This window comes from Furipterus horrens, unplaced genomic scaffold, assembly GCF_987537825.1.
Source record: "Furipterus horrens unplaced genomic scaffold, mFurHor1.1.pri manual_scaffold_10, whole genome shotgun sequence".
Taxonomy (NCBI): domain Eukaryota; kingdom Metazoa; phylum Chordata; class Mammalia; order Chiroptera; family Furipteridae; genus Furipterus; species Furipterus horrens.
The window spans coordinates 75,454,663-75,590,828 of NW_028327180.1; the positions used below are offsets into that span (position 1 = coordinate 75,454,663).

General features: G+C 42.1%; 7 protein-coding genes across 19 annotated transcripts; 4 read left to right on the forward strand and 3 right to left on the reverse strand.

Annotated features, from left to right (window-relative positions):
• Window positions 1-266: 266 nt before the first annotated feature.
• Window positions 267-9,187, reverse strand: FAM53C (family with sequence similarity 53 member C). Of its 3 annotated transcripts, none has more exons than XM_090288252.1 (5): window positions 9,126-9,187; window positions 5,590-5,819; window positions 5,140-5,197; window positions 2,812-3,596; window positions 267-1,921 (listed from the first exon to the last, which is right to left on the reverse strand). In XM_090288252.1, the coding sequence occupies exons 2-5, from the start codon at window positions 5,665-5,667 to the stop codon at window positions 1,664-1,666; spliced, it is 1,179 nt and encodes a 392-aa protein (XP_090144378.1). In that variant the 5' UTR covers window positions 5,668-5,819; window positions 9,126-9,187; the 3' UTR covers window positions 267-1,663. The 3 variants fall into 3 exon arrangements, with proteins under 3 accessions (XP_090144378.1, XP_090144377.1, XP_090144379.1); XM_090288251.1 differs by lacking the exon at window positions 9,126-9,187 and adding an exon at window positions 8,671-8,731; XM_090288253.1 differs by lacking the exon at window positions 9,126-9,187 and adding an exon at window positions 8,325-8,349.
• An 827-nt stretch (window positions 9,188-10,014) lies between these two features.
• Window positions 10,015-13,349, reverse strand: LOC150000736 (oocyte-specific histone RNA stem-loop-binding protein 2-like). Of its 4 annotated transcripts, none has more exons than XM_090288257.1 (7): window positions 13,293-13,349; window positions 13,131-13,187; window positions 12,494-12,615; window positions 12,288-12,383; window positions 12,077-12,181; window positions 11,245-11,397; window positions 10,015-10,093 (listed from the first exon to the last, which is right to left on the reverse strand). In XM_090288257.1, exons 3-7 carry the CDS (start codon window positions 12,568-12,570, stop codon window positions 10,078-10,080), a joined length of 447 nt encoding a protein of 148 aa, XP_090144383.1. In that variant the 5' UTR covers window positions 12,571-12,615; window positions 13,131-13,187; window positions 13,293-13,349; the 3' UTR covers window positions 10,015-10,077. The 4 variants fall into 4 exon arrangements, with proteins under 4 accessions (XP_090144383.1, XP_090144385.1, XP_090144384.1 ...); XM_090288259.1 differs by having other exon boundaries at window positions 12,494-12,578; window positions 13,293-13,343; XM_090288258.1 differs by having other exon boundaries at window positions 12,494-12,587; window positions 13,293-13,343.
• A 275-nt stretch (window positions 13,350-13,624) lies between these two features.
• Window positions 13,625-33,084, forward strand: CDC25C (cell division cycle 25C). The gene is made up of 13 exons (XM_090288255.1): window positions 13,625-13,841; window positions 14,287-14,493; window positions 15,148-15,242; window positions 16,126-16,171; window positions 17,365-17,398; window positions 17,512-17,601; window positions 19,370-19,528; window positions 23,624-23,674; window positions 29,033-29,095; window positions 30,451-30,549; window positions 31,101-31,234; window positions 31,623-31,734; window positions 31,933-33,084. The coding sequence occupies exons 2-13, from the start codon at window positions 14,303-14,305 to the stop codon at window positions 32,002-32,004; spliced, it is 1,146 nt and encodes a 381-aa protein (XP_090144381.1). The 5' UTR covers window positions 13,625-13,841; window positions 14,287-14,302; the 3' UTR covers window positions 32,005-33,084.
• A 4,254-nt stretch (window positions 33,085-37,338) lies between these two features.
• GFRA3 (GDNF family receptor alpha 3) lies at window positions 37,339-55,336 on the forward strand. Of its 3 annotated transcripts, none has more exons than XM_090289416.1 (8): window positions 37,339-37,648; window positions 42,987-43,259; window positions 49,820-49,912; window positions 51,166-51,478; window positions 53,614-53,717; window positions 53,879-54,013; window positions 54,397-54,461; window positions 54,681-55,336. In XM_090289416.1, the coding sequence occupies exons 1-8, from the start codon at window positions 37,564-37,566 to the stop codon at window positions 54,768-54,770; spliced, it is 1,158 nt and encodes a 385-aa protein (XP_090145542.1). In that variant the 5' UTR covers window positions 37,339-37,563; the 3' UTR covers window positions 54,771-55,336. The 3 variants fall into 3 exon arrangements, with proteins under 3 accessions (XP_090145542.1, XP_090145543.1, XP_090145541.1); XM_090289415.1 differs by having other exon boundaries at window positions 37,345-37,648; window positions 54,397-54,476; XM_090289417.1 differs by lacking the exon at window positions 49,820-49,912 and having other exon boundaries at window positions 37,344-37,648; window positions 54,397-54,476.
• Window positions 55,337-84,466: 29,130 nt separating this feature from the next.
• Window positions 84,467-105,536, forward strand: CDC23 (cell division cycle 23). Of its 2 annotated transcripts, none has more exons than XM_090288266.1 (16): window positions 84,467-84,648; window positions 84,736-84,808; window positions 86,491-86,628; window positions 87,463-87,505; window positions 88,000-88,105; window positions 88,208-88,340; window positions 92,712-92,889; window positions 92,967-93,067; window positions 93,242-93,323; window positions 101,333-101,486; window positions 101,607-101,726; window positions 102,111-102,186; window positions 102,509-102,570; window positions 103,245-103,323; window positions 103,756-103,875; window positions 104,095-105,536. In XM_090288266.1, the coding sequence occupies exons 1-16, from the start codon at window positions 84,488-84,490 to the stop codon at window positions 104,263-104,265; spliced, it is 1,797 nt and encodes a 598-aa protein (XP_090144392.1). In that variant the 5' UTR covers window positions 84,467-84,487; the 3' UTR covers window positions 104,266-105,536. The 2 variants fall into 2 exon arrangements, with proteins under 2 accessions (XP_090144392.1, XP_090144393.1); XM_090288267.1 differs by having other exon boundaries at window positions 92,970-93,067.
• On the reverse strand, window positions 105,039-114,535 carry KIF20A (kinesin family member 20A). The gene is made up of 19 exons (XM_090288265.1): window positions 114,414-114,535; window positions 113,810-113,995; window positions 111,924-112,013; window positions 111,703-111,822; window positions 110,867-111,005; window positions 110,557-110,744; window positions 110,341-110,470; window positions 109,965-110,159; window positions 109,751-109,862; window positions 109,575-109,643; window positions 109,214-109,357; window positions 108,902-109,067; window positions 108,425-108,589; window positions 108,155-108,294; window positions 107,914-108,016; window positions 107,396-107,594; window positions 107,094-107,185; window positions 106,734-106,871; window positions 105,039-106,084 (listed from the first exon to the last, which is right to left on the reverse strand). Exons 2-19 carry the CDS (start codon window positions 113,972-113,974, stop codon window positions 105,764-105,766), a joined length of 2,676 nt encoding a protein of 891 aa, XP_090144391.1. The 5' UTR covers window positions 113,975-113,995; window positions 114,414-114,535; the 3' UTR covers window positions 105,039-105,763.
• A 389-nt stretch (window positions 114,536-114,924) lies between these two features.
• On the forward strand, window positions 114,925-135,444 carry BRD8 (bromodomain containing 8). 5 transcript variants are annotated; one of them, XM_090288268.1, is made up of 22 exons: window positions 114,925-115,003; window positions 115,951-116,047; window positions 121,871-121,940; window positions 122,575-122,624; window positions 122,833-122,955; window positions 123,288-123,368; window positions 124,029-124,093; window positions 124,984-125,120; window positions 125,661-125,879; window positions 126,281-126,425; window positions 127,267-127,476; window positions 127,871-128,151; window positions 128,503-128,955; window positions 129,244-129,337; window positions 129,538-129,584; window positions 130,361-130,575; window positions 130,953-131,045; window positions 131,243-131,311; window positions 131,929-132,106; window positions 132,839-132,943; window positions 133,379-133,423; window positions 135,061-135,444. In XM_090288268.1, exons 1-22 carry the CDS (start codon window positions 114,985-114,987, stop codon window positions 135,118-135,120), a joined length of 2,856 nt encoding a protein of 951 aa, XP_090144394.1. In that variant the 5' UTR covers window positions 114,925-114,984; the 3' UTR covers window positions 135,121-135,444. The 5 variants fall into 5 exon arrangements, with proteins under 5 accessions (XP_090144394.1, XP_090144395.1, XP_090144396.1 ...); XM_090288269.1 differs by lacking the exon at window positions 133,379-133,423; XM_090288270.1 differs by lacking the exon at window positions 127,267-127,476.
• The last annotated feature ends 722 nt before the right edge of the window (window positions 135,445-136,166 follow it).

Consider the following 136,166-nt stretch of genomic DNA (forward strand, 5'->3'; position numbering starts at 1 on the left):
GAGACTGGTATAAATACTAGGGAAATAGACCAAATCAGACTGTCAGAAATAACCAAGGCCTTAACAGAAGCCTGGGCCACAAGGATAGGACTGCTGTGGTCTCAAATGGCTAGGGACCAGATACTGCCCTGGAAGGGCAAAGTCCTAGCTATGCCATAGAGAAAGGGGCTGGAAGAGTTAGGTGGCCCTCTCCCAGCTTTCTCCTTGCCTTTCTTTGTGGAGAAAGGAAGAAGACACTGTAAAACACAATGTTGCTTGGGAAAATGGATTATTCTAATAAAACTTTATTTTTTTCAAACACAGCCACAGAGGCAGGACCTCATGTTTAACACACACACAGACTTATGGATTTTTTTAATATAAAACAAAGTTTACGAAAAATTTTTTTCCACTTTTTGTATTTGTAAATCCCATTAGCACAGGGACTTTGGCAGCAGGTGGGAGTGAAGGGCAGCTGGAGCTGCCACTGGGCAGTCACCGGGCACAGGAGGAGAGCACCAGCCTGGGAGTGGCTTAACTCACACACGCAGGAATACTCACCTACTGGTCAGCCACACCACACACACAACACAGATGCAGATGTCTACCCAGTGTCAACCACAGCCCTGTAGAGGTGCGCTCCACTCTGGGTAAGCCCAATATGTGAAAATCCAAAGAGTCAAACAGCTGAAGTAGAGGGAGGTTGCTTGCTTTACAAAAGAAGCAATTACAGGCTGCTTTTAAATGGTCAGCAGTCAAAATGCATCGAAGGTCAGAGGGTGAGGGAAAAAAGGTCCCAACAGTAAAGAGGGAAAGAAAGAGATGAAGCCCTTCAACCCTGCCTCAGTTACCCACATGTGCTTGCATCTACTTAGAGTGAGAGGCAGGTTGTATACAGCCTAGGCAATCTGATAAGAAAAAAAGGCCAGCTCAGAATCAATGTGAAGAGCCCTCTCCAGCCCCAATACTAAATCTATCTAGGGAAGGGGAGTGGGCCTGAGGAAAAGACCATTGGCTGAGGTCACAGCACTTAAAAGACCCTGCAGTACCCCCAAACAGAATCCTTGGCAAAGCCAGTGGTGCTTATGGATTATAAGCCTGGTTCCAGGGCTACTTAGAAAAAAGAAAAACTTGGTGCCCTCCCACTGTCCTGTGAAAACTCAAGATCCTGGGGGTATCATGATGCTCTACTGTTGACGAGCAACTGCCTTCCTTCCCTAAGGCTACGCAAACACACCTTTCCTCAAGTATACTCTCATGCACACACACACACATTAACACAATTTCTCCTAGGAGGCTGAGTGAACCCCCCACCCTGGCCAAATTCTAAGACACAAGTGCCCTTTGAAGCAAAGGGGCTAGTGAAATTCCCCGAGCTGGGGTCAGCAGACCCCTTCCTTCCCTGCCCACTGCTTTCTCGGTGGCAGGGATACTCACACTCAGGGCCGTCATGGGAAGGGTCTGCTCTGGGGCTGTCCCTCCCGCCACCAGCTCTGTTTATCTTGTCCCAGCCAGTCTCTTGGCATGGTCGAGCTTCCTGGAGCGAGAAGATTTCCGGCTGCCCTGAGTCGGAGCCCTCAACTCACCCCCATTCCCAGGCTGGGTTCCCCAGACTTGGGGCCTCGACACTTGTTAGTAGCCATAAGAGTCAGTCTGTGTGGCCCCAGGAAGTAGCCTCTCAGTTTTAGTTCTCCTCAATCAAATTCAAGTCCAGGTCCCCAAAGTCCTGCTGGCACATTGTCCTCTTGTTCAGCGCCTGCCGCCCCCACCGCACAGATCCTTCCTCCTCTTCTTCACTTTCACTCAGCACCTGGGAGGAACCCCCAATGGGGCTGCAGGAAGCAGAGAGGGGTGGGGGACTACAGGCCATGAACCACGGCGGAGAGATGCTGCTGCCTTCCCGGGCTGTTTCTTGGAGACAGACACCTCCTGAGTATGGTTTCTGTCAAACAAACAACAAAGTTAAGGCAAAGGAAGATACTAACATTCCAGAGCACCCTGGCCCAAACTTATAAGGCAGGAGTCCCAGGCTTTAGGATGAGGTTTATGAACTCCCTGATAAAGTTTGGAAAATTCCATGTACATGTACCTTTCTTTGAGGAAAGAGCCCATAGTTTCTATCAGATTCAAGATTAGAAACTCATTTGTAAGTTTCATGTGGGCAGGAATATCATCTGCCAGCGTCTAGTCAGAGCCTGGTACATAGCAGGTAACCAAATAAATGTTTGTTGACTGGTTAGATGGATGACTCTGTGAATAAGTGTGTAAGTTCTCTAAGAGGTTTTGTGACTCAGTGGTCTAGAAGGAAGAACATAAAAAAGTGGGCAAGTGCATAAGACAACTGCACTCACACTGAGAAGTCAAAAACATTTGCTGAACAGATGAATGTTGCAGCAGCCTCTTTTAAACTCTCCCAGACGCACTTAAAGCAGTGAAGGCCAAGTGGCAAAACCAGCCTTGAGCACAAGGAGGGGGTGGGGCAATCATAATGGCACTTAATGGTTTATGCATTCACAGAGAGTAGAGAAAATGCCTCTAGCAGGACGACCTGGGATCGCTGTTGGAAGGTTTAACATGGGTCTCACCCCAGTTTCTCTGGAACCCCCAGGGCTGAGAAGTTTCACAGGACATGAGACTTCAGGATTCAGTGCTAAAATTGGGACAGTCCTGGACAAACTGGGATGGTAGATCACCCCAGCAAAAGTTCAGATAAAAGGAAGCTTCAAGGGTGGTGCCTGCCAGGAAAGCATGGAACTAGGGCAGCTCAAAAGTGAAAGACAGAACAGAGTCCCTCTGCTACCACCCAAGCTTCCTTAGCCTAGTTGGTCTCACCTGATTCATCTTGTCGAAGTCCAAGGAAGGCCGCAGCCGCCGGGGATCCTCCTCGTGGCGCCGCTTGACTCCAGCTTTTCGGGCATCCAGATCACAAGGCTGTGAGCGGCTTCGGGGAAGGTTTCGGAGGCCTCTAGGTCGCCAGGGCAGTTCTGGGGAGGATGCGGGGGAGCTCCGGGCAGAGGGCAAGAAGCGGCTTGCCTGTGGGCCCAGGCTGGGTGACAGGGAAAAGCGGCGCTGGGGTGGGCAAGGTGACAGGGATTCAGCATCACTCTCCCAGGAGCCACTTTGTGGGGAGGCAGCGCAGGGTCGAGAAGAATCTTGGGCCAGGGCCAGGCTGAAGAAAGGGGGACTGCAGGGTCTGTGGGCTGGAGCACATTGAGAAGAGGCACTGGGAGCTTGGAGGAACCTGAGGCTGGAGACCCGCTTGGGGGGGCTCTGGTGAGGCACCTGCGGCCCACCCCCTCCACCACTGCCCCGGTGCTTGATGGGAGTCCACAGCTTGGAGGGGGCAGGCCGCCACACTGGCTGCCAGCGAGACAGGTCCACGGGCACTGAGAGTGAGCGACAGTGCCTCTTGGATGGAGGGGCGGGGGGCACAGGAAGCTTCTCTGGGTCAGGGGGCTCAGGGCTTAGGACTTGAGAGAGGGGTTGCTCTGGTGGGGAACTTCCCCGGCTTGGTGGTCTGAGGTGCAGGCTCAAGCCTGAGGGGTGGTAACTGAGGTTGAGGCTGTCCTGGAACTCAGCACAGGAACAGCGGGGCAGGCCCCTCCAGGAAGCACCTTCTGGAAGGCATTCAAAACAAAAATAACATTAATGATAGTTAACATACTTTTAAGAGCTTACTATGTGCTCCACAATGTAACTGAGCATTTTATGTGAGGTTTCCCAAAAACCTCATGAGGTAGGTACTATTATTATGCCCATTTCACAAATGAGGGAAGTACAGTAACTTGCCCAATGTCGGGCAGCAATCAAATGACCAAAGCAGGATTCAAACTCAGGTCTGTCTGATTCTAAGGCTAGGGTTTTTAACCACTATGCCCCCACTATGAGGAACCAGGTGAAATTGAAAATGTACTCTCATATAGTGCCTTGCCACTGCCTCTCAAAGGTAAAACAATAGAAATAAACGTGTGTGTGTGGTATGCCCTTCTCATCCCTCATTCCCCTCAACCTAGACCTATTTTGCTCCCTAACCCCACAGTCACAGACTGTGAAAAGAAGCCCTATGTTCTCCCTTCCTTAGCCTTTGCCTTTTCTAATGTATCAAAAGCACCAAGACAGGAGTTAGAACTTTCAAGTAGTAAGGTAATCAAGCAGGTAAGAGATCACTTTTATTCCTAGGGAGGGTAAACAGAAGGCAAAAGCCCTTTGATGGTGGAATCCTGCTTGGGAAACCTTAAGACTTTATGCCACTCATGTTCCTCTGTATGGCCACCCATATACATTGATTCTCTTCTCTTAGGCCTGCTCTGAAATACCAACAGATTGGAGGACTGAAGAATGGAAAGGGAAGTGGACTAAAAGGCATGATTCTCACTGCATTCTAACCAAAACTCTGACTTCTAGGAAGCAGCTCATTAAGGGACAAAGGGCCTACTCCAAGCTCCTCTGGCTGGCTGACTGCAGTTCTGCAGGGGCTAGATATTTGGAACAACCGATAAGTATATGAATCCATACTTGATGATGGAAAAAATATACACTTCACATTTTTGGTCAACAGTTCTGACTTCTACTAACCTCTGTGAGGGCAAGATCACGTGTCCTATTCTGTACATACCGCACAATACCTGGCTCTCAGCAAGTATTTACTAAATCAGAGGAAGAAGCTGAATGAAGATGCTTTTGACAACTGACCTCCCTTGCCAGGTATCCCAGAAAAGAAAATGAGCTGCATAGCAGCCTAGCAACATAGGTTAGAGTTCTGGTTATACAATAGTGACATCTCCAAATGCCCCCAGCATCACAGACCCTTTATTGAATAATTCATAATCTAAGAATTTATACCTCAGATACATTTTCACATGTGCAAAATGGCATGTTTACAAGGCTATTCACTATGGTTTTGTCGGGAAATAACCTAATATACATTAATAGGAGACTAGTTAAAACTATGGTACATTCCTACAGTGCAATAATATAGAGCTACATGTTCAACATTACATAATGATATGTAAAATAGAGACAGTGCCCATCTCAGGTGACCCTGCCAAGAAAGTTGTGGAGGGAGGATACTTAGTCCTAGTCACTGGAAACCAATGAAAGAAATATGTGGATGGAAGCATGGGCACACACACATATATGCAAGCACGCACAGTACCTTACCAGGCACAAGCTGGAAAGGGTTCCCACAGTTGGAGATGTCTGCATGATCAGGCAAAGGCTAGGAGAGAGAATATCTATCATGATTCAGGTTCAGGACACAGATCTCCAAGAAGCCCTGTTCAGCTCACCCCTACAATTCCAGAGCTATAGGGATGTTAGGGATTTCTAAGTGTCCTCTTCTTCTTGTCATCCCGAAGTTAAGTGAGTAAAATAATGCATATCTTCCAATATCTCAAACCCTTCTCCACCCAAGTTTTGGAATCCCTTCTCTGTCAGTGGAAAAATCCCTGCCCCCTTCCTTTTGGGCTGAGTTTTTTGAGCTTTTAGTGGACTCTTCCAGTACGAATACCATGATTCATATAGCACAGGACAAGGGTGAAGTAGTAGCAACAAACAGCCTCTGAAAAAAGGGGGAGGGGTCATGGAGAAGCAGAAAGACTGGTCTTTTACCAGACTGATGCTGAAGCGTGTGCATTTCAGCTCATCCAGAGTCTGCTTCTGTAGCTGCTCAGTGATCAGGGTTATCATGATTCTCCCCAGGATCTGACTTGCACACTTTGGAGCAAATGATGGATGTCTTCCCTGTTGTTCTTCCAGACCTCACTCGTGAGCCGTCTTCTGCCACTGCAGCACCATTCTAGCACCATTGGGACTTCCCTCTCCAGTCATGCCTGCTGAGTCTGCCAATTACAGAGGGACCAGCCCCAAGTGATATTAGAGATGTACCTGGTCCAGAAATGGAAAATGCATGGCACACATACCACAGCATCCCTATGCCAGGCCTCTGGCAGACATCAGTAGAAATCACAGCTCTTTCCTGCTAAACCTACACATAGCCTCAAACACATTCTAAGCTCGGCAGCCCAGATATCCAGTAAAATGAACTGCAATTGGCAAGCAAGTTGAAACCTATTTGCCGCTCCTAACGTGGCTCATGCTCTGTCGTCTACCCAGAATACTAGCATCACTTAGAAAAGAGCTCAAGTGAGAGAGAGGGATGACCAAATGGTTACTTCCATTTTGATAAGCCCAATACTTTCTTTGTCTTCCAGTCAGAGGCAAAGAGAGGTACCCTTTTCTAAACTACAGAAATAATAATAGGGAACAGGGAGGTGCAGCAGTTGTAGGAATGACTTTCTGCTTCAGACAAGAGTAAACAAGGTTTTAAGTTCTTCCTTAGCCTGACCAGCTGATAGTTTTCCAAGAGACTGTATATATTCTTTTATTAAACGAAAAGAGGATAAGAAAATGGGACCAGTGTAATTCCAATTACATTTCAACTCTACAGATGTTAAAACAACTCTATGACTTTATTCAACTAAGTTTTTAGCCTGATCTGACTCAAAAACCATGAACACAATTAATCAAGGCTCTTTCTCAGGTCAATTTTGGTAGAAACACACTAATTCTATCAGAGAGCATGCTTTAAGGCCACATAATTGCCTGAGGGGCCTTACTTCATGGAGGAGGGGAAGATAACCTAGTGTCTCCTTACTATTGTGTCAATTCCCAGAAATGACCAGCAGGCAGACAGCTCACCAGGGGGTATGTGTAGCATTTTACAGTAGAGAGAACAAACTATCGAGAAATCTAAATCCTGATCCAATTGGCTATGGCAGTTTCGGCAAGCCACTTAACCTTTCTCAGTCTCAGTTTACCCACTTAAAACAGGCTGAATAATCTTAATCTGTCACACACAACATAACACACAATACCAAAATGTAAAAAAGCATACCATCTGGCCTATACCAACCAGAAGTCCACATAGGCTGTTTCTCATCACTCCATGTGTTGCTCTACAAAGCCTCAGAATGCCACAAGTGATATCATTACGATGAAGGCAACATGGTTTATCTATTTGGTTAGATACCAACTTCCATCACCTGAATAAAAGAGAAGCCCAAAAGGGCTCTTCTATGACCTTGAAGGCAAGATCACTTTCTACTTTTACAAAAAAGAGGTAATCATCTCTACCCTATTCCTACCTCAGGGGGAGGCAGGTCACAAGGGAAGAGCAAAGAAACACATGTGGATATACTAAAAAAGTTTTTTGGAAGAAAGGTGTGGGAGAAGTCAATCATCATTAAAGTTAACTATCATTTTCATGCATAATTATTACAACCCTGAATGAAGTTCCAGCTTCCTGAGAGAGCTCCCTTCAGCTGCTTCCTCTATATTCTTGTGGGAAAAGCTAAAGCTCATATCACTTCTGCTCTTGGTTTCTTAACTCTATCCTCAAAGATCAACCAGACGGGCAACCTAAATGCAGGCCTTCCCTCCCAGAGACCCCAGGCTTCAGGCTGACCAGTCATGAGGAGCAGAGTGAAGCAAAACTCTTTCAAGCTTTTCATGAGGCATTTGGCCAAACAGCAAACTCCCAGCCCTCTCTGGGATCAAGTGAAGAGAGTTATTTCGTGTTTTTCTGCATTTTAATTGTTGGGATGTGGCCACACACGGCGGTAATTGGAACAATGCAACTACCACCACGCAACTGATACTCTCAGCCTGAGTTTCCTAAAACAGGCCAGGCTGAGAGGGGGAACAGAACGGAAGCCATAAGGAATCAAACCAGGACACAAAAGAAGGCAAACCAGCTCCGCGAGGGGCCTCCTCTTTCCCAGGCCGGCATAGAAAAAAGTGTAAGAAGCCTTCTCTTGCCGCCTTCCTTCTCCTTCCATTTTGTGTATTTGAGCCCTAAACAAGTTAAAACTTCTCAGCTTAACTGGCACGGGACTCAGCCTTGCACAGAGCAGCAGGCCGCTAGGCCCTCCCCACACCCCACCAGGCCCCATTCTCAATCCAGGCTTTCCCTCCACCATCGGCCCCTAAAATAAAGGTTGGACCCTCACCCCATCTCCTACCGGATGGCAGTAACCCCAGACATTCGGGTTTCAGGGATGCTAAGGTTTAGCTGAAACCTGGAGAACCTAGGATCAAGTCAGGCTAAGGGGGAGGAGAGCCACCAATCCCCTGGGGACCTTCCCCCAGGTCCCAGCCCCACACCTTTGGGGGAGACTGAAGGAGAACATGAGGGAAACAGGGAGGTGCATGAACAGGTAACTGGGGACCTGACTGCTCGTTCCCCATATGGCTCTGGTGGAGACAGGGGTGACAAGTGGGGAGAACCCCTCCCCCACTCCGATGAAGAAGCAAAAGGCTAGGCCCCCTCCAGTATTCCACCTCACCCTCGGTTGCCCTGTCTGTCCACGCGGGGTGGGGCACGGGGCGTCCGCTGGCCCCCGTGGGGGGGGCACCAGGACTCGCTCAGGGGGCTCGTCGCTCCCCTCTTCCCAATTAGCTTCCATCATCTGGCCGCGGAAGCGAACTCAGAACGCAGGGGATGGAGAGGGTATAGGACTTAGCACTCAGCCACCCCCTCCCCCACCGGGTCCCGTGCTTTCCCCGCGGAGGCGGCCAGCAAGGCCCTGCCGCGCGGGCGGCCGGGCTGGGGTAAGGCAGAGAGGGAAGGAGGGAGGGGAGGCTGAGGTGCCCACCCCGAGGCCCCAGAGCCACCTGCCCTCCGCCACCTACCGCGGCTCTCTCAGCTCCCAGGGCCGCGGCCGGAGCAGCTCTGAGCGCTCCGTTCGCCCCACGGTGCCCTTAAAAGGCGCCGGCGCAAACCAAAGGGTCTTTCAGGAGAGTGGGGGAATCTCCCGGGTTCACAGAGTCGCCCTGAACCGTCTGCGAAGCTACTAGACTTTCATTGTTTCTCTCTCAAATTCTTTCTTAGATAGCACTGTCAGAAAAGAGCCTGGCTCTTTGATTTAAGGGTGAGGGCCGTTTCCTCACAATTGAGTCACCCCCTCCAAAATATTACAGAAGGTGGACGGGCCCCGTTAGGGGCAAGTCTCGAAATCCGCGGGGGAGGCCGTGTCAGAGAAAGGTAAACAAAGCCATCACCTCCATCCTGCATTTCTACATCGGCCCAAGTACAGCCCTCTAATAAGTTCGGGCAGCGTAAGAGTATTAGCCAAGGTCCCTCTCACCTGCTCTCCTGTCCCACCTTCTGCCGCCGCTTCGCTGAAGGAATCCCCTTTCCCCCAGGAAAGGACCTGTCCGCCGCGTGGAGGCTTCTGGGAAGTGTAGTCCAAGCGCTGATTAGGGCCTGCTCTGAGTCTCAGGAGCCCTTCCTCCAGCAGCCAGATCAGCTCGAACCTTTATAAATCCGGTACTTATAATAGTTGGGGGGCTATTCCCATTTGGTTCTGTAATTAGCCCTCACCCAAAACACTTTGTAAAGCTGAGGACGGCTCAGGGCTGTTCACTCCTTCTCCCTCTACGCACCGCCCCCCCCCAATAGGATGAGGTAATGGGATTGTGATTATGACATCATAGGCGGTTCAGTAGCTCGTGTGGGGGGGGTCAGGGGAGGGGGGGAGTACGGTGGTTACAGCTGGACCACTTTCCTTAAGACCGGTAGGGAGGAAACAGACTGATGGGGAAAAGATGTTGGTAGTGCTATATTTCTTTTTCAGGTAGAATAAATCACCTTGTATTAAATCGCCACCACTGCCACGACATCCCACCTCAGCCAAAGTTTAAGTCCTTTTTGAAGAGAGTGAATGTAGACATTAGTAGGTGAAGAGGATGGGGAACAGCTAGATGGTTTCTGGTTTTTATATAAATTTGAGTTTCATCTACCAAAGAAGATTTAGAGAGAAAGGCAAAACATGGAAAATGAGAGGTTTTAAACAAACAATGCCTTCGTGTTATGATCTCTTTATAGGGCAAAATTTTACATTTATTTTTTAATTGATTGAAAGTAGCAATCATACAAGTAAATCATCACTATTACACTTAGCAACAAGTCCCCTGAAAAATATCTGTTTTCCCTAAATATTTTGTACTCCACTCAAGTCTGGGACAGATAAGTAACTGTGATCAGTTAGAAAGTAGAACCAGTGTTTGTGATCTTCACAGAGCCAGGAAAGGGAGGAGTCAGAAGCCATCAAGTCTGCAAAATGGAAAAGAAAAGTAAAGGGAAAGTTAGTTACTTATCAAGAAAATGGGGTGAAGGGAAGATGTACTTCATATTTCCTTGCCCTGCACATTTCCCCCTGGCAAAAGAACTGGAAGTGGCCATGAAGTTACATGAGACATGGTTTCCAATAATTGCTATTGTGGAGCACTTGTTATGTGCCAGGTACCATGCTACATACTTTATATATTCTCATTTTTGCTTACAATCATTTTTGCTTATTAGATCTTAAGTGACTTTCCATGTGTTAGACAATGTTAGTATTAAAAAAGCAGCCTGAAGCAGTCTGAAGTTCTAAAGCCCTAAATCTTCACCGCTAGATGATCCTCCTTTTTATTATTAACCTGCTCACTAAAGTTAGATGATTGAGTATAAGAAGTTAAGTTAGCATTGGCTTATTTGCAAAACATTGAAAGAAACTGAGAGTTAAAAAAATAACAAACCCTGCAAGTCAGGTTTCAGGCTTCACTTCAAAAGATTATGCCTCTTTCATCAAGTACAAAATAGCCCCAGTGCAGTTCAACTCCCCCCATTACAAACTGTAATTAAATATCACTTTGCCACTTTTAGTTTTCAAGTTTTTTTTTTTTTTTTTTACTCATGTCATGCTATTTCTTCTTGCTGCTGTATTTTCCTTCTTTTGTTCTTGGAATACTACCTTGAACCCCATCTTAATTGTGACCTCATGGACCAGACTCCATCTCTGACCCTGCACTTAGTAACAACTCCCCTGAAAAATATCTGTTTTCCCTTAGTATTTTGTACCCCACTCAAGTCTGGGACAATTAAGTAACTGTGATCAGTTAGTAGAACCAGTAGTGGAGATCTTCAGAACCAGGGAAGGGAGGAGTTTCCGTAGAGGATACTACCTGGCCTCCCTCTGGTCTACATCCAAATTCTCTGAGAGTTTCAGGGGCTGGAGCCAGTCATTCAGGAGGTCATCCAAAGGGATGGAATCCATTGGTTCTAAGAGACTCTCCATTCCCTGCCTAGGAAGGCAGCAGAGTCAGAGGAACATGAACCTCATTCACTCTCCCTTTTCAAACAGTGAAAGTGAAAACTGCAAAATGGGGAAAGGTAGGGCTCAGTCCACCACTCATGAAAGGAACCAAGAATAGTGCACATACGCCTCAGCCTCACTGCCCTGCAGAGGCTGGCTGGGGGGGTCCCAGGAATGTAGGGCTCTTCTCCACTGCCTAATCTGGGCATCCCAGGAGCGGCGACTGTACCTCTTGTTTTTGTTTGGTGTTTGAGGATGAAGTCCTGGCTGTCGTTGTGCCCTGGCAACAAATATGAGTCAGACTGAGGTCAAGGTGAAATGACATAGCTCACTGCTAACCACAGTGTATCAGGAGACTCATTAGGGGTTTTCTGAGAATAAGGTATGATCAATGCCCTCAGTCCAATAGAAAGAATAAATCTTCAAATCAGATTAAATATCAAACTTCCTAACTCCCCAATATTCCTTCTTCTGGGAAGGGTAAATTAGATATTCCAATGCTTTCAGAAGACAAAATAGATATAAAAGACGTTAGTTGGCATCCCTTTTCAAATACATTCTCCCTTTTCACACATTTAGTTTACATGTATATATGTAAACTTACATATAATTAGGCAAATATATTGCAGTTATCCAAGTCAGCTGGAGGCATGAGGTAAAAACAGTTGGAAAGAAAAAAAACTTCAATAGCAAACATGGATAGAGGGTTTTTTTTATTTTTAAAGATAGGCCTTATTAAAGAAAAAGTCTTATGGGCCAAGTATGACTTGGTTTATTTGAAAAAAATCTTGGAAATTTATAACTTTGGAACTAGATTGCAGGAGAATTTGTTTTAGTAATGCTGCAAGTTTGTGAGACCACTCAGATTCTAGTATTTTTTTTTTTTTTTTTATCACTTGACATTGAACCAAAGCCACTTGACTGACACTCTTGTTGTGATTATCCACAACTTCACTCACTTGGGGACCTGCTGCAGAAAGCACTGGTAACCAGGTGTGCACTTGCCATAATCTATCTGCTTTTGCCGCCGCTGTAGGACAATTTCATCTGTCTCTACTTCCCACCTGCAGGGAAGTATATAGTGGCCACATGAAATGTGAATATAGTCATCAAAGCAGAAAACAACTCATCCCACACTCCCTTAATCCCCAGGCTGATTTTCAAACTCACCTGGCATGGCAGGGCTCTGTGCTGACTCCCACACTCACCATCTCTATCTTAAAGGGCAAAGACTCTTCACACAGCTCCTTACTGGGGAAGCAGATTCTACAGATGAAAAGGGTATTAGATCTATACCCAGCTGACTACACTGCACCTTTCAGCCACTACCACCACCAAGATCCTGACATCAGATAAAGGTTGTATTTCTGACTTACTGTTTCTCAAAGATAAAGGTTGCATTTCTGATTTGTTTCTCAAAGTGTAGTCTGCAAGCCATCTGCATGGGTAGCATCTGGGGACCTTGAAGAGCTTCCAAGGTTATTTTAAGGATTTTTTACTACCGAAAATTTCAAATATACAGAGAAGTAAAGAGAATAGCATAATGATTTACTACTCAAAGCATCAGCTGGGAGCTTGGGCCCCAACCCAGACCACTGAATCAGAATCTGCATTTTAACAAGATCCCCAGGTGATTAGTATGCAGATTAAATTTTAAGAGCACTGATATAAGACCCCCAGCTACCCATCACCCAATACTCATAGCCAGTCTTGTTTCATCTATGCCCACGACCACTCCCACAGGATTGCATAAAAGCAAGTCCCCCAAATTAAGAGTAAATTCTTAATATCAACTAATTAATGTTCAAATTTTCATAAATAACCAAAATTTGAGATCCTTTGGATTGTGATAAAGATTATGCAAAGAGATAATTCAACTTCCCTGCTTTCTCTGAAAAGGAATTTCCTTTACTCACATAACCTAGCGTCTTAGAAATGCTGCGCGGGAAAAGGAAAATCTTATTAGGAAAGCTCTTGGAAAGGGCCAATGCCGCTTAGCATAAATACACACACCTGTCTCGCCCCAACATCTGCCACACCCGAGGCAAATGCTCCACCTCCACCGGAAGGCTAGCAAAATAAGAGGGAAAAGTCTGTATGACACACGAGAAAGAAGCAAGGAAAAAGAAAGGTCTAAAACATCCTACTATCCAGACTAATTCCTCCAGTACTAACTTAAGGACAAGACGTCCCTAGCGAGGTGCAATTTAAATCTCCCGGGGTTGGAGGGGCTGAGCGAAGGGAAAGATTAGGAAGAGTGAGGCGATTGGCCACAGGGAAAGCCAATGGTACACCAGCCTCGTGTGGGGCGGGGCTTATTAAACAGTTTGCCCAACGCTAGTGGGCCAATCGGCATCCTGCTCTGGCAGTGGAGCGGGGCAAGCTCACGCCCCCGGTGACGGATGAGCCAAACGATTGGCTGAGGGGGTTCTGGGCGGGCGCGCGAAGATTGGCTGTCTCATTTTCGAGGAGAGCATGATAGGTTATTGGGAGGGCGGAAGGTTTGAATGGTCAAGGCCTGTGACTGTTAATGTTCGTGCTCTGAGGCCCTGAGGAGATAAGCTGCAAATCCTGACCGTAGTCAATCCAGTCGAGAAGTAGAACTGTAGTCTGGTTAATTGTCTCCTTTCCTGAGAATTCCTTTAATTTTGCTCAAGTCTTCACTGTGACGGACCCCATCTACTTCCCTTTCTCCTGAAGGTAAATCTCAGACTGAAACCTGAGGTAAGAACTGAGCCATCTCCGCTAGAATCGCGGAGACCCCATTTCCTCTCAGAGGCCAGTTGGAGCCCCACAAACGGAAGTTTAGGGCTCTAAGGTTTAAGGTATTGTCGCGAGTTAAGAGACCTGAGTTCTTTCGGGTTAGGAATCACGAGCTGTGTGGTCTCGAACAAGCCAAAGCCTTCTTTCCGTTTCCGCTTTGAAGCCCCGGGGTTTCCTCACGGTAAGTTCACATTCCGACTGAAAAGCCCGGCCGCTTCGGGCAAGTGCGATTTAACCTTCAAGCCAAGTGGTGACTGATTCACCGTTGGGGATGCCCATTCTCCAATACCGATGCACTTGGCCGCTGCCGGGAAGGGTGGAAGAGGATGTGAAAGCTGGACGATCTGTGATGTGCCTATTTAGGTGACGTTCTCTTCTTAGCTAGGTTTTATTTTTTTCTTCTTAGTAAGTACTCGGAGACTATGTCTGCAGAACTCAATTCATCCACAAGAGAGGACAGCCCTGGCACAGGACCCAGTTTTAGGTCCCATCGGAGGAAGATATTAAACCTGCTCCTAGAGAGAGACATTTCCTTTGCCGTCTGTCCAGATCTCCCTAGAACGCCAGTGAACAAAATCTTTGGTGATTCTGCAAACCTAAGCATTTTGTCTGGGTAAATCCACCTTTTCACACCTTATCTCCTTTGCTTTTCTAAACAGTTTTGATAAAGAATGCCCTCGTTCAAAAGATCTAAGTTTAAGCCTTAGCCCTTGAAATAATCTCTTCCTATGTTACTAGGATCTTGTGAGAATCAAATGATGTGATGTGTGAGAAAAGTCTTTGAAAACTGTTGCATTGTATGAGTCGGTCACTTTATTAATATTAATATTAGTGTTATTGTACTTTAAATTTTGGCTATGCCATGCCCTAATGCCTCAGCTAGCAAAATTGGAGAGTTACAAACTTGAGAAGTACTAGAGACTCCAGGGAGAAATCAAATCAATGTGCTCATGGTGTACAGGGCAGAAGATGAGGGATCAAGACCCACCTCAGTCAATAAACTTGGGTCCTCCAAACAACAATAAACCTACTGTCTTAGTATGTTGGTGACGTGAAAATTAGGTACAATTATTGGAGAAGAGAAAAGGTGGGAGATTTTTCTCAACGTACTCTGAAATATTTCCAAAAGCAATTGGATTTATTTGGACACTGTTCAGATTATGTGATAATCATTGAGCGGTATCTCAAATTGAGAATAATGTGATCTTTGCCTTTTACAAATTTTACATCTTAATGAGAATATTGGTGTACTATTATGTCTCAACAGAGGAACCCCAAAACGTTGCCTTGATCTTTCAAATCTCAGCAGTGGGGAGATGTCTGCCACTCAACTTGCCACTCCTGCAAACCTTGATGGAACTGGTAGGGAGAAGGAAGATAAAGCTTTCAAGGGAAAGAATAACTTTTTTTTTATTTTTAATTTTTATTTATTGATTTGAGAGAGAGAGAAACATTAATTTTGTTGTTCCACTTATCCATTCATTCAATGGTTGCTTCTTATATGTGTCCAGAGTGGGGATTGAACTTGCAACCTTAGAGTATCTGGACAACGCCCTGACCAATGGAGCTACCTGGCCAGGGCCTGGAAAGAATAACTTTTAATGGAGAGGTTAGGGTAGTAAAATAGACATGGAAGGTGGTAAAAGTAGGAAAAGAGCCTTAAAGTTGGAATTCTGTGGGTATCTATAGGATTTTTGAGGAGAATGATCAAGCCAATGGGAAGAGAAATATAATAATATTAATAGGAGTCACTTTGCATTTGAAAATTTTAGACAGGAAGGAATATTTTGTTGACTGATTGATGGTATGAATTGAAATTCACTGAATGATGGAATGAAAATAGTAGTTAAGATGAGAAGTTTTATGACCTAGTCTAATATCAGCAGAGACAAAGAAACCAACATAAATAAATACTTTGTCAGCTAATTCTTGTGTTTTTGTAGGGTCCGAGCCCTATGTTTTACTAGTCAACCATTTTAGTATTTGTTCTATTTTCAGATTTCCTAAGTGATAGGCATTCTTTTCCACTCATGAAAAATATCTCCGTAGTTTAGTGCCTTGTTTCCCAGCATTTTGTCTTTCAGTGGCACATGTAAATTCTTAAGATTCTATTAGCTTGTACACCTATCAAGAGCCTTTGTGTTCAGAAGGTCAGCTTTGAAATTAATATGGCTTACTGGTAATGAAGAAAATCAGAAGGAAAGACAGGATGAATGGACAAGAATAACTTTATATCTGATTGCAGGTCCTTTGGATTCTCCAGGACCTCAGGAAATACAGTTAGCTCAGATGTAAGTTCTTTTGCTAAATGAACCTCATGCTAAAACCTTTCAGCAATGGCATGGGAATTTTATCTTATGCAAACTCTGCAGAGTATAGAATGTTTCACTTTGGGTATAATGGGCCTGGAGGCCTAGATCCTTCCCTCGAAAAGTTTTTAAGTTTCCCAGAGTGTTGTGAAAATGAAAGCTATTTATTTTAACCATCACACACAATCAGTACTATCTTTAAAAATGCAGGAAAATTATATACTGCACTTAGACTTAGGCTGTTACCTACATGTGACTAGTGCTGCATCCTAGTGCTTAACTGCTTAGTGTAAGCTGTAGAGTCAGCATCTGGACTCCAGTGGCTTACTACTTCACCAGCTATAACTCTAACAAGTTTCTTACTTTCACTGCATCTCAGTTTCTTCATTAATAGTAAAGAAAAAAAATAATGAAGAGAATAATAGCACTCCTTATAAACAGCTATTGCAAGGATTAATTTTTCATTTAATGCTTAGTACCTGTCAAAGCGTTTTAGAATATTTATTATTATTACTTATGAAGATTCTTTGTTGGAGATCTTAAAGTGTTCAGTCAGGGAATACTCAAGGAACAAAAAGTATTTTTAAGTCAACTTCTTAAACTTACTATAAGTTTTCTATTTGACTTAATCTTTTTAGAACTTTATCCTTCGATGTTTAGGTGAATTAGGTGCCACTTTAGTGCACTAGGGAAGGCTTTCCATGACTATTTTTATCAATACATGTGAAAATTTACTTATTGTCTGTACTTTCTTTGAATTGCTTAAAATGCCCTAACCCATGTAGACCAAATGAACTCCTGGAAAGGGTGATAGAAATTTATAAAAAAAATAAATATTAACTTTCAGTAGTCAATGCTGGAAAATTAGTAAGTTATAAATTGTGTCTACATAAGATAGAGGACAAAATCATCATTTTTACTGCATATCTATATCTATATATACATATGGCTATGCAAATAAAAAATAAGGGCCTTATCTTCAGGGTGTCACTCAACATCTTAATATTTACCACAGAGAACACCCTACATATTGTTATTGGAAGATACCTATCAACTAGGTATAGGGATGCTAGAATGCAAGAAAGGAAGAGTTGGCATGCCGCAAGCCACTGATGAATAACCATATAGTATTTGAGGCAAAACTGACTGGTAATTTTTTTTTTTTTAATCTACAGGAATCATCACCAGCACCTTATAAAATGCAGCCCAGTGAGTAGCTCCTCTTTCTTAGGTTTGGCTTTATTCCTCAGATGGAAGACAGGGTTTTCAGCTAACATGTGGCTAGAGGTTGCTGGATGTTCTCAGAAAACCATCTCTTATAGGCACAGCTGCTTTGTAGCACTCCAAATGCTTTGGGTCATGGTAACAGGAAGAAAGATGCAATATGTACCTCATCCACAAATAAAGAAAATGTGAGTGTCTAATGGGAACCTAGATACATATAAATTAGCAGTTGTCTTCCTTGGTGCAAAGCAAATTGTTGTTATCATGAGACCTGGAGCTCATAACGCCTCAGTATGCTAGACAAACAAACAACATCATTAGAGGAAAATAACTTCTTTATGGTTTGTTTTTTGTTTTTCTTTATAAGGTTTGACCCTAGAACAGAAACCTAGCTCCAAGTCTTGCACAGCAGGTCATCATTATAAATTTTATTTGTTTATTTAAATATTTTATTTATTTATTTTTAGAGAGAAGGGAAGGGAGGGAGAAAGAGGGAGAGAAACATCAATGTGCGAGAGAGAATATACATAACATAATATACATAACATAAAAATTTACCCTTTTAACAATTTTTAAGTATACGATCCAGTGTTGTTAAGTACATTTACGATGTTGCACAACCGTTACTACTATCCATTTCCAGAATTTTTCATCATTTGAAATAGAAGCTCTCTACCCATTAAACAATTACTCCCCATTCCTCTTTTCTCCCAGCCTCTGGTAATCTCTAGTCTGCTTTCTGTCCCTATGAGTTTGACTGCTCTAGGTACTTCATGGAAGTGGAATCACGTAACATTTGTCCTTTTGTATCTGATTTATTTCACTTAGCATAATGTCTTCAACATGCATCCATGTTGTAACATGTATCAGAATTTCATTCCTTATTATGGCTGAATAATTTTCCATTTTATGTATATACCACATTTTGTTTATTCATTAATTTGTGATGGACTTTGGCATTGTTCCCACCTTTTAGCTATTATGACTAATGATGCTATAAACATTGGTATACAAATATCTGTTCAAATCCATGCTTTCAACATTTTGGGGTATATCCCCAGAAATAAAATAGCTGGATCATTTGGTAATTTCTTGTTTAATTTTCTGGAAGCTGCTGTACTGTTATCCATAGCAGGTGTACCATTTGACATTTCCCACAGCAATGTACAAGGATTTCAGTTTTTCCATATCCTTGTCGATACTTGTTATTGTCTTTTTTTATATAATAGCTATCATAATGGGTGTGAAGTAATACCTCATTGTGGGTTTTTTTTTGTTTTTTTTTTTAAAGATTTTATCTATTTTTAGAGAGAGGGGAAGGGAGGGAGAAAGAGAGGGAGAGAAACATGATGTGCGAGAGAGAAACCACAATTGGTTGACTCTCACATGCTCCCAACTGGGGACCTGGCCCCTGCAACCCAGGCATGTGCCCTGACGGAATCAAATTGGCAACCTTTTGGTCCACTGACTGGCACTCAATCCACTGAACCACACCAACCAGGGCTCATTGTGGTTTTGATTTACATTTTGCAAATGACTAGTTATGTTGTACATTTTTTCATGTACTAATTGGCCATTTGTATATCATCTTTGGGCAAATCTCTTTTGAAGTCCTGTTTGTTTCTGTTGTAGGAGGTATATATATATGATTTGCAAATATCTTCTCCCATTTTTGTGGGCTGACTTTTCACTTTCTTGATAGTATTCTTTGATACACAAGTTTTAAATTTTGATGAACTTCAATTTACCTAAAAGAAAAATATTTGTGCTTTTTCATCATATCACAGAAATCATTGCCAAATCCAATGTCATGAAGCTTTTCCACTATGTTTTCTTCTGAGAATTTTATACTTTTAGCTATACATTCAGGTCTTCGCTTCATTTTGAGTTAATTTTTATATATGGTATAAGTTAAGTGTCTTGGATAACTTAAAATATTGTCAATATTCTTGACAGGACAATGGAAACTTGGTGGAAAATGAAATTAAATATCTGGGCAGTCCCATCATTACAGTTCCAAAATTGGATAAAAGTCCAGAACTAGAAAAAGAACAGGCAGAGGAGATTTCAGATGAATTGATGGAGTTTTCCCTGGAAGATCAAGAAGAGGCCAAGGTACAGTGCTCTCTGATGTTATCTGCAAGGACAGATCATGTTGGGTCTTCTGCCATTGTAAAGATTGCAGAAACCCTGACTCAGATGGAAGCATCTTGTCTGCTCCTACAATATTTCTTCTCTCGTATGATCAATTTTCTTCTTTCTCCTGGATTAATGATTCTCAACCTTTTTGATATCAGGACTCTTTTTCTTTCAATTTTCTTTTGTATTTTTTTCAGGTGTTACAGTCTTAAAGTTATTGAGAATTCCTTGCCTTGTACCCTATCTACCAGGAAAAGCATCCAGTTTTTCTCCATTAAGTATGATATTTTTATAGTTTCTTGAGATGCCACTTATCAGGTTAAGGAAAGCTCCCCTTCTATTCCTAGTTTGCTGATAAATTTTAACAGGAACAGATACTAGATTTTATTAAATACTTTGCATCTGTTAAAATAATCATATGAGTTTCCTTTTTTTAACCTGTTAATATGGTAAATACATTGATTTTCAAATGTTAAAACAACCTTGCATTCCTGTAATAAGCATATTTGGTCAAGGTATATTACCCTTTTTATATATATTTTTAGATTTGATTTACTAAAATTTTGTTGAGAATTTTTGTGTCTATGCTCAGGAGAGATACTGATCTTTAATTTTTCATTTTTCTTGTAATGTCTTTGGTATTGGTATCAGTGTAATGATGTCATCATTTGGAAAGAATTCTCCTTTTCAACTTTCTGGAAGGGTTTGTGTAGAATTGGTTTTTATTTCTTTATTTAAATGTTAGGCAGAATTTACAACTGAAGCCATCTGGGCCTAGGCTTTTCTTTGTGGGAAGTTTTTAAATTACTAATACAGTCTTTACTTTTTGTAGGTATAGCCAGATTTTCTGTTCCTTCTTGAGTCAGTTTCAGTAGTTTTTGTCTTTTTAGATATTTGTCATTTAATCTAAGTTTTCTCATCTGTTAGCAGATAGTTGTTCGTAGTATTCCATTATTATCTTTTTATTATTTCTGATAGTAATGTGCTCTCTTTTATTTCTGATTTTAGTATTTGAGTCGTCTCTATTTTTTTTCTTGGTCAGTCTAGCTAAAAGATTTATTAGTTTTGTTCATCTTTTCAAAGAACTAAAATTCTCTACTTCATTAAGTTTTGCTCTAACTTTTCTTATTTCTTTAAGGCTGCTTGCTTTAGATTTAGTTTCTTCTTGGTGGAAGGTTAGCTCATTGACTTGAGATCTTTCTTCTTTATATAGGCAATTACAGCTATACATTTTCATCTAAACACAGCTTTAGCTGCATACCATAAGTTTTGGTATGTTGTGTCTTCATTTGCATTTATCTCAAAGTATTTTCTAATTTCCACTGTAATCTTTGTTGACCCACTGATTATTTAGGAGTTTGTTGTTAAATTTCCATATATTTCTAAGTTTTCCAGATTTTTTTCTGTTATTAATTTCTAATTATTCCATTATGGTCAAAGAACATATTTTGTATAATGTCAATACTTTAAAAGTTGTTGAGGCTTATTTTATGACCTGGCATATGGTCGTCCTGGGGAATGTTCCATTTATATTTGAGAAAAATGTATATTCTTTTTTTTTTTTAAAGATTTTATTTATTTATTTTTAGAGAGAGGGGAAAGGAAGTAGAAAGAAAGGGATAAAAACATCAATGTTTGGTTGCCTCTTGCATGCCCCCAACTGGGGACCGGGCCCACAATCCAGGCATGTGCCCTGACTGGGAATCAAACCAGCAAGCCTTTGGTTCGCAGGTCAATGCTTAATCCACTGAGCCACACCAGCCAGGGCAAGAATGTATATTCTATTGTTGTTGAGTACAGTGTTCTATTAACATCTGTTAGGTCCAGATAGTTAGTTTATAGTGTTGCTTCAATTAGTTTTTGAGCTAATAGTACCATAATAAATGAGGCCATCCTTGGTCTTGCCATTCTCACCTCGGTCTTTATATTTGTTTTTCTTTCAGCCTGGAACATTCTTCCCATAGACAACACATGATTTTCTCCCTCATTTCAGTTTCATTTTTGCACATATGTTACCTGATCAGAAAGGCCTTTCCTGACAAGTTCTCCAACCCTAATATTTTTTTATTTTTAATTATTATTTTTAATATTTTGTTTTTAGAGAGAGGGGGAGGGAGGGAGAAAGAGAGTGAGAGAAACATCAATCTGTGGTTGACTTTTGTGCATGCCCAACTGGGAATCAGGCCTGCAACCCAGGCATGTGCCCTGACTGAGAATTGAACTGGTGACCCGTTGGTTTGCAGGCCAGTGCTCAATCTACTGAACCTTACCAGCCAGGGCCCTAATATTTTAAAAAATATTTTTATCCTCCTTTATTTTTCACTTAAAGCATTTATCACTACATACAAATATAGAGCATATTTGTTTGTCTCTTTTACTCTCTTATTCACTGCTCTGTTGCCTAGTAGGTACTCAAAAATTGGTAAGCAGGTATGTGGATATGGAAGTCTGGGAAGCAAAGTCAGAGGTCTTGACTGGAGATAGAAATTTGAGAGTCAGAGCATAGAGGAGAAATTTAAATTTATGGGTGGAAAAAAGCTACCTATGGCAAGAGTGAAGAGTTAAAAAAGGACCAGTACCTACTCCCGATGAATTCAGCATCTATTATTAGAGATTTGATAGGTCAGGAGGCCCAACAAAAATGACAGAAGGAGCAACAGAAAAGTAGAAGCATCACGTTTCCTTTAGTATAAGGGCTACCTATATTAGAACTAAACTAAAAAGCTAGGAGGTTTTGCCATTGAAGCCAAGGAAGAAGGGATTAGCCAGCTCAATGGAAGCCTTTCTGAGGTTCAGAAAGATATATATGCATTATGGCTAAAGAAGTGACTGTTAGATGTGGCAGCCTGAAGATTGTTGATGACCTCGATGAACAGTAGGGTAGTACAGAGAGGAGTAGGACTGTATGTGTTGAGAAGTGTATAGGCCATGAGGAAATGGTGATGCCTTCTCAGTTTCCAAAATACCCTTCCTTAAAAAACAAATAGAGAGAGAGAGAGAGAGTGAGAGTGTGTGTGTGTGTGTGTGTGTGTGTGTGTGTGTATTTGGCTATTTTATAAAATTAGTATATCATAGTATAGAACATGCAAATAAACAAAAAGAAACTCGCAAATGCCCATAGTCCCACAGGCCAGAGATAATTACTGTTAACACTATGTAGGTTCTTCTAGACACTTTTCTATACAATTTTTTTCTTTTATTAAAGTGGTGTTACAAAGTATTTTTCTAACTTAAGGATATCATGAACATATTTTTATGTCAAAGAACTTAATCTACAACTTACTTTTTATTGCATAACAGTAACCTATAATATCTAGCATATGATTTGTTTAACCAGGGCTTTCTTACTGAACATTTAATTTTTTTTTTCTTTTTTAATATTTTATTTATTTATTTTTAGAGAGAGGGGAAGGGAGAGAAAAAGAGGGAGAGAAACGTCAATGTGTGGTTGCCTCTTGCACTGCCCCAACTGAGGACCTGGCTAGCAAACCAGGCATGTGTCCTGACTAGGAATCAAACCAGCAACCCTTCGATTCACAGGCCGGTGCTCAATCCACTGAGCCACACCAGCCAGGGCTGAACATTTAATTTATTAGTACTTTTTTTTCAATTATAAATGTGCTGGGATATCCATCCTTATAGCCACTTTTTTGTGTGTTTCCTTACTTCCTTAGGAAAACAAGTGGAATTACTAGAACAAAGGATATGCAATTTTTAAATGATTCTTCACTTCCTTCATTCCCTGATTTTTAAACTTATTTTTTCTTTTAAAAATTCTATTTTTATTTATTTTTAAAGAGATGGGAAGGGAGAGAGAAAGAAAGAGAGAGAAACATCAATGTGTGGTTGCCTCTCATGTGCTCCCAACTGGGGACCTGGCCCACAACCCAGGCATGTGCCCTGACCAGGAATCAAACCAGTGACCCTTTGATTCGCAGGCTAGAGCTGAATCCACTGAGCCACACCAGCCAGGGCTGATTTTTAAACTTTTAACATGAGAATTGGGTATGTCATTTTCAGGGCTTAGATCTAAAGAAAACAGTCTCTCTTTCTGACATTAATATCATTCAGATGCTGGAGGAAGATTCTAACCAGGGGTACATGACTGGTGATTTCTCCAAGGTGAGTGTGGGTACACTTTCCTATATTTCAGTGAGTCACTTTGGGTCTGAATCTTTTCTTCTCTGCTTTCAGAGAACACTAGGAATCCTCACCAAGTACGCTCCGATAACCTGTAGTAGTAGATCTAAGCCCTAAACCTTTCCAGTGAGAAAGTATTCCTATTCATTCTGGAAAAATCTGGAAGAGTGGGGAAAGCATGAGACTTACTACTTTTTTTCTCTTTTAGACTATCTTTTTAAATTATATAAATAATACTTGGTCATTACAGAAAAGATTGAAAATGAAATCTACCCCAAATTTTTTTTAGACACCAAAAACAAAGTAGCTTTTGTATATTTGGAATGAAACAAATCAAAATCACAAGATAGCAGTTAAGGGCTATGTTTCTTCAAGAGAAATGAAACAAATTTTTTCAGTTGTTTAACCACTAAGTTATTAAGATGATCGTTCTTTGAATCTGTGTTCTTATTGTTTACTAGCAAACATTTTTCCATTAGCCACATAAACTAATCTTAGTAGATGAAAATGCACCTGCTATCCTGGACATTTGACAGCTGTCTTTTTTTTTTTTTTTTTAAGTATATTTTATTGATTAATGCAGTTACAGTTGTACCAATTTCTTTTCCCTTTGCTCGCCTCCACCCAGAATCCCCATTCCCTCCAGCAATCCCAGCCCCCTTAGTTCATGTCCATGGGTCATGCATATAAGTTCTTTGGCTTCACCCTTTCCTATATTATTCTTTTTTTTATTTTTTATTTTAAAGATTTTATTTATTTTTAGAAAGAGGGGAAGGGAGAGAGAGAGAGGGAGAGAAACATCAATGTGTGGTTGCCTCTCACGTGCCCCCAACTGGGGACCTGGCCTGCAACCCAGACATGTGCCCTGACTGGGAATCAAATTGGCAACCCTTTGATTTGCAAACCAATACTCAATCCACTGAGCTACACCAGCCAGGGCTCCTATATTATTCTTAACTTCCTCCTGTCTATTTTGTACTGACCAATTATGCTTCTTAATCCCTGCACCATTTCCCCATTTCTTCCCTTGCCCCCTCCCAGCTGATAACCCTCCAAATGATCTCCATACCTATGATTTTCTTCCTATTCTGGTTGTTTGCTTAGTTTGTTTTTGATTTTTTAGTTTGTTGATAGTTGTGAGTTCATTGTAATTTTAATGTTCATAGTTTTAATAAGCCCCTTTAACATTTCATATAATAATGGCTTGGTGATGATGAACTCTTTTAGGTTTACCTTGTCTGAGAAGCACTTAGTCTGCCCTTCCATTTTAAATAATAGCTTTGTTGGAAAGAAGAATCTTGGTTGTAGGTCCTTTTCATCACTTTGAATACTTCTTGCCAGTCCCTTCTTGCCTGCAAAGTTTTTTTTTTGAGAAATCAGCTGATGGTCTTATAGGAACTCCTTTGTAATTAACTCTGCTTTTCTCTTGCTGCCTTTAAGATTCTCTCTTTATCTTGAACCTTTGGTATTTTAATTATGATGTATCTTGGTGTGGTCCTCTCTGGGTCCAACTTGTTTGGGACTCTGCACTTCCTGGACTTGTACGTCTATTTCCTTTGCCAAATTAGGGAAGTTTTCCTTCATTATTTTTTCACCTAAGTTTTCAATTTCTTGTTCTTCCTCTTCTCTTTCTGGCACCCCTGTGATTCAGATGTTGGCACGTTTAAAGTCCCAGAGGTTCTTAAGCCTCTCCTCATTTTTTCCAATTCCTGTTTCTTCATTCTGTACTAGTTGACTATTTATTTCTTCCTTATGTTCCAAATCATTGATTTGAACCCCGCTTTCCTTCCCTTCATCATTGATTTTGTGTGGATTTTCCTTTGTTTCATTTAGCATAGCTTTCACTTCTTTCCTTCTGTGTTTGCTGTACTCAAGCATATCTGTCAAATCTGTGAGCATCTTTATCACCAGTGTTTTGAACTCTGTGTCTGTTAGGTTGGCTCTCTTCTCCTACTGGAACCTTGATCCATTCCCTCTTTTAGGCCAAGGTTCTCTGTGTCCTTATCTTGACAGGCTCCTGTGTTTGTTTGTCTCTGTGTCTTAGGTAGAGCTGTCACACCTGTCACATTGTAAGGGGCGGAACCTTAGGTATTCCTCAGTACAAGTGACCCATTTCACCACATTGTGGAGATGTATGTGGGGGAGGGGTTTGAGAGGGAACAATGCTGCTTGCTCAGCACTCGCCTCTTTTTCAGGCACTTCTCCCACTTCCATATGGGACTGGCAGCTCTCTAGCTATTGCTCTGGCTGTGGTTCTAGGACTGTGGGGGCCTCTAAACAAATGAACTCTGCTGAGGGATTGGCAGTTTCTCCCACCGCCCTAACCCACACTGATTTTCAGTCAGAAGCAATGAGGCTTTATTATCCCCGGTGTTGGAACCGTGAGCTGCAAGGTCTAGTCTGGTGCAGGAAATGCTCCCCAGGTGTCCCTCCCTACTTTTTAAAATATGTGACTGTGCTTTCCACCACTGGCCACAACTGCTGTCACCACTGCCTCCACCACACTGTGTCCTCTTTACCCTAGCTCTGCCCCTCCTACCTGTCTGGATGAGTATTTCTTCTTTATATCTTTGTTGGACTTTCATGCAGCTCGATTTTCTGGAACCTCTGATTGTCCCCAGTTTTGAGGTAGTTGTATTCCTTCTTGGTTGTGGAGGGAGATGCAGTGTGTCTACCTACGCCTCCATCTTGAGGGAGATGCAGTGTGTCTACCTACACCTCCATCTTGGTTGGAAGTCTTTTATTTTTTAAAAGATTTTATTTATCTATTTTTAGAGAGAGAGGAAGAGAGGGAGAATGAGAGGGAGAGAAACACCAAATCAGTTGCCTTTTGCTTGCCCTCAATTGGGGCCCTAGTCCACAACCCAGGCATGTGCCCTGACCAGGAATCAAACCTGTGACATTTCGAACCACAGGCCAGCACTCAATCCACTGAGCCACACCAGCCAGGACTGAAAGCTGTCCCTTATATTACCATTGCTTTAGCTTAATGAAACATTTCTATTTTTGTCTTATGGGCAACCCTTAATCACCATCTTCCTTTCTTCCTTCATTGAATATATAACTTTTGAAAGATGATATATTGCTTAGAAACATTAGAAATAGAGCAGCTAACTAGTTACTTTACATGTGTTATAGTTTTGGGAAAATCTACCAATTACCAAATTTTTATATTCATAATGAAATGGAAGGTTAATTTCTTTTCTGTAATTGTAAGTTTCTGAATGTGGAACTACTTTACTGTCATATTATATATAGGCGATGGTAGATGTCATGTACTATATTGGTTTACCCAATACAAAAGTCAAGGCTATTAATTACCAAAGAACTAATTGATCTTTAGAAAGTAATTCCCAAACAGAAAAATGTCAAAGCATTTCTTAAAATTTTATAAGGTTTTTTCCTCATATTTTTCTCTATATAGCAAATTAGTTGCTTGGAAAAACGTTCTTTGTCTTTTTCTAGTATTGTCATTTCTGTTTTTGTCCACCCTCCACCTCCCCCCAAGAAAAAATAAGGAACAGGAAGTTTGTTTGGCTCTGAGCAGATCACTGGTGAATTCTCTTGGTGCAAAGAATGAACTCATATCTGAGATAACCTGAAAATCATAGTCTGCTCATGACATTGGTTAGAAATATTAAAGTTTTTTACCTCCTTTTTAGTTACTAGATTAGTCTTGGTTTTTATAATTTTTTCTTTTTCTTTTTTAATTAATTTATTTTTATTGAATTTATTGAAATGACATTGGTTAATAAAATTATATAGGGTCCAGGTGTACAGTTCTATAACACATCATCTGTATATGGTATTGTGTGTTTACCATCCCAAGTCAGGTCTCCTTCCATCATCATTTATCCCCCCTTTACCCTCTTTTACCTCACCCCACCTCCTTTCACCATATTGTTGTCTGTCTATAAGGTTTTTTTTTTGTTTTTTTTCTTAATCCCTTCACCTTTTTCATCCAGCCCCCTAATCCGCTTCCCTCTGACAGCTGTCAGTCTGTTCTCTATATCTATGAGTCTGTTTCTATTTTGTTTGTTTGTTTATTTTGTTCATTAGATTCCATGTATAAGTGAAATCATATAGTACTTGTCTTTCTCTGACTGGCTTATTTCACTTATCATAATACTCTAAAAGTAAAAGGATAGAAAAAGATATTTCATGTGAATTAAACCCTTTTTCATGGAAATGAGAGTAAAGCTGGGGTAGCAATGCTTATATCTGACAAAATAGACTTTAAAACAAAGGCTATAATAAGAGACAAAGAAGGACACAATGTAATGATACAGGGAACAATCCAAAAAGAGGATACAACCCTTGTAAACATTTATGCACCCAACATAGGAGCACCTGAATATGTAAAACAAATTTTTATGGACGTAAAGGGAGAAATTGACAGTACTACAGTTATAGTTGGGGATTTTAACACCCCATTGACATTAATGGATAGATGTCCCAGACAGAAAATCAAGAAGGAAACAGCAGTCTACCCCAAATCTTATCAACTAGAATATACATGCTTTTAACATCTTGGTTTATATCTCTCCAGACTTTTTTCTATGTGTTTTCAGAAACATGTACACACACAAACACATTTATTGGTTTTCCACAAAAACAGATTTTTAGTATTTTGTGATCTGTTGGGATTCTTTTTCCTCATTATATCAGGAACATTTTTCATGTCACTAAAGAATTCTTCATTTCATCATTTTTTTATTATTATTTCTGATTAGAAGTCTTCGATTATTTATTTATTTTTTTTAGATTATATTTATTTACTTTTAGAGAGAGGGGAAGAGAGAGAGAAAAACAGCGATGTACAAGAGATACATTGATTGGCTGCCTCTTGCACACCCTCAACCAGGGACCTGGCCCGCAACCCAGGCAGGTGCCCTGCCTGACCAGGAATTGAACCAGCGACTCTTTGGCTCACAGACTAGCACTCAGTCCACTAAACTACACCAGCCAGGCCTTATATTTTATAATAAAATACCGTGCTGCTGTTTTTTAATAGCGCAGTATTTTTTTTTTTTTTTTTTTGGCTGCCCATAATTTCTTGATAAATCTCTTTATGTAGAATATTTTATAATTTTTCCTTGTGAAGTATACCAAGATGGACATAGTTGTAGCTAAATCTAAAACTTTATACACATTCTTAATTAGTTCCTTAGAATCAGTTCTTAGAAATAGAAATGCTACAGTTTTTAGAAATTGAATGCACATTATAGAGACCATTGGGGGTTTAAAAGGTTATTTGGAAAGAAGGACAATGTATGGGCATTTGATCTCAAATTTGGGTATAGAAAACTTGCTGTTATTTCAGCTCCTTGGTATTTCTAGGTATGTGTGCTGCCAACTGTGTCAGGGAGACACCAAGATCTGAAGTACATCACCCCAGAAACAGTAAGCAGATTTCTGGAGATGGTAACTGGTTACATAAGCTACCATCTGGTCTGTTCTGTTCCTAAAATCACCATTTCCGATTGTTATTTCTTTCACTATGTTCACTAACAAACTCCCTATTCATCTGAAGCTGTATTAAATGACTCACTTTTATTGCCTTCTTCTATCACCTCTGTTTTTAACTAAATAAATTACATATAACTTTTAAGAAATAAAAAATAAAGAAAAAATGAAAGAAAGGAAGGAAGAAAAGGAAAACTAAAGGAAAAAAAAAAAAGGCAAAAACCCCCAAAGGAAAAAAGTAAGAATCACTTAATTTGGGTGACCTTGCATCCTGGTTTACATGTTATAATATCATTTATGCCTACTAGTACAGGGTAATTATTAATAGTGTTCTCTTTCGTTCTGAAAAGTGTCCTACTTTGTGCAAGAATTATTTGGTCACCCTACCCATAATTTTGCCACCAGAGACAACCACTAGTAATATTTTCCTTATGACCTTCCAGATTTTATTCTGGCATATGTTTTATAAAAATAGAATCATGATGTATATGTGGTGTTACAATTAGCTTAGTAAGACATTGTAAACATCTTTCTATATCAATAAAAAGATTGTTGATCTATATTATCCTTTTAATGACTATATAATATTCTGTTATACTGACATGTGTAATTTATTTAACCACACCCCTTTTATTTGTAATATTTTGATAACCTAAGAGAATGCTGAGATGAATAGTATTGTACCACTTTTTTTTACTGTACTTTTCTATTTAGTTAAAAATGTTAGAAAATAAATTGCTGAGTCAAAGTATAATTACATTTATTTTTATATGCATTTACAAAGTTCCCTCCAGAAAGTTTGAAACAATTTATACTCCCACAAGTAGCTTAAATTTACTCCTCTGGGTATCAAACTTTATCTTCTATATTCTTTTCCAAAAGACTTGCTTTATTTATATTGAAGGATGGGGAACCGTTTCCCATCTCTTCTTGTAAACTCTGGATCTTTAGCTGCTACCTGTGCTACTGCAGAAGTCTTTGTGTATCTTCTGAAAGACTGATTCTAGCCATGCCTGTCTCAAGATGAGTAGCTTCATTATATATATATATTTTTTTCTGGTGTCCTGGCAATACCAGATATTTTGGTTCTCTAAAAAGGCCACTTCCTATTCCATCCTTGTATGTGGGGTGGGGTTGAACCATTGCAACATTTCAAATAAGGGGCTTTGGAGGCGGGGAATATAGTGGAATCCTGGGTGACCAAAGGGAGTATAAATCAGACACTGTGTGTGACTGGCTCTTCTCCTTCAGAATGACAGTGAGCAGGGTATTTAATCATTGTTTCTGTGCAGGTGGCTGCCTTACTGTTGGGGAAATTCCAGGGTCTGATTGAGAAGTTTTATATTATTGATTGCCGCTATCCGTATGAGTACCTGGGAGGACACATCCAGGTGAGGCTACATTGGGAACATTAGCAGGGGAAGGGGTGGAGATAGCTCTTTATTGAGAAGAGTCTGTGTACAAAGAGTCTTATGAACTATAGAACCAGGGCAGACATTATATATTTGGAGCACATCAAAGCTGTAAGTCCTCATTGCTATTCTGCTTACGTATACCTTGAGCAATTTACTTTCCCCTTCTCTCCTAGACCAATCTCCCTCTTCTGTAGGAGCCAATGGTTCTCATATGAAAATAAAAACATTAATTTGAGGACTGAGAAGCACTTTGCAAACATTTACTGCTCATAGACATTCCTCACAATGATCCTACACTTCAGGCAGTTTAGTTCTACATGCATTTATTGAGCAACTACTACATACCAAGCTCAATGCCAGGCCCTGGGAGTAGATACAGAGATACAATTAGGTCTCTTCTCTGAAAGTGTTTATAGTCTAGCCTTCCTGGCCCAAATTTCTCAAGGTGGTATGGTATCCCAAGTATTTCTAAGTGTTGTCACTGTCCACAGGCCCTTGAGGAAATACTTATTATAATTCTTCTACAGGGAGCCTTAAACTTATACAGTCAGAAAGAACTGTATAACTTCTTTCTGAAGACACCTGTTGTCTCTTTGGGTGCCCAGAAAAGAGTAATCATTGTGTTCCACTGTGAATTCTCCTCAGAGAGGGGTCCTCGAATGTGAGTATTTACATGGTGTAGGGCGGGTGATGGAAAGTGAACTTGAGCTAGGACTTATAAGGGAACCTTCCCAGACCAGTTCAGACAAAGACTGAATGAATGAATACTCTCTGCTGTTGCTTGAAGAATGCTAGGGACTAGTAAGAAGGCGGTTTCTTCAATTCAAAAATTTGGAGTAGTGGAGGAAAAATCAACTGGGAATTAGGCACCAGTGGAGGAAAGGAGAAAGAATGGTGCTAATTAGACCTTGCTTTGCAAAAATAATGAGATCTGGAAGTTGTTAGGGGGTTAGCAATAGTCTGTACTTTCTCTCTTTCCCCATTAAGCGGACTGTGAAATCCTGACCTTGCTTCTTTTCACCCCACACATCTCTGGGTTTTCTCTAAAGGTGCCGCTCTCTGAGAGAAGAAGACAGGGCCCTGAACCAGTATCCTGCATTATACTACCCAGAGCTGTATATCCTCAAAGGGGGCTACAGAGACTTCTTTCTAGAATATATGGTAAAGAATGAAGCATGTGGGGCAGTGGGGAAACCCAGACGTGGGGTATCCAACTTTAGCATGCAACTCCCAGGGCCCGTAAAGCCCTGAGAAGAAACTGCTGCTTCTCCTTAGCCACTAGCAGCAGATTCTCTATTATACCTAATAGGCAGAGTTCAGGAACCTAAAGAATCCCTTACTCTGTCCCTGACCTTTCAGGTGCTGTGTGAACCACAGAGCTACTGCCCTATGTATCACCAGGGCCATAAGACAGAGCTGCTGAAGTGCTGAAGCCAGAGCAAAGCATGGGAAGGGGAGCGGCAGCTGCAGGAGCAGATTGCCTTGCTGGTGAAGGATGTGAATCCACGATAATAGATCAGCGGCTGCCTGCCTAGGAATCACCAGGCAGAAAGAGGCCATCTTCCATGTGGCTAAGCTTAAGATTGTTAAGATGTCTGCAAACCAACAGGCTGCCAAACTGATGCAATCCTAGACCTGGGAATTGGTTAGGTTTCAGTAGAGCTGATGGCTGGTGATGAAGTCCTGAAGTTGGCTCTGAAAGCTGTAGCCTTGGGTTGCACTGAGATGTGTGTTGCTTTAGGGAGTATTTACATTCTCTTTCTAAATACTTGTGACTTCTCACAAGCCAGCCAACTCTTCCTCTCCCTGAGCTTCTGGCTGTGTAAGACAGTTGCCCACCTTCTTTCTCTGTATTACCTTTATTTCCCCCTCTTTCTTTTTCTTAAATGGGAAAATAAACATTGTAGAATGAGAAATGTGATTAATAAGCCTAGTCTGCTCCTAGAAGATCTGTATAAGGAAGTAATCACGAAATTAGACTCTTTCAGACATAATGGTATAACCATCTCTAATTCAGAGCTGAGACCACTTTGCTTTTTTCCTAGATCAACTAGTAGTTCTCCAAGTTTAGACCCTGGATGATCAGTGTCATCTGAACTTGTTTGAAATACAAATTTTGGGGCCTCACTCCAGACCTATTAAATCAGAACCTCTAAGATTAGGGCCCAGAAATCTGAGTTTTTAAGATTTCTCTTGTAGGTGATTCTGATCCACACTAAGGCTTGAGATCCACTGCTCTGGAATTAAAAACCTTTAAAGTGCATTCTTCAGCAATATTACAGGCTTCCTTTCCTAAAGACCATTCCACGGTATGACTTACGTAAAAGTGTGTCCCAGACTTGGCTCGCTGGGATCTAGGCTCAGAAAACCAGAGTGTCATTCCCTATGAGAAGTAATAGGTTGAGTTTGGCTTAAAAGGTTCCTTGTCTACAGCTTCAATGGAGTTTTGACTTTTTCCATTTCCCATACTTTTCTCCACCCCATATCACAGCTTGCAAATAAAAGTTTACATTTAGGGTGACTGGAAGTAGAGATTTGTGCTATATTTCTTTTATTTGTTGAATAAGAGTAAAAGTACCAAGCAAGACTTAAGAAGACCTTTTAAACTGCATTCTTCATGGATAACCTAGGCTTTCCTATCTTAGAGCCTTTTAAGGCTAGTAGGCTTTTGTCTGCCTAATGAGATATAGTCCTATTTGGCTTAGGATGGCAGTGGAATGAACATTGTCACTCCTGTATTAACTTAATAATAGTGATAGCCCAGGACTAAAAAAGGACAAAAGGTTCTGAAGCCTAGGCTGAGATAGGCTCCCAGGTTCTGGAGCAGGGACGCTTTTTAAAAGTAAGTGAGTGTAGGGAGGGCTGGACCGACTTTTGCAAGGCTTGCAAGTGCTCTTCTCCTGGAGTGTGGTGTGCGTGCCTCACAGCAGAGGGCACTGCTGTATTCTCCATGCCAGCCACTGGAGCCTGCAGCCTCCACTCCTAGCTCGCGCCTGTCTGTCCAGGGGAAAGATATCTCACTGAGCTCCCTGAGCCCTTGAGCTCAGAGCTAGAAGAGGTGGAGGAAAAAAGGAGAGAAAACCTGCTGCCCCAACCCAACACACTTACCCCCACCAAGCAAGAAATCTTAGTAGCCCAAGGAGGAAACTGCTTGAAGCACCTCCACTTCCAAGTGTGAGGAGGGTTCCCTAATTGCCTACCCTAAAGGGTCATTTCCTGATAATTTTCCCCAGAAGGGTAGAACCAGGCACCCACCTGGGAAGAGACTGGTACACGTGTTAGTATTTCAGTAATCTTAATAAGTGGAAATTCTGAGTTGCAAACAAACAAACAAACAAACAAACTAGGGCTTAATTAGTTATCTACTTTGTGAAAAATTATGTTTGCCTAAAAGGCAACATTTTCCCATGTAATTTTGTATAACATCCCCCTACTGTATAGGTACCAGGTGATTTGATTCATTTGTTTTTTTAAAAGATTTTATTCATTTTTAGAGAGAGAGGAAGGGAGGGAGAAAGAGGTAGAGAAACATCAATGTGTGGTTGCCTCTTGAGTGCCCCCAGCTGGGGACCTGGCCCACAACCCAGGCATGTGCCCTGACTGGGAATCAACCTCTGACCCTTTGGTTTGCAGGCCGGCACTCGTTCTGCTAAGCCACACCAGCCAGGGCTCGATTCATATTATTTTGAGGAACAACAATAATAGTAGCTAACACATTTCAGGTACTTATTGCATGCAAGATTTTTTATGACCTTGTGTTTATATAAATTAATTTAATTCTCACAATAATTCTGTAAGGGAGATACTCATTATGCACATTTTACAGATAAATTAACATTTTAAGTTCATACAGCTAGTGAATGGTGGAGATGGGATTTTGAACCCAGGCAGTATGGCTCCAGAGTCTGTATCCTTAATGGATTTTGCTGTTAACAAATCCTCACCAAAGAACCATGTGCCTTTCTAGAATTGGCATTGTATTGCATGTTAAATATGTAAGCCTCAATTATAGGTTCTTGAGAAGTCAAGGCCATAAGGGTTGCTTGGACTGGAAGATGAGGCTAAGAGCAGACACAAAGACCCCAGACCATAGACCTCAGCACAAGGCTATTTAGGAACTTAGCTCTGCACTGGTATCCTTGCACAACACAACTAGTATTCATTCATCATGAAGTCAAGTAATGAAGTATGGAAGCTTTTGGGCCTAAAAACTGCTTCTGATTGTCAATCTCAGCCTAGGACCTGGCTGACCTCTGCCGTAAAGAGGGAGGAGCATTTTTCTTTCCTTCTCAGGAGTATAAAGTGGGAGGCATATAGGATTCTCTTTCCCCATTCAATTCAGGCAAGTGTTAAGGAAGCACCAGTTCTTTTAAAAATATGTGTATCTGGGGTTGTCAATTCTGAGTACCACAGATTTTGAAATATGACATAGTCCCTGCCCTCAAAAAACTTACAAGGCAGAAAATGATGCTCTTTGTTCCCATGCCTGGCTCTCTAATATATTCAGCAATAGGAAGAACTGTATGTAGTCTGCAGTTCCAAAGCAGCAAGTTGGGTGGTGGGGGCTGGCCAAGTTCTCAGATAATTAACTCCTGCATGCCATTTGGGATGATACACTTTATTCAGTGCTTGCTATGTGTCAAGCACTAGGCTAAACCCTTTACTCAATATATACTTATTTAATCCTCACAACTATTATATGTATGAATTAGATACTGTTATTTTACAGATGAAGAAACAAGCACAGAAAAATGAAGTGACGTGCTCAAGGTCACCCAGCATGTGTTGGAAATGTCATTTGAACCCAGGCAGTCTGTAAGCTTGTGCTCTTACCTATTATTCACTATATTACTAATATCCTGGGTTAGGGTAGCTGCAGGAATTATACCTTAACCGTAAGAGAGGATTTGATAGAAAGCAAGAGACCAAGATTACAAGTGAAAGTGGAGTAAAATACAGGGTCTTTGGACCTTGGAACCCCAATCAGTAGGGTTTGTATCTTAATCATTTTTGCACCTGGCACAAAGCTGGACCCATAATCAATCTCAAAAGACAGTATTGAGTTGAATAATGGCTGAGTAGCATCATCATTGTAGAAAGGACTGGCTCATTTGTCATCCACAAGGTTCCCAATGGCAGTGTTCCTTATCTAGCAGGTGTTGGCAGTCATAGAGGACACGTTGTGGGGAGAGGGTATGGAAGAGATGTCAGTATTAAGTCTTGGAGTCATATTCATGTGTAGAGGCCTCCTCAACCCTCCCCTAGCTTTGGTTACCAGTCCTCATTGATGTGAAGCTCTGCAATCCCATGCTCAGAAATATGCTCCAGGCATCTCATTTACTCTCGGAAAAAAACAAAAAAGCTGGCCTCTTACAGGTAGAACCGGGCATTGCCTTTCACCCATCAGTTTGCTCTTGTTTCAGCCTTCCTGGTCCATTCCATCGGGATAGCACTGAGTAGACACTTTGAGTGGGCACCCTGAGCAAATGCCTTTCCTAACCCACCATCCTACCCCAGATTTGGTTGCTGAAGGAGAGAGAGCAGAGGTGACACCCCTTGAACACATCACATCTTTGTTGATTTGTATGTCTCAGCCCTTTCCCAACCACCTGAAATTGTTACCTTTTCCTTTGTAAACTCCATTTTGAAACTTGTTAGAATGGAGTGGAAAGTGGGGGCTATAACAGGTTCTCCAGCTACAGGTTTTCTAACCTTTCTGGAGGGGAGTGCTTGGGAAAGGTACCTTGAAGGTAGGATGGAGATGCGGGGAAATAGGCCTTGTGCAAAAGCTGATTAACCAGATGTTCACTTTCACAGCTCTCTAGTAAGATGGGCAGGGCAGATATAGATTAAAAAGAAGCACAAACTCCATTTAAAGTGCATTACAGCTTAGGAACCAGCTCCCCCTGGGCAGGAGAAGGGAGGAAAGGGCACAAGAGGCCACATCAGTCTCCTTCCTTATCTAGGGCCACATGTCTCTCTCCTAGCTTCGTGAAGGGTGATTTACACCCCTGGCTGGAATGACTCTCTTTCTGGGCTGATTACATCGGCAAATGCCCCCCAGAGGCCACAGCAGGATGGCCATATTCAGAAACAGCAACCAATAAATCTCAGAGGTTTATATTGCACTTCTCAATACCCTGCCTCCTGGCCCTCTGCCACGCGCGCTGTGGAAGTAAGGAGAGGGCTTTGTTTGAGGGTTAGGGGATGAAACCCTCTACTTCCTTTCATCACACCCTTTCTCTCTCTTTCTAAGCACTGCTTTATTCTCTTTCTGCAAGTCCTGCCTCTATACCCCGGGAGCAGGTGGGAATTGGCCCTAGGCCCAATAAATACCCTTGCCCTTATGGATGGAAATCCTGGGCTCAGGGCACAGCTGTGTTTCTACCTAGCTGTTTAATCTTAGGAGAGTAGTTTGCTCTCTGAAACGGCATCTGGAGGTGATGAGCCTCCCAAATGGTCTCTCCAGCCACCTTCCTCAGTGATCTTGTCTTTCTTCCAGGAAAATCTCAGCTATTTAAGTCTGAGAAGGGTTTAATCCTTCAGCTCTCCCTCATGACACTGAAGGGGCTGAAGGAGTCTTGCTTGGCAAATGTCCTGGGTGCTTTTCTGGGTGGATATGGGGAACGCCTAAGTCTCCAGCGGTAGCTTTCCCAGTATCTCAGGCGGGAGCTGACAGCAGGTGGGCGGACTCGGGTAGAGCACGGCTGGAAGACGGTAGTGCACTTGCCCTCCTTCGCCGCTACCCCGGGGCTTTCCCCAAAGTGCAGAAAACGCGAGTTTGTCCACTTCGGAGTTGAAGGGCAGTGCCCCGGACCCTGATGGGAGAGTTGGCGCCTTCTGTGCGAGGAGGAGCGGAAGGCAGTGGTGGGAGGCGCCGGGGAGGGGCCCTCAGCTCGCAGAGCTTGAGTGCAAGGAGTGAGAGGAGCGCTGAGCCGCTGTAGGCAGAGCGCCCCAGGGGCAAACACCGCCCTGTGTACCGCTCCTCCAATGGCGCACCTCGGGAATCAGCTACCGGCGCTGTCCCTGCTCTTGCTCCTGTTGCTGCCGCTGCCACCACCGTTGCTCGGAGTCCGTGAGTGCTCTCTGTGCCTACACTGACTGCTCCGGCCAGGGCGTTATGGGGAGCGGGGAAGGAGGGGAATGTGTAAGCGGGGCCCTGTCAGCATTGCCCAGAGAGTACTGGGACACCACCAAGCCACCTGATATCAGCTGCCCATCCCTCTGAGCCTGGGGATCTAGAGGAGGGAGCCCAGGGTGCCAGGAAGGGTCTGGGTTCCCTGCCTAATGAAGTGTCCGAACTGTTGTAGATTGAGTTGCATGCAATGGCCAGTGCACCCAAACATTTCCTAGTTCCTGGTTCCTCCCTTTCCTCTTCCATGGTGCATCTGCACAGTCAAGAGAACAGCCCACAGCCAGACCACTTCCACAATAGCATTCCTAGGAGGTGGGGAGATCTCCATTTGCTATATGTGGGCTCCATCTCTTCCACCCCCTGTAAGGACTGGGGAAGTGGATACTAAGTACAGATGAAGAGAAGTTTTTGTTAGAACTGACTTGAAACAAATTAAGTTTGTAAACTGCTGCCAGACATGCTAACATCATTATTTGCTTGTATTGCTGAGAATATTGCTCACCATGAACCTACCCATCCTTAAGGATATACTTTTTCAATTACTATTTCAATTAGAGGAGAAAACTCGCTATTGGGCAAGATACCTTTCCCTGCAAGCCATCAGGCAGTGCTTTGCCCTATTATTAATACACAATAGATATTTTGTGGAATATGTAGTTCAAGGCCTTAGTTTTGAACCGTGTCATTGCCCTAAGGAAGGGCAACCTGGGTGGGATTCATGATCCCAGGGAATGGGCCCATGGCCTTTGGCAGTGGGATAGGAGCTTGGAACCTCATTGTGGGGTTCCCACCCAGAACCTGAGTGGAGGGAATACTAAGGTAGAAACCACACATGGACTGGTGACCTCCCTCCACAAGGTAAGTACTAGAGAAATGCAATCTTGGCTGAAAGACAGATATGGAAGGAAGGAGGGAAAGGACTAGCCTGTCCAGATCGACTCCATCAGTAAGTCAGGGCAGCAAGACATCACTGATTTGACTTGACTGCCCAGGAAATTTCACTAACCCTAACAGTATGGCTGCATGTCAGGATCAAGGATAAACATGGAACACCGTTTCCCCACCTTCTGTTGAGCTGCAGTGCCCCTCAACTCACTACTGCTCAGACTTGATGAACTATCAGCTGAGAAATTAGAGAGGTTTACTTTTGAAAATAGTTAAAATGCAATATTTAGTTCAATTAAAGCAATGAGACATGGACCTGCTATGTTTCTTTCAGCAAGCACTTATTGGGTACCTACCAGGAGTAACATCTTAAACATTTAGTATTTCTCTAACTATTTAAATTCATGTCCTCTTTTTGGCAAAGGTAAAACTCTCATTCCTTTCTTAAATATTTTTTGAAACTTCAAAAGCTGTGCTTTTTATCTTTCACATAAAATTATCAAATATGCTTTTTTTTGAACTACACATTCCCTTTGAAAATTCTGATATACCCCTAAAAGGGGCTAACCTCTTGCTTCTTCATCCCCTCCCTTCAGAAACTGGTTTAATCCAATCCCCTCATCTTACGTTTGTGAAGCTAAGGTCCAGAAAGTGAATTATATAGAACTGGGATTGAGGTGAGGTGAGTGAAAGGGTTGTCAGAAAAACTCAGTAGTCAAGATAAATAATATTTTAATACAATATTTTTTAAAATCAAAATGCCAAAAAATCCATGATGAACAAAATATCAAAATTTTAAGATTTTCTTTATTTATTTCTAGAGAGATGGGAAAGGAGGAGAAAGAAAGGGGGAGAAACACCATGTATGACTTTGGCCCTCACATGCCCCCAACTGGGTACCTGGCCTGGAACCCAGGCATATGCCCTGACTGAAAATCGAACCAGTGACCTTTTGGTTTGCAGTTTGGCACTCAATCCACTGAGCCACACCAGCCAGGGAAAATATCAAAATTTTAAGTATAAAGAGTAATGATGTCATGGTGAGACATACTGGAGCTTGAAACAAAAGGAAAAATCAGTGACACTGATCCTGTCTTTATACATTGAATATAGCACTGATTCTTAAACTATGAGGTGGATATTACTCTCCAGCGAACTTGCTAAAATTCATATTCCCAGGCATTATCACTAGAAGTTCTGATTCAGTAATTCTAGGATAAAATTTAGAAATCTGCATTTTAATAACTAATCTAATTGATTTTCATGTGATTGGAAGAGCAGGTTGGACTAACTAAACTCTGAGGCCCCTCCTAATTTTGGAATTCTGGTTGTAAGTAGAGGGATGGGATCCAGAGAAGTTATAGAGGTGACTTGCAGATTGTCTCTGTTATCTGGCTATTTCTTAATAGGAACTCACAAAAAATAGGCACTGGTGACAGTAATGATAAGATAAATGTGGAAGTCTAGAGGGGGAGATAATCAGAAAAAAATTAAGTAAAAATAATTCTAGTGGTGATAAATGTTATGCAGAGAATTGTGTTAGAGTAGGGGGTTATTTTACATTGATTGGTTGGGGGATGGCCTTTCTGAGATGATATTTAAACTACAAACTGAATTGCCAGAAGGGAACAGCCATGTGAAGCTCAGGGGGAAGAGTATTCCAAGCAGAAAGAAAGGCTAGGGTGAAACTCCTAAGGTGGACACAAGCCTGTCTTGTTCAATGGCCACCAGAGAAAAGGTTAGTGTAAATGGAGGGAAGTGGGAGAGGAAGAAAGCACTAGGAGGTGAAGTTAAAGAAGTGGGCAGGGACTGGGTCTTACAAGGTTTTGTAAACCATGGTACATAATTAGAATTATGTTACATTCAATGGAATGCTATATAGCAACAAAAATAAGCTATTTACAAGTATACTTAACAGTGTGGCTGAATTTCATACTCATAATATTGAGCTAAAGAAGCCAAGACTCCAAAAGCACATGTTGTATGATTGAAAAACAAGCAAAACTAATCTCTAAGGTTGGAAATAAAGATGCTGGTTTCATTGAGGGGGATGGTGAGTGCCAGAAGGCCTCCACGGTGCTTGTCCTTTACCTGTCTGGATACACAGGTGTATTCAGTTTGAAATTCATTGAACTGTACTTTTTTGATTTATGCACTTTTCTATATGTTATGCTTCAATAAAAAATTTATTACCGAACATGCTATACAATAGCTACTACGAAAATATGCTCAACATCATTAGTTATTAGGGAAATGCAAATGAAAACCACAATGAGATGCCACTTCACACCCATTAGGATAGCTATTTTAAAAAAGAAAATAATAAGAGTTGTCAAGTATATAGATAAATTGGAACCCTTGTATATTACTAGTGGGAATGTAAAAAGGTGCAGCCACTATGAGAAATAATTTGGTGGTTTCTCAAAAACTTAAATATAGACTCATCATATGACCCAGCAATCCACTCCTAGGTGTACACCCAAAAGAACTGAATACAAATATTCAAGCAAATACTTGTACATGAATGTTTACAGCAGCAGTATGGTCACAGTAACCAAAAGGAAACAACCTAAATGTCCATCAACTGATGTATAGATAAAGTTGTATATCCATTCAATGAAATATTGTTCACCTATAAAAAAGAATGAAGTATTGATACATGCTGCAATGTGGATAAACCTCAAAAACAGTATGTTAGGTGAAAGAAGCCAGATATAAAAGATTAAATATTTTATTCCATTTACATAAAATACCTAGGAAAACCTATAGAGACAAAACATTTTAGTAGTTGCCAGTAGCTAAGAGGAAGGTAGAATGGTGTGTTTAGTGGGTATGGGTTTCCTTTTGGGGTGAAAAAAATTATTGAAATTAGATGGAGGTGATGGTTTACAACAATCATGAGTGCACTAAATGCCACTTAGTTGCATCCTTTAAGATGGTTAATTTTAGCCCTGGCTGGTGTGGCTTAGTGTATTGACCACAGACCTGCGAACCAAAGGGTCGCCTGTTCAATTCCCAGTCAGGGGCACATACCTGGGTTGTGGGCCGGGTCCCCAGTTGGGGGTGTGTGAGAAGCAACCAATGAATGTTTCTCTCTCACATCTATGTTTCTCTCTCTCTTTTTCTCCCTTCCCCTCCTAAAAGTAAATAAAGTCTTTTTTTTTTTAATGATTAATTTTATGTTACATGAATTTTACTTTGATAAAAATGTTTTCCAACTTTAAAAAATTCATTTAAAAAAACAACAAAATAGTAATTGTGTGAAGTTAAGGATATGTTAACTAATCTTATTGTGCTAATCATTTCACAATATATACTTGTATCATATCATCACATTGTACATCTAAAACACACAATTATCTCAATAAAGCTGGAAAACAAAAAAGGGTGGGTAAGTGGTTTAGGAGAATGAATTTGGAAGATGGAAGGAATCAGGGAGACTGATAAGGAGTCTTGGCAGTAGTTCAGACAGGAGTTAATGGTGACTAGAGCAAAAGAGGTAATAACTGATGTGGAGAGAAGTGGACAGATTCCAGATAAGTGGTGGAGCTGACAGGACTTGTTGGATAGAATGTAGGAGGTGAGGGAAAGAGAAGAATTAAGGATGACTCGTACATATTTTGCCTTGAAAAACGGGGGGTATGATGGTGTTGTGTTACCCCTTGATAGGAACCCTAAATTCTAGGATGCAGGAACTTCCTCAGAACTGAGTTATAATCAACTTTGGTATTCCTAAGTGAGTGACAGAATCAGCAAAAGCTCCCCACCCTAACCCCAACCAGTTCCCACTGTAAGGTATTTTAAGTGACTCAGAATTATTGCTAACTCTCATTAAGCATGCCCATGCACATTCTCAACTTTCTGGTTATGATGCTAGCTCTACCCAGGGCCCTCCTCCCTTTACCTGGCAGGGTCATCTTTAAACAACTGTCCCGCCCTGGCTGGTGTGGCTCAGTGGATTGAGTGCTGGCCTGCGAACCAAAGGACTGCTGGTTTGATTGCATCAGGACACATTCCTGAGCTGCAGGCCATGTCCCCAGTTGCGGATGTGCGAGAGGCAACCACATTGATGTCTTTCTCCCTCTCTTCCCTTCCCTCTGAAAATAAGTAAATACAAATCTTTTTAAAAATTAAACAACTGTCCTTCCCCTCCCAGGAGGCTAAGCAGCCTTTCTTTAGGTTACCACTTCTTCTTGGGCCTGATCTGTTCTCCATTCCTGTTGGGCTTCCTTCTTCCCACACTTATTCCTAAAGCCCTTTTGTGCCACCCCAAGACTTTCCTGCCCAAGGCTTCACCTGAACCTCCCCCCACCTTACCTGAATGAGGACTCTGTATTCCCAGGCAGCTGCTCTGACCTTATGTGAGCCTCATCTGGTCTCTCTCCCTTCACAGGGAACCCCCACCCCACAGAGGGCCGGTTCATGAACAGCTGTCTCCAGGCCAGGAGGAAATGCCAGGCTGATCCCACCTGCAATGCTGCTTATCACCACCTGAATTCCTGCACCCCAACATCTGCAGAGGAACCTTCAGTTTCTGCAGATTGCTTGGAGGCAGCACAACATCTCAGGAATAGCTCTCTGATGAGCTGCACGTGTCACCGGCGCATGAAGAACCAAACTGCCTGTCTGGACGTCTACTGGACCACACACCCTGCCCGCAGCCTTGGTGAGGTCCCCATCTCAAAGTGGACTAAGCTAGGGAAGATGGCTCTTAGGGTTGGTTTTTAATCCTTCAGCATATGAGCCACATAGTAGATTCTGAGAGTGATGATAAATGAAGTTCTGCATGTGACATCAGTATGAGGTGGAGAGAGGAATTGCCAGTATCATTTTGGGTTTCCCAACATTGCCCTCTCATCTCCCTACTTTCCCCTTTCTTATCTGACCACATGTAGCTGCCTCTTAGCAGAGATATGAACTAGGCTGAGGACCAAGCTGGGGAGGTCCTGGAACAGAAGGGTATGGAGAGGAGGTGGAGTAAAATGGTCTTAATCCATAAACAGGCTCCAAATACAATGTAATCCATAAATGCAGAGACTGGGAGACAGCATCCTGGTCCAACCTTTAACAGAAAGGATTCTCATTAGCTAGGCAGGAGATGGTAAAAGAGAGAGGGCAGTGGAAGAGACAAAGAGAAGAGATCCCTCTGACTCCAAAGACCTCTCTGTGTATTAATCAACTTTTACTGGATATGCTTTAGTAACTTGTAGAACAAATAACTTAGGGAACAAATAACTTTCAAAACAAAGGTTTAGTTCTTGCTCATATTCCTCGTTGGCTGTTTCATGTGTCCCCTTCATTATGAGATCCAGGCTGGAGATACAGCCTCTATTCAGGATGTTCTCTTCTCATAGCAGAGGGAAATGAACAATGGCAGAACTATGTTATGGCTTTAAAAGCTCCTGCTCAGATTTTACATAAAATATTTCAGCTCACATTCCATTGACAAAATAAATCACCTGGTGAGCAAGCCTGACATCACTGGGGAGGGGAAGTGTACTCCTCTCACAGGGAGACATTGAAGATCACATGGTAATAAGTGAAGAAATATAATCTTACAGCAAGGGCAAAAATAACTGGAAACAATAATACAATCTTCACAATCCACCACTTGGTCGAAGTATTTATTTTTCTCCCTTCCACAAGCACAATATACCCACACACTTTCCAAGAAAGATGCCCTAAGAGTTCTACCCAAATGTGACATCAGGCTTCAAGTCTAGGATCTTGTAATTATTTCTATATCAGGTGTGGATATGGTTCCTCTTGATCTAGAAATTTATGGACTAAAAAGACAAGTCATCTGCCTCCCATATATATTCAATATACTGTAATGGAACAGGGGCAGGAAAAACTGAAACAAATACTCTCAGTAAGAAAGGGGAGGGATGGGAGACATGCAGCAGTCATTGATTCATAGCAACTCTGAAGTCCCACTAGACAAATGTTGTAAGGGCTGTCTTCCTTGAGAGTAGGGGTTGTTCTTAATAAGGCCCTGTTTTTGCTCCATGGCAGAGTTGCGCTATTCATTGTTCTCCAGGGCTCTTGGCCCAGCTCCCTGGGAGGTCCCACCTTTTTCATTACAATAAGTCCTCATTCAATGTCATCAATAGATGCTTGGAAACTGTGACTTTAAACACAACATATAATGAAACCAATTATCCCATAGGCTAATTGATATAAACAAGAGTTAAGGTCCTACAGCCTATGTCTGGCCTCAAAACATCACCAAACTTCTAAATAAAGACCCAAAATATTTCTGATATTAAACATTGAAATAAATGTGAGCTATACACACATTTTTAAAAGATTAATAAAAACAAGTAAGATAATTATTTTCCAACCCATTTATTCCGGATTAGGGTTGTGCATGACCAGAGCCTGTCCTGGAGTTCAGGGTACAAGGCGGGAACCCACCCTGGACAGAATGCCCTTCATTGCAGGGCCACTCACACCCCCAGCCACACTTCCTCAGACTGGGACACTGTAATCACACCAGTTCACCTAACGTGCATATATTTGGGATGGGGGAGGAAATTAGAGTACCCAGAGAAAACCCATGCAGATATGGGGAGACCTGCAGATTCCACCCAGTTCTTCTGGGTATCAATTCTTTTTCCTCATCAATGTTAAAACAAAACAACATAGAACTAAGTGACATTCAAAGACCTGCTGTGTTTTCTTTGGCTACATCTGAAAAGAGCATGGAGACTCTGATCTCCTTGGCGACTGAGCACCATTTTCAGCTTACTTCCTGTCTGAGGAATATTGGGGCATTTAAGTCTCAAATAGTCACAGTCTCTTTTATTCCAAACTGGTGGCTCTTAGCAGTTCACTTTCACAAAACATAATTTCTTTTTGTAGTTTGAGTTCTGTCACCTCCTGTGCCAGTGGTAGCCTTTCCTATAATTCTTTTCAAGACATGCATCTCTTTCTAGACCAAATGACAAGTACCTTGCCCATATCAGGCTTCTGTGGGCGAGCCACTACCTTAGTCTTCTTTCCCTGAGCTAATTTGTCCAACTGGCAGGATTTATTGGATACCATCTTAATCAATGAGCAATCCCCATGAAGGGCATGATAACCATGAACTTGATTTGGTCTTTGCTCCAAGGCTGAGTTGTAATAGACCTTATTACTCAAAGCATTTTTCAATTTTATCTTTTACCATTTGAATATGAGAAGCAGTTGCAACTCTTCTTAATCCTGCAAGTCCTGCAATTTCTGGACTCTCCCTTTTCTGTGTCCTCTCTATTTGCAAACTGGCCAATTCTTCTCTGAGCTTATATCTTCCTTGGAGTACCTTGCCAAATGCAGCCAATAGCAATCAAGACATACTAGTAACCTTCTGCTTCTCAGCTTCTCCCCTTAAATCACAAGTTCATTTAGTACATTACCGTTCTTCCAAGTTCACCACCCACCACTCAGTCCCAAAGCCAATATCATACATTTTAGGCTTTTTTTTGTTCCCGCAGCACTTCATATCTAGATACCAATTGCATTTTTAGTAAGAATTTGGTAGGTTATGCTGCAGTAACAACCAACCAACCCCAAAATTCCTTTCAACAACAAAAATGTATTTCTTGCTCATGTTATACACATGCCACAGGCTTCCATGAGTTGGCTTTGTATTTTTTTTTTTAATATGCTTTATTGATTATGCTGTTACAGTTGTTCCAATTTCTTTTTCTTTGTTCCCCTCCACCCAGTGACCCTCCTCCCTCCAGTTGTCCCCCCCCCTTAGTCCATGCTCATTGGTTGTGCATATAGTTATTCTCAGCATCTTCCTATCTACTCCACTCCCTCCTTCTATGCTTCTTTTTTTAAAAAAAAATATGTTTTATTGATTATGCTGTTACAGTTGTCCCAATTTCTTTTCCCTCTGCTCCCCTCCACCCAGTGACCCCCCCCTCCCTCCAGTTGTCCACCCCCACTTAGTCCATGCCCATTGGTTGTGTATATAGTTCTTCTCAACATCTTCCTGCCTACTCCACTCCCTCCTACTATGCTTCGTAATTCCTGCATCATCTCCCTCCCTTTCCCCCTTCCCTCCGCCCCACTGACCTCCCCCCTATATGTTCCTCATACCTATAATTCTTTTCCCACTCTCGTTACCTACTTAGTTTGCCTTTGTTTCAATTCCCTATCTTCTGTTGTTGGCTGTTGTGATCAGTTTTCATTTTAATGTTCATAGTTTTGATACCCATTCTTCTAAATAAATCCCTTTAACATCTCATATAACAGTGATTTAGATCTAATGAACTCCTTCAGTTTTACTTTGTCCCAGAAGCACTTTCTCTGCCTTCTATTCTGAATGACAGCTTCACTGGATAGAGTAATCATGGCTGTAGGTTTTTGATTTTCATTACTTTGAATATTTCTTGTCAGTCCCTTCTTGCCTGCAGAGTTTCTTTTGAGATGTCAGCTGATAGTCTAATTGGGACCCCTTTGTACATAATTCTCTTCTTCTCTCTTGCTGCTTTTAAGATTCTCTCTTTATCCTTAATTTTTGACATTTTGATTATAATGTGTCTTGGTGTGGTTCTCCCTGGGTCTAGTTTTTTTTTAACTCTCTGTGCTTCCTGGACCTGTAAGTCTATTTCCTTCCCCAAGTTAGGGAAGTTCTGCTTCATTATTTTTTCACATAATTTTTCAATTTCTAGTTCTTCTTCTTCACCTTCTGGCAACCCTATGATTCATATGTTGGCCCACTTATAGCTGTTACATAGGTTCCTGAGCCTCTCCTCATTTTCTTCACTTTTTGTTTCCTCTTTCTGCGCTGGTTGAACTATTTGTTCCTTCCCTATGTTCTGATTTGTTGATTTGATCTCTGGTTTTCTTTCTCTCACCACTCATTTTGTATGTGTTTTCATTCGTTTCAGCAGGACTAGCCTTCATTCCTTCCCTGTCTTGTTTAAGATCTACTGTTAGATCAGTAAGCATTTGTATAACCAAAGCTCTGAATTATGCCTCAGAAAAATTTTCTATCTGCTGAGCTGTTAGATTAGATATTTGCTGTTTGGTCAGCTGCGTGATTGGGATCTCTATCATGATCTGTGCCATCCTGACAGTTTTGTGTTTACCTTTGCTTCCTGGGCAGGGCTGTCACACCTCTATGCTATAGGGGACAGAGCCCCGTGCACTCCTCACTACTGGGCGACCCTTCTCACCACATTGTGACACTTTGTGTGGGGGCAGGGGTCCAAGATGGATTCCTGCAATTCACTCTCGGTTTGAGACCTGGAGCTTCCTTCTCTGTCCCCATGCCCTCCGGCCCTCCCAGTCTGAAGCAATGGGGGTCTGCCTTCCCTGGTGTTGGAATTGCAAACTGATGGGTTTGGTCTGCATCCAGGGGTGCTCCCCAGGTGCTTCTTGTCTCCCCTTAAATATGGGTGTCTGTGCTTACCGCTGTCCTGCTGCCGTCGTCACAGCTGCCACTGCCAGCACAGCTTGAACTCTCTACCCCAGCTTTGCCCCTCCTACCCGTCCGGACGAGCACCACTTCTTTATAACTTCATACATTGGACTTCCATGTAGCTTTATTTTCTGGAACTTCTGGTTGTTTCTGGTTTTGTAGTTGTAAGAACGGTATCGCTCAGAGAACCATGAGGATGCAGTGAGCAGAAGAAAAGAAGTTTATTGAGGGAAATGAGCAAGTGGGCAGGAAGTCATGCCGTGAATGGCCCGACTCTGGGGTCCTAGGGAAGGAAGGGGCTGTTTTATAGGGGGAAGAAAAAAGAAACTATTGAATTTAGTCATTATCTCGCAGCTGTGAGTCTAAGGGCTGATCAAGGCCAATCGGAGCTTGGGTTGATGCACCGCACTATCATGGGAAACTCTCGGGCAGCTGCAAGTGGCGGGGGGAGTGGAAGGGTATGGGAACCAAGGCTGTCAGTAGTATTTGTAGTCTTTCTTAGCTGCGTAGGGAGGTGGAACATGTCAGTCTAGGCCTCCATCTTGGCCGGAAGTCAGTTGGCTTTGTCTTTGCTCTACAAGTCTTCTTCATTCAGGGATCCAGGCTGGTAGGAGAAGGGCAACTGCAGAACCAGGTGATGGTTCTCAGATGTGATTTTCATCACTTTACTCACAATGCACAGGCCAAAGCAAGTCACATGGCCTGAAATGTGACCTGGTAGGTGGGGGCCTGAAAGTCACATGGCAACAGGTGGAGATGTATCATCTTCCCAGAGGATGGATAGCAAGTAATTGGAACCAGCAGTACGATTTACCACACTCCTTTTTTCCTTTTTGCTCCTCATCTTAATCCCTTCTGTTTCAGAACTTCCCCTGAGATTTCTCCTTGGGTCTTCTTCCCCAGTGCCCTTTTGCTTTGGGAGTATCAGGTCTGCCCAGGTATCTATACTATCCGCTCCTGTTTGCCTGACATCATCTATATTCCTCACCTTCTAAAGACGTATTCATAGAGGCTTATTGTGTGAAAAGCTTGCAAGCTCGCCTCTCTCACCCCTCTGTCTTCCAACAATATTAACCAACATTTATGAGTACTTACCATATACAATATATTAAATAACTATGCAGTGATTTTATAAGATCCAGTAAGTCCCCTTAAGGTGTGCACAACCTTATGGGGGTGAATGAAAGAGATGTGTTTCCTTCGAGATCATTGTTTCTTCCTTCTTTGCTTTTCTTCCTCAGGTTCATTTTGGGACCTGGCCTCACTACCATCTCCACAGCATGCCATGGTCAGGCCTGGAACAAAGTCTATCACTGCCCCTTCCCCAATAGGAGGAGAAAACAGGACAGAATCCCATTGTCTGTTCATGGACCCATGGACCTACAGGCAATATGTTTAGTGGTTAGGAGCAGAGATTCTGCAATCAAATAGTTTAGGTTTCGAATCCCAGCTCCATTTCTTAGCTTATGTGAGCCTGAGTGAATAAACTTAACATCTTTCATTCAGCTTTTTCTTACCTACCTATATACGTAATTTTTTTTTTTCACTTATACCGTTGTGTTGAGCACCCAGTGTGCTCAGCATGGTACCTTTACTATTCTTATCATTAAACCTAGTTTATTCATCACACCTAGCCTATACCTTTTGGCCCTGATTTTTTTCACTTCTGCAGAGCTTGCAGCTAGTTAGCAAGAGATTGTGTTTTCCTTTCCTCCACAGGGCTTTGAGGTCTGACTCAGCAGCCTCAGGCCCTCCTGCTTCTGCTCTCAGACCCGTCTTCAGGACTCTGGTGCTCTCTACCTTGTCTCTAGGTGACTATGAGCCGGATGTCTCCCCCTATGAAGACACAGTGACCCGAAAACCCTGGAAAATGAATTTCAGCAAACTGAGCATGCTCAAACCAGGTGTGGAGGGCAAGCAGCAAATGTAGTGTGGGGGCTGGGTGTGGGCCCTGGTTGGGGAACACAAGCTGGGGGGCTTATGAGGGACAAGTCCTCACCTGCCGGGTAACTAAAGCAGCATTGTGTAGGGTGAGAGTCTGAGTTGTGGGGCATGGTCTGGTTTCACAAGAGTCAGAGTGGTCAAAGACTTATAGGTCTTAGGGAGGCATTTGAAGAGAGTCCATTACGGCTCCCTGGTTCCAAAATGTGGGTCTCTACAAAGGGTTTGGTGGGAGTGGCAGCAGTACTAGAAAAATGTGCTGAAATGGAGTATTTACCCTCATTCAAGGCAGCCACAAAAGTTTATTTGTCCCTGGAGACTAAGAAATTGCTTGTTTTCAACTGTTCTAATGGGATGGGCGAGGTGCTGGGCAGGGAAAATGGCTAGAGTGTGACGCTTCAGGGATGTCTCAGGGTGGGGAGCCATCTGTCTGGCAAGGACTATGGTGTGGGTTTTTCAAGAAAGTGAAGCTGTTGCGTTAATTGGAAGGGAACACACACACGCACTACTCTCTTTTTGAGAAAAATGTGAGTTTTGTCACATAGTCCTATATATTAGAATTTGGAGAGAAAAGCATAGACATTTATGCATAAACTCTTAGTTACTACAAGGAATCCAGGAATTTACCTGTTTCAGTTACTCCATTGTTCTGACTGTCGGAATATTCTGTTAATAGAAATATCACCATAATTTGTCAAGACTCAAGAGTATCGGAAACTTTTATGCATGCATCAACCAGTGAAAGACAGGCAGGTGATATTAATACTGAACAGAATAGACAGATGTCAAACAAAACAAAAATCTTAAGTAGAATCAGAATTTGGTCGCATATGTTGGACAGTTCAGAAAGTTTTAGATTGTTTTAGAGCCTCTAGCTTATTCCCACCATGAGATCTCATTCAATGCATAGGATTGAGCAAAGGGTTTTGGTTCTTTGAGCTTCCTGGCTGCCTGAATTCTAGATAAATGAGCTTTAGATGCATGTGGCTTTTTTTTTTTTTTGACCTAGTCAAGCTGAGGAGTGGAATGAGGGAGGCTAACAAGTATCAGACATAGTTTGTGTATAGAGAGGAAAAGCCTTGGATTAGAAGTGGCTTACTCAGGGCATTCCTCCCTTTCTTCCTACCGCCACTACCAATGCCTATTAAATCAGAGGGTTGCTGGGGAAGCTGGTTTTGCAGAGAGAAGTGGTGACTTGGTGTTGCTCTTTCCACAGACTCGGACCTCTGCCTCAAGTTCGCCATGCTGTGCACTCTTAATGACAAGTGTGACCGGCTGCGCAAGGCCTATGGGGAAGCGTGCTCGCGGCCCCACTGCCAGCCCAACACCTGCCTCCAGCAGCTCCGTGCCTTCTTCGAGAAAGCAGGGGAGTCCCATGCACAGGGTCTGCTCCTGTGCCCGTGCGCGCCTTCCGACCTGAGCTGCGGGAAGCGGCGGCGCAACACCATCGCCCCCAGCTGCGCGCTGCAGTCTGGGACCCCCAACTGCCTGGAGCTGCGGCGCCTCTGCCTCTCGGAGCCGCTGTGCAGGTGCGGGGCTGGGTGCGGATGGGCAGGGTAGGCAAGGGCACAGTGCGCACCACTTATCTTTTGATATTTTATGAGACTCATTTATCAGAAAGAATATATATTATTTTCTTTGTGTAAAAACTTCCAAAAATGTAAAAGCGTATAAAATATCACCCAAAATTCATCACCAGCCCTGGCTGCTGTGGCTCAGTGAATTGTGCGAGGGCCTAGGAACCCAAAGGTCACCAATTTGATTCCCAGTCAAGGCATACGCCTGGGTTGAGATCCAGGTTCCTGGTTGGGGGTGAGCGAAAGGCAACTGATAGATGTTTCTCTCCCTCTCTTTCTCCCTCCCTTCCCCTCACTCTAAAAATAAATAAATAAAATTCCTTAAAAAAAAATCCATCACTTGAAGATAATCTGCCATACTTTGGGGAGCATTTCCTTCTAGTCCTTTTTGTATATAGAGAAACAAAAATTGATATTCTGGGAATATATTTTTATCTTATAATGTATCTTTTTTAAATTTATGGTGCATACCTCATGGGCAATTTCCAGTGGAGTTAGTGTGGAATAGTGGTGAAGACAGGCTCAGAAGTCAGACAGATCTGAATTTAAGTCCTGGGTCTGTGTGACTATGGGCCTATCACTTAACCTAAAATTCCATCACTTAACCCAGCTTTTTACAGCTGGTCTTCTGTAAAAACTGAGATAATAATGCAGACCTCATAGGATTTTGGCAGACCTCATAGGATCATGTAGAGTGCTTAACTTGCTGGTGCAAACTAAATGCTCAATAAATGGTGGTGCTTATTTTGTCATTTACATCCTTTAACAACTTAATTTTTAAGATCCTACATTGTACTCCATGTAATGGATCTCTCATACTTTATTTAATCATTCTCTATTGTCAGATATTTAGGTTGTTTTCTAAATAATGCTGCATAACTATTGTTCTTGTTTATTAATCTTTGTGCACAAATATAATTATTGATTAAGATGTGTTGCTACAGTACCATTACAGAATCAAAGGGCATGAAGATTTGTAAGGTGTTTTATACCATATTCCCCAGCCATATTCTGATCTGGCTTTCCTCTGCCTTCTCAGGACAAAACACTCACAAAATTGAAGTTATCATCTATTCAAGTGACATTTGTTGGCAATGGAGTCTCGCCAGCCTTGTTTTACAATCTTGTTCTACCACTTACTTCTCTGTAACCCGGGGCAAGTTATTTAACCTCTGAGTCCCACTTTCCTCTTCTGCAAAATATTATATAGATCTCTCAATAATCATAACACTAATACTTACTGAGTATTTCCTATGGGCTAGGTACTGTTTTAATACTTACCATGTATTAATTAACTCATCTAAACCTCACATACAAGAACCCTGTAAGATAGATGCTGTTTTTATTTTTTATCATCTTTTGTTTACAAATGAAGAAGCCACAGAAGAGAAAGGTTAAAAAACTTGGTTAAATTTACCCAGGTAGTAAGTCAGATTTGTTAATAAGGTTTGGAATGAAGTCTGGCCTAGAGCCTGTGCTACTAACCTCTCTGCAATACTGCCTATTATTGTGCTGGTAGCTATGAGAATAACATAACAAGTGCTGGACTAGATGATAAAGATATTGTTTCTTCCTTCAGGGAGTTTGCATTCTAGGGGAGGGTGACAGAGAAGTAAACCACCAATCTTACACAAAGCAAAATATAAGGAAAACTGCAGCAATTTATACAGAGAAATATACTCATAACTCCATTATCCAAAGATAACCAGCTTTACCTATTGTAGGATGAATGTTAATGATAAAATATCTAATGTTTATTAAACATTTCAAAAGTGCCAGACACCACACTAAATGCTGTACATATATTCATTCTCACAAAACTCTGTGATCTCTATTTACAGCTGAGGAAACTGAGGTTAAAGAAGCTGCCTGAGATCTCACAACTAGGGATTGTGGAACCCAAATTCAGTGATACGCTGTGGGGACTGGGGTGATAGTGCATTTGTGACAGGAGCGGACTTCACTGGGCCAGGCTCTGAAGGCAGAGGAGGATTTGGCATGAAGATGGGCATGTCAACTAAAGGGGCAGCTCAGGTGAAGGCTGCAAGCCAGACCCTTAAAGGAAACTTGAATTTTTCTTCTTCCAGATCACGCCTGGCTGATTTTCAGACCCACTGCCATCCCATGGACATCCTAGGGACTTGTGCTACAGAGCAGTCCAGATGCTTGCAAGCATACATGGGGCTGATTGGTGAGGGTAGGGGATGTGTGTATGGAGTGCACAGGTTGGCCTTGGGGTAAGAATGCTCTGGCTACTGAACCCAGATGGAATGCTCCTGATACAAGTGAGAGAGGGTGGGAGCTGAAGATGGGGTTGGCCTAGGTTCTGACAATCCCCTCTTTACCCCACAGGAACTGCCATGACCCCCAACTTTGTCAGCAACATCAATGCCAGTGTTGCCTTAAGCTGTACCTGCCGAGGCAGTGGCAACCTGCAGGAGGAGTGTGAGAGGCTGGAACAGTCTTTTTCCCACAACCCCTGCCTCAGTGAGTGTGCCCCATCTGCTCCCTCCCCAGTGGCCAGATCAGCTGGACCCAGGGAGAGGAAAAGGGTCAGCTCTGTCCATCTCCTGCTGCCAGATCAGCCCCCTCCTCAGAATAGGTTTACTTACCCCATCCTGGACCTTTCTTCCTTCTGCTACCTGAGTAACCCTGAAGCTGCCTGTTCAACCTGTCTGGGCCCCAGGGACACTTGACACTATTCAACTCAAGGAATAAGCAAGCAGAATGAGACAATATCCCACTCCTACCTGCCACTTATCTACCCTCTTACATCCCAGGGTTCCTGAGACATTCCCTTTCCTGCCTTGGAAGCCTGAGAAATATCCAACATCTATGCACTTCCAACCTACCTTCTCTCTTCTCCTCAGCGGAGGCCATTGCAGTTAAGATGCGTTTCCACAGCCAACTCTTCTCCCAGGACTCTACCTTACCTGTAAGGGCGCCCAAGGTAGGGCCTTGTCTATTACGTTCCTCATACCTTTATCAAACCATCTGGAGAAAACCTAGATAATGCAGACAAGGGGATGGAGGGGGTGACCTCGTTGTTGTCACAAACACTCAAGATCTCTAATGGACGCTGTAGGGAAAGGGACATGACTGAGGCTGAGGTGCTGAAGGGGGTGGAGCTGACTCCATTGCATTTCTTCCACAGAACCCAAACCTTGCTCTGAGGCCACAGTCCTGGCTGCTTCCTCTTTTCTCCTGCACACTTATCTTGATTCTGCTCCCAAATTCCTGGTAACTGGACTTCCTTGGAGCCCTCTTCCCCTCCACTACACCCAACCTGACCTGATGCCTACAAGAAGTGAAGAAAGAACAGCATCAAGAAGGAGGTGCAGTACACAACATGACAATCCTGATCCACCCCCATCTCCCACCACACATTCACACAATAGAAGCTGACTGGCTCAGTTCTCATTCTCTCCACCTCTGACTCAGGATGTCCCTCCCTAGGAATTGGACACCGTGTTTTAGTCGTATCTTCTGGTGGTGACCAGCTCTACTAAACTCTCTTCCAATCTCTTCCCATCAGCATCACCAATTTCTAACAAATCAGTCATTTTCTATTGCATTCAATAGGTAGTCAGGGCTGGGTGTTCTAAGGCAGCCTAGACTCCTGCCCCCTTGTCTCCTTCTCCGAATAAAAAGTGGAAGCCTGCTGCCTGCCCTGTCCTGGGATCCTACAGAGCATTTGATCATCAGGAGCTGGAGCATTTAAGCCTTGCTTTCTTCCTGCTACTGTCCCTAAGTCCCCGTGCCCGCCTCCCCTCCAGTCTCTTGGATCATGATTAAACATTTTGTCCTAAAGGCTTCCTCTTTTTCCATTCTTTCACATTGTGAATTTATACAGAACTAAATATTTTATAGACAGAAGAGCACAGACCAGGTGATCAGGAGACACATCAACTCTGCCACCAACTGCTGTGTGACCTCGGGCAAGTCTCAGCCTCTCTGTGTACTTGACATGAGGTTGGAAGGAAAAAAATAGCTTATATGAGGCTGTGGACCAGTATCTGTCCCAACTCCAGCCTCTTCTGGGATACTGCCTGGGATCTGCCACAGCAGCTTAGAGGAAAGGGTCCTTAGTCAACCATAGAATTTCTTGGGTACATGCTTGTGTTATTGGTTTGCCCCACACTATAATGGGGGCTAGAGGAAAGGCGAGACTGGTCCTTGATCTACCTGGAAATCCTATTGGGATAAAGAAATAGCCACCTATGCGAAATAGTCAGAAGACTGTTTACAGGGCTGCGGACATTTGTCTGATAACTCATTCGCTCGCTCTCTCCATAAGCACCTGATGAGTACTGGCTGCAAGGTGCTGTGCTAAAGGTGCAGGAGATTCCAAGATAATAATACTCAGATCCTGTTTTAAAGCCTTTCACACACCAGGGTAGGGGAATAGACAAGATAGTAAATTTTAAAATGCAATGTGGTAAATGCTGTACAATTATTGTAATGATTACCCTCAGTTACATGAGGATTATTTTTTTTAAATCCTCCAACAGCACTTGAATTTGTCAGTCATTAGCTATGTGACCTTGAGCTTTACCTCTTTCGGCTTTATTATCCTCATTTGTAACATGGAAGGAGCCTAGAACCCACCTCATAAGAAATGAGATAATCCATGTAAAATCATTGTGACTGACATGAAGTAAGAACTCAGAAAAGCAATTATAGTATAAGGTTTTTGTAGAGAATTTGGATGATGTAAATAATTATCAAGAATATTTTAAAATATTTAAAATCTTACTCTCAAACTTCCAAACCTGCTCCCTGTGCATCTGTGCACACAAGAATTTATGGGTATGTATAATTTTTACATAAGTGGAGGCAGACACTACATATCAAAGTGTAAGTCATGGCATCTTTCAGCATCCGTGAACAGAGCTTAGGCTATATCATCCTTTTTATCACCTGCATAACATGGACTTGTATGAATGCATATTTCTATATACATAGTTTATTTAATCAGTTCTGCATTGATGGATATTTGCTTGTTTTTCTGTTTTTCTCCAGCTAAGTTTTAAGGCAACGAGGAGGTGACTGGGGGTAGGATGTGCACAGTGGCTGCCAGAGTTGTGGGTGAAAGAGGGAAGCCTCTCCCTATACATTTTTGTATCCCCATAGCCCATCCTGCCCCAGGAAATACCCAAACAACCTGCCTCCCTCCAAACTCCAGTGGGGCGCTGGCTGGAACTTCCCCTTCTTCCCCTCTCAGGAAGACTCAGCCTTTGGCTCCATTAGCCTAGGGCTGGGGTGTGAATGATACAGTCATTTCTTGCTAAGTGCTTGAATTTGACTAATAGGTCATCTGTGCTTTTCTCTGAAGAATGTCCAAATTCCTGGTAAACAACCAGACCACTCTCCTATCCCAGGGCTCAGAGCCAAGACCAAGGGTGGGAGCACAGTAGCTGGGCTGAAGCTCTTAATGATATCCTGTCTGGCTGGGATGGTTAATGCCATTAGACTAGCTTCTACTTAACGAGGTGGGAAGGGCTGCTGGTAGCAGTGATAAGTAAAGAGCACTGAATTCCTCCCTCTGCATGGTTGGGGTGGAGCAGACTCTCCTTTAAACAACTATGTATTTTCAAATTCACTCATTCAATCATTCAGTCAGTCAACAAATCTTAAACAAGCACTTGCTCTGTTCCAGGCTGTATTTTTCAAGATCTGTCCCTATCCACTCATGAACTGTCATTTCAGTGAAGGAGAAGCCCAGGACTCTGGCAGCTGGGCCTCAAGTTTGGGCAGCTGGGCCTTAGGGGAGCTGGTCGTGGCCTTGTCTGACATACTGTGGGTGGGTGTGAGAGTGGAAGAGAGAAAGAGACAATAACAATTGCTAACATTTATTAAGAGCTTAATGTGTGCAAAGCACCATGCTAATGGCTTAATGAACATGACTCATTTACAAGGGATCTTAGGGAGGACAGGCAACTTATCCAAGGTTATAGGACTAACAGGTAGCTAGCTGATCCAGAAATTGAACTGCAACCTTCCTGACTCTCAGCCACCATCTTTGGTCCACACCATATTTCTCCAATTTTGGGGTGAGACCCCCACTCCTAAATTACAACAGAGGCCATGATGAGGGGTCAGAGGGAGCTCTTTTAGGCTGCAGAGATGATTTCTTGGAAGAGAAGCTATTTGGGCTTGGCCTGGAAGAATGACTGGGTTTTATTAGGCAAAAATGGGGGAAGGACACCCTGGAGATCAAAGTGAATAAATGCAAAGACAGCAAAGGGCAGGGAGTGTTGGCGGGGATAACAAGTAGTCTTCTCTGACTGAAGTTCTATGAGGGAAGGTGCTCCCCAGTCTTCCTGTCACTCATCTCCCCATGGTGTTGGGGCAGGGGTCTCCTCTGAGAGCACACCAAATTTCAGAGCTGCTGCTGTGAAAGCCAAGCCCTGTGGAGTGGGCAGAAATCTAAGGGAACTGGTGTGCAGAAATTTAGCCTGGCATGCTTGATATCCCTGTCCACGGGGAGCTCCATGACCCCTTGCCCTCTCGATGGCATCCCAGAGTACAGAGGTCAGTGTGTTATGTGTGAGAAGATAAAGCGAGCCTGTGTCTGGCCTGGAAACAGTGACAAGCAGGAAGGGAGAGCCCATTCCCCACAGAGGAATACCAGCAAATAGCCCCATTCTGGGTATTGACTCCTGTCCCAGTAGCTGTGGTCAGCCAGTGTCAGGACATTTGTTACAAGAGTCTGGTCTTCCTAGACTTTGGTTGGCTTTCAGGTTCCTATGGAGGTTTCTTCCTGCTGAGCACTCACAATGGGCTGGGGAGGGCAGACAATAGGTTGGCGCAGAGATGAGGACAAGTTTTGTGGTGGAGACAGATAAATAATAGTGACAGACATCATGATTTGTGTATTGGTATGTGTCAAACACTGCACTAAGAGCTTTACATGTGTATTCTTCTGAAAGCTGAGCTGCCTCATGGTCTCATCTCCGCATGGTATCAATTTGCATCCACAATATTTGAAAAAAATTTTAAGTAATTTTTTCACAGTCTTTAAAAAAACACAACAAAACTTTTTTTTTAACGTGCTGAATGTTTGTTTAATATTTATTAAGGAGTGCCTTTGGGATCAACATGTGTGGAAGGAAGATAACAGCATCAGGTATGAGCAGAGGCAGAGTTTGAGCTGTAATACAGATTCAAGAACAATTCCTCCACAGAGATGCTGACTGGATAGGAGCCCTTCAGAGTTATTCCAAGCTGGGCCAAGATAGCCAAGCTTTTTTTTTTCCCTTAAGATTTTATTTTTTTTATTTTTGAAGAGCGGGGAAGGGAGGGAGAAAGAGAGGGAGAGAAACACCAATGCATGGTTGCGTCTTATGGGCCCCCAGCTGGGGACCTGGTGTGCAACCAGCAACCCTTTGGTTTGCAGGCCAGCAGGTCAGTGCTCAATCCACTGAGCCACATCACCCAGGGCTCTGATAGCCAAGCTGTTGTATTCCTGTATCAATTAGTTGTTGATAAGGGCTGTCATGGGAAGGGGAGTGTCTTAGACCAGGTGATCCTCTGCAGTGAGGCCCCCACAAGAAGAGGTGGAGAGACAAAGGCTTGCTGCCAATATCGCTTCCAAAGTCTGGGGCACAAAATCCTTCCTTGAAGGGGGATCTCTGCAGTGTACTATGGTGTCCACTTAATGAGGTAACTGCATTTCGGAGAATTTAAATCACTTATCCAAGCTCATACACCTTGGATCTGACCTTAGTTTTATTTCACTCCAGAGCCCATCATCTTAATTTTTTTGTTCTATTGTATATGTTGACATAAGCTCACTCCTAAATTGGCGAGGGTGGGGTTTGGAGTTCAGAGGACTTATTCTCAGGTTTCTGGGCTAATACAGTGCAGGTCAAGGTGCAGGACACTTGTGTGGCACTGACTCAGTCCTTTAAAAAAATTTTTTTTGTTGTATTTTTTCCATTACCATTTAGTCCCCTTATAACCCCCTCCCCCACAATCATTGCACTGTTGCCCATGTCCATGAATCCTTTTTCCTTTTTGCTCAATGTAGCAAAACTTAAAATTCTCTTTCCCCATCTGTCTTTATTGTATACACAAGCAGCCACCTGGCCAGATTCTTCTCTCTCTCCATGCTCCTTAGAGGAGAGATTTAGGCCATGAATATACATAGGTAAATTTTTTTCATCTAGCATTCATAATTCATTTAAACTTCTTCAGGGCCCTCTGAGGGCAGTCACTATTATCCCCATTTTAAAGATGGAGAAACACCTGTCTAGAAGTTAAACTTGCCTACACTCACAGAGCTAATCGCTGGCAAGTAGATTTGAAGAAGGCTCTGCGCATGTTATGAAATCTCATGTGACCAAGGGCCTGTGAGACTCCTGAGGGAGGGGCAGTTAATCCATCGTGGGGGCTTCAGGAGGAGGCAACATCTGAGTGAGATCTTAAAGGACAGAGAAGCTCAACTGATAGAGATGGCCAATAGAAGTGTTTCTTAGGAAGGGAAGGAAGCTGAGAGATGATTACATCCTACAGTGGGGTGTCAGAAGGGAGGCCATGTCATTCCTCCCTCTCTGTGGCATTTAGGAGATCTGCCTTCCCAATTGCCCCAGGCAGATTCTGCCTGCCCTTGAAACAGTCTCTAGCACAAAGCCTCCTTATATCTTCTGAAAGAGACCGTCTGATTCAGGCTGGCTCCCCACCCAACACCCTTCCATATGGGGAAACTCTGTGGTGAAGGAGCCCAGAAATGAACTCCTTCCTAGGCCAAGTCAAATACTCTTAATTCCTCAGGAATGACATGTCATGCCTTAGGGAATGCAGCTCTCTGGTTCAATGAAAGCATGTTGTAGTGAAAGGAGCACAGTGGAAAGTGAATTCGGATTGGTTTGGGTGTGACTCTCAGCCAAACTACAATTGACCCTTGAATGATGTGGAGGTTAGGGAAACTGACACCCCCCTCCCCATCCCCGTGCAGTAGAAAAATCCAGATACAACTTTTGACTTCCCATAAACTTAAGTTTGTCTGTATCGACAGGGGAATTGGTTCCAAGACCCATACCAAAATCAGCAGATGCTCAAGTCCCCTATATAAATGGTGTAGATCAATGCATGCAGTTGGTCCTTAACATCTGCAACTCCAACAGGTATTTGTTGAAAAAAGAAACAACAACAACATGCATAAGTGGACCCATGCAGTTCAAACCTGTGTTATTCAAGGGTAAACTGTACTTTATCAGCTGTGTGAATTCAAGCAAATTGCTTAATCTTGCCAGGCTTCAGTCTCTTGATCTAGAAAATGATGGGCGCTATTGTTAAAAAGTGTCATCTGATACATTTGTCAGAGGAAGAGGAAATAGTTGGCTGTGGATTTATTGACCTAATATTTACTTTAGTGTCAAATCTGGGTTTCTCCTGCAGGAAGTGGACAGTATGAGATCTCAAGACTTGGGTGGGAAGATGACTCCCAGAAAGTAGAAGGAAAGAGAGGAGGTGATGGACAAAGTGTGGATAAAGCATAGATAGTGTTTCCAGAACAAGTCCATGAACCTCTCCCAGCCTCAGTTTCCTTACCATCAAATGCCAATTCAACTTCATGAATATTGGCCAGACACTTGAATTTCTATTTCATCTATTTTACTTTTAAATGTATTTTTTTTCATATTTTGCCTTATCCCAGAAGAGATTTGAGGTGGCTTATAAAAAAATACACAATACAACAAAATAAAAATAAAGGAATGCAAACCAGGATGAAAAGTGAACCAGAGTGACCAACCAAATCATTTCAGTAATCTGTAATGCATGCGAAAAGGTCCTGCCCAGATTAATACCATTACCACAAAATCCCTAGTATATCGTGATTGAGGGGAGTAGGGGTTAGAAAGTATGATATATCTTAAACAGAACTAAAGGTAATATTTCTATTTTATAAATGAAACCGGGGGTTAGTCCTGCCCTAGTTCCAGGCTATAATGTGCATTTGTGTGTGTGAGGGAGGAGAACTCCTTTGTAAATTGTACAAAATTTAGGACACCTGTGGTTATGTTTGGCAAGAAGTCACAGGCAGCAGGAGAGGGGAGCCGAAGGGGAATAAACCTGCATTAATATTTTGATAAGTTGTCCTGCCACACAAAAATTTATAGAGTGCGTTTTATGTGCCAGCTAGTCTGCTGAGCACTTCGCATTGAGTATATTTCCTATTTAGTATAGTCTCAGTTACATGTTGGAGGGTAGGTAGCCTAGGAGTCTTGGGTACGACAGGTGGGAGTCCCGCCCCCTCAGTAGCTTGCTTCGTGTCCTCGGTTACTGCGTGCGTTCCTCCGCCTGCGAGCCCAATTTTTTCTCTCTGCCTCTTGAGTCCTGGTAATGAATCCATCCGTAAGCTTAAGGGTATTAAGAGGTTTGCCCAGTGTTCGTACACAGTAAGCAACAATATAACGGCAAACGTATTTTGACTGGGACCGATGGCGGGGGCATCCAAACCCTGAAACACCCCCCCCACCTCCCACCTCTCGCCCCGTAGCAGCACCCTGGGTGTAGCTGGGGCAGTGACTGCAGCACCCCAAACACCGCACGCACCGCGCCGGCGGAACCTGGATTGGGAAGCCGCAGGGGGCGTGAGGAGGAGGCACGCCGCCTAATGCAGTTGTCAGTTAATTAGGGTAGAAGGTTATGTCATTAATGGCAGGATCGATGCAAAGGGAATTAAGAGGATCTGGCAGCGCCGCCGCTGCGCTTTGTGCGCGGGCCTTGAGCCGAATTCAACGAAAATTCGATACGCATTAGCGGACTATCAACAGCCGCCCGGGGCGCGGGGCTGCGGAACGCCAGAGCGCCGGAGCTATGCTTGGGTCTGGAGGCTCCGGCTGGACGCGGTGCCCCGCCAGGCAGGGCAGGTGCCGACGAAGGCAAGCCTACCTGAGCCACCCGGAGGCCCTGCGAAGGCCGAGATGCGGAGGTGCAGTGTCAGAGGTCCTCTACGTCCCGCATCGCAGCCAGACCCGGGAAAGGCTGGGGCGATGTTTAAACGTTCCAAAGTGCTCCTTGTACTATTCCCTAGTGCACTCTGACCCGGCTCCTTAGCAGGCCCACTCCCCCCACTCATCCTTTGCGTCTAGTGACTTGGGCACAGGGAAGCTGCCCTGACCTCCATATGAGGCCAGGCCACTGCGCAACCCACCCTTCCAGCCCTTACCTCTCCTTTATGGACTTTATCACAGTGTCATCTGCACAGCTTTCTGGTCAATCTCTTATTTCCGATGACCTTGTAAACACCAGGAGAGCAAGGAATGGGTAGACCTGCCTTGCACACACAGAGCCCCAAACATGAGAGGTGCTCAGTAAATATAGGAGGAATGAGCCCCTCAGCAGCCCAGTGAGTTGGTAGGATGAGGAAACTGAGGGTCAAAGAAATGAAGTGACCTGCCAAGGTGAGCAAATCATCTAATCCGTCTGAATCCTGGTTTTCCCATTTAGGGAAAAATTACCTATAGCTGCCTCCATAGTACATGCCGGGGACTGTGCTAACATTTATTTAGATTTGCCCCTTTAATTCTCACAACCCTGTGAGATAGAACTATTTCATAAAGGAGAAATTTGACATTAGCAAGACCTGGGCCCATCATTTGCCTGTTTGGCCTCAGATCTATCACTCAGCTTCTGATACTATGTCACAGGTGGGCCACACCCTCTCCTCCACCCCCATCCCACCTCCCAGCAAGCTGCATTTGCCAGGCTTCCTTGTCTGCTGAGTTTTGGCTTAGTTTGGCCATTGGGAGCCACTGGCACAAGACTGGAGGGCTGGGGACAGAAGGAGCCAGGATATCCCCAGCCTTGGCAGTGTGGGGGAGAAAGAAACTTTCCTGTACTCCCAAGGTTCTTTCCCAGCCCTGGCTGGTGTTGCTCAGTGGGTTGGGTATCATCCTGAAAACTGAAAGTTGGCCCAGTTTGATTCCCATTCAGGGCACACGCCTGGGTTGCAAGCCAGGCCCCCGGCTGAGGGCATGCTAGAGAAAACTGGTCTATGTTTCTCCTGCACATCAGTGTTTCTCTCCCTCTCTTTCTTCCTCCCTTCCTCTCTCTCTAAAAATAAATAAATAGAATCTTAAAAAAAAAAAAAAAAAAAAAGAAGACCTGAAAACAACCAAACTTTGTTTAAAAAAAAGATTCTTTTTGTTGGTCTAGTAATCAAATAGATAGACATGAGACAGATCAGCAAGAGAAAATGACAAGATTTAATCGCATATGTATGGGAACCCCACATGCATGAGAGAATCAGAGAACCCACATACACAAGAGGTTCAGAGACAGAAAGAGAATGAGGTAAGGCACCTTGGGGCTTCAGAAGGTAATTTCAGGGAGAGCACATGTTCAGTAATTAGTAGTATTCTCTGACATATAGATTAGTCATAAACTTATTTTTGGTGATAACTCTTATCATGAGCCAGGCTCCTAATTTAATTTTTCTAGATAGTTAAGGGGTGGGTAAGTTTCTCTTGAGTCTGCAGGGTCTTGGTTGCCTTTAGTGCAAAACAATTTGTGTACCATGGAGGCACACCCTGAGGTACCTTGTCCTGAACCCCTGCAGCAGCTCCTTCCTTTGGCCTCCAAACCAGGAATGGTGGTGGTTTCCTGCTCTTACTAATCTCTGGGCTACCTCACTTACCCCTGTTTGGCTTCTCAGTTCTTCTATTACCTGAGTGGTCACAGTGTTAAATTCTCTGTGTTGAATTCCTTCTGTTTGGAATACTGAGAGTGAATTCATTTTCCTGATTACCGGAAGAGACATGATTGAAATCCGGATCTTTCTCTGACCACAGAAGTGCACTTTAGGTTTCTTATAAAAGATGACAATGGGGCAAAGCAGTAAGAGAGTGATGACCATTTAACTATCATGCTCAGAGAGCTCTTCCCAGGTCCCTTCTTCTGTGAGATAAATTAGTTTTAAAGATTATGTTCCACTCATAAAGCCTATTCATAATTATGTTTAAGAAATTCTACTTCCCATAGTTAAAATATTGTTTATACCTGTAAATAAAGGTATTAATAGAATCAACCTCCTAGAGATATTGTAAAGATTAAATGAACTAATGCATGCTGAATACCCAACATGTGGTAGATATTTAATGAAAGCTCCTTCCCCCATTCTTTTCAAGTCTGGAGAATTTTTAGTACCTTTGGCTTTCTCCATTTGGTAATCCTGGAATGTGGGGGGGGGGGGCGGCAGTTTTGCCATTCATTCTCTAGCATTCTCCTTATCACAATATAGATTCACCTTGTGCATTGGACCAGTGAGTGAGGGAGAATTGGTAATCAGATGGCTTGCTTGGCAGCTACAAGACACAGAAGATGTGTGCAGTGAATGTTAGATCTGAGTGAATGCTCCTAAATCAATTGCACTGCCCCAGAGACTTGGCTGGCAATGAATGAGAGTGTGAGGTGCTTTTGACACACACATGCAGGGTCTGATTTGAGCGAAGATGTCTGCTCAACAGTCCCGAGGGCAATTTTCTCCTGATTGATTTGCAACTTTCAATCTTAATGGAAAAGAAGCCAAGTGTAAAGGAGGTAGCTTTCTCCCTGAACCAGAAATCCTTATTGTGCTTTCCTTTCTGAACTTGATGGAATGGGGTGGGGGTGGAGGAGTGGGGAGTGGGGAGTGGGTACCATCTTCTATTATCTGCAAAGGGGTTAGAGAGGCCAAAGTTTACTGGGGGTGGGGGATTTACGGTGGGGGTGGGAGTTGGGGAGAGAAGCTTCTTTTTCTTTTCTTTTCTTTTTTTTAAGTATATTTTATTGATTATGTTGTTACAGTAGTTCCAATTTTTTCCCCCTTTGCTCCCCTCCGCCCAGTACCCCACTTCCCTCCAGCAATCCCAACCTCCTTAGTTCATGTCCATGGGTCGTACATATAAGTTTTTTGGCTTCATCCTTTTCTATATTATTCTTAACTTCCCCCTGTCTATTTTAGTACCAACCGATTATGCTTCTTAATCCCTGCACCATTTCCCCATTTCACCCCTCTCTCATCCCAGCTGATAACCCTCCAAATGATCCCCCTACCTATGATTCTGTTCCTATTCTGGTTTGCTTAGTTGGATTTTGTTTTTAGTTTTTAGATTCAGTTGTTGATAGTTGTGAGTTTGTTGTCATTTTAGTGTTCATAGTTTTGCTCTTCTTTTTCTTAAGTAAGTCCCTTTGACATTTCGTGTAATAATGGCTTGGTGATGATGAACTCCTTTAGCTTTATCTTGTCTGGGAAGCAATTCATCTGCCCTTCCATTCCAAATGATAGCTTTGCTGGATAGAGTAATCCTGGATGCAGGTTGCCTTTCATCACATTGAATACTGCTTGCCAGTCCCTTCCTTCCTGCAAAGTGTCCTCTGAGAAAACAGCTGATAGTCCTATAGGCAACCTCCTGTAGGCAACTCTCCGTCTCTCTCTTGCTGCCTCCAGGACTCTCTCTTTATCTCTCACCTTTGGTATCTCATTCATGATGCATCCTGGTGTGGTCCACTCTGAGTCCAGCTCGCCTGAAACCCTCCGTGCTTCCCGGACCTGTATATCCATCTCCTTCACAAAATTTGGGAAGTTTTCCTCGTTTTTTTCAATTCTTGCTTCCTCATTCTGCACTGGTTCACTGGTTTTTTCTTCCTTATGTTCCAAATCATTGATTTGAACCCTGGTTTCCTTCCCTTCACCATTGATTTTGTGTGGATTCTCCTTCGTTTCACTTAGCATAGCGTTCACTTCTTCTCTTATGCGTTTGCCATACTCAAGCATATCTGTCAAGCCTGTGAGCATCTTTATCACCAGTGTTTTGAATTCTGTGTCTGTTATGTTGTCTGTCTCCTCATCTGTGAGGTTGGCTATCTCCTTGTCGCTTAGCTCCCACTAGAACCTTGATCCATTCCCCATTTTGGGCCATACTTTTCTGTCTCCTCATTCTGACAGGCTCTTGTGTTTGTTTGCCTCCACGTCCCAGGTAGAGCTATTGCTCCTGTTACGTTGTAAGGGATGGAGCCTTAGGGATTCATCAGTACAGGGCTACCTGTTTCACCACATTGTGGTGCTGTATGTTGGGGAGGAGTCCGAGAGGGAACAATGCTGCCTGCCCAGCACTGGCCCCTTTTCCAGGCACCTCTCCCACTTCGCACCAGACTGGCTCCCCTCTAGCTGCTGCCCTGGCTGTTGTTCCCAGAGTGGGTGAGTCTGCAGACATTCTAGGACCATGGGGGCCCTTTAAACAAGCGGACTCTGCAGAGAGACCAGCAGTTTCTGCCTTCGTCTCAACCCCCACTGGTTTGCACAGTCAGAAGCAATGAGGCTTGATTTTCCCCGGTGCTGGGACTGTGAGCTTCGAGGTCCAGTGAGGAGCTGGGAACACTCCTCAGGTGTCCCTCCTGACTTTTTAAAATGTGCGATTGCACTTTCCACCATCCTGCTGCTGTTGTTGCTGCCGCTGCCGCCGCCGCCACCGCTGCTGCTGCTACCACGCCGTGTCCTCTCCACCCTGGCTCTGCCCCTCCTACCTGTCAGGATGAGTGTTTCTTCTTTATATCTTTGTTTGCTGGACTTCCATGCACTTTGATTTTCTGGAACTTCTGGTTGTTTCTTGTTTTGAGGTAGTTGTATTCCTTCTCAGTTGTGGAGGGAGACGCAGCGTGTCTGTCTATGCCTCCATCTTGGCCAGAAGTCCCCAGGAGCTTCTTAACTTACACAATCTCCTATAATTTCCGAGAACCAGGAGACCAAATACTGCCCGCGATGACTGAACAATTGTGAATCGAAAATCAGGTTTTCAGCCACCACAGCCTAGACTCTGGGGCTGGGAGTCCCACCTGTGGACAAGATACTTCATTTGATCCAGCCTCCAGAATTGGAGACAATAAATTTCTGTTGTTTATGCCACTGTGATACTTTGTCACAGCAACCCTAGCAAACTAGGATATGAGGCAAACAAATCCAGAAATGCTGCCCCTCTGGCTCTCCCTGTGGCAATTCATGCCCAAGTCAAGGTATTTAGGTCAAGGAGCACAATAGTTTTAAGTCTAATCAACTACAACCATGTAATTAAAAAAAAAAAAAAAACCTGCTTAGGTCTAAAGAGCTTAAAAAATGTTTGGAATTATTTAGCTGTTTCACCTTAGCATTATAATAATGAGTGATTATAATTGCTATACATTAATTGATTATTAGGGGTCAGGGAGTTTGCTAAGCACTTTAGATACATCATTTCTTTACTCCTCTCAACAGCCTTAATAGATAAGAACTGTTATTCAACTACAACCATGTAATTAAAAAAAAAAAAAAAAACCTGCTTAGGTCTAAAGAGCTTAAAAAATGTTTGGAATTATTTAGCTGTTTCACCTTAGCATTATAATAATGAGTGATTATAATTGCTATACATTAATTGATTATTAGGGGTCAGGGAGTTTGCTAAGCACTTTAGATACATCATTTCTTTACTCCTCTCAACAGCCTTAATAGATAAGAACTGTTATTATATACTTTTTTTAAAAAAGGATTTTATTTATATTTAGAGAGGGGAAGGGAGGGAGAAAGAGAGGGAGAGAAACATCAATGTGTAGTTGCCTCTCATGCACTCCCTAAACTAGGGACCTGGACTGCAACCCAGGCATGTTCCCTGATTGGGAATCAAACTGGCCACCCTTTCATTTGCAGGATGGCACTCAATCCACTGAAGCACACCAGCCAGGGCATTATATGTTTTTTATAGATGAAGAACTCAAGACTCAGAATTAGCTTCTCTATAAATGCATAGCTAGTCAGTAATAGAGGTGACCTCAGATACGAGTTGACCTGAGCCCAGAGTCCACATTCTTTGGTCCCACACTCCTCTGTCTCCTGAGAGAGTACTGGACCTAGGACATGTAGAAGCTTGTGGAATATTATGTTGGAGAGGAAGAAAATTTCCTCTACCCTGCCGGTTTAATAATCAAATAGACATGAAACCGATTAACAAGAGTAAACAGCCAAATCTGATACTTACAGATGTATGGGAACCTCATGTACATGAGAAGGTCAGAGACCCCACATTCACAAGATGTTCAGAAACAGAAGGGAAAATGGGTATATAAGACCTTCTGAGGCAGGGGTGAGGGGCTTTGCAAGGTAATTTCAAGGAGAGCACAGGTTCAGTAATTAGTAGTTTGCCCTGCCACCTACATAGGTAGAGTCATTTCTGGTTTTAACTCTTATTGTTGGCCAGGCTTCTAATTTAAATTCTTCTGTGAGGATAGTTAAGCAGGGGAGGAAAAGTTTCTCTTGAACCTTCAGGGTCTTGGTTGTCTTTAGCTCAAAATAATCTGCACACCACAGAGGTACATCTTGGGGGAGTGGGAAGACTTGTTCAGAATCCCTCCCCTTGTCTGACTTAGTCGCACTATAATTGACATAAAAGTTACTGCTTGTTCTGCTTGCATTTTCAAGCTCAAAATGAAAGAAAAGTGCCTGGTACATAGTAAGTGTTCAGTGTTAGCTGGTATTGTTATCAGAGAAACCCTGGTTCTCACTGATGCAGTAAAGAATTACAGATCAGTGAGCCTATTAGCATGCACACAAAATTCATTAGTGAGTGTGAGAGCAAAAGCAAGGATGGCCAAAGGCCTGGGTGGCAAGCTTGCCCTAGGGTGACCAGAGGCCCTGTAGCCAAAGGGCCAAGAGCACCAGGAATGCCGTGAAAGCCAAGAGAGTGAGTCCTTTGTTCTGAGGACCGATATAGTTGGTGGGACGGGGGTGAAGAAGTTACATATTGATTGACAGATAAAGGTGGAACCAGCTTTTCTCGGTGGGATGTGACTACCCAAACTTAGGTATGTGTGGGTGCCTGTTCGCCAGAATCCTTATCTTGCTCCAGACTCCATTTGTACATCTTGCATGTGTGACAGGAGGCAGTTAATTAAGGTTGGGGCAGTTACCCAAAGTTATTTATGGGCTCTTGCTGTAAGTATCAGGGACTCTCTGTAAGACAGATAGTGACCAGAGGTAAGCAATTAACCAAAGTTGTTTTATGGGCTTTTTTTTCTTTGGGCACTGTGGACCCGCTCTCGCCTTTCTGGCCTTGGGATGAAAGCACAGTTTCAAAGGCTTTCTTTCCCAGATAGTGGAAAGGATACATAAAATTTCAAGGACTTTCCTCCTCCCGTGCTAACGTAGTGTTTCTTGTGATGTTGTAACACCTGGCAATAGTATCAGACCAGGCCCAGGACTGCTGAGTTAGTGGGTGAGACATGTCTCCCTCTGCTTCTAGCCTCCTCTATTAAGTTCTTTTTAAAATTGCGATAATGAGGACCCTGCCTTTATTTCCCTTTTGCTACTCATTCAACTGTAACATTATGACAATTAATATTGCATTGTACATGTTCCTCTCTGGCTAGGGAGGTGAATCCCTAGTCTATTACTAATAGAGCATACTTAGAAGTGTTCTTGGATAAGAAGACCAGTAGGGTAGGGACCTGGAAAGTAAAGTTGATCTAGAAAAAATTAGAAGTGAGGTTGGGAAGGCTGGGGCTGGGGAGTGGGGGAGGGACAGAGAAAGTGGTTGGCCAAAGGCCAGACTTCACTTCGCCTTTTGTGTGGCTGTCCCTAGGGTTTAGGAGGGTGGTGTATAGCCCCTCTGCTCCTGATTGGTCAGCTCATCTTGCTTTATCCTTTATTTCTTTCCTTTTGGGGTGTTGGGGAGGCTGCAGCTTGTGGTTACATAAAGCTTCCTGGAATTCTTCCAGGAAGAGAGGAAGCAAATGAGGTGCTGACGAACAAAGATGGGGGAGCGGTAAAAGAGTGTGTGAGGAAGAGTGATTGCATATGAGCAATATGGGCAATCAGCACCCTCGAGAGACCTCAGGGCATTGGAATCCGGATGATTTAGGTGTAAATCCCAGCTATTCCTTTTTAGCAACTGTGAGACCTTGGGCAGGCAATTTACCTGCCTGAGTCTTATTTCCACTTCTGTAATAAGGATGATAATGGTACCAACTGTACAGACATTAAAATTAATGCATTAGGAAGCTTAGTACAGTGCCTAATGAGTAATTGTTGTCATGATTTTTATTGTTTATAATATTAAGTATTATTAAGAATTTTATATCCTCTGTGCCTGAATATATGGATTTCCCCCCTGTTCCCTCAGTCATGAAAATTTAAGTCAAATACCCCTAAGTGTCCCTTGATACCTCTGCTTTCCCCTAGGTCTTCCAGGGGTGCCAGGACTTCGGACCCTTGGGCAGCCCCAGGACAGTACAAAGCATCCCTCTAGGTCTCTGGGAAGGTTTCCTCATCCCAACCCCCCAACCCCAGCCCAGAAAGGATTGATAAATGCCTTATCTGAGTCACATTCCATTATGGGATTAAATGAGACTTGCTTTGGGGCCTTCTGGCTGCTGCCCTGAGTCTGGATTCCTGCGGTTCCTGATTATTGCCTTTGGCCCAATCTAAGGTCATCACACTTCTTTGGGGCCCAAGGGGCCTGCAGAGGCAGGGGCTGAGGAGAGACTCTGGCAGCCTTTTGGAATTTATTTCAATTAGCAAGTACTGACTATGCATGGAGGCCAATAACCAGGCACATAGTAGGCACTTTGGGAAGGAGCAAACAGGGAAGTGGGACTTTTACCCAACTAGCACCAATCTCAGGCAACAAATGACAGGCTCCATGAGGGCAGTCAACAGGGATGTGGGAGATTAGCAGACTTAATAAGGCAAAGGAATAATTGTGTGAATACAAGTAATTGCTGAATTTCTCTGAGCCTTGGTTTCTTTGTCTCCGAGTTAAAGGTTAATTTAAATGGAACAGTACGAGTTAAAACAACAAGGTTTTTAGATATAAACCTGGGTTTGGATCCTGCCTTGGCCATGCACTGGCTTTGTGCTGTGACTGTTAACTTCTCAGAGCCTCAGTTTCTTCACATATGAAAAGGAGGAACTAACACTGCTCTCCCAGGATTGTTGAGAAAACTAGGTAGAGCAGTTAGCACTTACTGCACACCCTCACCCCAACCCACAGAGTGGCTCAATAAATGGGAACTCATAATTTTTCTTCATCTTAGGTCAGTATGGATGGGGATTTGGTTTAGCCTTCTTGTCAGTCTCCTCAAATTAGAGAAGCCAGAGAGAAAATGTACTTCTTCTTGCTGAGGCCTGGAGGATTGGGGTTGGGACCAGTGGGTGGGGTGCATGTCTCTGTGTGTCCCCTGGCAGAAGGAGCCTAGACTGAGCCAGATGCCACCTCAGCATGAGGTCACTAATGTGGAGATGTGTTGACTGGATTTGGATCAGCTTGGGACCAGCCTCAGTTTGGAAGACAGAGCAGGGGGAAAGGAAGAAAGAGGCATTTCATTAGCCTCCTGTAACAAACAGGGAAACCTTGGAGTAGACAGGTGCGAGCTGTGAGCTGTCTGGTAGGCCTAAAAGCTCAGCAGGCAGAATGCCCCAGCAAAGACTCAGACCCAGCTTGTACGTACGTCAGTCTCTCTCTGCAAAGGTCTTTCATCCTCCTGGCTCCCTTCCTCTCCCTAACCCTTGTTTTTATTTGCCACCGACCCTAACCTGGACCCAGTTGATAATCTGGCAAATGTGGAAGGACACCAGCCCCTGTGGCCTGTTGGAAACCAGCAATCTTTGTGTACCTACTATATGCACAGCACAATCTCATCTCATCCTCAAAACGACTCTAGGAGCAACCTTTTAAAATATATATATATTTTAAAGATTTTATTTATTTATTTTAGAGAGAGGGAAGGGAGGGAGAAAGATAGGGAGAAAAACATTGACTGGTTGCCCCTTGTATGCCCTCAACTGGCGACCTGGCCCACACCGAGGCATGTGCCCTGACTAGGAATAGAACTGGCAACCTTTCAGTTCACAGGCTGATGCTCAATTCACTGAGCCACACCAGCCAAGGCACCACCTTTTCTTAATATCCTCCTATTCCAATTGAGGGAACTCTCTCATTCTAAGAGATAAACTACTCATGGTCACTTGGCTAGGAAATGACTGAAGTGGGACTTGAAGAAAAGAGCGTCTGACTCCAAAGCCATGACTTCTACACTCTGACTCCACATAAAAAGCATTCTCAGGTCTGAGCTGCACTTTCTACTCTCATGGACCCTGGGCAAGAATGAAAGCTCTGTTGTTTTCTTAGGGAGGGCCCACAAGCCCACCACAGTGGCCACTATGACCTCCAGAAACATGGGTTGGTATAGAATCCTCTGGTATCCCAGGGGGTAGGAATCAGGCACTGAGGTTGCGGGAAAGTGGAGATTGTTCCATCCGAGTTTTAAAGGGGAGTTCAGAAGTTCCTGGAGAACATAAGCAAAATAAAACAAAAATGGAGAAGGCAGTAGGTGCCCATAGATGCCCCCTGCCATGGCAGTGGTTAGGCGTGTGGGCCTTGGAGTCTAAAAGACCTGGGTTCGAATCCTGCATTGATACCTGCTTCCTTGAGTGACCTCTGGCAAGGCATCAACATTCTCAAAGCTTTGTTTCTTTCTCTATAAAATTGAAATGGTAGTAGTCTTTTGTTGCAAGGATCAAATGATAGCATGCACATAAAGCACTTAGCCTAATACTTAAACCTCAGTTAATGTTTTAAAACTGGGTTAAGAGTAAACACTTGTCAGAAATGTTCTACAGTTGATCCTTGAACAATGCGGGGGTTAAGGGTGCTGACCCACCATGAAATTTTAAAAATCTACCTACAACTTAGGTCAGCTGCCCGCATACACATAGTTCTAATCATAGATCAAAAATACGTATCTCAAACTTTGGCCAAGATGGAGAAGTAGACTGACATGCTGTGTCTCCCTCCACAACTAAGAAGGAATACAACTACCTCAAAACTAGAAACAACCAGAAGTTCCAGAAAAATCAAAGTGCATGGAAGTCCAGCAAACAAAGATATAAAGAAGAAATACTCATCCAGACAGGTAGGAGGGTCGGGGCCGGGGCAGAGAGGACACAGTGTGGTGGTGACATCAGTGACAACAGTGGCAGGCTGGCGGAAAGCACAATTACACGTTTTAAAAAGTCAGGAGGGACACCTGGGGAGCATTCCCAGCTCCTCACTGGACCTCACAGCTCAAGGTCCCAACACTGGAGAAAATCAAGCCTCATTGCTTCTGACTGTGCAAACCAGTGGGGGTTGGGACAGAGGCAGAAACTGCTGGTCTCTCAGCAGAGTCCGCTTGTTTAAAGGGCCCCCACGGTCCTAGAATGTCTGCAGACTCACCCACTCTGGGAACGACAGCCAGGGCAGCAGCTAGAGGGGAGCCAGTCTGGTGCGGAAGTCAGAGAAGTGCCTGGAAAATGGACGAGTGCTGGGCAAGTGACATTGTTCCCTCTCAGACTCCTCCCCCGCATACAGTGCCACAACGTGGTGAGACAAGTCGCCCATTACTGACAAATACCTAAGACTCCGCCCCTAAAAATGTAGTAGGAGCAACAGCTCTCCCTGCCACACGGAAGCAAACAAACACAGGAGACTTTCGGCCAAGATGGAGGCCTAGACTGACACGCTCCACCTCCCTCCACAACTAAGAAGGAATACAACTACTACAAAACCAGAAATAATCAGAAGTTCAAAAAAATAAATGGAAGTCCAACATATGAAGTTATAAAGAAGTGGTGCTCGTCCAGACAGGTAGGAGGGGCGAAGCCGGGCAGAAGATTTCAATCTGTGCTGTCCGTGGCAGGAGCAGCGACAGAGGCAGGGCAGCAGTAAGCACAGACTCCCATATTTAGGGGGAGGTGAGAAGCGCCTGAGGAGCACCTTCAGCTGCAGACCACACCCATTAGCTTGTGATTTTAAAGACAGGGAAGGCAGACCTCCATTGCCTTGGACTGTGAGGTCTGAAGTGGGTGGGGACGGAGGAGGAGGCTACCAGTCTCTCAGCAGAGAGTGAATGGCAGGAACCATCTTGGACTCCCACCCCCGCAGAAAATGCCATAGTGTGGTGAGACAGGACGCCTGGTTGTAAGGAGTGCACGGGACTCCGCTCCCTATAGCATAGGAGGTTTGACAGCCCTGCCCAGGAAGCAAAGGTAAACACAAAACGGTCAGGATGGCACAGATCATGATAGAGAGCCCGGTGACGCAGCTGACCAGACAGTAAATATCTAATCTAACACCTCAGCAGATAGAAAATCTTTCTGAGGCTCAGTTCAGAGCTTTGGTTATAAAAATGCTTATAGACCTAACAGCAGATATTAAACAAGATAGGGAAGGAATGAAGGCTAGTCCTGCTGAAATGAACAAAAACACATACAAAACTAGTGGCGAGGGCAAGAAAACCAGGGAACAAATCAACAAATCGGAACATAGAGAAGGAACAAACAGTCAACCAGTACAGGAAGAGGAAACAAAAAGTGAGGAAAATGAGGAGAGGCTCGGGAACTTATTGGACAGCTATAAGTGGGCCAACATCTGAATCATAGGGCTGCCAGAAGGTGAAGAAGAAGAACTAGAAATTGAAAAATTATGTGAAAAAATAATGAAGCAGAACTTCCCTAACTTGGGGAAGGAAATAGACTTACAGGTCCAGGAAGCACAGAGAGTTCCAAATAAACTGGACCCGGGGAGAACTACACCAAGACACATTATAATCAAAATGTCAAAAATTAAGGATAAAGAAAGAATCTTAAAAGCAGCAAGAGAGAATAAGAGAATTACATACAAAGGGGTCCCAATAAGACTATCAGCTGATTTCTCAAACTCTGCAGGCAAGAAGGGACTGGCAAGAAATATTCAAAGTAATGAAAAGCAAAAACCTACAACCACGATTAATCTATCCAGCGAAGCTGTCATTCAGAATAGAAGGGCAGAGAAAGTGCTTCTGGGACAAAGTAAAACTGAAGGAGTTCATCAGATCCAAACCACTGTTATATGAGATGTTAAAGGAACTTGTTTAGGAGGAGGATCAAAACTATGAACATTAAAATGAAAACTGTATCACAACAACCAACAACAGAAGCTAGGGAATTGAAACAAAGGCAAACTAGGTAACGAGAGTGGGAAAAGCATTATAGGTATGGGGAACATTTTGGGGGGAGGTCAGTGGGAAGGGAGTGGAGTGAAGGGAGGGAGATGATGCAGGAATTAAGAAGCATAGTAGGAGGGAGTGGAGTAGACAGGAAGATGTTGAGATGAACTATATGCACAACCAATGGGCATGGACTAAGTGGGGGGACAAATGGAGGGGCGCCACTCGGTGGAGGAGAACAAAGGGAAAAGAAATTGGGACAACTGTAATAGTATAAACAATAAAGCATATTAAACAAACAAACAAACAAACATATCTCTTGCCCTGGCTGGTGTTGGCTCAGTGGGTTGAGCACTGATTTAATTCCCAGTCAGGGCACATGCCTGGATTGCAAGCTGGGAACCATGTAAGAGGCAACTTATCAATGTTTCTAGCGCACGTTGATGTTTCTCTCCCTCTCTTTCTCCCTTCCTTCGACTCTCTCTAAACAAACAAATGTATAACTTGATCTGAGTGTTGGTTATATGAGTGTGAATATGGAACTAAATCATTGAACTGTACACTTAAGATCAGTCTGCTTTTGCATTTTATTGCATGTGATATCTAAAAAACAAGAAAAACAAAAGGAAGCTTTAGTCAGTAAATGTTGGTGAAGTAAAAATTTTCAACTTAAAAAAAAAGTTTGTAGCCTAAAACATAGTGGGAAATGTATTATTGGGGTATGAAAGGCAGTTAATTAATAAAAGCATATGGTTTCCCCCCTCCTGGATTTCGTAATGCTTGTGGTACTTGTCAGTTTTCTTAATTGTGTCATTATTATGACTTCTTTTATTAATCTAAGTAAATATTTACTTTAGAAGTTAAAAAATATAACGCCGCACTCCATTGGTAGAGCCCAGTAGTGAAGGAGAGAAAGCAGGAGCTGCCAGGTTGGACAAGGATGGAGTCACACCCAGCTTGGAACCACGGGCAGCCTGGGGTGGGGTCCTTGGAGAAGCCACCATTCTGGCCTGCTTAATGGGAAGCCTGCTGCAATGAGGCTCAGCCTGTGGCCCCTTCACAGGACGCCTTTCCGGATCATCTTCCTAAGATAAAGAAGCTAAGCAACACAGTGATGTCAGCCTGATCAATTCTCCTTTCTAACAGTTCTCAACAGTGACCTTGGGGGTGAGACATCCTTAGGGGAACCTCACTGAGTAATAGAGATGAAGGGCACTGAGAAGGGGGGTACCCAGGCTGCAAGGCCCTGATGAGCAGTGCTGGTAGAAGGCCTCCCATTACATCCCAGGGCTATTACCTTGGGGAGAAGGAATTGGACAAGCCTGCCTTTCCATTATGCAAAGAAAGGGCTTTTCAAGTAAATTTCCACTTAAGAATGAGCTTAGATCAGTGAAGATGGGGCCATAATAGCTTAGATGGTCATCACAGCTATTAAAAATACATTTTTTCCCTGTGCTCAGGCTGCCTATCATCTTCACATCTTTCATCCTCAGAAGACTGTGACTCAACCTTTCCCAAGCTTCAGGAAGGCAGGTTAATGTCCATCTGTATTTTCAACTTTTTAATTCTGCCCACATCCTAGCACATGTCGTTCCCTAAGCTTTTTCTTCACTGCTATTCTCATAACTGTTATTAAATAATTCCTTGTGTAATTGTTTGGTTATTATTTTTATCCCCCCACTAGATAGTCAACAAAGTTAATGAATGCGGGGATTGACTGTCTCATTCATCACTCTATTCCTAGAGCTTGGCTCATAGTGGAAGTTAAGTAAGTAGTTATTAAATAAACACATGGATGGATGGATGGATGAATGAAGTGAAAGACAAGGTTTCAAGAATCCCCACATTGCAGCATAAGGCTTTGGAGATAATCTTGGAATCCCAGTTCTGTCATTTCCTAACTGTTTGATCTTAACAAGTTCCTAAAACTGTGAGGGTTTCAATTCAACATTTGCTCTCTCCTCTTTTCTTTGTGACCCTCTTAGCTTTTCCTGCTTATCAGGTGAGGACAGCTAGTTCTTTGTTTTAAGGGCCTTCCCACAACTCCCAAGCATTGGAAATGGGATTTCAGGGCAAGTGGTGCTCAGAGTACACCCCGCATTCTATATAAACCACCTCCCCAATACCATTAGTATCTGCAAACCAGTGGTTCTCAAAAAGGGGTGATCCTGCCTCCCCTGTCCCAGATATTTGGCAATACCAGAGACATTTTCTGTTGCCACAGCTTAGGGAAGGGGCCTGCTACTGACATCTAGTGGGTAGAGGCAAGAGATGCTAAACATCTTAAAACGCACAGGGCAGCACTCCTCCCAACCTCAAGAAAGAATTAACCAGCCCAAAATATTAAAAATGCTGGAACCCTGCTGGAAACTAACTGTTCTTTCAGTCCTCACTGGGTTTATATCTAATAAATTCTTCTTGGTAGTAGTCAGTCCTCACCTTTCTTTGGCTTCCAGTGTGGTGATGGCCACAATCCTCTCATCTGTGGCTAACATAACTTTTAAGCAATAACTTTTCTGCTTAAGCAGTTTAAAGAGTGGGGAGGGAGGGAATGACTATCTGTTGGCCAGAGCAGGGATCACAGCAGGAGAAGGCAATGAAATTTTTCCTAGGAATGGCCTCAGCTGTGTCAACTGTGCTACATACCCCAAGGGTAGCTGGGAAATGTTAGGTGAGACAGGATGTGCCTGGTTAAAGCTGTTATTGAAGCTGTTGTGCATGACAAGCTTGGGGTTAGGGCCTAGAGTTGTATTTAGCAATTTCTAATTCTTCTTGGAATGCTTTTCTTATTTTTCCTTCTTGTTTTCTTTTTTGTTTTTTCCACTAAAACTTTATATATATAATTTATTTATTTATTTTAGTTGTGAAACAGCCCTGGGCTGCATGGCTCAGTTGGTTGGAGTGTCGGCCCATAACTGAAGGGTTTCCAGTTTGATTCCCAGTTAGGGCACATTCCCGAGTTGCAGGCTCAATACCCCAACTGGACACCTGTGAAAGGCAGCCCCTGTCGGAGGCAGCCCATTAGTGTTTCTCTCTCACATTGATGTTTCTCTCTCTCTCCCCCTCCCTTTCTTATGAGAGCAAGATAAACCTTATCCACTGAGCCACACCAGCCAAGACAGTCATGTTCTATTTCTTAATCTGAGCAGTGGGTCATGGGTGTTTCTTTTAATATTATTCTATAAAAAGTACTTATATATGGTATGCCAGCAGTTCCCAACATTTTTGGCACCAGGGACTGGTTTTATGGGGAGACAGGAGACAGAACTCTGGCAGTAATGCTTTGCTCACTTACCTGCCATTTACCTCCTGCTGTGCGACCTGCTTCCTAACAGACCATGGACCAGTATCAGTCTGTGGCTCAGGGGTTGGAGACCCCTGCTATATGCTATGTATAAGCACACTTATATACTGCACACTTAGAAAATGTAACATATGTTTCATAATTTACTTTTTAAAGAATCTTGACCTCTATTTACTTATTTTTTAATCCTCACCCAAAGACATTTTTTGATTGTTTTTAGAAAGAGAGAGAGAACCATTAATGTGAGAGATAAACATTGATTGATTGCCTCGCCTCCTTATGCACCCTGACCAGGGATTGAACCCACAACCTTTTGGTTATGGGATGATGCTCCAACCAACTGAGCCACACCAGCCAGGGCCACAATTGGGGATGTGTGAGAGGCAACCAATAGATGTATTACAACATTACCAGTTCTTTAGAAGCCCCCATGTGACACACATTGTCACTCTCTTTGCTTCCTCCTTCCCTCCTTGCCCCTTCCTTTTTCTCCTTTCCTTTCCTCCTTTTTTACATTTTTTCTTCCATTCTGTTCCTTTTAAATAATTTTTTTTCTTTGTGCACTCTGCCATTTTATAACTATGAAACCTAGAGCAAAATACTTAATTATTATGGACTTCAACATTCTTACCTGTAAAATGGGAATAATAATGTAACAGTGGAAAATTGTAACCCACCCCACCATTGTTTTGACATTGTTTCTCTAAGTGCTAACTCTGACTAATATGTAGCTTGTAGATGTACAGTATGTTTGCATAAGAATCCTAGGAACTAGCTTCAAAAGATATATACTCCAACGTGCAAGCATCCCAGTTTTGGGAGATTTGCTGACCCTTATTCATGAAGCCAGGATGACGTGAATCTGGAATGACTAAGCCAGGATGACGCACACTGGACCATCACTTCGGCTTTGTGACACAAGGTAATTCCTTCATCTTCCAGGTGGCCAGCACCTGAAAATAAACCACTTTCCTTTACATCAGCATCCACTTCTAGAGTATTGGTTTTTGTAGCAGCAGGCCGCTGGACCTAATTTTGGTTACAATAAGAACAATATCTACCTTGTTGGCTTGTGAGATTTAATCAGCTAATGTTTGTGTAAGAGTTAAAGTGAAGACTTCTGGCCAAGATGAAGGCCTAGACTGACATGCTCTGTCTCCCTCCACAACTAAGAAGGAACACAACTACTGCAAAACCAGAAATAACCAGAAGTCCCAGAAAATAAATGGAAGTCCAACGTATGAAGTTATAAACAAGTGGTGCTTGTCCAGACGGGTAGGAGGGGTGAAGCCGGGGCAGAGAGATCAAGCTGTGCTGGCGGCAGCGGCAGCAGCAACGGCGGTGGGACAATGGTAAGCACAGACACCCATATTTAAGGGGAGGCGAGAAGCACCTGGGAGCACCCCTGGCTACAGACCAACACCGGGGAAGGCAGACCCCATTGCCTCGGACTGTGAGGGCTTGAGGGCATGGGGACAGAGGAAGAGGCTTCCAGTCTCTCAGGGGAGACTGAATGGCAGGAATCCATCTTGGACCCCTGCCCCCACAGAAAACAGCACAGCGTGGTGTGAAGGGTCGCCCGGTTGTGACGAGTGCACAAGGGTCCACCTCCTATTGCATAGGAGATGTGAGAGCCCCACCCAGGAAGCAAAGGTAAACACAAAATGGTCAGGATGACACAGATCACGATAGAGATCCCGGTGACGCAGCTGACCAGACAACAAATATCTAATCTAATGAAGCAGCATATAGGAAATCTTTCTGAGGCACAGTTCAGAGCTTTGGTTATAAGAATGCTTACAGACCTAGCAGCAGATATTAAACAAGACGGGGAAGGAATGAAGGCTAGTCCTGCTGTAATGAATGAAAACACATACAAAACTAGTGGTGAGGGCAGGAAAACCAGGAATCAAATCAACAAATCGGAACATAGGGAAGGAACAAACAGTCAACCAGTGCAGAAAGAGGAAACAAAAAGTGAGGAAAATGAGGAGAGGCTAAGAAACCTATGGGACAGCTATAAGTGTGCCAACATCCGAATCATAGGGTTGCCATAAGGTGAAGAAGAAGAACTAGAAATTGAAAAATTATGTGAAAAAATAATGAAGCAGAACTTCCCTAACTTGGGGAAGGAAATAGACTTACAGGTCCAGGAAGCACAGAGAGTTCCAAAAAACACTGGACCCAGGGAGAACCACACCAAGACACATTATAATCAAAATGTCAAAAATTAAGGATAAAGAGAGAATCTTAAAAGCAGCAAGAGAGTAGAAGAAAATTACATACAAAGGGGTCCCAATAAGACTATCAGCTGATTTCTCAAAAGAAACTCTGCAGGCAAGAAGGGACAGGCAAGAAATATCCAAAGTAATGAAAATCAAAAACCTACAACCATGATTAATCTATCCAGCGAAGCTGTCATTCAGAATAGAAGGGCAGAGAAAGTGCTTCCGGGACAAAGTAAAACTGAAGGAGTTAATTAAATCCAAACCACTGTTATATGAGATGTTAAAGGAACTTGTTTAGGAGAAGGAGGATCAAAACTATGAACATTAAAATGAAAACTGTATCACAACAACCAACAACAGAAGCTAGGGAATTGAAACAAAGGCAAACTAAGTAGGCAACAAGAATGGGAAAAGAATTATAAGTATGGGGAACATACTGGGGGGGGGGTCAGGAGGGAGAGGGAAGGGGGAAAGGGAAGGAGATTGTACAGGAATTAAGAAGCATAGTAGGAAGGAGTGGGGTAGACATGAAGATGTTGAGAAGAACTATATGCACAACCAATTGGCATGAATTAAGGGGGTGGACAACTGGAGGGAGGAGGGTCACTGGGAACAAAGGGAAAAGAAATTGAGACAACTGTAACAGCATAAACAATAAAGCATATTAAAAAAAGAGTTAAAGTGAGATAATTCATGTAAAAGTTTAGTACAAACTTTGGCACATAGTTGCAAGTCAATAAATAGGAGCTGTTTATAGTATTATTATTTTATTTTGTCTAGAATTAAATTTATTTGCTTCTTTATTTAATTGTATTTTTTTTATTACTTTAAAAAAAATCCTCACCTGAGGACAATTTTTCATTGCTTTTAGAGAAAGGAGGGGAAAGAGAGTGGGAGAGAAAAAAACATTAATATCAGAGAAAAGCATTGACTGCTTGCCTCTCATACTCATCCTGACAGAATATGCAACCCAGGCATGTTTCCTGACCAGAAATCGAACCCACAACCTTTCCATTATGAGATGATGCTACAACCGAGCCACCCCGGCCAAAGCCTCCATTGTCATTTATCCCCCCTATACTGTCTTCCACCTCTGTCTACCCTTCCCCCCATTTATTATTATTTTAAAATCATTTCTTCTCTGATAGAAGAACTCTGTGGTATAATGGAAATGGGCATGAACTTCGGAGACATGGGTTCGAATTGTGGCTCTATTACATACCAGCAGTGGCTTTATGCAAGTCACTAAATGTCTGCCTCTGTAAAACTGAGGTGATGGTACTAGGATCATACACAGTCATTTCACTGTCTTAAAAATCCTGTGCTCTGTCATTCACCCCATCTTCCTCCCTTACCCTGGCTACCACTGGTCTTTTTACTTTTCCAGAATGCCATATAGTTCGAATCATACAATATATAGTCTTTTTCTATTGGCTTCTTTCACTTAGTAAAATGTATTGAAGTTTCCTTCATGTCTTTTTATGGCTTAATAGGTCATTTCTGTTTAGCGCTAAATAATATTCGATTGTCTGGATGTACCAGTTTATTTATCCATTCACCTAATGAAGGACATATTGCTTATTTCCATGTTTTGGGAATTTTTATAAAGCTACTGTAAACATCGATGTGCTTTTGTGTGTGTGTGTGTGTGTGTTTCTATGTGTTCAAGCCTGTTGAATAAGTACCAAGAAACACAGTTGCTGAATCTTATGGTAAGGGACTGTTTAGTTTTGTAAGAAACTCAAACTGTCTTCCGAAGTGGTTGCACATTTTGTATTCCCACCGGCAATGAATGAGAGGTGTTTTTGTTGTTGTTGTTGTTGTTTTAGAGACAGGGGGAAGGAAGAAGGAGAGGGAGAGAAACATCGATTGGCTGCCTTTCATACATGCTCCAACTGGGGACCAAACCTGCAACCCAGGCATGTGCCCTGATCGGAATAAAGCTGGTGACCTTTCGGTTTGCAGGACGAGGCCCAGCCAACTGAGCTACACGGGCCAGGGCTGAATGAGAGTTCTTATTGCTCCACAGCCTTGATAGCAGTTGCGGTTGTCAGTGTTCTGGATTTTGGCCATTCTAATAGGTGTATATGGTATATTTATTTTTCTTTTTGATTACTGTATTCTTCAAGTTTTCTATATTGACCATATATTATTTTGTAATAGAAAAAATGTATTTAAAGATAGGAAGCTATAAAGTCCATGTACTAGCAGGGAATGGGAGGGATGGTGGAGGAATAAATATTATATAACATCAGATAAAGAAAAACATAAAACAATGTCGTGATACTATCAGAACAGCTATGATTTTAGAAATTGTAAAAAATTTTGTGGGGCAATTATATCCAATTTAGCTTTTCATTCCTTGGGGGGAAAGCCTGGCTACACTCAAAATGTGTTGTTTGTAGAGTAATGCTTGCCAAAAGCATCTTCAAATCATCTCTATTTTCTTGTGATTTAAGAACAACAAAAATTCTATACAATTATAAAAATAAACAATTTGATAATTTAAAGGGCAAAATATAAGAATTCTAAACAAGTCATAAAAGCATTATCTGATCTGACCGACGTAGTTACTCATCATCCCACAAACCCAAAAGTCACCAGTTTGAGAGATTCCCAGACAGGGCACAGGCCTGGGTTTCAGGTTCCCTCCCTGGTCGGGTGTGGGTCGAGATTTTTTTCTCACTTCCATGTTTCTCTCCCTTTCTCTCTCCTTTCCTTCCCCTCTCACTAAATCTTAAATATATATATATATATATATAACAAAATAATAACAAAACATCATTTGACTACCTATAATGCCATTGTTAAAGAAAAAGTTTTAACTTCCACGGCTGAAAGTGTTTATTAAAATAAAGGGCTTATTAGGCCATGTTTAGCAAAAATAGAAGACCGGTTTTGGGACAGACCGTCTAAATCCAGCAGTTTGGCTAGGTAGGGAAGATGTCATGTCATCCCAGAGTTTTGCAAGCCTTTTTTATTCATCAAGTAGTGGGGAGAAAGGTGTAATTTGTTCTGAAAGGGTTCACTAGACGTATAACTTGGTTGCCCAGCGGCACCAGCTGCGCTCACAAACTACACTCTTATCTTTGGTCCAATCCCATCAGCCCAAGGGTGCAGGACTCTCCCTCTGTGCACTCTTTTTTGCTCCTACTCCCACTCCGAGCTTCCCAGTCCACCTTCCCCTGTCACTTATTCCTCCCTGTCACGCCCAGAGATCCTGCCCCCCACCCCCGCCCTTTCCTGTCTCTAACTTTCCCGCCCCAGTTACTCTTGGCCAATCGCAAAAGTAATTGTCTCTTCTTTCCCGGCCTCTTGGTGACGTTGCGGGAAGTGAGATCTCTGATTGGATTTTCAGGAGCAAGAGCTCACAAATAATAGGCAAACTTTTTGGGTTCAGGCGCACAGCTAGTATTATCGCTGGTGATTGGCTGGAGAGGGTGAGACAGAAAAATGGCGGCGAGCTCTTCTGTAGTTCCTGTGGCCCTGGCGGCTCCGGTGGTACCGGTCTTGTCAGCGAGTGGCGATTTCTCAAATTTGCGGGAAATTAAAAAGCAGCTGCTGCTTATCGCCGGCCTTACCCGGGAGCGGGGCCTACTGCACAGTAGTAAATGGTAAGATGTCGGGGTGGGAAGGGACCCGGCTCAATCCTTGGCCTTGGGGGGTTTGTGAAGCTGATTCGGTTTGCCGGTGTGTTCCAGGTCCGCTGAGTTAGCCTTCTCCCTCCCGGCGTTGCCTCTGGCCGAGCTTCAGCCGCCTCCGCCTATTACAGAGGTAAGGACTTCACAGCCAGCGCTCCCCATCAACCGAAGAGGTACCGAGCGACCTATCCCTGGAGGGGAGCAGGAATGTTTGTAGAAGGAATGCAAGCGTTTAGAGAGCTGGATGGTTGTATTGAGTTTTGAAAGATCTGGTGGTGCTTTTACTTAAGCTGGAGAGAATAAGTAAAGAATCCTTTCTTAAGATTTAAGCCTTTTAGGTTTTGTAGCCCAGCCTAGACAATATTCATAACGATGAGCAGAATTAAAGGTTTTTACAACAGTACGAAACTGGCTTTGGATTCGAACAGCTATGGGTTCAAATCTCAGCTACACTAGTGACTTTTGGCAGCTTAACCTCCTGAACTATAGTTTTCTCACCTGTGAAATGTGGATAAAGTATTTACTTTATGGGGATATTGAGACAATTAAATGAGATATGTATATTTCATGTGTCATCGATAGTACATATGTTTGCATAGTATGTGTAGCCTGAGTGCTTTTATCATAATCCATTTTGTTATATGATTCCAGCTCCCACTCCCCCCACTTAAAAACAATGGATGTTCTTTACCCCAAAAGGTATAGTGTAGATGAGAGGGGGTAAGGGAAGAAATAATAAACAAATGATAAGTGGATGTGAAAGGGCCACCAGAATCCTAAGCTAAATAGCCACATTTAAGACATGTTTATCCAGTGAGGAACGCACGGAATATGTTTTGGTTCCTGTTTTGGGACAAGAAGAATGAGGAGAATGAAATTATTAAAGTTTAAATCAACTTATTCCTAGAATTTGGTCGGGGGAGGATTGTATGTTTTTAACTTAAATATGCATCATTTCATTTTTTTACATGGAGCATTATAGCAAAATTATAGAGAATCCCATGCTTTTTTGCAATTCTAACATGTCTAAACTTTATTGATTTTTAGAGGGAGAGAAAGTGAGAGAGAGAAACATTGATGTGTTGTTCCACTTATTTATGTATTGATTACTTGATTCTTGTATGCGCCCTGACCAGGGATCAAATCTGCAGTCCTGGCCAACCTAGGCATATCCAAATGATGCTGTAACCAAGTGAGAAACCCGACCAGGGATTTTCAAAATGTTCTTGAAGTATAAAAAGTATAAGTAATTGTACAGTATATTGCATTTACAAAGGGATTTAAAAGTTTGGAGAAGTAAGAGAATGTCAAATATTAATGCCAGACATTTTCCATGACTTTTTTATTTTTCTCCTCATGTCAAATCTGTATTATTGGCTCCATTTTACAGATGAAGACCTGAATACTCAGAGAAGCTATGTAGCTTCCCTACTAATGTCATGAAACCAAGAAATCAAAGAGTTAAATTTTGAATACAGGTCCCTAATACTAAAACTTATATGCAACTTCCAGTACATTTGCAGGAACAATGCAAATTTGTGAGTGTGTTGGTTTAGTTTTTAAAATTTTTTTATTTTTCCCCATCTTTTTATTTGGGGGGGCGGAATTCACTAACCTTGTTTCATACTTTAAAATATATATATATATGTGTGTAAATACATATATATAAAAATATATATTTCAAGTTTTGGGGAGGAGGAAAAGGAGGGAAAAATTATATTTTCTTGCATCTTGAAATTAATGAATATGCATCATGAATTTGAACTTTTGTTGTCCTATTCTCAACCACTTAACAAAAACTTGTTTCTTTTCTAGGAGGATGCCCAGGATATGGATGCTTACACCCTGGCCAAGGCCTACTTTGATGTTAAAGAATATGATCGGGCAGCACATTTCCTGCATGGCTGCAATAGCAAGAAAGCCTATTTCCTGTACATGTATTCTAGATATCTGGTGAGGGCTATTTTAACATGTCATTCTATCTTCAGTGAAGCATCCATATTTAGAACCAAGTGGAAAGAGTTAAATCTTTTCAATAGCTTAGCAGTAGTCAGCTTGGTGAATGTACTTTATAAATACTTGACAATAATAAAGAAGATATAAATAAAGTAAAAAAAATTATATGAAAGAAAATATTTAAAGTATGGATAATATTCATTATTGACAAAGGTGTGAAGCAATAGACCCTATTTTAGGAGTAAAAAATTCATATAGCTATTTTGGAAGTCTATTTTGGCAGATTATGTTAATTTGAAATGCTATGACCAAACAGTTCTACTTTAAGTCACTTGTCCAATGCAGATACCTCAATATGTGCACAAGGTCATATGTGCAGGGCTGTTCATTGAAGTATTTTTTATAATACTCCTAAAATGTCAACAACCTAAATATCCGTTAGTCAAGAAATACACTGTTAATTCTTGCCTGAAATATTTTTTTACTATGATGTTGCAAAATGATTTCCACTCCAGCATGCTCCACATGTACTACTCTAAGCAAGGGCCTCTCCTCCCCTTTCCATTTATCTATTTATCTATTATCAGTATGGGCTCAAGGATTCTTCTGTTTTTAATTGTTTATAATTCAGTACTGTACTTAATCATTTTGATGTTCAAATTCTTCCAGATTTGATCAGTGGAGCCCCTGAATAGTTACTTAAAATTAATGACCAAAGTTGATGCCATTTTGGTTGGTCTTGAGCCCCTTAGGTATTAGAATCAGGCTGCTCATTTTAGAACAGGTTCAGAATAAATTGGTAGAGACCTGTGTGTGGATTTTCTCTTACAGTCTGGAGAAAAGAAGAAGGATGATGAAACAGTTGATAGCCTAGGTATGAATTTCTTTTTCTTACCTTTTAGATTAAAGCAAGGGTTGAACACAAAAATGCCCATAGGACTCAGGCAGATAGTACAAATGTATGAAGTAATCTAAGGAGAGCTATTGCAAATTAGATAGCGTAACTGGCTGATTGTCACCCAGCTCCAGCTGATGGCTGCCTCGTAGCCTGGTGTTGTCAAGGCTTTCTTCCCTTGGCCCTACCCCATACACTGCAACCTGAAGCTGGAAATTCAGATTTTTTAGTTGAGGGTTCTGATTTTTAAATGTTGATACTAGTTCAAAAATTTAAACACTTTTGTGGTCCCCCAACAAAATATGACTGCAGACCAGTTATCAGTTGTGATTTTTGGAACAAAATAAACAAGTTGTGTAAGAAATCATTGGCCAGTTTCAGGTGTAGCTGCTTGATGCCAAGGGGAAAATCTAGGTCTCTAAAATGAAGACCAGCAGTCTTCTCTGAGATCAGAGACTTTGTTTCTTTCCTAGGCCCTCTGGAAAAAGGACAAGTAAAAAATGAGGCTCTTAGAGAATTGAGAGTAGAGCTCAGCAAAAAGCATCAGGCTCGGGAACTTGATGGATTTGGCCTTTATCTGTAAGTGTTAGAGTTATTTGGAACTTCCTATAACATATTCTCCAGAGTAGAAGAGATGTTATAGAGCATTAACTACTGTGATTGTTTTCCTTATTTGCTTAGGTATGGTGTTGTGCTTCGAAAACTGGACTTGGTGAAAGAGGCCATTGATGTATTTGTGGAGGCTACTCATGTTTTGCCTTTGCATTGGGGAGCCTGGCTAGAACTTTGTAACTTGATTACAGACAAAGAAATGGTAACTTGAGAAGAGCTATGTGAAAAAACCCATGCTTCAAGTCTAATGTAATTCTGTAGTAGTGGGGTGAGGGGAGAGAGGTGTTTTTTTTTATTATTATATTTTATTGATTATGCTGTTACAGTTGTCCTAATTTCTTCTTCCTTTGCTCCCCTCACCTTGTATCCCCGCTTCCCTCCAACAATCCCACCCCCCTTAGTTCATGTCCATGGGTCATGCATATAGGTTCTTTGTCTTCACCCTTTCCTATATTATTCTTAACTTCCCCTTGTCTATTTTGTACCTGCCAATTATGCTTCTTAATCCCTGCACCATTTCCCCAATTCTCCTTTTTTCCTCTCCCAGCTGATAACCCTCCAAATGATCCCCATATCTATGACTCTGTTCCTATTCTGGTTTTTTGCTTAGTTTGTTTTTGTTTTTATTTGTTTAGGTTCTGTTGCTGATGGTTGTGAATTTGCTGTCATTTTAATGTTCATAGTTTTGATCCTCCTTTTTTTTTTAAAAACTTATTTATTTATTTATTTTTAGAGAGAGGGGAAAGGAGAAAGAGAGGGAGAGAAACATCACTGTGTGGTTGCCTCTCACGCGCCCCCAACTGGGGACCTGACGTGCAACCTAGTCACGTACCCTGACTGGGAATCGAACCAGCGACATTTAGTTTGCAGGCCAATGCTCAATCCACTGAGCCACAGCAGCCAGGGGATCCTCTTTTTCTTAAGTCCCTTTAACATTTCGTATAATAATGGCTTGGTGATTATGAATTTCTTTAGCTTTACCTTGTTTGGGAGGCACTTTATCTGCTCTTCCATTCTCAAGGATAGCTTTGCTGGATAGAATAATCTTGATTGTAGGTCCGTGCTTTTTATCACCTTGAATACTTCTTGCCAGTCCTTTCTTGCCTGCAAAGTTTCTTTTGAGAAATCATCTCTTGTTGCTTTTAAGATTCTCTCTTTATCTTTAACCCTTGGCATTGTAATTATGATGTGTTTTGGTGTGGTCCTCTTTGGGTTCAACTTGTTTGGGACTCTGCACTTCCTAGACTTTGGACTTGTATGTCTATTTCCTTCGCCAAATTAGGGAAGTTTTCCTTCATTATTTTTTCACATAAGTTTTCAATTTCTTGCTGTCCCCCTTCTCCTGGCATCCCTGTGATTCAGATGTTGGCATGTTTAAAGTTGTCCCTGAGGTCCCTAAGCCTCTCCTCATTTTTTTCAAGTTTTGTTTCTTCATTCTGTTCTGGCTTACTGTTTATTTCTTCCTTATGATCCACATCATTGATTTGAACCCTGTTTTCCTTCCCTTCACCATTGGTTTTGTGTGGATTTTCCTTTGTTTCACTTAACTTAGACTTCACTTCTTCCCTACTATGTTTGTTGTACTCAAGCATATCTGTCATATCTGTGAGATTCTTTATCACCAGTGTTTTGAACTCTGCATCTCTTAGGTTGGCTATCTTGTTGCTTAGTTCTCTCACTGCAACCTTGATCTGTTCCCTCTTTTGGGCCATAGTTCTCTGTCTCCTCATCTTGACAGGCTCCTGTGTTTGTTTGCCTCTGTGTCTTAGGTAGAGGCGTCACACCTGTTATGTTGTAAGAGGTGCAGCCTTAGGTATTTGTCAATGCGGGTGACCCTATCATGTTGTGGTGCTATATGGGGGGGAGGAGTCTGAGAGGGAATAACACTGCTTGCTCAGCACTTACCTCTTTTCCAGGCTCTTCTCCCCCTTCACGTATAGGACTGGTACCTCTCTAGCTCTTGTCCTGGCCATGGTTCCCAGAGTGGGTGGGCCTGGGAACGTTCTAGGACCGTGGGGGCCTCTAAACAAATTGAACTCTGCTGAGAAACCGGCAGTTTCTTCCTCTGGTTTTCACAGTCAGAAGCAATGAGGCTTTATTTTCCCCAGCTCTGTGCAGTCTGGTCCAGTGCTGGGAGCACTCCCCAGGTGTCCCTCCCTTCTGTTTTTTTAACGTGTGACTGGGCTTTCCACTGGCTGTTCACAACCTCTGCCGCCACTGCCTCCATCTCCACCACACTGCATCCTCTCTGCCCCTCCTACCTGTCTGGATGAATATTTCTTCTATATGTCTTTGTTGGATTTCCATGCAGCTTGATTTTCTGGAACTTCTGGTTGTCTCCAGTTTTGAGGTAGTTGTATTCCTTTGTAGTCGTGGAGGGAAATGCAGCGTGTCTACCTATGCCTCCATCTTCGAGAAGTTTGCTAAGTCTTTGATTATAGCTAGCTCTTTGGTCCTTTTCTGGTCTCTTTCACTCTTGGGATTTTGACCTTCATGTCTTTATTTGAAAGACATATGTCTAGGTCTTGTTTGGTAGTTGCTGTTGGATTTCTAACCAGTCGTATTAGACTATCTTTTCATTTCATGTTTTCACATTCAGTTTTTACTGTAACCTGTTTTATAGACTAAATGCTATTACAGCTTCTCCTAATTCCAAAGGTGATATAGGAAAGGTTCTTCTGATATCAAGGATTATATTTAGAATAGTTTAAGTCTGCTGAGCTTATAGGACTCTGAAGATACAGAGACTTGTTAATTAATGAAATAATGTATATGAAATTGCTTTATAAACTGCAGTCATTTTATTAGTCATTATTAGAGGTATCGTTTACAGAGTTTATTTTGCTGTTCTTCAGTAGTTAATGGAAATGACAACACTTTTTTTTTGCTCTAAAGAGCCAAAGGCTGATTGATTTTCCCCAATAATGATATATGCTACTAAATTTGTCTGAAATCTTACCTTGGTTTACTTGTATTCACTTATCTCTAACTGCCTGCTAGACTTTATCTCTGAACTCAAAATACACAAAACCAAATTTTTCATTTTACCTACCAAATTCTCTTTCTTTCTCCTAACTCGATAGACTCATCAGCGTCACTACGTCTCAAGACACCCAGTCTTAATGTCTCAGAGTCATATTTGTTTCTTTTTCCTTTCTCTTATTTTCTTTACGTATTCAGTCACCAGACATTGCTATGGCTTCTTATTTTTTAAAAAGGTATTATTTATTTATTTATTTTTAGAGAGAGGGGAAGGGAGGGAGATCGAAAGGGAGTGTGTGAGAGACACGTTGATCGGTTGCTTCTCATACTCCCCAACTGGGGACCTGGCACGCAACCCAGGCCTCTGCCCTGACTGGGAGTCAAACTGGTGACCTTTCACTTCATAGGCCGGCACTCAATCCACTGAGCCATACCAGCCAGGGTGCCAAGGTTTCCTTCTTGTGTGCATCTCTTTCTCTTGGCTTTCTTTGCCATTATGGTTATCTCCATTTTGGATTTCTTGTAAGTAACAGATACTCTTTTCTAGCTTTCCCACCTTTACACTCCCATTTCCAAGCCATCCTGCATAGTATTCCTAAACTTATCCTTTAAAAAAATATTTTTTATTTGTTTATTTTTAGAGGGAGGAGAAGGGAAGGACAAAGAGAGGGAGAGAAAGATCAATGTGTGATTGCCTCTTGCACGCCCCTGGCTGATGACTCTGCCTGAGACCCAGGCATGTGCCCTGACTGGGAATCAAACTGGCGATCTTTTGGTTCGCAGGCTGGTGCTCAATCCATTGAGCCACACCAGCCAGGGCTCCAAAATTATTCTTAAAATGCCCATGTCATCATGTCATTCTCTTGCAACAAACTTTAGTAGTTTCCTATTGCATCCCATTTCCTGTTGTACCATAGGGCGCACCCTAGCAGTTCAGTCTTATTTTCTACTACTTCCCAGCACAAAGCTTCCCCTCAAACAAGCTTGTTCTCTTCACCCACATTCATCAGGACTATTTTCCCTTTTATGTTGTCCTTGCATAGAACGTTGTCTTTTCTTCTCTTCCACTCCCTTTTTTCTATTAAAATCTACTCATCTTCCAACACACCTCAAATCCTGTTTTTTGAAGACTTCCTAACTAGGCCTTTTCTCTGTGTTTTGCTTATAAATCATATTATAATTAAACTGCCCTGTGTTCATTATTAGGTGCTGTAATAAAAGTCTGGTGATAAAGTCCTTTAGAGCAGCAATTTTCAACCTTTTTCACCTCATGGCACACATAAATTAATTACTAAAATTCTGCAGCACACCAAAAATATACTTTTGCTAATCTGACTAAAAAATAGGTATAATTTTGATTTATTCATAATGGATGGCTATTGTTGTGTTGTCTATTGTCATTTTTCATTTGACAGTCTAAGAGAAAAGAGGTCAGTGCCCCTGACTAAATAGTCAGGTATTGCACATTTTAAAAATTCTTGTGGCACACTGGTTGAAAAGTGTTGCTTTAGATGATAAAAGTAATTCCTTGATGTTCATTTGGAGAGAGGTCAAAGTATATTAAGTATGTCCCTCTTCCTTCTACTGCCAGCTGAAGTTCCTGTCTTTGCCAGACACCTGGATGAAAGAGTTTTTTCTGGCTCATATATACACAGAGTTGCAGTTGATAGAGGAGGCCCTGCAAAAGTATCAGAATCTCATCGATGTAGGCTTCTCTAAGAGCTCATATATTGTTTCCCAAATTGCTGTTGCCTATCACAATATCAGAGGTAAGTGAATAAGGACAATGAAATCCATCAAACCCAGAAAGTAGCATTATGTTGTTTTCTGAACTATCTTCTTTCAGCAGATATTGACAAAGCCCTCTCTATTTTTAATGAGCTAAGGAAACAAGACCCTTATAGGATTGAGAATATGGACACATTCTCCAACCTTCTTTATGTCAGGGTGAGCTGCTTCCTTTACTTGGACTTCGTTAAGCTCTTTTGTGCTTTCATCTGGGTTGGATTGTCACCCAGTTGCATTTGCTACAAGACAAATAATTTTAAAAAATTAAAAAATAATAATAATTTTAGGGGGGTTCCTTTTTCATGTTTAGACCATCTTTTTCTTTTCTTCCAGAGCATGAAATCTGAGTTGAGTTATTTGGCTCACAATCTCTGTGAGATTGATAAATATCGTGTGGAAACGTGCTGTGTAATTGGTAAGGGTCGTTATTCTTTTTCTTTTAAGGTTTATCTTTGTTGTAAGTAATTCAAATGTGAGAATAACAACAGTATAAAAGTGGCAAAGGTAACAGAATTATATACAGTAGAATGTGAAAGCTCACTGTAATCCTATCCCCAAGACTGTTTGGTGAACATGGCTCCGGAATATTTTTCTGTGTGAATACTAAAAATGTGTGTGTGCACACATGTGTGTGAATTCTAAAAATGTGCATGTGTGCACATGTGTGAAATAGTTTGCTTGCAAAAGCTATATCATTGTACACACTGCTTTGTAACTTCCTTTTTAAACAGTATATCTTAAATTTTTTAATTTCAGTACATCTAGGTTTTTATTATTATTATTTTTAAAAATATTTTATTTATTTATTTTTAGAGAGAGGGGAAGGGAGGGAGAAAGAGAGGAAGAGAAACAACAACATGTGGTTGCCTCTTGTGTGACCCCAACCGGGGGACCTGGCCCACAACCCAGGGGTGTGCCCTGACTGGGAATTGAAGCTGCGACCCTTTGGTTCACAGGCCAACGCTCAATCCACTGAGCTACACCAGCCTGGGCTAGATATTTTTGATGGCTATTTAGTATTATATAGATGTGCCATCATTTTTATTTAATCATTTTCTATATAAGTTATGGCCAGTGTTTATTAATATAAAAATTTCTTTGGGAAACATCTTTGTATGTGTACATTTATTTTTGCATAGTTATTCAATTATTTCTGTGTAATAAACAGTGAAAGACTGGCTCAAAAGTGTATATATTTTAAACTTTAGTATTACTAAAATGTTTGAAGAATTTCTAATCCTATGAAAAGAGATGAGAGCACCTGTTTCTCTGTATTAGAGTGTCTTGATTTTGGCACTAATGACATTTTGGGCTAACAATCTTTTTGTGTGTGGGACTGTTGTCTGCATTGTAGGGTGTTAGCAATGTTCCTAGCCTCTCCCCACTGCTCTCTTCCCCCAGTTATGATCAGAAATATTTGCAGGTATTGCTATATAACCTCTTGGGGTCAGAATCATCCCTGATTAGGAACCATGGTCCTATGTACTTGGCCATGCTAGTGTGGCCTGATAATCAGTTGATGTAAAGAGATGAATGGCCACTCCTGGATAAAAGTAAGCTTCATTGGTTGTGATGGAAAACATAGGTTCCCTGGAAATGAAAGAAATATACCTGTCTTTGGGTCTTTGGTAATACTGCATCGAGATCATGCATTTATACCTCTCAAGGTCAGGATGTTCTTAATAAACTGATAGAATTTCAGTTCATTAATTATTCAATACATATTTCCAGCCCTTGCGGAAGTTGTAGTCTGGCATGGGGAATAAGCATTAAAAAAAAAAAATTAAGCCCTATGGGAACAAATGGTCTTTTCAATATTAGAACATTATGAATATAGTCCATTAACGTGAGGGTGGAACTCTCAATTTGTTTAGAAAACATCTTCATGCATCTCTGAGTGCCAGGCACTGTGCTTTGTATTGCAGTACCTATGCTGGTAGCCTATTTAGGAAGGCAAGTAAGAAAACCATAATACAGTGGGCTGAGTGTTATGATTGAGGCAAACATAGGGTGCTAAGAGTATGTAGTAAAGGCATCTAATCCAGTCTGAAATTAGGGAACCATGATGCTTGAAGAATAGGCAGGAGTGAAGAGTTCAATAAAGGAGAAGGATTGACTTGGGAAGGGCAGAGGCATTGAAGAGTAGAAAAGGCATCGTGCTGGAAATAGTCCAACATCCTGAAGCATGGTGTGGGAGGTGGGAATGTTCAAAAAGGAGCTGGATTTTGAAGAGCCTTTTTGTCTCACTAAAGATTTGGATTTTATTTTATTTTATTTTTAAAGATTTTATTTATTTATTTTTAGTAAGGGGAAGGGAGGAAGAAAGAGAGGAAGAGAAACACTGAGGTGCGAGAGAAACAGTCAGGTGCCTCTCACAAACCCCAAACTGGGGATCTGGTCCGCAGCCCAGGCATGTGCCCTAACTGGGAATTGAACCAGCTCAATCCACTGAGCCACACCAGCCAGGGCAGATTTTATTCTTAAGGCAGGAGGAGGCTTCTGAAGGATTTTAAACCAGAGTGATGAAACTTTTCAGATTTTCATTTTCAAATGGTGATGGAGACAATGTGCTGGGAGAATTAGAAAAAGGGCAGGACCAGAGGCACGGAGGCCAGCTAGGAGGCCTTTGCAATAATCCAGTCTAAGGATGTTGAGAACTGAAGATAAGGTTGTATTGGCAGGAGGAATGGAGAGAGGAATTTAGGAAATAGAGCAAACAGGAATTGGTGACTGGATTGCCGGATTGATAACTGACTTTTACGTGAAGAAAGGAAACAGAAGTAGGGAGATAATGAAGTTTTTTTTTTAAACATAGTGACTTAAAACCAATTAAAATCAAAGGAGACATACATATGAAGAATAATGATTTAGGAGTGTCTTGTTTTATAATAATCACTTCGGGTGAACTTTTCAATGAACTGTATTGCCCAGCAAAGTTCCTGAGATATGGTCAATAAATGCTTGTTGAATTCAGTCCACCTACCTTAAAATTCAAGAATAAGGAACATTAGATATGATGGAATATACTTCAGCTTTCACATTATTGCCAGTTTAGAGGAAGTGAAAGGAGAAAAAATAGAAAAACAAAAACAAAAACTGAAGACCTGAGAGAGAGTGCAACACCTTAAGAGTAGAGTGATGGCAAGAATCTCCTACTTGTTTAGTCACACCTTCTGCTTTTATGTCTTGATGTGGATTGATTGCTCCGTCTGCCTCTCTTCTGAAGTTCCAATCTCAGAGAAGCAGATGTATGTATGTACATATCAACATATACTGCAGTATAACATAGTTAAGATTAGGACACTGGAACCAGACTGCTCAAGTTTAAATCTTGGGTCTGCTTCTAACTAGCTGTATGACCTTGGACCTAAGCTCTCTATGCTGTAGTTTCCTCATCCATAAAGGGATAATAATGGAACCTTCTCTCATGTAGTTGTTGAAGGATTTAAAAATTAATACATACAACGCCCTTAAAACAATGTAAGTTGTCCAGCAGATTGTAATCATTCAGTACATTTCAGCTGTTCCAACTGGTCAAAAAATTCCTCTACTTAATCTTTGTCCAGAACTTAGCGGTTCTGACTTCTTAACATCTCCTTTGTCATCCTGACTCGTTAGCAGCTAGGGCTTACACCCTTGCTACTGTTAGGTCCAGCAAGAGTGAGAGGAGAAAAGACAGGAAAACAGGTTAGGAGTTTAAAAAGATTTATTTGGCCAACTGCAAGCAGGTGGGCTGAGGCCTGGCGGTGTCAGCAGCAGCAAACAAAAGAAAGGCAGGGGTTTTTTAAGGGGTAAGGGAGAAGGGAATTGAAGGGACTCTCCGTTGATGGTTTTGGAGGAATTGGCTCTGAGAACAGAGAGGCTTACTAAAACAGCGAAGTTATTAAATTCTTGCTGGCAGGCTATGATATCTTTGACGGAGGCAGGCTTTGCCAACAGGTTAAGATACCTCTGAAGGACACAGGCAGGCACTGACACCAGCAGTTTCTGTGGGGCTTGTTAAAACCAGACCTGGATTCCCAGAACTCAGGTCTTATGCCTAAGAGCTACTGCTACCCCATTCTCTCCTGTTCTGTTACAAAAGTTAACTTTTGGACACTCTGCCTAGACTCTGCTTACTCTCTTGTCTCTGAGTGGGGGCAGAAGCAAAGATACCCTTGCTTTTTTCCAGATGAATGTGAACTTGAATTTGTAGTTAAACGATCAGGTATAGGTTGCAGACAATTGTTATAAGTGATTTCTCCTGAATCAAACAAACAGCTGAATCTAGAGAGATAAAAAACCCACAACTATATATGGAAGTTTTGTTACTCATTTTTTGCCAAAAATTAAATCATTTTCTTTCTTTTTTTAAGATTTTATTTTTTATTTTTTCCATTTTTTTATTGTTCTATTACAGTTGTCCCATCCTTCCCCCATTGCTCTCCCTTGCGCCACCCACCTCCCCGCTATTTATTTATTTTTAGAGAGAGAGGAAGGGAGAAAGAGAATGAGAGAAACATCAATGTGCAAGATACATTGATTGGTTGCCTCTCACACATGCCCCCAACTGGGGACCTGGCCCACAATCCAGGAATGTGCCCTGACTAGGAATTGAACCGGCAGCCTTTTGATTTGCAGGCCAGTTCTCAATCCACTGAGCCACATCAGCCAGGGCTGGAATCATATTCCATAATTTCTCTGCAATTTGCTTTTCCACTTAACAGCATATTATGATCTCTGCAAGTTAGTATATATACATCTAAACCTATCTTTTTATTTAGTTTATTTATGTACATACAATTTATACATAAAGGAGATTTTTTGAAGTACAGGATTTTTTTTTTCTTGCTGCTCCCTTTCCCCCTTTAAGATACATGTGTTAGGATGTTCCATACCACATAAAAATGTGTATACACATATGCAGGGTTTAATGGGTTATTTGCTTTATAAAAATAGATCACGTTAGCCCTGGCTGGCGTGGCTCAGTTGGTTGGAGCACTGTCCTGTAAACTGAAAGGTTGCCACTTTGATTCCTGGTCAGGGCACGTGCCTGGGCCCAGGTACCCAGCTGGGGGTGTCGAGGGGCAGCCAATCAATCACACGTTGATGTTTCTCTCCCTGTCTTTCTCCCTCCCATTCTCTCTCTCTAAAAATAAATAAATAAAGTTAAACCAAACCAAACAAAAATAGCCCTGGTTGGTGTGGCTCCGTGGATTGAGTGCCAGCCTATGAACCGAAAAGTCACTGGTTCGATTCCCAGACTGGGCACATGCCTAGGTTGCAGGCCAGGTCCCCAGTTGGGGGTGTGTGAGAGGCAACTGACTGATGTATCTCTTACACATTGATGTTTCTCTTCTTCTCTTTCTCCTTCCCCTCTCTCTAAAAGTAAATAAATAAAATCTTAAAAAAAAAAACCCAAATAACAAAAACAGAAATATAAATTTTTCTGCATTTTACATTTTTCATTCAACAAGATCTCATAAAAAATTCATCTAAGTTTGATATAGCTGTAATACATTCTTTTTAAAAACAAAACTAGCTTTATTGAGGTATAATTTACATATCATAAAATTCACCCACTTTATAGTTGATAAGTTTTTATAAATATATACAGTTGCGTAACCAGAGCCATAATCCAGTTTAGAATACTGTATCATCCCCCCAAATTTCCTTGTGTCTATTTGCAGTCTGTCCCACTCCCATCCTCTAGCAGGCACAGATCTTCCTTCTACTCTATAGTTTTGCCTTTCCTAGAAATGTCATATAAATGGAATCTTGCAGTATTCAGCCTTATTGTCTGGCTACTTTCACTTAGCAGTTTTTGAGGTTCATCCATTTTGTAGCATGTATCAATAGTTATTTCCTTTTTTTTAAAGTATATTTTATTGATTATGTTGTTACATTAGTCCCAATCTCTTTTCCCTTTGCTCCCCTCTTCCCAGTACCTCCCTTCCCTCCAGCAATCCTACTTCCCTTAGTTCATGTCCACGGGTTGTGCATATAAGTTCTTTGGCTTCACCCTTTACTCTGTTCTTAACTTCTGTCTGTCTATTTTGTACCAACAATTATGCTTCTTAGTCCCTGCACCATTTCCCCATTTCTTCCCCTTCCCCCTCCCAGATGATAACCCTGCAGATGATTCCCACACCTGTGATTCTGTTCCTGTTCTGGTTGGTTTGCTTAGTTTGTTTTTGTTTTTATTTCTTAGATTCAATTGTTGATAGTTGTGAGTTTGTTGTCATTTTAATGTTCATATTGTTCATCTTCTTTTCTTAAGTAAGTCCCTTTAGATTTCATATAATAATGGCTTGGTGATGATGAACTCCTTTAGCTTTCCCTTGTCTGGAAAGCACTTCATCTGCCCTTACATTCTAAATGATAGCTTTGCTGGATAGAGTAGTTTTGGTTGTAGGTCCTTGCTTTTCATCCCACTGAATACTTCTTGCCAGTCCCTTCCTGCCTTCAAAGTTTCTTTTGAGAAATCAGTTGATAGTCTTATAGGCACCCCTTTGTAGATAACTTTCTGCTTTTCTCTTGTTGCTTATAAGATTCTCTTTTTATCTTGAACCTTTGGCATTTTAGTTATGATGTGTCTTGGTGTGGTCCTCTTTGGGTCTAGCTTGTTTGGGACTGTCTGTGCTTCCTGGACTTGTATGTCTATTTCCTTTGCCAAATTAGGGAAGTTTTCCTTTATTCTTTTTTTACATAAGCTTTCGATTTCTTACTTTTCCTCTTCTCCTTCTGGCACCCCTGTGATTTCAGATGTTGGCATGTTTAAAGTTGTCCCAGAGGTTCCTAAGCCTCTCCTCATTTTTTTCAATTCTTGTTTCCTCATTTTGTACTGGTTGACTGTTTTTTTTCTTCCTTACATTCCAAATCATTGATTTGAACCCCCGTTTCCTTCTCTTCACCATTGGTTTTGTGTGAATTTTCCGTTGTTTCATTTAACGTAGCCTTCACTTCTTCCTTTATGCGTCTGCCATATTTAGGCTTATCTGTCAAGTCTTTGAGCATCTTTATCACCAATGTTTTGAACTCTTCGTCTGTCAGATTGGCTATCTCCTCATTGCTTAGTTCTCCCACTGGAGCCTTGACCTGTCCCCTCTTTTGGGCCATATTTCTCTGTCTCCTCATCTTGACAGGCTCCTGTGTTTGTTTGCCTCTGTGTTTTAGGTAGAGCTGTCCCACCTGTAATGTTGTAAGGGGCGGAGCCTTAGGTATTCGTTAGCACAGGGCGACCCGGTTCACCACGTTGTGGTGCTGTGTGTGGGAGAGGGGTCTGAGAGGGAACAATGCTGCTTGCTCAACACTCGCCTCTTTTCCAGGCACTTTTCCCACTTCTGTATGGGACTGGCACCTCTCTTGCTGTTGCCCTGGCCTTTGTTCCCAGAGTGGGTGGATCTGCGGACGTTCTAGGACGGTGGGGGCCCTATATACAAGTGGACTCTGCTGAGAGACTGGCAATTTCTTTCTCTGCCCCAACCCCACTGGTTTTCACAATCAGAAGCAATGAGGCTTTATTTTCCCTGGCACTGGAACCATGAGCTGTGTAGTCTGTTCTGGTGCTGGGAGCACCCCCCAGGTGTCCCTCCCTACTTTTTAAAATGTTTGACTGCACTTTCTGCCGGCCTGCCACCGCTGCTGCCACCACCACACTGCATCCTCTCTGCCCTGGCTCTGTCCCTCCTACCTGTCTAGATGAGTATTTCTTCTTTATATCTTGGTTGGACTTCCATGAAGCTCGATTTTCTGGAACTTCTGGTTGTCTCTAGTTTTGAAGTAGCTGTATTCCTTCTTAGTTGTGGAGGGAGATGCAGTGTGTCTGTCTAGGCCTCCATCTTGGCCAGAAGTCCCAGTTATTTCCTTTCTATTGTTGACTAGTATTCCATTTTTTGGATATATACCACATTTGTTTATCCATTTAACAGTTGACATAGGACAGGTGGCTTTTGTGCCCTTTTTACAAAAAAATCTTTCACAGAATCCTAATTACTTTGACTTACTCTTTTCAAAAGATCAATGATAATATAACTGCTTTGATTCCTTAAGGAGAGGGAGCTCAGAGCTCTACCTTTTTCACCCTGAGGTACCTCCTAAGAACCCTAGGAATAAAGTTGGAAAGCCACCAGTCTAAAACTTATTCTAGAAATTTCCTACCTTATATAAAATACATGTATAAAAACTACATCGAGACGAAATAAGATGAAGAAAAACTTGGAGTGTTAGGGGAATACTTTGAACACTAATCAGAATGTGTGATAGATGTTATATATTTCCCAAGGGAATGATGATATTCCCCTTATGTACAGTTTGGCTTTTCTGCAAGGACTTTGCGGGGAATGAGTTATGCTTTCATGCTCACTCTGTGGAATGCTGTCTATTTTATTGGACTTGTATTTTTACCTTTCTAATTATTCATATTTTTGTTTGTTTTTCAATCAGGCAATTATTATAGTTTGCGTTCTCAGCATGAGAAAGCAGCCTTGTATTTCCAGAGAGCCTTGAAATTGAACCCTCGGTATCTTGGGGCCTGGACACTGATGGGACATGAGTACATGGAAATGAAGAACACATCTGCCGCTATTCAGGCTTACAGGTGAGCTCCTAGTTGTGGGCTTAGGTGGAACAGATTGCTGTGACGTTAGGAGCCTTAATTGAGTCTGCAAGTTGCTAACCTTGATTCTCCCCTCTTACCGGTCTTTCTTCCATTTCTTAGACATGCCATTGAGGTCAATAAACGGGACTACAGAGCCTGGTATGGCCTTGGGCAGACCTATGAAATCCTAAAGATGCCATTTTACTGCCTGTATTATTACAGACGGGCCCACCAGCTTCGGTAAGTCTGGCCACTTGACAATGTGTTTGTTGTGGGAAGGGCTGATACTTTTCTTTCTCTTTTGATGGCTACTAAGTGACTAACTGGTGGGTAGTGTATGGAGTGTGGGATATACTGGACAGAAGGGTGATTCCTGTCCCAAATGGGAAGAAGCAAGATGGCGTGAGATTTCATTATGCTACTAAGAATGGTGTGCAATTTAAACCTTATGAATTGTTTATTTCTGGAATTTTCCATGTAATACTTTAAGACTGCAGTAACAAACTATGCAAAGTGAAACCGTGAATAAGGAGGGACCACTGTAGTAGTCATAGTGGTTCCTCATGGGAGGACTTTTACATACCTATCAAGTCTGCTCAGACTGCTGTTCCTATTTTCTCTCAGGCCCAATGATTCTCGTATGCTGGTTGCTTTAGGAGAATGTTATGAGAAACTCAATCAACTCGTGGAAGCCAAAAAGGTATCTGAAATTGAGTCGTAGAGAATTTGAATGGAAATTTGCTGTTTGGATGAAGGGTTGGGCTATCTGTGCTCTTTAACTTTCCTTTATTGTGATATCTCTACATAGGGAAGTCTGAAAAAGTACATAGGCTGAAAAGCTAAGCTGGGGTGACATCATCAGTGGAAATAGCAGCATGTAGCCTAGACCTATCAGATTTAATAAAAATGCCTTACATTCTGCAAATCTGAAGTTCTGGGAGGCTTGCAGGACCTGAGCCTTTATGTGATTAGTCATGGCACATGAGGCAATGGTCAAAGTGACTAGTTTATTTTTTTGACAGTGTTATTGGAGAGCTTACGCCGTGGGAGATGTGGAGAAAATGGCTCTGGTGAAACTGGCAAAGTGAGTGAACGGAGTAAAATGCTATTGATATTTCTGTTGGCTTCTCTGGTATGATGGGTCCTGCATGCTCTAGAGCCTCCTATCCATCATCCTGCATGAGTCTGATTTGGAAATTTAGCCATCTTGACTTGAGAGAATGCCACTATTTGAAGGGGGAATTGCTTTCCTATTAGGCAAGGGATCGAGAATGAATTGAAAGAAAAGAAATAACATTTGCACATCAGAGCAATCTAGGAAAACTAAGTACTCATCTCCTAATAAGGACTAGGAAAATAAGGAATAACTCAGAAATGGTAGGCAAAGAGGTTCTTGAATGCTATTGTATTCCTGCCAGTTCTTTTCTGGTTTCTTAGAAAAAAATCTGAATTGCTTTGTACCTTTTCAAAATCTCTCTCAGGGTATTAACAGCAAGTTTTTGCAAAGGTGTGTTACCCAGCTAAAGTATTTACTAACTCCCTCCATTACCAGTAGCAGAGTAATGATTTTAAACTCTGATAAAATAACCGTCACATCTGGGCGCTAATACTGTTCTGGATCCCATTGTGTGATTTATGTCAAAATTTGTACTTGTCTATGTATTGTCACTTTTTGGTCTTAATCATGTGCTTTTACTTTTTATCATTAGTTTGGCTTTGAGATCTGATTTGTACTTAAAAGACCAATTTCTTTTGTAGGCTTCATGAACAGTTGACTGAGTCAGAACAAGCTGCTCAGTGTTACATCAAATATATTCAAGATATCTATTCCTGTGGGGTATGTGTCAGAGCATGATAACTGGGGTTGCTGATTTTATTCTTTCATTATTATTATTTTTTTAAAGATTTTATTTTCAGAGAGAGGGGAAGGGAGGGAGAAAGAAGAGGAGAGAATCATCGATATGCAAGAGAAACTAGAGAAATAGCAATCGGTTGCCTCTCACATGCCCTCAGCTGGGGACCAGACCCACAATCCAGGCATGTGCCCTGACAGGGAATCAAACCAGCAATCACAGGCCAGCATTCAATCCACTGAGGCACACCATTTTTTAAACTGATCAGTTTTTTGTTTCACTTTGTTATGCACTCATTCTTATATGTGCCCTGACTTGGAATTGAACATACAACCTTGGTGTATTGGGTCAATGCTCTAACCGACTGAGCTACAGGGCCAGGGCATTGACCCGTCATTCCTGTTTTCCCTGTCTAGGAAATAGTGGAACACTTGGAGGAGAGCACAGCTTTCCGCTATCTGGCCCAGTACTATTTTAAGTGCAAGCTGTGGGATGAAGCTTCAACTTGTGCCCAAAAGTGTTGTGCATTCAATGATGTGAGTATTGGTTCTTTAATAGTTTGAAAAAAAAAAAAAAAAAAAAGTTTGGATTTTAGGCTTGAACTTACGATCTTTACCATGATCTGGGGGTGAAAAGTGGATAAGAAGATTAAGTGGAAAGGTTACCTTGATTTGTGTAAGTTATATATGAGTATTTTAGAACCTGTTTTTGAGACTATCCTTGGACATATTTTGAAATAGTTGCCTTTGTTTCAGACCCGGGAAGAAGGTAAGGCCTTGCTCCGGCAAATCCTGCAGCTTCGGAACCAAGGAGAGACTCCTTCCACTGAGATGCCTGCTCCCTTTTTCCTCCCTGCTTCACTGTCTGCTAACAACACTCCTACACGCAGAGTCTCTCCGCTCAACCTGTCTTCAGTCACACCATAGTTGGCTACTTTCAAGCTAGTATATTGCCAGACCCATATTAAGCTTAGCTCCATTAAAAAATGGCCCTGTCTGTTCTTCTAAGGACTTCAGTTCTTTTTGTGGGTACAGATGGAAACAGCTCCTTGGACAGTTTATAGAATCACCTTCAGAGTAGACAGAAGAATCCTGGCAGGAAACCTTGTCTTTTGCCAGTTAGAAGCACTTCCATCTTCCTTATGTTCAGAGAGTAGCTATAGATCTTGGCCTTCTTCCCAGTTTCTCCCACCTGTGCCCCCAAAATTCTCTGTAATAGCACTTTAGCACTTGTAAGGCTATAGGAACAGGAACAAAGTTTTAATGCTGCTGGGAGTGGATGATTTCTTGAGAGGTAAGGGAGAAAAGTCTGTGACCCGACCCTCTGTTGACAGTAGGGTCACTGGATATAGACATGATCTTGTCTTTCTTGGACTTGCTGAGCATGACTATTCTGGTGTCAGAGATTAGGTCTTAATGGATGGAGTAAAGTTGTGTATTTGTTCTTATTCCGGAGACATTCTTCCAAAACATAGTTTTGAAGAGTCTCCTAGAAGCTTTCAAATTGGAAGTAACTAGAGTTTAATAAAGAAGACAGAAGAATCTCATTGAGCCTGAAAGCCCCTACTGAGGGCAAAAGATGTCTTACAGTTATTATCTCTCACTAAAGCAAAATAAGGAGACAAGATTAGATAATTTCATAGACATAGGGGAATGACCTTTGTGACTACAGGCAAGAATAAACTCATTTTAAGCTGATCTGTTTTATTATTTTTGATGTATTTTACACACACACACACACACCCCCATCGCCAACAGAATTTTTTTTTCAGGCTTAATAGGATTAGACAAGGTCAAGAGAATCATTGTTTGTGTGCTCCCGGAGGGTTTCAGGCTTGTGCGTGTGTATACAGTAGGAGGTAATAGGCTATGATTGTATGCTGTAATGAATTTGTATAGTAGTTGATATGGATTATTTTGTGCTCAGAACCCAGCCTTCCTATGGTCATATTTCCAGAATAAGTTTATTACCCATTCACCTCCTAATATGTAACACTTCGTTTATATTAAGGAAGGGTTAGACTATCTAATGTCCTTTGGATTCATTTCTTACCAAGATATTTTCGGTCTCTACTGACATTCCTGTGCAAGGTTTCCATGGGTCTGAATGATGTATGATTTTACATTTTTCTGTCTTTTTATAATTTGAATGATTTTGCTAAATTTGGAATTCAAATTAAAAAAAATTTAAACGTGAACAGTATATTTAATATAGTTTTTGTGTATGCATAGAAACCATATAAGTAAAAAAGCATGAGATTACATACGTGATTATATTACAAAAGGAGGGGAATACAACTAGTGTCGGAATATTGCATTTTTTATCGAGTTCCAGGTATATAGTGAAGCTTAAAAGAGACATATTTCTTTAGCTGAGCAGCTGACCCACCTCAGGACAAGGACTGTTCTCTCCTTCCCGAAAGCCTCAGTATTTTTTGCCAAAAGGCCCGGATTTGAGTAAAGGGGAGCGCCGTGAGCGCAGGATCCGGGCATAAGGGCTGCAGTCTGTTGAGCTTTGGTAGGTGGGTGTTCGGGGAAGTAAGTTTCGAAGAAATGGTTTCTTTCCTGGGGGCTGTTGGTTTGGTTGCTGGTTTTCCTGGTTGGCCCCAAGGCGCTTTTTGGTAGAAGAAGCCTGACCTTGAAGTTTTATCACAGTATGATACTGCTCTGCAATGCATGCTGCCTTTTTCCGAAGATCCAGTTTTACTAACATCATGTTATTCTGCAGCTCAGCCAGGGTCTGATCCTAAGGAAGATCAATAAATTATAGAAAACATTTATGTCTGGTATATTAGAGAAACAAGAAGACAAGGTAGTATGTGCCATCTACTACTAGTTACAATTGTTTTTATACTGTCAGTTCTTTAGGGTTAGACCTTATCATTGAACGGGGGTATTTTCTTTAAAACCCAAACAAATAGCACTGGATAAAAGGGCCATTTTCTAACATACAAGGTGATATGACTTTGAATAAGTTTACCTAACCTCCTCAGTTCCTAGGTATCAAAATTAAGTGCTATGTTTAGTCTATGATGTATTTCTTTTTAAAAATATTTTAATATCTAGAATTAGGATGCATTTTCTGATGAAGTGTCAGCTTGTTACTGTTTTGTTTTGGTGGTACATAAAATAACTGTTTCTTACAATGTAAGCATCTTGGATGAAATGTGATACTATCTCCCTGGGGTGGTTATAACAGAAAATTTCTATAAATTAGTACAGTACCTGTACTTAGTGAATGGTTATTTTTCTGCAAGGAAGAGAAATTCCCCTCGTTTATTAAAATTAACCTAAAAATCTTAACCTTCTTTACCTTTCTCTTCTCCTCATTCCCCTTCTCACATAACTCTGGAGTGGGCTAATGGGAGAGAAGGGGATATTTAGTCTGTTCTAACCTGTTTGATTAAGATGTCATCACAAGTGGTCAAGGCTTGGCGAAGTTTTCCTGCCCCAGTGCTGTGGCAACAGGCTCTTTCTGCTGTCTGGAGAGACTCACCAAGTTTCTGAAGCTCTGTCCGCAGCAACCTTATATTCTGAAAAAGGGGGAGTAAAAAATTGTGGCCATGATCAACCAGGATAATGATCTGGAGGAGACAGCCATTTGAAGAGAAGTAAAATTAGAAAGGCTAGTCAGCTGAATAAAGTAGCCACTCTCCAGGACAGTGCACAAAACAATCTTATCCTTACATGAACCAGGGATATAGTTTTGGAAATTGCCTTAGGTAAGAACTTTGGTACCAGAGAAAGGTAATTACCTTCTGGCCCTCTTCTAACTTCTTGTCCACATCAGTGGTGAAGGGCTTGGCTGATGGTGGCGGTTCCAGCATTTTCTGATACTTATGTAACTCTGAGGGAAGAAACAGAAAACTTCAATATGTAGGCTTTCTAACCTTGGACTTATCTCTGAGTTAACAGTAGCTTGCAGCAAATACAAAAAGTGAATACATGTGCATCCTAGAGCAGGGGATGTAGCTCCAAGTGAGTGCCAGAAGGCCAAAGTTTGGAGACTAGTTCCTCCTTGAGCCACTGTTAGGTGTCTTGCTCTCTCCTTCCTTACCTTCAGTGGTGGAGTTTAGTTCTGCTCTGCACTGGTCCAGTTTAGCTTTAAGCTCCTGGAGCTGCTGGGTGGAGGAAGAAGCCGCCAACCTTTGGGACCGCCGTAAGGACAATTCAGACCCTAGTTGTTGATGGGCCATTGACTGTTGTCTAGCTTCCTGCAAGAGAGCTTCTAGCTCTTCAATCTTCTCATCCCGCTCCTTGGAAGCAGAGAGCACAATTCCATCCAGTCAGACAAATACTGCAGGAACAGATGACTGAATAATGAACAAAATCTTCCCTGATACTTAAACCTCAAAAGCCTGTTTGTTAGCATGTATACCATTTCCTGCCTAACCATATCTTTGATCAATTCATCAAGTGTACATTGGGACATTGGGATAGTACTAAAGATATTAAGAGAAAAAATGAGTTACATATTCCTGCCCCTAGTAAAGTTGATTAAATATGTTTACCTCAAACAAGCTGGTGATGGGAATATAAGTAGCCAGTCATTGGGGCTGGTTCAGGGCAACTCACCTGAAGCTCTTCTTGGTAAAAACTTGTCAATGACTCCTTGAGGATCTTTAGTTTCTCCTCATACATTTCCTCTAATAGTTCCTTTTGGGTGTCCAAATGTTCACTGTCAGGAGAAGAGAAGTGAGCGAAGATTATGAGGAGTGAGCACGGAGGACAGATCTTGAGGCACAACGCCATGCTAGTCCCTACTTCCCACCCATTGGTCCAGGTGACAGGCGAAGAGAGGTCACTCAGCTGGTACCTGCACCACTGTTCACGCTGTTGCATCTGCTGTACCATCTCACTGCAAATTTCATCACGGAGCTGCATCTCCAGCTGCAACTTTTCCTGTCGTTCTTTCAAAAGCAGTGCTTTCATGGCTTCCACCACCTGTAGAAGCTCCTACGGGGGACACACAGGTCAGAGGTCATCAGATGGCCATGTCCCATAAGAGGCACAGGTCTACCTGAAAGGTGGCATGGAAAACGTGTACCCATCAAGCTATTGCATCAGAACTTTCTTGTATTCTCACCTCCTTGCCATATGTGGAGATGTCAACTTCATTTTCAATGTCATCATCAAGGCCTGGGTCTCTCTTAGTTCCTGTCTCTAAGCTGGGAGATGCCCGCAGACTGTGTTCCTTGATGAATGAATGTAGCGATGGGAATCCTAGTTGTACAGGTGGAGCATGCACAAGCTAGCAGGGGAAAAAAAAATCTTAATTGAATCCATTACTAGTCCCTAGTTGCTTGCTTTCTTTTAAAAACAATATTTGTACAGAGAGGGGAAGGAAGGGAGAAATACAGGGAGAGAAACATCAGGTTACCTCTAGCGTACCCCCAACTGGGGACCTGGCCCACAAACCACGCATGTGCCCTGACTGAGAATTGAACTGGCAACCCTTTGGTTCTCAGGCCTGCACTCATTTTAATACACTGAGCTACACCAGCCAGGGCAGTAGCTTTCTTAAATAAAGTACCATTCCAAAGTTACCCTACTAGCTTCTCACCTGGCTGGCAATAGCGGAGAATTTGGCCACATGAAGGGTCTCATCATAGGTAGATGCACAGGGATTCACATTGACAATCATGCAGGAGCGGCCTCTGCCTGTGAAGAAGCCTTGGAACACTCGAGTCAACTTGCTGTCACGGAAGGGAATCAGGTTCTGCTTTGACCTGCCAAGCAATCAGAAGAGTAGAGCTGTGAGCAGAACTCCAGTCCTTGGGATATTGTAGTACCATCCCCAGTGGTGACCTGGAAGTTTTAGTAAATTGCACAGTTCTGGGTCATCCCAGCCCATGGCTTGCAGTCAAAAGCTCACCGGTTCTGCTGGTTTTGGCGCAGAGCAGCGATACAACGGCCCAGGGTATGCAGAGAAGTGTTAATATTTCCTGCTTCCTTCAGCCTCTCACCACTCTTCTGATCTTTGCAACGTTCTGAGCCAGCCAGATCACAAAGTGACAACCTTGAAAGATGAACAGGATCTGACATAAGGACCCCACATGTTATGAACCTACAGTCTTTCATATAGTTCTGAGGAAGGAAAGACCCACCAAGAATCTCTCCACCAAAGGAAGGAGAACAAGAATATAACAAGTAATTCCTCTGAAGACCTCCCCTCCCCTGTCTCCCCGCTACCATTTATTGCCAAGAAGTTCAAATTTCTAAATGGGAAATCTTACTCGCTGATCTTGGGGACCATATCACCTTCTCCTTGAAGGTGCAGGATCCGAATGGAGAAGATGCTGTGACTAGAGATTAAGAAAAAGAAAATAGTCATTGCACATTTTCCATGACCAGGTGGAAGACTAATATTTCTTGGAACACAATGAAAGGTTGGCTCCCATAACACACTCACCTGCGGCTAGAATTCTGGTTCAGGTGCGTGCTGGCAAAGCTCTGGTTTTTACGACCCACTTTCAGAAGTTTCCAGGCCTCCTCAACATTCTGAACATGAATCCAATTGAGATCTGAGCCCAAGAAGGACGTACATAAGATGGGAATATGTAACTCTTCCTAGTCTCTCTCAAGTCCCCTCCAGGGTTCATGCCAGCCTCCCTACTCTTCCATACCTTTCACATAGGGATTGCCATTCTGATCCTCACACAGCCGCAGAACCTGCCTCTTACGCTGCTGGCTAGGTGGTTCTAAGAGGTCATAAAGCAGTTCATTGTAGATCTCAAAGAAGGAGATCCAGATGGAGAAGCGAATGTCTGCAGGGACACTTATTGGGGCAGTGTCTGGCTGTGCCCAGCGGTGACTTGTTTCTGGGGAGGAAGCAAATGTACAGGGCATCAACCCTAGAGTAGTCCATCTCCCCTTTGGCCTTTGGGGTCCTTGGAAGGCAGAGCTCAGGTTACAACTTCTGGTCTGTACCTCTGGCAGTTGTTAGGAGCAGGGAGTGGGTTCATACTATCATTTGACACTAAGCCCAGTCATGATACTTACCATCTAGCTGGCTACTGCTGGTAAACTGACTGGTGGAGGAGAGCCCAGCAATACCACTGTCAAAGCTGGTGCTGGTACCAATCCGATTTTCAATGTAGACACTCCTCTTCAAGGAGGTAGACAGCTCTTCCTGAAGGGGCCCAGGGAGAAAAAAAGTATAAAACTTTGCAGAGATTTGACCCCCTTTCCCCATGTCTGTGGACACCAACACTTTACCTCTTGGAGGCCTCCATTTAGCAGGACCAGTTTCTTCATTTCCTCCTGCTGGATCTGCTTGCTGTCAAGCCAGATTACCTCATTAGAGAGCAAGGGCTTCAGATCAGGTATGGGATGAAGTTGGCCTTGCAGACTACTGAAGATCAGAGCCAGGGATCGGGGCAGGATCCCTCCATCTTTGATAGTACCTGGAGGAACATGAAAGATGGATACCTGAGGCAAGTGCCTTTTTCCTCCAGTGGAGAGCATCAAAAGGCAAAGACAATACCATTACAGGCCAATCATCAATCCTGTGAGGCCTACTACTTACCTTGAATTGTGTGGGTTTTCCCTGAATTGGTGACTCCATATGTGTAGATAAGCCAGTTCTGTCCTTTGAGTACATCTTTTACCATCTCCTTCACAGTCAGGTTGAAGAAAGATGCTTGTCCCACTTCTGGCCCAAAGATCTAGAGACAGACCCATTTTCTCAGAGGCCCATCCTTCATCTCCCACTTGCTTTCTGTGCAGAGATAGCTGATGCACCTCTTCCTGGGTGGTTAGCTCTGGACAATACTCAAGCAGCTTCTTCCTACAGTGCTGCCAGCTGCTCCCTAAACACCGAGGACTCAACCACTCTCTGCCAGTCCATCTTTCATCCAGATTAACAAATCCCTAAGGAATGCTATCCATTAAGTCCAATGTTGCATACACAGTAGGGCAACATAGTAGTCATAAGCATGGTCTTTGGAGATGGATGGATCTAGAGTCAAGTGCCAGCTCTACCACTGAATAGCTTCATCAACATTACCTTCAATGAGCCACAGTATCCTTGTCAGGAAAACAGGGGCAGTAATAATTATAATAGAGTTGTTGGGAATTAATGCACGTAAACTACTTTACACACTAACTCATAACAAGGGTCCCAAAATTGTAGGCATGCACATACATAGGGTGAGGGAAAATGTAGGTTTACAGTTGTTCATACGGAAAATAACACACTAACTAATAAGTAATAATACAAGAGTAAACCCCGTGTTTCATTACTCACACCTGTAAAAGTACACCTGTATAAGAAACTCATCAAGTAAAAAGCTTTCCCTCTAAAGAGGGTATAAAGTTGCCCCTACACGTTGGTCCCTTGTTCACATACCAGTACCTCCATACCTGGGAAAAGGTGAATCTGTGTGTGGCTTGGCCAATTCCCCGCTCATTGCTCTTCTGGGCAAAAGAGTCTTTGGGTGCCTGTAGAACAAGGGTCTCCACATTCTCAATATGGACACAACCCTGAGAAGGGAAAACACAGTTGACACAGAAGGAAACACCCCTGAAAACCTCTTCTGCACTGCATCATTCCCATCTTGAATCCTTCCTCCTCAGAAACTCACCTGATTCTCATGCCGTTCCAACTCTGAAGACAACAAGGGCCTGACCCTCAGGTATACTTTCACCTTCTCCGTGCTATCCTCAGATGGAACCTGTGGCAAAAATCCAGGCTGGAACTACAGATCTCAGCAGTTATCTGAGCAGATGGGCAAGCATAGTACAGTTCCTGGGAGTCATGCTAACACTACCTGCATTCTACCTCAAATGTCTCTGCAGCTGCTCTTTGGTTCCATAATCATTCCAACTCACATGGACTTTTTCAGTATTTTATCATCTTCCCTGTCTCTTCAGTATCCTGCAACCCTGGCTTGCCACACCCAGAGTTAGATCTGGTTGACTGATATGAAAATCAGCATTTGATATAGTTAAGTGCCTTGAAGGCAGACACACCTGAATTTAAATCCCAATTCCATCATTTGGTAACTATGAGTCCTTGAACAAGTTCTTTAAATTCTCTTTGCCTCACTTTCCTCAACAGCAGACTAGGGTTAATAATAGTGCCCACCTCATTCTTTCAATAGTTATTTAGAGATTTCCCTATTATGGCTCCTGCTCTGATAAAACTTTCTCTTTAAAAGAGGAGGCTTCTGATACTCGCACTATCTCTCCCAGAAGCACGCCTGTGCCTTTCCCCTCTCCCCCTACTTCCTCTACAGGCATCCATCTCCTAAACTCTAAAAGGACCCATGAGACTTGCAACCATGGGAGCAATCAGCTCATCCTGGGCTAATACCCTGAACCCATCTCCCTTATTTCACTGTCCCCAGCTTTAATAAATGCAATCTCAAAAAAAAAAAAAAAAAGAGGAGACTTTTGTAGACTGTTCTCAGCCAGGGCCATTTCCCTCCCAAGGAACAGTTAGTGTCAAGAAAGGTTTCTAGGTTGTCATGGTGGGAAGGTGCTACTAACATTTAGTGGGTAAAGGCCAGAAATGCTGCTAAACATCTTACAATGCACAGGACACACCCATATAACAAAGAATTTTCTGGTCCTGAATATCAGTGAGAAACCCGAGCCTAGCAGAAAGATAGGCTCCATAAATGGAAGCTATGGTTGATATTAAAACTGAAATGTACATTCTACCTACTTAATGGTAGTATAATCTTGTGCAAGTCCCTGGCTGGTTTGGCTCAGTGGATTGAGCGTCGGCCTGCGAGCTAAGTGTCGCTGGTTCGATCTTCCAGTCAGGGCACATCAGAGAAGGAAAACTCTGACTCCAAAAAACCTCCGCTGCCTTGCGGCATACCTCTTCAGGGGAAAGGCTAAGGGAGTAAACCCCGACAGAAAATCCGGAGCCGGAGTCCCTAAGGCGGTTTGACGTTGTAGTCAACACCGGCAACTCCTGCGGCGCACCTGAAGCCAGGCTGTATTGACTCCGTCTTTCCCTTGGACCCTTCAGCTGCGAAGAGAGGGGGGGTCTGCTGCATGGGCAACAGCAGACCCTCCATATCACCCTGCCCAGGCTCTGTAGCTTCAGCTTCACTGGAGAGGACACTCCAGCGTCATCGCAAGATGTCGATTCAACACAGGAGGAGACAGATACCGTGTCACTCCCGGGTTGGACTGCACAGCCATTCTCGGCGGTGCAGATAGACTCTTAAGAAGCTACACCATCGTCTCTCGAGACGGACGGCTGCCGACCGAATCTTGTGCAAATTCTTTAAGCCTCTGGGCCTCAGGGTGAAGGATTACTATTACCCTTCCTTCATAGGATTCACTGATAGTATGCATACACTCGAAGGTATTTTATTAATGCAATGCAAACTATAGTTCTTATGAACACACACCCTTTTATTTTATTTTTTTACTTGTCATGCTCTTAACTTTGAATTACTCTGTAGGCTGAGGATATCAACTTTCTGCTCCCACCATTTGCCAACTCCTTTACCTGCTGTTTGTCCTCCAGGGAGGTGGAGATGACAGAGCAATCTGACAGCAGGTCCTTGCGAACCACAGACCCCAAATCTGCAGCTGTGGACTCAAACATGGGGGAGACTACGACCTCCTCATCGGACAGCAAGCCGGCTGGTGGGGAAAGGATACCTTGAGACATAACAGCCGGGGCAGCTTACGTCTAAAAAGAGACAAAAGTAAGTAGAGAGAAGAGCCTTAAGGACAGAAGGGGGTGCAGATTCTAGACAACAATTCCCTTACCCAAGGACACTTTAGTCTCGCTGCCTGAATTCCTACTTCCCTTCTCCCTTCAACGACCAGCAGAGGCGAAGGGGTTTAGAGGAGTTAATCATTTAAACCAGTTTGAGGCGGCATTTCTGACCGCGAACTGGAATGAAGAGATATCCGGCTCAAAAAGCTGAAGGTCACTGGTGATGTAGAGGTGGTGTCAGTAGCCCAACCTCACCCCCAGGCCCACAGTGAGGACAGAGATACGTATTAAGAAAAAAATGATGGCAGCAGCTCCGCTTTCTGACAGCCTATTCCTCGAAGAAAAGAGCTGGTACCCCAGCTGGGTTCCAGAACAGCCGCATACTCACCCGAAGACGCGGCACTTATTTCTCCTCTGGTACCGGCCCACTCAGACTCCGCGGGCGAACCGTAACTTGGGCCTTTAGAGAGCACAACTCCGCCCGCGAAGTGCACCTTTGTTACTGATAAAATGTTTTAAATTACGCGCGGCGTTCGTTCCGCCAATCAGATAGAGAAGCCTGCAGCAACCAATCAGTGCAAGGGAAGGGGGACGGTGCGACTGGAAACGGTTTGTTCCGGTTTGACCTCTCCACTCCAATGTGGATCCGGGTTACCAACTGCTGGAGTTTGGAGTTGAGTATGTACCGTAGAATTTTTTCCGCTTAACACTTTTTCTTGAACACAGCATTTATTTTCAAGGAACTCCTCAGGCTTCAGCGCCATCCTTTGTCCTTCTTTAGCACGTTCCGTCCCAGGAGCAGAAAAGGTAACTGGTTTAGGGCGCTTATTCGTCTTGGAGAGAACACTACATTTCCCATGAGGCACCGTGAACAAACGCCCAGACTACTTCCCAGAGTTCCCCGGGTTCCGGCCCTACCGAGCGGTCTTCCCTCGGGGGTTGGAGACTACGGGGCCAAGATGGCGACAGGAACGGGCAGTAAGTATTTCCAGTCCTTTTGCATGGAAAGCCTTTGTAGTTCCTAAACGTGTGACAGCACCAGAGTTCTGCCACACGCTTAGGGCGTTTGAGCAATGATTTGCCTGAGAGGTCAGGGTCTTCAGAGACTTTTAACTCGACGGCGTTGTTGAAGGCCAGTGTTTGCGGATCGAGAAGTGTAGGGTCTTGTGTCCGAGGGAGCCTACGGAGATTTGAGAGTAGCAATTCAGCGAACCTTGTATGTTTGGGAGCTGTGCGGGGTGAGCGATAAAAGTGCTCTACAGACTTGGGCGTGAAGAAGCAGACAAGTGAGCCCTACCGAGTGACCGGCTTCTCAGAGAGCCATTCACATTCTGACCGTTTGTGGTCCCGTATTTTCCCTCACGGAGAAGTGGCATATTTTAACCGTGAGCTTTTTCTGCCACTGCGGAAATTGCGGTTCTTGCGTCTCAGACATTTTCCTCACTTTCATGGACTGAAAAAGTCTTTTTAGGCCCGACAACTCAAAGTGGGTGGGGGTTACTGAAAGCAATAAACAAGTTTATGCTAAGAAGGAGGCGGGCAATAGGGGGCGGTGGCTGCTCGGAATCCTGGGAAATAAGCCCGGGAGTTCCAATTTGGAGAAAGTGTGTATTTTTATAACTGGACTGACTGGTCGGGAGAACTGCTTTATTTTAATCTGACATTCTCTTATTTTTTTATAAAGCAGGATAGGTAGTCATGAAGAAATAAAGTATTTTGCTAGATACTCAGTGCAGTTCTCACGCAATGAATAGATACCACCCACCCAGTGGTGATATTTTACTGTTGAGGTGAAAGTCAAGATTTGGTGATAGTAGCTCACTTTGTTTTTACAAGTGGGGATGTTTTGTATTAGGCTTTTAGTCCTTCCTCTGGTGCTTAGAACCAGTGACTCAGTGGTTGCTCGAAACCTTCACTCCTTTCAGAACACAAGCTGTTGAGTACTGGCCCCACTGAACCATGGTCCATCCGTGAGAAGCTGTGTTTAGCGTCTTCTGTCATGAGGAGTGGAGATCAAAATTGGTAAGGAATCTAGGATCTCTGGTTTCTTGGGTCTTCAAAACTGCTGAATTTTTTGTTTGTTTGTTTTTACATTAGTGATTCTTATAGTTAATCATACTGACCTGTAAGCAGTATTTTTTTAAAGTTTTATTGAGATATGATTTACATACCATAAAATGAACTCAGTGTGTTCACAGAATTTCGTATATTGAGTTGTGCAACTATCAGTCATTCTACAATTTCTTCTCCACTTCACCCCCAAACTCATCCACTTTCTGTTTCTATAGATTCCCTCTTTTTGACATTTCATATAAATGAAATAATAATTTGTGACTTCCTGTGGCTGGATTTTTTCACTTGGCATAATCCTTTAAAGGTTCATATTGTACCATGTGTCGGTATTTTATTCCTTTTTACGACTAAGTAACTGTGTGGGTATGGCACATTTTGTTCATTCATTAATTAGTGGATGAACATTCGTGTTGTTTCCACTTTTTTTGACTTATAATTAATGCTGCTGTGAACATTTGTGTACAAAGCTTAGTGTTGACATTTGTTTTCAGTTCTCTTAAAAGGGTGGAATTGCTTGGTGATGTGGTAACTCAATGTTTAACGTTTTGAGGAACTGCAAAGCTATTTTTAACAGTTGCCCCACCATTTTATATTCTCACCAGCAATAAAGGAGGGCCCAAATTTCTGTTGGTTCAACAATACTTACTGTCTTTTATTATAGCTGTACTAGTGGATATGAAATGCTATCTCATTGTGGTTTATATTTGCATATCCCTCATGCCTAATGTTGTTGAACATTTTTCACATGCTTGTTAACATTTGTTTATCTACTTTGGAGAAATGTGTGTTCAGATCCTTTGGATTACTTATTTTTATTACTATTAAATTCTTTATATATTCTGGACACAGATCTCTTATCAGATAACTTTCAAATATTTCTCCTCTTTTGTGTATTGTCTTTTCACATTTTTGACTGGTATCATTTACAGCATAAAAGTTTTTTATTTTGATATGTCCAGTTTATTTTTTTCCTTCTGTTGCTTGTATTTTTGGTGTCATAGCTAAGAGACCATTTATGTTTATGTTTTCTTCTAAGAGCTTTATAGTTTTAGCTCTACACTTTTAGTTTTTGGATCGATCTTGAGGTAATTTTGTTTATATTCTAAGGCAGGGGTCTCTTTTGCATGTAGTTATCAATTCTTTCCAGTACCTAGTATTTTTTGGAAGACTCTTCTTTTATTAAATTGTCATGCACTGCACTATTTCTTTTTAAGTGCAGATAGGACTGTGGTTTCCAATCTTTTGCTACCAGAACATACACTTTTTCAAAAAAATTTTATGTTATTGATTGTACAGACAAGAGCAAGGGAGGGAGTGAGGGAGAAACATCAGTTTGTTGTTCCACTTATTTATGCATTTATTGGTTGATTCTTGTATGTGCCCTGACCAGAGATCAAATCGGCAACCTAGTGTATCAGGCAGAACAATGCTGTAACCAACTGAGCTACCCAGCCAGGGGCCACTTTTTCATTTTTGACATACCTCTTTTTTTCTCCTCTTCCCTCAAGATCCAAGGACACTTTTAAATTGCCTTAAGCCTTAAAATTACTTACTATACATGTTGGTGTTTATATGGTATGTCTCTATTACTTTAACCCTTCAAGTGAGTTTACAAAAGCACCATTACTTGTCACACTTAGCATTTCTACAACTTGATTTATTTTATTACTTTAAAAAATTTATTTATTTTTAGAGGGGAACGGAGGGAGAGAAACATTGATGTGAGAGAGATACATTGATCAGTTGCTTCTTGCACACCTCCAACTTGGCACCTGGCCTGCAACCCAGGCATGTGCCATGACCAGAATTGAACCTGTAACCTTTTGGTTTGCAGGCCAGCACTCAGTGCACTGAGCCACACCAGCCAGGGCTATTTTAAAAATAACTTTTCGAAGATGTACATGGAGTATTCTACGTAGCAGCTGTTCTTGAATCAAATTAAATGGTAAACCCCAAGACAAAATGAGCCACATTAATTTGACACATCTCATGTTGAACTTAAATATAATTCAGCCCTGACTAGTGTAGCTCAGTGGGTTGGGCATTGTCTTACAAACCGAAACGTGGCCTGTTTGATTGCTGATCAGGGCACATGCCTGGGTTGCAGGTCAAGTCTCCAGTTGGGGACACGTAAGAGGTAGCCAATTGATCACACATTGATGTTTCTCTCCCTCTCTTTCTCTCTCCCTCTCCTCTCTAAATAAGTAAAATCTTTAAATATAAATTAAAGTCATTTTTTTTTTAATCCTCAAGAAAGGATATGTATATTGATTTTGGTGGTGGGGGGGAGAGAAAGAAAGAAAAACATCAGTCGGTTACCTCCTGCATGTCCCCCTACCAGGGATGGAACTTGCAACATTTTTGATGTATGGGAAGATGCTCCAACCAACTGAGCACTGGACCAGGGCTCATTTTTAAACAAATCACTAAGTAAAATGGTTTGGAATACAATCCAATCTTTATATTTTCTCACATTTTTATTAGAAAATTAGTATTAATATACTTTGAAATTTTAAATTGTATTTATTTTTTGAGGAAGTACTAATACATAAAGTTCAAAATACACAATGGTACAGTGTCTTTTTTCTGTCACTGTACCTCATCACCCAGTGTTAGGAGTTTTTTGTGCATTTCTCCAGCATCAGTTTTGTGTATGTGAGAAAATATATGTTTTCTTTTTCCCTGTCCTTTTTGTTATTATTATTTTTTAAGATTTTGTTTATTTTTAAAGAGAAGGAAAGGGAAGGAGAAAGAGAGGGATAGAAACATCAATGTTTGGTTACCTCTCATGTACCCCCAACTGGGGACCTGACCTGCAATCCAGACATGTGCACTGACTGCATATTGAACTGACATCCCTCTGGTTTGCAGGCCAGTGCTCAATCTGCTGAGCCATACTAGTCAGGGCTATTTTTTAAAATTATATTTTATTGTTTATGCTATTACAGTTGTCCTAGTTTGTCCCCCGTCCCTTGAACCTACCCTGCCCCCCAGCAATCCCTGCACCGTTGTCCATGGGTCATGCATGCATATATTATTTGGCTACTCTATTCCTTATGCTGTACTTTACCTCCCCGTGGCCCCCCCCTTTTTTTTAGTGTATTTTATTGATTATGTTGTTACAGTAGTTCCAATTTTTTTCCCCTTTGCTCCCCTCTGCCCAGTACCCACCTTCCCTCCAGCAATCCCAACCTCCTTAGTTCGTGTCCACGGATCATGCATATAAGTTCTTTGGCTTCACCCTTTCCTATATTATTCTTCGCTTCCCCTATTTTTCCCTGTGACTTTAACATTTCATATAATACTGGTTTAGTGATGATGAAGCTGAGAATCAAATCAGCGATTTAGAATATAAGGAAGCAAAAAGCAGCCAATCAGAACAGCAGGAAGAAAAAAGAATCCAAAAAAATGAGGATAGGGTAAGGAGCTTCTGGAACACCTTCAAGCATACCAACATTCACATCATAGGGATGCTGGAAGGAGAAGAGAGAGTGTGCAAGAAATTGGAAACCTATTTGAAGAAATAATGAAAGAAAACTTCCCTAACTTGGTGAAAGAAATAGACATACAAGTCCAGGAAGTGCAGAGTCCCAAACAAGATGGACCCAAAGAGGACCACACCAAGACACATCATAATTAAAATGCTAGTGGTTAATGACAAAGAGAGAACCTTAAAAGCAGCAAGCGAAAAGAAGTTAGTTACCTACAAGGGAGCTCCCAGAAGACTATCAGTTGATTTCTGAAAAGAAACCTTGGAGGCTAGAAGGGATTGGCAAGAAATTATTCAAAGTGATGAAAAGCAAGGACATACAACTAGGGTTACTATACCCCACAAAGCTATCATTTAGAATTGATGGACAGATAAAGAACTTCCCAGACAAGAAAAAAATTAAAGGAGTTTTTTCCATTCTTTTTAAACTCAAATGGTTATATACTATACATAGTAGTGTTTTTTTAACCTCAATTATTTTAGTGTTATATTTTACAGATCATTGTATATCTATGAAGATCTCTTATTCCTTTCTCTTTTTACACATTTAGTTTTAAAAATATTTATTTGTTTAGAGAGAGGAGAAGGGAGGGAGAAAGAGGGAGAGAAACAGTAGTGTGTGGTTGCCTCTGATCTGCGCCCAACCAGGGACCTGGGCTGCAACCCAGGCATGTGCATTTTCATTTATCCTATGATGATTGAGGCTGAATATTTTCATGTGTTAAAAGTCAATTCTATTTCCTTTTCTATAAACTGGTTTTTCTATTTGATTATCAGTTCTTTTTATTTCCGGGGCTACTTATATATTGGGGAGATTAGCTATTCGAGGTGTGAGATGCAGTTTTTGAAACCAGCATACCATTTGGCTTTCTAATGGTGATATTTTTAAATTAAGACTTTTTAAATGTTTATTAATAATTCTCTTTTACAGCTTCTGAATCCATTGTGTCATATGTCGAAACTTCTTCCGTAGTCTGAGATGTAAAATAATTCTTCTATCATTTCTTCTAGTACTTTCATGGTTTAATTTTTTTTAATATTTAAATCTTTGGTAAGCTGTAAATTATAGATCAAACTTTATTTCTTTTTTGGTTGTAGCTATCCATGTAACAATGTTAAAGTAAACTTTTCCTTTAAAAAAAGTTATCGCAACACAAAATTTAAAAACATTTTAAAGTTATGAAATGTTTCAGCCTCATAGAGAAATGTGGAGAATAATATAGGTTGTCTGTGTACTTGGTACCTGGACATAACAAATCTTAATATTTTGTCATTTCTTTTTTAAAAAAAGAAAAATTTAATTTTAGAGAGGGGGAAGGGAGGGATGGAGAGACAGAGGAAGAGAAACATTGATGTGTGAGAGAAGCATGGACCAGTTGCCTTTTGCACGCCCCCAACTGGGGACCCGCCCACAACCCAGGCATGTGCCCTGACTGGGAATTGAACCAGCAGTCTTTCAGTTCGCAGGCTGGCCAGCACTTAATCCACTGAGCCACAGCAGCCAGGGCATGCCACGTTTTCTGCTTAAAGAAATAACAGACACAGGTGAAGCTCCCTTACACTTTTCCTTGATCCCATTTCAGTCCAGATATTTTCATTTTTGCCTGTTTCTTTGTCTTTATATCTACAAGGTTTTAAAAGTTTGTATAATTGCATCATAGCAGGAAATTGTTCTCTTTTTTTTTAGTTAATAATATGTTATAAATATATTCCATATTTTCACATACATTTTGAAGTTATTTTTACGATCTGTTTATATATCATAGAGAGGATGTGCCATAAGTTAAACATCTCTTGCAAGCATTTTAGAAAAAATCTAATTGTTCATCAGTCTGATCTAGTCTACCTGGTGCTTCTTGGTGCTTGCTGCTTTTGTTAAATTATTCCCTTATATTATTAGAAGCTGTATTAGTGAATCAAAAGAACTTTTTGGGGTCTGTAATATATTAAAAATTGCTTTTCAAAAGGCAGATATTTTCTTAAAACCCAAATCAACATAAAAATGTTTTTCCAAATGGACAGAAATGATACTTTATTAACTTTATTAGGTTCTAATACCTTCACTTCACCTAGGAAATATATCTCGTAGGAAAACTGTTTAGCAATGACTCTTTCCTTCTAAATGACTTTCAAGTCATGTCATTTTCCATAATCACATATTGCAGTATACTGCCCAGTGACAGTTTTTTATTCCAAGGTTTGTACTCCAAGCATATTTTTTTTCTCTCCCCTCCACCCCCATCCCCCATTTGGTATGTAATAAGGCTTTTCTCATTTTGTAGGGTATCAGTTAGCAGAGCAATCAAGCCCTTTGCAGAACCTGGCCGTCCTCCAGACTGGTTCTCTCAAAAAGTAAGTTCCCAAACAAGTGCTTTCTTAGAGCATTCTTTGAGGTAGATGTGAAATGGGTTCCCTGCCTTTTGATCACAAGGCTTTTCTACCATGAAGAGGGAAAGTATAATAGTTAAGAATACATTTTTCTTTGTCCGCTGTTCGCTAATCCATCCATGTATGCTCATTTTACAAACTATTATTGTCATTGTAGCATAACAGAGCCCAAGCTTGGGAATTAAATAGATCTGAGTTTAATATGACTCCTCTTAAAAAGTTTGGACAGTGAGCTTCAGTTTTCTCATTTGTAAAACAACTAAACGTTGCTTCAGGATTGTTTTGAAGATTTAGTTGAGATAATAGCTACAAAGCATTTAGCATAGTGCCTTGCATATGGTAACTACTCAGTAGATATTAGCTATACATATTGGCTGTTAGCTTGTCTTTATTCAAAATGCTCAAACTGCAGGCCAGACCACTCCCTTTTTTATGTCTTGGTATTGATTATTTTGAACTGAGTTGATACTAAGTAATCTGCTGTCTTAGAAACCATTAATGCCCCCCCCCCCAACCTTAGTTAAAGTTAACATATTGAAACTTTGAAGGGTTATTCCTTTGCTAGCTTGCTCATCATATTTTCACTTCTTTTCCATAGCATTGTGCTTCTCAATACTCCGAGCTTCTAGAAACTACTGAGACCCCGAAGTGAGTACAAAGCCAGGCATTTAAGCTAAATCTCTTTAGCAGAGAGTGTTTACTGAGGAAGTCTGGCTTATGTCTACTTATATTACTGGGTGATAAAAGTATAGGAGAAGTTAATCTGTGGTTAGGTGGTGGAGAAGGCTGAAAGAGAGCAAGTGGGATGAAAACAGATATTCTCTTATTTAAATGTGTGTGTTTTAATTTTCCACAGACGGAAACGGGGTGAAAAGGGAGAAGTGGTGGAAACTGTTGAAGATGTCATTGTTCGGAAACTGACTGCTGAACGAGTTGAGGAACTTAAGAAGGTGATAAAGGAAACCCAGGAAAAATATAGGTACTTATCAGAGATGTCAAATGGTTGGGAGAGACAAAAGGGACTGACTTTTAATACTGGTCAGAGGTTTTTAAGTATCAGATTAAAAGGCCCAATCTAGCCCTGACTGGTGTGGCTCAGTGGATTGAGTGCTGGCCTGTGAACCAAAAGGTTGCTGGTTCCATTCCCAGTCAAGACAGTTGCCTGGGTTGTAGGGAAGGTCCACATTGGGGGGGGGGGGGAGGCAATTGATTAATGTTTCTCTCCCTCTTTTTTCTCTCTCCTATCCCTTTCTCTATAAATAATAATTAAAAAACAAAACAAAAACAGTCTACCTGCCTCTCTTCCTACAGACGACTGAAAAGAGATGCAGAACTAATTCAAGCTGGGCACATGGACAGCAGACTGGACGAGCTTTGTAATGACATTGCGATGTGGGTTATATTATATTGTTCTTCTACTTATACTCCTTTCTCCCTTTTTGCCCCCTGTTATTGTAGAGTAATCTGGCTTATTTGATTCACCTGTCATTCCTTGAGACTTGAGGGATTGAGAGATTCTGGAAGGGGAAAGCTGCAGAGGTGCCACGGTAGCTAGGGAAGGAGAGTGAGTCCTAGGAATGTAATGTGATAGAACATTTCAATGTGGGAACATAACTTAGTTCCAACTTAAAAGTGGCTCTAGTTTGTGTGGGTGAAGAACTGGTAGTTAAGCAGTACACTCAAAATTCCCTGTTTGGCCCTGTCTCAATGGGTTGGGTGTTGTTCCGCAAACTGAAAGGTTGCTGGTTTGATTCCTGGTCAGAGTACATGCCTGGGTTGCAGACCAGCTACCCAGTTGGTGTGCGAGAGGCAACGGATTCATTTTTATATCGCACATTGGTGTTTCTCTCCCTCTTTCTTCCTCCCTTTTCTGCTCTCTAAAAATAAATAAAATATTTTTTAAAAGTTCCCTGTTTTGCTGATAAAGGTTCCTCTCTAGGCCTTTCCTCCAGAAACTGCTAGCCTGGCAAAAAAAAAAATCCCCTTGTGAGGCACTATGAACTGTAAAGGAGCTAGAGCTAACTAGGATCTAACCTTTCATTGCCTCTTTAGGAAAAAGAAATTGGAGGAAGAGGAGGCTGAAATAAAGAGGAAGGCTACAGATGCAGCTTATCAGGGTAAGCTGAGCCTAATGACTGTTTAACATTGCAGGCTAATAACAGTTGAAAACTATTTTGTAATATAGAATCCACTAATTCCAATTTACTAGCACACTTTTCTCTTTCATCTTATCTTTTACTAGAATAAAAATTATCCCCTTTATGTCCAAGAAGAAACTCTTAGGAAATTAGCCCTGTTCAGATCTCACTAGGCCTTATGCAAAGGGCCTTAAGCCCTTTTAGGATGCAAAGGCTTGATAATAAGACATTGGACATAATTAAAGTTTTAAAAGTCAAAGACTTATGAAAAGATAGAGAATAGCCTTGTCACTGGATTAGGGGAGGAATTTAAACACTTGTTACTCTAGGAATACATACACTGAGCCAGTTAGGTCTTTCCCTCTTGCCCTGGCTGGTGTGGCTCAGTGGATTGAGCGCCGGCCTGCAAACCAAAAGGTCCTTGGTTCAATTCCCAGTTAGGACACATGCCTGGGTTGTGGGCCAGGTCCCCAGTTGGGGGTGCTCGAGAGGCAACTACACATTGATGTTTCTTTCCCTTTCTCCCTCCTTTCCCCTCTCTCTACAAATAAATAAAATCCTAAATAAACAAAAACATCTTAATAAGCTGCTGAGGAGAGGATATTGAGGGGTGTTGAAAGCACTTTCCTACTCCAAGGACCTTTGGGATAATTGAATAGCTTAAATGAATTTGTTTAATGTGAGAATTTCTCTTAGGTAAGTTTTCCTATCTCTCAGAAGTGTTAGAGAAAACTTAATTGATCCAAACTCATAATGCTGCTTTAGGATTGCTATATCCTGTTTGTCTTTTATTATCAAATAGCCAAGTAGTGTCTAATTTCTTTTATTTAATCTTGAAAACTTAGGAGTTGTTCTCTTATATTTTCTAGCTCGTCAAGCAGTAAAAACACCCCCTCGGAGGTTACCTACTGTGATGGTTCGATCTCCTATAGATTCTGCCTCCCCAGGAAGTGATTATCCACTTGGGGACTTGACTGCAACCACTATGGAAGAGGCCACCTCTGGGGTGAGTATGTTGCCATCTGCAGGAATTAATCAGCAAAGGGGCAATAAGCCAGCGGAGAGCTGAGTGATGAGGAAACAACTTTTGGCCTAGAGGCAACTTCCTCTCTCAGTCTGAATGCTAAAGACTTAATTTACCTTGTTCTGTGCGCCAAGATAAGGATGGACCTAAGAACATTGAGACTTTTGACCTTTTGAGAGATAGGTAAAAGATTATGTCAAGGAATTGTTTCTAAGTGTATTAGTCCTATGAAATTGCTGCTGAAATACGCGACAATTACTTTGTAAATTGGTATAATATTGGCAGTGGGTAAGGAGTTTATAAAAGGTAAGTTAGGTGGAATGGTTGGGTTATTGTGAGTTTGAGTAGGTATAAGAAAAAAATGTGGAGAAATAGTTGTGGCTGAGAGCAGGAGCGTAGGGGTTTCTGGGCAGTTCCACTCAGGACTAATAAAATATTAGTTAGATACACTAACCCATCCAGATTAGTAGGGAACCTTTCAGAGTTTGGGAAGTCAGATAAAGGTTCTCTGTTGTCTCTTAGGTAACCCCTGGGACTTTGCCGAGTACCCCTGTCACCTCGATTCCTGGGATTCCTGACACCCTTCCTCCAGGCTCTGCACCCTTAGAAGCCCCCATGACCCCAGTAGCAGATGATTCACCCCAGAAAAAGATGCTTGGACAGAAAGCAACTCCACCCCCCTCCCCTCTGCTGTCAGAGCTCTTGAAGAAGGGCAGCCTCCTGCCTACTAGCCCCAGACTGGTATGGAGACTTCTGTGGGTGTTTGAGAGCTGTGGTGTTTTAGTACTTTGGAAGGGAGTGCCTGGGACCTAAAATATGACATGGAAAAAAAGTTCAAAAGAGAAAGAGATCTCCTAGTTAAACGTTAATTAAGGGAAAAAACAAACAAACCCAGCACAGTAAGTTAATAGTATCCTTGGGTCCTGAGGTATTTAAAACCATAATTATTTTGGTTTTCTTCTCCAGAGAACTCTTGTTAAATATGTTTTGAAAACTATAGAGTTTCCCTTGGGTCTGAAAATGTTCTCTTTGGATATTAATTTTTATAGTTTTGTAAAGTTTGGTCAGCTGCTGGAGCTTTTTGGGAAGTGGTAGTAAAGGAAAGCTTGAGTGTAGCCTTCACCTCTATTCTTCCCTGGTAGGTCAATGAAAGTGAAATGGCTGTGGCTTCTGGCCACCTGAACAGTACAGGTGTCCTACTGGAGGTAGGCGGGGTCCTTCCCATGTTACATGGTGGGGAGATGCAGCAAACACCCAACACTGTTGCAGCCTCCCCTGCTGCCTCAGGTAAGTCATCACTTTTCCATTATCTGCTTTACTTCAGAGTTGTTGAACTTGGTATTGATGGTCCTTGGTTTCCAGCCTTTGTTACTAAGCAATTGTCAATCTTAGATTTGAAGCCCCACCTTGGAAATACTTTACTCCATAGTGCCCAGATTTTAAATTTATTTCATCTTCAAAATATTGGTAGTCCTGGATGACCACAGCATAGATATTAATGAGAGAAATAGTCAAGTTAATAGTGAAGCTGCCTCACGGGGGCTTGCAAATCAGTTACCTGAGCTTATAGAGTAGGGGGTGAGTTCTGTATCCAGGGAACTGGACTTGCGTCTCAGGCCTGTCACAGTCTGGTTTTGTGACTTTGGATAGATTAACTCTTGAGCCTCAGTTTCCTCTTATTAATTGCAATCTATACACTTCACAAAAATGTCTAGTGAGAATTAAATGAAGTAGAAAATGTGAGGCAAAAAAAAAAAAAACCCTTTTCAAAATACCAGACAAACATTAGATATTGGCATTTGAATGTTGTTGAATTTGAGTGATTTATGGCATACTTAATTTCAGCAGAAGTGACATTTATTCATCCCAGTTTTTAATTTTTTTTTTTTCTGAGGAAAAATTACCCATTTTTCATATACGTTGTATGTTTTAGTGCTTTGGGTCATTCCTAACTTGGGAGAAGATCTTAAGTAAGGTTGGAGAAAGTATGGATTAGGTAATGAGCTTATTCAACAGGACTTGTTTTCATCCTTTGAGACTAAATATTTTCTTGGTTGAGTCTTAAAGTGGCTATTGCTTCTTGTTCATATGCTTCCCTCTTACCTCATTTTGTGTACCTCTTTGTTAGGTGCTCCCACTCTTTCCCGGCTTTTAGAAGCTGGTCCTACACAGTTCACCACACCTCTTGCTTCCTTCACTACTGTTGCCAGTGAGCCTCCAGTTAAACTTGTGCCACCCCCTGTAGAGTCTGTGTCCCAGGCTACCATTGTCATGATGCCTGCGCTGCCAGCACCATCCTCTGCTCCGGCTGTCTCCACTCCTGAGAGTGTAGCTCCAGGTGCGTCCCTGGCCCATGCCCTGAGCAGCCGCTAGGTCCAAAATTTCATCTTGAGCTTCAGTTAGAGAAAGGTGATCAAGAGCATCAGCTCTAGTTCAGATGTTTCTGTTCTGTTCTCCATGGACATTTGCCATCTATCCTTAGAAAATAAGGATGTGAGAAGAAGTGGGTGGGCATTTATGTGTTGGAGGGGGAAAAGGCTAAGTGTACACACAGGAGCGGGCTGAAGAATGTGTTCTCACCTACTCTCTGTTAGATAAAACTGGGGAGAAGAAAACTTTCTGACCTTTAGTGTATGGGTACTTGATATCTGTCTGCATCCTCATTGTGATCTCAAGGTGGTCACTTGGTTCTAAATAAGCATCTGAGATGCTTTTCTCTTCCTATTATTTAGTGAGTCAGCCTGATACCTGTGTTCCCATGGAGACTGTGGGGGATCCACATACTGTGACTGTTTCCATGGATAGTAGTGAAATCTCCATGATCATCAATTCTATCAAAGAAGAATGTTTTCGATCAGGGGTAGCAGAGGCTTCTGGAGGATCAAAGGCTCCCAGCATAGATGGGAAGGAAGATTTAGATTTGGCGGAGAAGATGGATATTGCTGTGTCTTACACAGGTGAAGAGCTGGACTTTGAGACTGTTGGGGACATCATTGCCATCATTGAGGACAAGGTAAGTATTCAGCAAAGCCCTACAGAATCTCTCATGGGTCCTACATTAGGCCTCTCTCCTCAGCCTCTCCTTGCTTCTTGTAGTAACAATTTTATAAATAACTTTTCCTGCTTCTGCCCATCTCCATCTCTGTAGTCCCAAAGCCCTTTGGTGCTGACGTACTAGTTATCTCCCCAGCCATTGCTATGTTATTGGTTTGGTAGGACAGGTGCCTGTCCATTGGTTGCTTCTACTACATGGAGGAGATGGAGAGAAAAACTGCAGATTCTGGCCATCTCATTTGGCACTAATTAGAATGGAAGTAATTAGGCTTCTTTCTGTGACTTCAACAGTGTTTGTATTATGGGACAGGTAGATGATCATCCTGAAGTGCTGGATGTGGCAGCAGTGGAAGCGGCACTGTCATTCTGTGAAGAGAATGATGATCCTCAGTCTCTGCCTGGTCCCTGGGAGCACCCTATTCAGCAGGAACGGGACAAACCAGGACCTCTCTCTGCACCAGAGTTGACAGTCAAGCAAGAGAGGCTGGATTTTGAGGAATCAGAAAACAAAAGAATCCATGAACTAGTGGACATGAGGGAACCCAGTGTTGAGATCAAAATGGAACCTGCAGAACCAGAGCAAGGCATTTCTGGGGCTGAAATAGTCACTGGAGTTGTTCCAGCCACATGTATGGAGCCACCGGAACTCAGGAGTCAGGACTTAGATGAGGAACCCAGAAGTATAGCAACTGGAGAGATTGCTGAAGCAGATGTTGCCAGTGGAAAAGGCGATGAGACTCCACTTACGAATGTGAAGACGGAGGTATTTAAGATCAGGGCCTGGGAGGATGGAGGGTAATACCCTAGGGAAAAAGTGAAAGTTTAGGCCTCTCTTTTCTTTTGGATTCCTGAGTTCTGATATATTTGATATGTGTAAAGCGTATAGGTGTGATCAGTTCTATACATATACTATTTATGTTAAGGTATATATTAGATTCAAATTACATGGATAGAACTTATAATTTCCCTATAGTCTTGTCATTGAAGAATAAAATTGTGTAAGCTATATGATTTACCAGTACTTAAGGTATCTATTCTTTTTGATCTTCAGGCATCCCCCGAAAGCATGTTGTCTTCATCACATGGCTCAAATCCCATTGAAGATCCTTTAGAGGCAGAGACTCAGCACAAATTTGAAATGTCAGGTAAATAATAAGGCCAGGAAATCTGATTCTGTCACTGACATGAAATCATTTGCTTTGGCTTCTGAGAGATTGTGGGTTGTGGGAAAGTAGAGGAGGTAGAATAGGTCAGCGTGGAAAGGAGAGCTGCAGGGGATTATTGTCCATAGGAAGGGGAAGGCTGAGGTGGAAAAATCTTCAGGTAGTCTTTCTCTCCTCCGCAGACTCATTGAAAGAAGAATCAGGGACTATTTTTGGAAGCCAGATAAAGGTATTTCAGACTTTTCTTTATTCCTCTTGGTGTGTGACTAGATTTCCCTATAGCACTACCTTTTTAATGGATTTCAGTAAACTCGCATCTTTATCTCTGAGATGAGACTGGTTAAGGAGTTGCATGGGGAACAGTTGCAGGGGACAGTTAGGTATAGTGGGAGTACTATGGCAACCTGTGCTGCCCATCTGAAAGAGTTTGGGAACATCACACAGATCTTTCTTTGCATGTAATGCACAAACTTGCTTTGATGTATCTAGAGTGATTTGAAATGAATAGGGATATCAGAGCCAGGGAGAACATACAAGAAATCAGATTATTAAATGCACTATCCAGAGCAAATCATCCAAAATTTTCTATTTAGATTTACTAAAGCAGTAGTAACAAAAAGAGTCTTAAAGAAAGCGATATGAGCTTGCTCCATCAGATGAGACACAAAATAAAAACTATTTTTGATAACTTTGTACCCAGGGTCAGAGTTCCTCTCAAGAGCAAGGGGAAAGAAGGAACGCCTCTTAGCTTAGTCTTAAGTAAGTAGCTTTTTTTTGTTTCTTCCTTTTAAAAGATCCTGGGTCTTATTCTTTGTCCAGGTTCTAAATTACTTGATCAGTCAGTGTCTGTAAGTAGATGGTAGTATAAGTGATAGAGGGCTCAGTCAGGAAACACTGTGAGGTCATTTTCTAGAACTGATCTAACCCAAGAGGCAGATCATGTTTAATGATACTTTGCTGGATAGCTTGGCTTGCATTTGTTAACTGGAGCACACTGTGTCTAAGGATACCCCAGGTGAGGATGAGGAGGAAGATGGAGTCAGTGAAGCAGCCAGCCTAGAGGAGCCTAAGGAAGAAGATCAAGGAGAAGGCTATTTGTCAGAGATGGATAATGAACCCCCTGTGAGCGAGAGTGATGATGGCTTTAGCATACACAATGCCACGCTACAGTCCCACACACTGGCAGACTCCATCCCCAGCAGCCCTGCTTCTTCACAGTTGTGAGTATATGAGATTTTTTCGTTGAGGTCAAGGCAGTGAAGGTGAGAAGTAGGAGAGGATCTTTTCTTTAATCTTACTTTTTCATCTTCCCTTTCTTGGCCTGGAACAAATACAGGCATACCTCGGAGATACTGCAGTTTTGGTTCCAGACCACCACAATAAACTGAGTATCGCAATAAAGCGAGTCATAATCTTTTTGCTGGTGGAGGGTTTTGCCTTCAGTTTGTAAAAAAATGTAACATCTGTGAAGCTCAGTAAAGCAAAGCGCAATAAAACAAGGTATGCCTGTAATTGACAAGAAATAATTAGGACTTTTTTTATTTTTTAAATTTTTTTACTTATTTCTAGTGGAACTTCTATATTTCTTTTATTTTAGCTCTGTCTGCAGTGAGGATCAGGAAGCTATTCAGGCACAGAAAATCTGGAAGAAAGCCATCATGCTTGTATGGAGAGCTGCAGCAAATCATAGGTAAGTTGGGGGCTTACCGGTCAATAGGAACATTTTCTCCTGCTCCTCCTCATTGTGGGTGACTAGAAAAAAGTTTGAGTAGGCTTATTTGGGACTGGAAGCATTGCCTTCTGCAACCTTCAGCGACTTATGTCAAGTTCTTTCACCTGTGCTTCTGGACGATAAGCCAGTAATTGCACCTTATTCTTGTTTGGCAGGTATGCCAATGTCTTTCTGCAGCCTGTTACAGATGACATAGCACCTGGCTATCACAGCATTGTGCAGAGGTAAGCCATAATTCATTCAGGATGCTGACTTCCCTGGATTGTAAGTTGTCCAGTCTTAGTGGATTTTTGCTTTAGATAGTAAGTTTATTTATTTATTTTTAAATATTTTAGAAAGAGGGGAAGGGAAGGAGAAAGAGAGGGAGAGAAACATCAGTGTGTGAGAGAAACAGTTGGTTGCCTCTTGCACGCCCCCATCTGGGGACCCGGCCCACAACCCAGGCAGGTGCCCTGACCAGGAATAGAACCAGCAACTGTTCCGTTTGTAGGCCAGCACTCAATCCACTGAGTCACACCAGCCAGGGCTGCTTTAGATAATAAGTTTAAAGCAAATGTTTTTTTATGTGAATGAAGGTGACCAGTTGCAAAACTGATTATTTCAGTGGGTGAATCATCAATGATAGTCGTAACAGAATTAACCCCTTTTATTACATTTCTCAATGCTTATTATACAAACTGACTTTGGTTTTTGGGTTCAGTGCATGTTGGCGTTTAAGTCCTGGCAGCTGGGACTGAAGGGATCTGTGAGAGGTCTATATGGTAATAATATATTCAGGGATCCAGTTGAGTCCTCGTCCCCTCTCTGCTGCCATTTACCGCTGTTCTTTTTTTTTTTTCAGGCCAATGGATTTGTCAACTATTAAGAAAAACATTGAAAATGGACTGATCCGCAGCACAGCTGAATTTCAGCGTGACATTATGTTGATGTTCCAGAATGCTGTAATGTATAATAGCTCGGATCATGATGTCTATCACATGGCAGTAGAAATGCAGCGAGATGTCCTGGAGCAGATCCAGGTACTTTGAGGATCCTCAGTGTTTTAGCAGGGATGAAATGAAAATACTTAAGGGAATGATTCATACTGATGTTAGGGAGGAGTGCTGTGGCTTTTACTTGGAATAGCCATCAGGGACACAGGAACATAAAATTTTGTTCTTGCCAGATTCATGTTAATTTTTTCATGTTGGTTTGGTAAACAAATTGTGAGAGAACAGTCTTGTCTTTCTTGGGCAAATTTCCTGAAGTTTTTAAAATAAAATTCTTATAAAATGATGAGTGTGTATTTTTTATGTTAAGTATATACATAGTAGACAATCTACAAATAGTTTCTTCTCCAATCTATTTCATTACAGATAAACTATTTCTATCCTATAGTTCTATTACCAGGCACCCTTTGGGATATTGAACTTGCAGGGATGTTATCTTCTTTGCAGGGTCTGACAAAGTAACTTAAATAGTTTGATGATCTTTGGTTCATATAAGTTTTATTGTTTTTCTCAGTCTCAGAGCATGGAGATTTTGATCCTTTGTTACAGCAAAACAAACAATAAAAAAACAGCCATTTTCAGATTCTTGAGAATGCACAATAAATATTAAAACTATGCTAAACTTGTAATCTGTCAAGAAGTATTTGAATGCTGATTACAGAAGGATACTAAATGAAGTCATATTTACAAAGCGTAAGGTGTCTTTAATTCTTCTCTACTGGATCAGGTCTCTAGGGCCAACTATGTTTCTTCTCCCTACAGCAATTCCTGGCCACACAGTTGATTATGCAAACATCTGAGTCTGGGATCAGTGCTAAAAGTCTTCGAGGGAGAGATTCTACCCGCAAACAGGATGCTTCAGAGAAGGTGAGGAGACCAAAAAAGAGCTTGTGTGCTGTTGTCCAGTGTTAGAAGGCTGAAACACCCAAAGAACCTTATGTTACCGCTTGGCGTTGCTGGGCTTTGATATTCCAGTGGTGTATGTACATAGAAGAAACCTGCTGTTACTGGAAGGCTCAGTCACATGGGTGAAATTTTGAGCTGAGTAAACAAATTACTAATTCTTCAGGGAGAGTGCTTGCAAGGTGGGAGAAATGACTTAGCTTGCAGCAGTTGGGGACCGTCAGTTCCTGTTCCAGAGGAATAATGGCCAGATTGCTTTTAGATCTCTTTCCTCTTGTTCTTGAGTTTTTAAATTTTGTCTTTGTGTGTGTGGTGCTTGTGTCTTTGTCCTGAGGTTTGGGGTGCTTAAGGCTGAGAGTTTCCATGGAACCTGATCAGTGTTTGTTTGTCCTCTAACAGGACAGTGTCCCCATGGGCTCTCCTGCCTTCCTTCTCTCTCTCTTTGTAAGTATTGAATGGCTGCAGGGGGTGGTGTTGCCACAAAGATTCTCTGCTCCTGCTGGGGGGTGGGTTGCAGAGGGAAATCCAATGTGCAGACTGTAGCAATGTCTTGAACTTCTGTTTATTTGGGTCATTAAATAAGAAACTGTCTCTTCTGCATTTCTGTCTTTCTGCATGTGTATGTGTTGGGGCTAGGTAGGGACTTTGAATGAGTTCACTGGGCGAAGTGAGGTATTGGTAAGGATTTAGGATGCACTTGTTCCCTATTTCTTGACTCCACCTTTCGCCAATTCTCTTCTCACAAATAGAAGATATTCGGAGCAGCAGCTACTAGCTGGTTTTTAAAAAGTGTTCCTCTTAATGGATACTCAGCACATAGTTTTTAATCTTCCTTAATAAGTTGCAGGACTGATGCCTGATACAAACATTCAGTAAAATTAAGATAAAGGTCTCAATAACGTTGACCACTGCAGACAGTAGTGGTTGGTGGGTGGAATGAGAGATACACTTAGTAAAGCTAGTCTAAAGACTTCCTCCATGAATTCCTTCCTCCATGAATTGAATGACCCTCTGACTCTTATGTTACTCATTATGGGGCACTGAAACATGATATAATTGGAAAGGGTATCAGGCTAGATAGAAAACCACATGATCTTAATTTGTCTAGATTATTTCTTGGAGACCTCTTTTCCTCATCTGTGTGATGGAGCTAATATAATGGGGTACCTGTCCAGCCTACCTCACAGGGATGTTGTGAGGATAAAATGTGAGATAACAGATATGGAACTGACTTGAAGTGTTGTACAAATGCAAGGTGGTATATTTGTTTTTACTGTTGCCTCAAAGGCAACTTGTGTTCATGAGCTCTAAAAACTTTAGAGTCCTTGCATGTTAGAAGTGTAAAAATGGCCTGGCCCAACAAGTGTTCACTAGTTCATCTTGCCTACAGGCCTCAGCCTGTACCACAGACAGAACACTATAATCTCCGTTCTTTTTTACTGGCCTGCAACAGTGACTCTGGATCCCCAAGCAATTGACTGGCTGTTGCAAGGCTGGTTAATAGGATCTTTTATCTATTGAAGACAGCAAAGTATTGCACAAGAGGAAGGATCTGGGCTGCAGGGAGAGAGCAGCACATGGAAAGAAGCCTTCTGATTATCCTGATCTCATGGAAAACAGCTGTCAGGAGGTGCTAGGGAACTAGTGCCAGGGTCAGTCTGCAGGAAAGGCCTTTCTTATAGGGACCAACAAACAGCTGGACAGGTATGTTAGCCAAGAGTTTCACTATCCACTCCCACTGCCCTTTCTGACTCTCCCACCTTTCTTTCACTCTTCCTGTTCCTTTGCACATAATTTGGGGGCTGGGTGGGATGATTAATAGTCATTCTGTGGGACCCCAGGTGAACTCCAGCAACCTCTGTGGTCAGCAGGAGCAAGATACACTGTACCATATGTTCTCTCACTGCTACCAGGTGATTTACCACACTATGGGAAGACAGATATATGCCCCTCATTTTCTGGATTTTTCTGCTGATTTCTCTCTCCCCCAAGAAACCAAATCCCCAGCAATTTTTGTACCACCTTCTCTTGCCTTTTAATAACTCACTCATGCTCCTTTTCTTTGTCTGCCTGTCATTTAGGATGGGGGCACCAGGGGGCGCCGCTGTGCTATTGAAGCGGATATGAAGATGAAAAAGTGAAGTCTCAGAGTACCTTCATTGAGCTGAACCTGAAAAAGAAAGAAACAAGTTAGAGCTTGGGCTTGTGGGCCCGGTGTCAGAAGTGGGAGTTCCAGAAGAGGAGACGCCTGAGCCATGTGACATGAGCTGGGAAAAATCTCTCTTCAGAGAGTTGAAGTAACAATTGCCTGTTTTAGGGCAAAAATCATGGGCTATGTTAATGTCCTAATGTGTAACTAGCAGATTGTAGCTAATTTGTACTGTGTTGTGAAGTATATAGACTTTTTAAAAAAATCTGTGAAGTGTGTGTGTGTGTATATACAATAAACTCTGAAAGAAAACTTAGTCTTTGGTGTGTTCTCTGTGTGTGTGTGTACAAAACCTGTGATTTCTTCTGCATGAATAACTGATACATCATTTGTTAAGAGAAAGTGGTCTTATAAAATGAACTGTTTTACTGTAGCGCAGAGAAGGTAAATAACCAAGATTGAATTTTTAATGTTTTAAAAGTGTTCCGTTGTGCAATAAGGATTCTCTTCTTCAGCTTTTATTGAATCTTTGGGAAGATTTAAAGATTTTGAAAATTTTGTTCTTGGCATTGTCCTAAGATTAGAGCATGGGTGTAGGTAGCACTGATCTTTATTTCAGTCATTTGTACTTAAGACTATCTTTGCAGATGGTATTTCTGGGATAGTATATTACTATTTCCTTATCTGTTTTTAGGTATAGGGTTTTTATGTGTTTTAGAATTCATAACATTGCTGTCTGAAAGCTGAACTCAGTTTAAGAGTTATCAAATTTATCACCTGGATTTATCTCTACTTATTAAAAAGAAAACTTAGTAAAATAAACTAGTTATGAGCCTTTTATTATAAAGAGATGAAGATTAATAGGGTATTGCCTAGTACTTTGAATCTTGTTGAGAAAGATAGTCTTAAGAAAGATGATTATAAGTCTTAAAGATTGTTAAGATGCTAACAGGAATATAGTCATTATGAGATGATGGGAAGGAATTTAATTGATCTAAGAGTTAGAAAATTAAATAAATAACTGCAGTATATTCACAA

What these genes read in the sequence shown, in the direction of transcription:
- CDC25C (XM_090288255.1), top strand. Translation starts at nt 14,303, where the DNA reads ATGTCTGCAGAACTCAATTCATCCACAAGAGAGGACAGCCCTGGCACA. An exon ending in TGCAAACCTTGATGGAACTG is followed by an intron (nt 15,243 to 16,125) that starts GTAGGGAGAAGG and finishes ATCTGATTGCAG; the next exon opens with GTCCTTTGGATTCTCCAGGA. An exon ending in GAAATACAGTTAGCTCAGAT is followed by an intron (nt 16,172 to 17,364) that starts GTAAGTTCTTTT and finishes TTTAATCTACAG; the next exon opens with GAATCATCACCAGCACCTTA.
- KIF20A (XM_090288265.1), bottom strand. Translation starts at nt 113,974, where the DNA reads ATGTCTCAAGGTATCCTTTCCCCACCAGCCGGCTTGCTGTCCGATGAG. An exon ending in GAAAACCCACACAATTCAAG is followed by an intron (nt 110,745 to 110,866) that starts GTAAGTAGTAGG and finishes ATGTTCCTCCAG; the next exon opens with GTACTATCAAAGATGGAGGG. An exon ending in TGGCAATCCCTATGTGAAAG is followed by an intron (nt 109,863 to 109,964) that starts GTATGGAAGAGT and finishes TCTTGGGCTCAG; the next exon opens with ATCTCAATTGGATTCATGTT.
- GFRA3 (XM_090289415.1), top strand. Translation starts at nt 37,564, where the DNA reads ATGGCGCACCTCGGGAATCAGCTACCGGCGCTGTCCCTGCTCTTGCTC. An exon ending in ACTGAGCATGCTCAAACCAG is followed by an intron (nt 49,913 to 51,165) that starts GTGTGGAGGGCA and finishes CTCTTTCCACAG; the next exon opens with ACTCGGACCTCTGCCTCAAG. An exon ending in CTCTCGGAGCCGCTGTGCAG is followed by an intron (nt 51,479 to 53,613) that starts GTGCGGGGCTGG and finishes TTCTTCTTCCAG; the next exon opens with ATCACGCCTGGCTGATTTTC.
- BRD8 (XM_090288268.1), top strand. An exon ending in TACAGATGCAGCTTATCAGG is followed by an intron (nt 124,094 to 124,983) that starts GTAAGCTGAGCC and finishes TATATTTTCTAG; the next exon opens with CTCGTCAAGCAGTAAAAACA. An exon ending in TATCACAGCATTGTGCAGAG is followed by an intron (nt 131,312 to 131,928) that starts GTAAGCCATAAT and finishes TTTTTTTTTCAG; the next exon opens with GCCAATGGATTTGTCAACTA.
- CDC23 (XM_090288266.1), top strand. Translation starts at nt 84,488, where the DNA reads ATGGCGGCGAGCTCTTCTGTAGTTCCTGTGGCCCTGGCGGCTCCGGTG. An exon ending in ACATGTATTCTAGATATCTG is followed by an intron (nt 86,629 to 87,462) that starts GTGAGGGCTATT and finishes TTTCTCTTACAG; the next exon opens with TCTGGAGAAAAGAAGAAGGA. An exon ending in TGAAACAGTTGATAGCCTAG is followed by an intron (nt 87,506 to 87,999) that starts GTATGAATTTCT and finishes TTTCTTTCCTAG; the next exon opens with GCCCTCTGGAAAAAGGACAA.
- FAM53C (XM_090288252.1), bottom strand. Translation starts at nt 5,667, where the DNA reads ATGATAACCCTGATCACTGAGCAGCTACAGAAGCAGACTCTGGATGAG. An exon ending in CACGCTTCAGCATCAGTCTG is followed by an intron (nt 5,198 to 5,589) that starts GTAAAAGACCAG and finishes TCTCTCTCCTAG; the next exon opens with CCTTTGCCTGATCATGCAGA. An exon ending in ACTTCGACAAGATGAATCAG is followed by an intron (nt 1,922 to 2,811) that starts GTGAGACCAACT and finishes TTTGTTTGACAG; the next exon opens with AAACCATACTCAGGAGGTGT.
- LOC150000736 (XM_090288256.1), bottom strand. An exon ending in ACCTTTATCTTTGAGAAACA is followed by an intron (nt 12,384 to 12,493) that starts GTAAGTCAGAAA and finishes TTTCATCTGTAG; the next exon opens with AATCTGCTTCCCCAGTAAGG. An exon ending in ACAGAGCCCTGCCATGCCAG is followed by an intron (nt 12,182 to 12,287) that starts GTGAGTTTGAAA and finishes ACTTCCCTGCAG; the next exon opens with GTGGGAAGTAGAGACAGATG.